This window comes from Saccopteryx bilineata, chromosome 1 (genome assembly GCF_036850765.1).
Source record: "Saccopteryx bilineata isolate mSacBil1 chromosome 1, mSacBil1_pri_phased_curated, whole genome shotgun sequence".
Classification (NCBI taxonomy): domain Eukaryota; kingdom Metazoa; phylum Chordata; class Mammalia; order Chiroptera; family Emballonuridae; genus Saccopteryx; species Saccopteryx bilineata.
Window position 1 is genome coordinate 67,430,582 of NC_089490.1, and position 144,179 is coordinate 67,574,760.

General features: G+C 36.5%; 1 pseudogene; it reads left to right on the forward strand.

The window, feature by feature from the left end:
* Positions 1 to 7,221: 7,221 nt before the first annotated feature.
* Positions 7,222 to 65,910, forward strand: LOC136319231 (activator of 90 kDa heat shock protein ATPase homolog 2-like; annotated as a pseudogene).
* The last annotated feature ends 78,269 nt before the right edge of the window (positions 65,911 to 144,179 follow it).

Here is a 144,179-nt window from a genome sequence, read left to right on the forward strand (position 1 = left end):
CTGAGTGGTTTATATTACAGGAGTGAAATTCCAACCTTAGGTAAGCAATTTTTTTACTGTGCAATAAAACTGCCTAATTTTTACCCAAAATGGAAACATCATCTTTGTCATACTGAACAATAAACATGAAAGACTTATGGAGAATTGTCTTCTAACAATATGCGCACTCAATATAATACTGTCTTGTCTTCTGGAAAACATTACTATGAGTGGAACACTCTGTCAGCCATATTGAATAATCTGACTGATAGATATTATGACTAAATATGTTTCATTTGTCTCATACAATGTTTAATTAAAGTTACTATCATCAGGGCTCTGAGCAACAGCATGGGAAAATATTCAGTATTAACATCAACTGTGTCAGATCCAACCAGCTAAGCAAATCTCATAAACCATCTGGCCCTACCTTAGAAATCCTGGTGTGCATCTACATCATGGATCTGGGTAGTTCAATTAACATGATTTATTTCTACAGTTTGTGGTCTTAAAGAGAGATATCTCTATTTTGCCTGTCTATAGTTTACAAGGTAGAAGAATAGGTAGTTTAGACTACTGGAAACAGCTCAAGAGACTGTAAACATAAAATAAGGTTCATCAAGGGGACTATGGTTCTACTGAGTTGAACTACTGTATAACTGGTGCTAGATTGAACAGTTGCATAATCTGGTGGACACCATCAGATTTCAGTTTAAATAACTCATCAGCCTGACCATGCGGTGGCACAGTGGATAGAGCGTTGGACTGGGATGCTGAGGACCCAGGTTCGAGACTCTGAGGTCGTCATTTTGAGTGCGGGCTCATCTGGCTTGAGCAAAAGCTCACCAGCTTGGACCCAAGGTCGCTGGCTCGAACAAAAGGTTACCCAGTCTGCTGAAGGCCCATGGTCAAGGCACATATGAGAAAACAATCAACGAACAACTAAAGTGTCAAAACAAAAAACTGATGATTGATGCTTCTCATCTCTCTCTGTTCCTGTCTGTCTGTTCTATCTATCCCTTTCTCTGACTCTATCTCTGTCCCTGTATAAAAAAATAATAATAATAAAATAAAAAATAACCCATCAGTGAATCAGGCCTAAACATTTAAGGCAACGTCTGTGAATCAAGGACACTATTATGTCAACAGCTTTGTTTTAGTTGGTGAAATAGAGGACAAATATCTTCTCAATGAGGTGGTTACCATTTTTTTTTTTTTTTTACACAGAGAGAAAAGATGCTATGAGGATCAGGACAACACCATTACTAAATATACCATTTTAGCTTGATAAGTGAGTATCGTTGAATCCTTTCTCTTTAGCCATTGGTAGTCATTGAATCCAGGGCAACTCAACTCCAAATGGTAATATTATGTTGGATATTCACAAAGCCTTCATGGGTCAGTTATTCAGTTTTGCCTAGTGTCTCATAACAAGGTGATTGTTGCTTTTCAATGGGTGTACCTACTAACTGTCATGGAGGCAACAAACCCAAAACGTTCTACATCCAAAAATGTAGGGTGCTTCCCTTACCAGAGACTCCAATGAGCAAAATTATCAGTAATAGCAACTGATAGCTGAAAGAGATCAGAAGAGAACATACAAAGCTCCTTAGACAGTCTCTAATACAGCTTTCGTTTTGGGTCCATTTCAAAGAATGTTTATTTGTGGACTAGCCAACATAATGTTCCAAGTAGAAAATGAGTTTATAGTTGTACTACAAGAAAATAATATAATAACTAAATAATAATACAAAAATAAACTCTGTGTACTCACTACAGTAAGCCTACTTTTGCCTACTCCTGTATAAGCAGCAAGATCATCCTTACTGAACCATCTATTTTAGCGTTGGGACCTCCTTGAATTAACTGCTATAGTCACATTGCTTTCTGGTTGAGGTTGTGGGTCATATTCTCTTTGGTTGGTTTGGATCTGACATATACAGTGGTAACCTTTTTTTTTTTAAAGGATTTTAGTTAAAATTAGGGCTACTGCTGTCTCATTATTAATATAACAACTCTTAAGTTTTTGACTGGTTTCAACATAAGGCCTCATGGAGTTTTTCAAGGAGTCATGGTTTATGGAACAGATTTATCCATATTTATTTGGGTCTATTTTTCTTTCATCTGTTGATCATTTTCATCAGCGTTGCAATGCTCATCCAAGGCAGGAACAGCCTAAATACAAGTCAATGCCTCATTCTCAACAGAGTTATTTTTTTTCATGGAGATCTCTGAAAAGGCTGATGCTCCCTCATAATAAAGAAGATCCACTGCAAAAATCCAAGAACATTTATTGCCATCTCTGAACAGATCTAAGGTTGGTTTATTAGTCTGCAGAAGGCACTAAACCATAAGACAACCCATCTTTGTCATTTCTTCTTAACAGGCATCATATGCCCCAAGTCAAACTGTATATCCCTAAAGTCTTATCTTCCAGGTTAACTAACCATAATTCTAATGGTTGCCTAATTTCAGCCTACATCATCATAAATTTCTCATCCATTCTTTCTTAGCACATCTCTTTTGAATAAAAAGTGAAACAACTCTACCACCAAACGCCAGGACAAATCTTAGCACCAGTTACTACAAAGCAGCAGAGCTGAAGATGATCACCAGATGGGAGCTTTTGATTTTCCCACATCATAAGAGAATTAACAACATCCAGGGTATCTTTTGGGTAGCTGTCTTTACTCTTATTTCTTATTGCTTGGCTTGAAACCATATCTGAACTTCTTCTTAATTAAAGGGTAGTAAAGAGAAAGATACTTTATTATCCTCTTCACCATACATGAACATCCTTTTACTCCTGTTAATCAGCTCAGATGATCCTAAATTTTTCTCTTGTTGAAGCCTTGTTTCTGTTGGTATCACTTCTCTCAGGAAAATAAGGTTTGACGATTTTACCTGACTAACAAGTTATTCTGCCTCGTTTCATGGGTGTTCAGACACTATATAATAAATAAATAAATAATAAATAAATAACTTATTGGGTAATAGACAAAGAACTTTATTATTTCCAATGACTGTAATAACCAGAGTATGAGTATTTATACTTGTTCACCAAGCTTCAATTTACACAGAGCAGCACATGTTATGGGTCACATGATACAAGAAAGAAAACATGAGTTAGAGAAAGCAAGTCCTTTATGACAGGTAGAAAGCATGCCTATTTTTTACCAAAAGGAAAACATGCTTTTATTATAGTGGACAGCAGCAAAAACAAACAAAAACAATGATAACAACAACAACAAAACCAATAAAACTAAACAAAAAAACCCAAAAAGTTGCTCTTTGCTCAAAAAGGAGAAAACTATCTGTATCTCCTGAGGTTGTTTGCTACGCTAACATCCTGAAAATAATAGTCGACAAAGGTTTGTATTTCTGCTCAGAAGGCATGCAGAAACGGGAAAGACCCAATGAGAATTGTCTCCTCACAATGTTACCATGTAAAAATGTATAAAAGCAGGTTCTCTCTGCCTCTGTCTTTGTCCCAGTTTCTGTCTCCATCTCTCTCTGTCTCTCTCTCTCTTTCTCTCTATCTTTCTCTTTCTCTCAGAGAAAATATTGAAGAGATCTTTTTGAGGTGTCTTACAACATTAAAACTTCACTAAAAATTTTACAATCAAAATACCAGGATGTTCATTGGATGCGAACCTAAGAATTTCTTTAATAGTTGACAGTATAAACAAAATCACCCTACCTTTTCAGTAATTTTTAAATAATAAAAAGAATGCATTCTAACCATACTGATACAATAGATAAAAAGAATGACTGTAGAGAACAAACGGGAGACTGATATGTGGCAATATTGAAAGTTACAAAATTAGGAGCATTATGTGCAACTACGCAGATACCAGTCTGAGGAAATCAGCTAGAATGAGAAATTTCAACAAACATTTGGAAAAAAAAACCAATTTGAGTTTAATTTATAAATGAAAAGCAATCTAGTCAGTTAAAGTGTCAGAGGAAAACTGAGGGGATAGCAGTCCCGCTTCACAGAACAAGATAAAATGTCTGCTCGGGGTACTCCAGACCCTGGAGTTTTAGAGACTCAAGATTTAAGGTCACTGTAAAAGAATGAATTGTAGTGGTTGACACAGGAAGGATGAATAAGGGTATCAGTTGAGGCCTACTCAATGTTAGAAAAATATGGCAATGTTTTAGAGAAGATGATAGCCAAAACTATATATTGAAGAAGAAAAAAATTCTTCTCAGAATTTTTCAGTGCCAAAGTCATTTAACTCACGTGGACGTAGAGTCTTTTAGACAGCCTGCTATTTCACAGGACATGAAGGTCTTCTCTAGTGAGACGTGACGGACAAGGCCCTCCCAACTCCTGTCTGAAGATACATGCAGCACAAGTTTAGGAAATGCCTATTATTATATTATTTTTATTGTATCATAAATATTCATAGCATCATACCACAGAGAAAAATTGTGCCAAAGGAGAGAGAGAATTCCAGCATCGATGAGCTTTCGGAGCACTGTAATATGCAGAGGAACAGAAGTAGAAATGTAATATACTGACTTAATTTTTATTTGAGACTGATGCTCATGGCTATTTAAAGCCAGCCTCATTAGTAGAAGAGCAAAATAAATTATATCCGTATAGTAAGGAAGCACACTACAAATACCAAACTCTGGTTTTGACAGACATATTAATTGCATAAATATGATGAAAATATAAGAACTACTATCATTTATAATTACACTTTACAGTCAGGTTTTGTTTTCCTTTTTAAAAATACACATATTTATTGTTAAGAGAAACTGAATTAGGCCAGCTTAATTATTCTCTCAAGAACAAATGCCTTTGTATGGTCATGGATGTGACACTTCTTTTCTGATGTTTCTACCTGGTTCTGCCTTGAAACTGAGAACTAAAAAAGGCAAATGGAGAAGTTAATATATCAAGACGTAGTCTTCTTAAAATGTATTTTGCATGGCAAGCATAATCCCATAATGAAATACATTTCATTTGTGCTTAGCTATCTCAGAAGCCACCTACTGCCATTGCCTCAAATCATGCTGCCTGTGCAGTCTATCTTGCAACAAAATCTAAGTTAATTTGTATCTGTATTACAGAAGCAAAACCCATCTGGAAGATAGGCCTGTGGAAAGGCATTTGTGTACATTGTCCTGCACATGAAAAAGCAGATCTGTTTTGAATTGCAACATAGAAATCCAGTTCTATCAGTAGCTTTGTGTAGACTTCAGCACATGGTGAAACTGACTGAATTCTAGGGGTGTGGGTTCAGGTTTTATTTTGCTTGCAACATTTATAAGGAAACCACTGAGGGAAGTTATATTGTCAAATAATAATATAACAGCTAACATTTATTTAGTCTTTTCTCTGTATCAGGCATAAAATAAACATGTATATGCAGTTTCTTATTTATTTATAATCACAATCCTATAAGGCAGGTACTATTATTTATTATCTTTATCATACATACATGAGAAAATTCAGATTTAGATGGTTACATACTTTTCTGAACTCTTAAACCTGATAAATAATATTATCAGCACTTGGGTCAAGTCTTCTATGACCTTGGAATGCAAGTGCTTCATCAAGATCTGTGCATGGAAACACCTAAACACAGTCTAGGATTCTGCAATGAAATAAATCTAAAATTGATTAGAAAACAGAAGATGAGGCATGCAATTTATTAACTTAATTTGTTAGAATGTACTATTAAAAACATGTGTTCTGTTATATTCTTCCATACTGGAAAGTTATCTTTATTAAGAATCCTGAGTCATGGCCTGAGCAGGCGGTGGCACAGTGGATAGAACATCGGACTGGGATGCGGAGAACCCAGGTTCGAGACCCCGATGTTGCCAGCTTGAGCACAGGCTCATCTGGTTTGAGCAAAGCTCACCAGCTTGGACCCAAGGTCACTGGCTTGAGCAAGGGGTTACTTGGTCTGCTGTGGCCCCACAGTCAAGGCACATATGAGAAAGCAATCAATGAACAACTAAGGTGTCCAAATGGAAAACTAATGATTGATGCTTCTCATTTCTCTCCATTCCTGTCTGTCTGTCCCTATCTATCCCTTTCTCTGACTCTCTCTCTGTTTCAGTAAAAAAAAAAAAAAAAAAAAAAAAAAAGAAAGAAAGAAAGAAAGAAAGAATCCTGGGTCACAGAGTGCAAATCCAACTGTCCTGCAAATACAAGCTGCTGGTTGCAAGTGGGACCTAGCATTATAGTGGGTCGTTTAGTAAGAAACATCACCATTTTCAGAATCTCACACTCCATTCATAATTGTATCCATGGAAACTTCAATATCTCAGTTGTATAGCTAAGTCTCTCAACAATAATCTTTCCATAAAAATTTTGAATTAATGAAATACCTTAAAAATATTTCAAGTTTATTTAGAGTCCATGTTTAAGCATGTCTTTAAGTACAAAGCAGTCATACTTAGGCATTTAATATATATGAATGAGAAATAATACCTTTTTAGTCTTCCTAAGTTATATACTCAATAAAATCTTTAAATTATTTTTATATTAAATATATGCCAGCCAGTACTGAACAATTATATTGTTTAATTGTGCTCAATTATTTTCTTATGAAAATAAAATGAGCTCTGACTAAATGTGTGATGCTATAAATTAATCACCACTTGTAAGAAAACTAAAAGACAAAAGTGTTGAAAATAAATATAGCTATGTAATTTGTTAATAGCTATGCAATGTATAAAGATATAAATTGTAAAATAAAAATACATAGAATATGTGTGTGGGGCGGTTGAAGAGTAAAAATGTAGAGCTTTAGTATGAATTAAGTTATCAGCTTAATATATATAAACAGTTATAATCATGTTTTATGTAAGTCTCATGATAACCACAAAGCAGAAATCTATATAGTAGAAACACAAAAGATAAAGAGAAGGGAAACTAGGCATACCACTACAGAAAATTATGTAACAAAGGAGGAGAGCAAAAGAAGAAGAAACAAAGAAATTATAAAACCACTAACAACTTGGAGGTAAGAAGTCCAACTGTATCAATAATTCCTTTAAATGAAATGGACTAAATTCTCCAAACCAAAGACATATGATGGTGAATCAATATATAAAAAAGTAGCCAACTATATGCTGAGGAGAGGAACTTCAACTTTAAGGACATTCACAAACTAAAAGTGAAGGAATGAAAAAAGATATTCTATGCAAATGAAAACCCAAACAGGACAGGAGTAACTGTAGTTACTCCTAGACTTTGAGACAAAGAAAAAAAAGATGGGATATACTGAATTGAAGGATCTTATAAAAAATGCAGGCACCACCAAAGTAGGCAAACCCTCCTTGAACATTACCTGAAGGCATTTATGACAGAGTTTACAATGGGGATGATTTTGTCAAGGAGAGCAATGGCAACGCAGAAATTAGCTATTGAAGGGCAACTGACTGACGATGCCTTCCAGGGGCATCTCTCGTGGTGCTGGGCATAAGCATTCCCACTGTGGCACTGCGCATGACGGAACTGTTTGACGCAGCTGCAGGGCATCCTTACTGTGAAAGAGATGATAAAAATTTCTAAATACATAATATAAGAGTGCTGTATTACAAGCTGAAAAAGGAAGAACATTCTAAATGTGTGACAAGAACATCACCAATCAATGTATAGTTTGTTTTTGTTTTTGTTTTTTGTTTTTTGTTTTTTTAACGAATAAAAAGATTGTCATGACATGGGGAGATAGGAACTGGCTAGAAGAGTACCCTGCTTCAGCTATAGTGATTTTTTTCCCTACTCCAGTGCAAACTAAATTACAGTTGAAGTGTAAAGGAATTCCTGTCTGTGAAGAAGAGAATATAAAATTCTTTAGGCAGATGCAGCATTTTGAAAAAATAAAAGGTTTATTGCAGCTGACCCCCTACATGGTTGAATTAGAATGTTTTATAAGGAAATTACATTGTTTAAGTGAAAAAGTTTCAGGTTTATCTCTCTTCTATTATTCCTTTTAAGAAAAGAACACAAAGCCTCAATTTATACTGGGTAAAATCCATGAATTTAAAGTATTAGTACAGAACTTAGAGCATTGCTTGAATCTTTATTATGACTAGACTCTGTGTTGTGTTAAAAGCAGCAAGTAAACTAAAATTAGGTGCAGTATTAACTTTACCTCCCATAGGTGGTCCTCTGGGCGTCGATTGAGTCCTTCATCTCAGATAGTTGAAATTTCCTAGTGAGTCTAACGTTTGTCTGAGCATACGCACTTTCAGTTTTAGTTATAGTTTAGAAAAAAAAATAGCATGTTATACTATTCCTTTATTAAACAGAACAAAAACTTCAAAACAAAAATATCTTGCTATTTTTTCCTGTAAAAGGTATTTTTTATCTTTATGTTTTGATAGAGAAGTTCTACCTGACCTCTCCTTAAGTTCACTTGAAAAGAGCAACAACCATCTGTCCAAAGTGTTACGCTAAAAAGGCAGAAAAAAAATTTAGTGTTTGCTGTTTTATGAATACTTTATAATTGTAGTAGACATTTTGTTTACACTTCAGAATTAGACCAGAGAGGATAAAGCTTATCCATTATAGGAAACCTTTAAAAGTTCACCTTACAATTATTTATATAATCCCTTCATTCTTCCTATTCTGCAAATCCTGGGTAGATATCGAAAATACAGCATGGGGCAAAAATAGGTCTACAGTTGTGAGTATGCTAAACATAGTTTATGTTTGTGTTATTGTTTATTAGTTATTGTATTACTTTTCAGGTGAACAACTGTAAACCTCCTTTATTTCCCACCCTGTATCTTACCTTCAAAGAGGAAAGGATTCAAAAATTACAGAATAGTCTGGCCCAAGAAACATGAGACCAAGTTGTACCCCTAGGTGGACCACTGCTACTAGCCTGTGCCTTGGTTGTAAGATCACATTTATCTCTAACAAACTTTACCCTCCCCTTCCTGCAGTGTGAGGAAACCTTATAAACAGCTATGAAATGAAGCCTTTGGCTGTTCTTTAGAATCCCAGCATTGCCATGAAATCTTAGTCTCTGCAGAGACAGGTCTGGTGCTCCCTCAAAGATTAGAAATAATCACAGGAGAGGCCAGGCTTGGACCTAGCCTCAGTCAGAAAGTTCTGTATGTAATGAGGTAAAGGGATTGCCTTGAATGTGGGGATCAGTTTAGAGTGCTCACAAAAATCGTAAATAAAACCAGAAAGTCTCTGAGGTAAACCATCTAAGTCCCCCAGGAGTTCTTGGACTAGGTATGGTCCATCTATGACTCTATTATAAACTTCTTTGGTCCAGTAATGGATATAACCCTTCCAGAGTTACTTCTAGTATTAAAATTCATGTCTGTGTAAACATTCATGACTTGGGAAGCTTCTGTTCTGCTGACTCCCTTCCTGAGATACAGCCAGCCCACACATACCAGATATGGTCTCTGTATGATTGCTTCCAAATTCCACAGAGGTCTGTTTTCAGCATGATAAGCCCAGCCACCCCGGTGGCTAGAGCAGAGCAGCCATCAGACAGAAGCAATCATGCCTTTCTTTTCTGATATTAATAATTTGTGTCCTTTCTTTTTTACCGTTGCTTTTAGAGGCATATTTTATTGTATTTTTTGTTGAATTTTTGGAGTGACATTGGTTCATAAAATTATGCAGGTTTCAGGTATCCAGTTCTATAACACATCATTTGTATTGTACATTGCGCTATGTATTCACCATGGCAAGTCAAGTCTCCTTCCAACATTTATTCCCCTTTTACCCTCTCCTACCTCTCCATCCACTTTCACCTGCCTTTCCCTCCAGTAATCACCATACTGTTGTCTGTGTCTGAGTTTTTTTTCCTTTGCTTAATCCCTTCACCTTTTTTACTCAACCCCCTAACCCCCTCCCCTTTGAAAGTTGTCTGTTCTCCATGTCTATGAGCCCATGTCTTATTTTGTTTGTTAGTTTATTTTGTTTATTATATTTCACATGTGAGTTCAATCATATGGTATTTGTCTTTCTCTAACTGGCTTATTTTACTTAACATAATACTCTCAAGGTCCATCCATGCTATTGCAAAAGGTAAGATTTAAAAGGGGGAAGGCATTACATTTACACAATGGACTACTACACAGCTGTAAAAAAAAAAAAAAAGAAAGAAAATTTTACCTTTAAAGGCATATTGATTTTACTTAACTTTTTGCAAAGAACCAGCTTTTAATTTTGTTATTTTTCTGTATTGATTTTGTTTTAAATTTTATTGATTTCTGCTCTAGTTATTATTTCTCTTTTTCCGCCTGCTTTGAATTTTATTTGCTCTTTTATCTTCTAGTTTTTTGAAGTGGAAATGAAGATTATTGATTTAGAACATCCTGTTTTGTAATACATTCATTCAGTGATATATGTATATTTCCTTGTAAGTACTGCTTTCACAGCATCTCACAAATTTTGTAAGTTGTGTTTTCATTTAGATATTTTCACTTTTTTCTTGAAAAATTTTTTTGAATCATCTATTATGTAGAATTGTGTTGTTTAATCTCCACATATTTTAGGATATTTCAGTTATCTTTCTCTGATTTATTTAGAGTTTAATTCTATTGTGGTTTGACAGCAAACTATGTATGATTTCTTTTAAATTTGTTAAAATGTATTTAATGGTTAAGAATGTGGTCTGTCTTGGTGAATGTTCCCTGTGAACTAAAAAGAATGTGTATTCTACTGTTCTTGGTTGAGGCAGTGTATAGATGTCAATTTTATCCAGTAGATTGATGGTGTTGTTGAAATCAATGGTATTCTTACTAATTTGCTGTTTGCTGGATCTGTTCATTTCTGATAGATTAATATTTTTTATACTTGAAATTTACATATTTCACCAGACTATGAATAAATACTTTGCACAATTTCCTTCCTCCCTCCCTCCCTTCCTTCCTTCCTTCCTTCCTTCCTTCCTTCCTTCCTTCCTTCCTTCCTTCCTTCCTTCTTTCCTTCATCTCCTTTCTCACTCTCTCTCTCTTAAACTTTTTTTTTTTGTCTAATACCAAAGGAGCATTTTTAATAATCAGAATAGGCCTTCTTTTGAGGTAAGTTGTTGATCTTAATGCATATACAATATTTTTCAGTAAAATGATAGAGTAGGTTGGAAGTATTGCAAAGATATAATTTTAAATCAAATTAACTTATTTCAACATATTTAAAGCAAATGCTAGTAGTGTGTGTGTGTATTTTAAAAATTTGTTAACTCACTTCAAACTGTTTTTATTGGTTTGTCAGTAAATACTTCCTTTCTGTTGACTTTCTCTCTCTTTTTTAAGTCATTGTACAAAAGCACTTTATATTATGGATATTAATTATTTGTTAATTTTTATTCTTTCTCTGCATGCCACTTATCTTTTAATATTGCATGTTTGTAATTAGACAGAAGTTTTAAATGTTTCTGTAGACAAAACTCTTATTGTTTTAAAATTTTTTCCTCCCTAAGAAAAATACTGTAATACCAAGTGTACATAACTACTTTTTATTACTTTCTTCCAGAAATTTATTCTTTTTTTTTTTTTTTTGCCTAATGTTTTAATTCATCTGTACGGTGATGTGTGTTGATGTGTATAGTATGGTGTAAGGAAAATCTCTAACTTAATTTTGTTTTTGACACTATTCAATATATAGTTCATCCTTCCCTCAGTGGTTTTAAAGATCATGCTTAACAATAAGCAAAATTTGTGTATAAGTATAAATCTGTTTATGCTTCCTATTCTGTTTACCCACTTAATTTCTATTTTTTTTTGTATACACTACAATGTTTTACTTGTTTGGATTTATAGTATAATTTGATATTTTCTAGACCACTGGTTCTCAATATTATGTTGCTCCATGTCTCAAAAAAATATTTTACAACTGTGTGGGTATTTTAGGGTATCATAATAACTGAGGATGTGCCATTAGCATTCGCTAAGTGAAGGCCAGAATTGTTAGCATATATTAATAGGTAAAAAGAGTGCCACCCAAGAAGAATTACTTTAACAAAAATGTCAAAAATAGCTGTATTTGAGATACCCTGTTGAAGAAAAATAAAAAATAAAAACAAAGCAAAAAAAAAAAGCTATCAAATAAACACCAGTTTAGAGTCAGTTGGTTAAGTATAACTTTAAAAAATAGATTTAACTTGAAATTCTTATAAACTTATTTAACTGATTTGGGAAAGAATTAACAATTAAGGAAAATTAAGAATTAAGATTGAAGTTGATCATGGAGAAAAATACAGTTTCATATATTTTATTTTTTGGAGAAAATTTTATATATTTCTTCCATTTAGATTTTATACATCATTGTCAGATTAATCCATAGAAATATTGCAGGTTTTGCTACTACTGTGATTTAAATTTGTCTTTTATTTTACATTATAGTTTTATTATATATTCTATTGTATTTTCTATTATATTATATATTCTATTATATATTCTATTATATATTCTATTATATATTTCTATTATATATTCTATTATATATTTCTATTGTATTATGTATTCTATTGTATTTTCCAGTCTTGTCCATATAAATAAGAAAGCTATAAATTTTTTGGTTGATATAATCAATCACTTTTTAGAATTGTTTTATAAATTATAATTCAAAATTCTTGTTTGTTCCATTAATTCTCTTGGACTTTTTAAGATAAACAATCATTTATTTTAAGGGTAATTTTTTTTTTTACCATTTTAATAGCTCATGTATGTATTACTTTGTTTTGGTACATTAAGTAGGAACTCAAGCAGTACTAAGGGTGACATTTTGTTCTCATTTTAATGGAGCGCCATATTAGATATGCTTAAACAATTTTTTTAGTCCAGCATATTATATATTTTTATAAAGAAACTTCAATCTGAAGACAAGTTTGTCAGCTCTAAGAAAAACACTCTTTCAGTAATTATGGCTTAGTGAAAGCAATCTAGTTGTCCATTAGTGTATGAATAAATAAAGATGTACTCTGGCTGGATAGCTTCATTGGTTGGAGCAACCTTCCAAAGTGTAGAGGTTGCTGGTTTGATTCCCAGTCAGGGCACATACAAGAACAAATCCATCTCTCTCTCTCTCTCTCTCTCTCTCTCTCTCTTCCTCTCTCATTAAAATAGATAAATAAAAAAATAAAGATGTGCATACACAAAACAGAATATTTATTCAACAATAAAAAATGATAAAATCTTACTGTTTGTAGCAACATGGATAACATGGCAAGTAATATGCCAACCGAAACAAGTAAGACAGAGACAAAAACTTCATGATTTCAGTTATATATGGAATCTTAAGACACAGAACAAACTAATAAAACAAAATAGAAACAGACCCATGGATGTGGAGAACAAGCTGATGGTTGTCAAAGGGGAGGGGTCAGGGAGATGAAAATAAATTATCTCTATCTTCATCTATCTCTATCATCTCTAATCTATTCCTGTTGAGTAGTGGGAGACACTTAATTGACCAAGTTGTTTCAATGGCAGTTTTAAAATTAATTACAGTGAAAATTGCCCAAATTTTCTCTACTTTTTGTACTTTCCATATTCATATTTATTTTCTTCAAATTTAAAGTGGGCTTTAATGTTGCTCTTACCCCAATAGTACTACTTTTAGTAGTAATTAACCCTTTTAAATACATACTATGTGCTGTATACTACCCTAAATGTTTTGTATATATTACTCATTTCTGCCTCATAACATTCTTATGAAATTTACATTACTATCTTCATTGTAGAGAAAACAAACACAGGAAGGAGGAGTGACTTCTCAAGGCCATACAATTGGTAATCGGCTGTCTGGTTTTTTTTTTGTGTTTTTTTTTTCTGTGACAGAGACAGAGCGAGCGAGAGAGAGAAGGACAAATAGGAACAGAAAGGAAGGGAGGGAGATGAGAAAAATCAATTCTTCATTGTGGCATCTTAGTTGTTCATTGATTGCTTTCTCATATGTGCCTTTACCAGGGGGCTACAACAGACCAAGTGACCCCTTGCTCAAGCCAGTGACTGTGGGCTCAAGCTGATGAACCTGCGCTCAAATCAGCTACCTCAGGGTTTTGAAACTGGGTCCTCCACGTCCCAGTCTGATGCTCCATCCACTGCGCCACTGCCCGGTCACGTCAGAAATCTGTCATTGAATATATTGGATGCAAACAGCATATTAATCAACTGTCTCTTAAAATCCTTTTCCCCATAATCTCAAAGAATGAATTCCTCTGTTACATTCCTCTTTACCACCTGGAGAGATAAACATTTTTTTTCCTTTTCAGTTTGTTCTGTATTATTTCTAATGCTTACCAGTGATCTGTAATTGGATTTATGTGATTTATATTTATCATATGTCATTTTCTGGTGAGTACAGCAGTGGTAGTATCCGGCAGCACGTTTGTATGATGGCACCAGTGGTACCAGTGGGACATCCAAACCAGTGTATTTCTTCCATGTAATCTTGGCTATGGTTTTGCTTACAAAGCTTCTGCTGTTTTATGCCCATTTTCCTAGCAGGTCTTCCATCCTGCCAGATAAATCTATGAGCTACTCAACATTCTTTCTTTCTTTTTATTTTTGTTTATTCAGTGAGAGGAGAGAAAGCAGAGACAGACTCCGGCATGTGCCTGACCGGGATCCAACTGGTAAGTCCACTAGGGGGCAATGCTCTGCTCATCTGGGCAACCCAGCTCTTCTTAACAACTGAGGCAGAAGCTGTGGGATCATCCTCAGATCCCGTGGCCAACTCGCTTCAATGGAGCCATGGCTTCAGGAGGAGAAGAGAGAAAGAGAGAGAGAAATGAGAGGGAGATGGGTGGAGAAGCAGTTGGGTGTTTCTATGTGCCCGGACCAGAAATCTAACCCAGGACATCTATATACTGGACCAATGCTCTACCACTGAGCCAACTGGCCAGGGCTTCAACATTCTTTCAATGCATTTACTTTCTTCTTTTATTAGGTAGAGCTGCTTTTGCTGCTTACAAACAAGATTCCTAACTAAGCAATTGTTACCAAGGAATGGGGTGCATTAGCTCCCCACAAGAACTGCGGGTATCACCAATTGTTTCTATGGCTTAGCTGGGTCAGAAACTTGTCAAAATCTTGTTTAAATGCCAAGACTGGAGTTCAGCAGAGGTAAAAATGCTATTCAAATCATTGCCTGTGGCCACCTGGCATCAAGTGCTCATTGTACGCAGGACTTTTGGGAATTGGGTTGCTCCAACCCCAGAAAAGTAAGATGAACATAAGGAATTTATGGACTTAGAAAAGGAACAGAAGCTTTGAGCATCAATAGGAAGCTAAAAGAAAGAGATTGACAAGTTAAAATCCTTGAATTCTAGGCTCATAGCACTGACTGAAATCCAGGGAGTTTTTAGGATCAAGATAAAAGAATCTCTTATCTTTTGTTGTTGCAGAAATTGAGCTGGGTAAGAACCAAAATGTGGTCTTAGAGATAGTAAAATTAAACTACCAGTGGAATTCAGAGCTTTTTGTTCTCTGTTAAGTGAAAATGAGAGCACTGGTAAGAAAAGAGTCTGTTGGCATGGCACCCTAAACACTAACTTCTGCTTATAGTCCACTTTCAATGAAGAACATACAAAGAAATTCCTTCTACTTCTTAAAGATTACTGTAGCCACTTACCAGGGTGAAGGTTCTCTGGGGAAAGAGAAATGCACAAGTCTTTAGGAGATGCCTATACACAGACTTAAGAATATATTAATCCATTGTGTCTATTGGGAGAGTTTTCTTTCTTTATCATCTACAAAGCCACTTGTGGAGCTCATGAAGTAAAATAATATCATAGGAAGTCCAGCTTTCTCTGATGCTAGTATATCATATAGAGCTTGACAATGGTTTCATATTGCCTAACAAGAGTAACTACCAAAATTTAGGGGAAGTGGCTGTTGATTTTCCTAGATAATAAGTAATCTGACAGAAACTGAACTTGAGGATTAATGGCAACAATTTGGGGAAGAGGAGAGAAGCAGGGAAGAATTTCTTAAAATAGGCTCAGCACATAAAAATTTTTAACTCAAATGCATTTTCACTCATAATAATTATGGGGACAAGAAAGCCTGATCTGTCAGTGTTGGTGATCTCCCTTCTGTAGCAGCTTTAGAATTTACTTAATGAATCATGTGGTTATTGTGATAAAGTTGGAGGCTATTGATAAGCACAATACAGGATTTCCTTTACCAGTATATGAGAATATGTTTCTAAAAGTAGTATATCTGAACCTATAATATTTTACTATATGTTTGGATGTAAGTTAATTTTATTTTTTACTACTTTTGTCATGGAGAGTTTCTGTAATGTGAATTAGATACTTATTCTGGACTTATATATATTTTTTATTCATCATGACTCAAGTCAGCATTGACATGAAACTCTTAGATAACTGAATGCCTTAGTCAACATTGTTATATCTATTCTATTTTATTTCCAAATGAGAAACTCAACTTTCCATGAAAAGAATAATAATAAAACAAGAGAATGGGATACTGTCCTTAGGTTAGTTTAGTTTTATCATATATCTCATTGAAGAATCAATATGGCACCAGATCATAGGATGCTACCAATGATTTGACACATTGGTTGATATATGGTACTATTTCTTTATAGTCAGTATGCATGTGTTCAAAAACTAAAAAAATAGAATTGTAATTAGCACCTCTCTCAACTAAACATAATCAACCTTTCCATTTTTTTTTTTTTTAATTCCCACCAGTGCAATTATGGCAACTACTGGTTTAGAAATAGCCAAGGGAGAAATGCCCTACCAGGAGATTCAGCAGTGATTAAATGGAAGTAAACAATGTCATTTAGAAAATTTAGAGTCTCATGACAATGTGTCAGTAGGTAAAAAAAAAAATAAATAAATAAATAAATAAAAAGGAAAAAAGAGGAGGGTGTTTACTATTTCAAATGAGATAGTAGATTCTGAAAATCAAGAGAGGAAGGTTGATGATGCAACAAGGAGGGTGGGTACCTGACTGGTTCTGGGAGAATTTTTATACAACCATTTCTAGTTGTGAAAGACTGAGACTCTATACAGATAAATTTAGCAAGAGCTCAGAATCCCGAGGCACCTAGAGCAGGGCATTGACCTAAGTTGCACCATCTGGATGTCAAATTTTAAATTCTCAGAACATGATACAAATAAGAATTTGTTAAAAATTTATTGACCATAGTTGTTTCCCTGGCAGCAGTGCCAGTGACAGCATGACTAGTACAGAGGTATCCAGGGGCAGCAGAGCAAGTGGCACATGGGAATACCTCTGATGAAATTTACTTGCAGTTCTTGATGTTTAATTTTCCTGTTTTACAAAATAGAATCTCCAATTTTGATTTAACTCCAACCTCAAAATCTCCTTCCATGGAAGAGTCTCTCTGACTCTACATAGCTCTTTACATGTCACTCCAAAAGCTTATAGCATTCTCTCAATAATCGTACTTCTCACATCATTTATGTTTTCTTTGTCATTTTAACTGCCTTATTAGAAAGAGGACTAGTCCTGGCCAGATAGCTCATTTGCTTGGAGTATTGTACCGAAGTGCAGAGATTGCCAGTTTGATCCCTGGTCAGGGCACATACAGGAACAGATTGATGTTCCAGTCTCTGTCTCTCTTTTCTTCCTCTCTAGCTAAAATCAGTATATAAAAATTAAATTTAAAAAGAGAGAAAGAAAGAAGGAAAAGAGAAAAAGAAAGAAAAGAGAGAGAGAAAGAAAAAGAAAGAAAGAAAGAAAGAAAGAAAGAAAGAAGAAAGAAAGAAAGAAAGAAAGAAAGAAAGAAAGAAAGAAAGAAAGAAAGAGAAAAAGAAGGAAGAAAGAGAGAGGGAGAGGAAGGAAGGAAGGAAGGAAGGAAGGAAGGAAGGAAGGAAGGGAGGAAGAAAGGAGGGAGGGAAGAAGGGAGGGAGGGAGGGAGGGGGGGAGGAAGGAAGGAAGGAAGGAAGGAAGGAAAGAAGGAAGGAAGGAAGGAAGGAAGGAAGGAAGGAAGGAAGGAAGGAAGGAAGGAAGGAAGGAAGGAAAGGAAAGAAAGAGGACTAAAACTTTTCTGTGCTTCAAACAGTCCAGCTTCCCTCAGGGCCTACTGTAGGGTAAGAACTCAGAAACTGTGTTCTCACTAAATGAGTGTCATTGATTTTCTGGCCATTACCCTATGTCAGTCATTAACTTGTCACTTGTCACCTCAAATTCTCTTCTAGACTCAGCTTAGTGACACGGGCTAGAAATCTGCAAACTACATCTTTGCTTTGCCAGTTTCCTCTCTGTAAGCCTGGCCAGGAGAAAGCAGTAGAGGAAGCTATAAAGGTAGATGAGGAACAGAGACTTGCTCCAGCTCCCTTGTGTGCTATCGGCTTCCTGTTGGCTTGCTGTTCCTTTTATTATTGCCCTAGTCTCATCTCACCTCTTCCCCTTGGCAGCAGCAGTTTATTTCAGTAAAATATTGAATTGAGTTTTCAGTTTTTCAACTCTTGCAGAACCAGCCTGGATGTGCTCCTGCAGAAACCAGCACCTGCTGCGGCTGCTGCTGTTCAGTATCCCACTTCAGAGGTGTGGGTCCCAGTTCCATGAGGTTTCTCCTTCAAGATAAGAAACACTAGTCTAGGTTCAGCAGTGCCCCTTCCTCAAGGGCTAAGTTTCAGCCCTGTAGTGCCCCTCCTTTCAGTTTGTATATTTGCACCCCCCAACCCCAGGATGGAAAGTGTAACCTGTAGACACTTTTTCTATAATAACTTATTTTTTCTTTTTGCCTTTTAAGTTCTTGAATATCTAATTAACAATTTTTATATAAAACTGTTTCTGTTAAAATATTCTGTTTCCTGACTGGCGCCTGACTGGGACAAACTCTTCCCCAGGGTAGAAGATGTGAAAGCATGCTCGATGGTGCCTTGCACTTCTGCTCTGGCCAGCTGAAGTCCTAACCAGGTGCTGAAGCCAATTGGAATTGTATTTTCAGTATTCACAATCAAAACCGATAATAAGGATGTACATGTTTTACTCTTTGTATTGTTTGAATAATTTACAAGAAGAATCATTATCAATCAAAGTCCTACAGAAAACAGATTGCATATTCAAATTGGGTAATTTGAGATAAATGTATAAAAGAACTGTTTACAAAAGCCGAGGAGAGTATAGGGAAATGAAAAGAGATAATGCAGTCCCCCAGGCTGAGTTACAGGGAGAGATCTGTTTCCACGCTTAGATATGAAAGGACTAAAACTCTTGGATCTGTCAGCAAGAATCACCTGTCAAGTATTGTGACCTTTGGCTGAGATACCAGTGAACCTGAAGAGAAGGAGCTAGGGAAATAAATTCTTCTACCCACCTCTGATCTCCTGCCAGGGATCCCCATTAGCTGAGCTCAACTGGGAACCACGGGGCAAGGGAATTGCTTGATGCAGTTCACAGAGGACAGTCTTCTGGCGTCTAGCAAGGCAGAGAAGGGAGAAGAGAGAATCTGGAGGAGTCAACAGGGGAATATCTTGCACCAATGGGTTAATTTAAATGTAATTAATATGTTTTTAATAAGGCAACGTATTCTTTTTAATAAATGAAGAAAATATACTGAGGGCAGGGAGGGGTGGAGTGGAAAGAGGAGAGAAGCACAAAAGTTATATATCAAAGAGAAATTCTGTCATCTGGAAACATGAAAGCAATTGGAAATATAAACATTCTGATTATCATTTTTTTATTTTTAACAATCAATCCAGGGTATTAATAAACTTCCATCTTGATGCAGGAAAGCATTTCAGTGCTAAGAAATATAAAACGGAGAGACAAGATGGCGCTGGAGTAGGCAAACGTACCAGCATCTACCTCCCAGAACCAATGTGGATTACAAACTAATTTTATGAACTATCAACTGGAAAAACCAACTTTGGACTAAACTAAAAGGACTCTTCAACCCAGGAACGCTGAAGAAGCCACCCAGAGACTGGTAGGAAAAGCGGAAACGCGGAGAGGGCTGCCCAGCTTCTCGGAGCGAACGGCAGCAGGGAGAGACTCGCGTGGCGGAAATGAGTTTAGCAGAGGGGAAAGGGCCCTGAGCCCCAGGAACAAAGCCCCAGCCTGCAGCCCCAGAGCCCAGAAGAAGCATAAGGACAGTATTTAGCTGGAAACAAGTCAGGATACTGTTTGTGAGAGAGTCTGATTTCTCAGACCCAGGATCCTTCTTAAAGGGACCACGCAGAACATCTCTCTCACAAATACTCACCCGGGGCTCCTGGAGATGGAGGGAGAGGGGAGAGAACCACAGTAACAGGAAGAGAGTGCAATCTAGGAGGCATAGGGAGAAACATTTTTGGGAGATAGCCACTCTAACACCTGGGACGAGTCACTCCCCAAAGCTGAAGTGAATATTTCCCCCGGAAACAGCAATACCAGCAAAGGGAAGCAGGAGAGCAGCCAAACAAGCTCCCCCGCGGCATTCAGAGCAGAGTCGCATAGAAGGAGGGAGCTTTCGGGTCTACAGTAGTGAGTCTTAGGGTCCGAGCTGCAACGCCCCCACCCACACGGCTGAGGGCGCACCGGAGAGCGGGCGGCAGCGGGAGACAAAAGCGCGGTTCTGCTGGCAGGGGCGGAAGCCGGCTGGCCACAAGTGGACTCAGGTGTGAGCTCAATCTTGCCCGGCTAGGGAGAAGGGGGCGTGCAAAAGCGGCTAAGCTCAGCTGCCGGCAGCCTGTAATCCAACCTCCGGGAGAAGGGCGGGAAACCCAGAAAGGGTAGAAACCAGCCCCGGAGCAAGGGCAGAGGAGCACATCCCTGCCCCGCCTGTGCAACCCAGGCTTGCGGTCTGACTTGGTAGCAGGCTCCTCCCGCGGGGGTGGAGCCAAAAGCCCAGAAGAGGCGGAGTTCCGCTACGAAGCTGAGCTTGGGCACGCAGCCTTTCCTGGTGGTAGAGCCAAGGCTAGCAGCTGTTCCTTGAGTGGGATCATCCTGCAAAGGCAGGGCGAAAGCTCGGAAACAGGCGGAGACCCGCAGCTGAGCAAAGGTGCTCGCCAGTGCCCTCAGGACCGAGCATAACATTACACACAGGGGCGGGGCAAAGGCCAAGGCCACCAACCCTTGTGCACCCGAGCACGTGATCACAGCCACTCTCGTGAAGAGAAAATGCGGAGGCAGAGAAATACAACACAAATAAACCAAGAGAAATCCCCAGAAAAGGACCTAAGTGAATCAGATATAACCAAATTACCAGATGCAGAGTTTAAAATAACGATTGTTAGGATGCTCAAAGATATTAGAACCACCATAGATGGCCATTACAAAAACCTAAATAAAGAGATAACAAATATAAAAAAGGACATTGAAATAATAAAAAAGAATCAGACAGAAATGACAAATACAATATCTGAAATAAACAATACAATGGAAGGAATTAAAAGCAGGATGGATGAAGCAGAGAATCGAATCAGTGAGTTAGAGGACACAATAAATAAAGGCATGGAAGCAGAGCAGAAAAAAGAAAAGAGACTCAAAAAGTCTGAGGAAACTCTAAGAGAGCTCTGTGGCAACATGAAGAGAAATAACATCCGCATCATAGGGGTTCCTGAAGAAGAAGAGAAAGAACAAGGGATAGAGACTTTGTTCAAACATATTATAGTGGAAAACTTCCCCCAATTAAGACAGGAAAATATTTCACATGTTCAGGAAGCACAGAGAACTCCATTAAGGAGAAATCCAAAGAAACCAACATCAAGACACATCATAATTAAATTACCAAAGCTAAATGATAAAGAGAAAATATTAAAAGCTGCTAGAGAAAAAAAGACAATCACCTACAAAGGAGCCCCCATAAGGATGACTTTTGACTTCTCAACAGAAACACTTGAGGCCAGAAGGGAATGGCAAGAAATATTCAAAGTAATGCAGAACAAGAACCTACAACCAAGACTACTTTATCCAGCAAGGCTATCATTTAAAATTGAAGGAGAAATAAAAAGCTTTACAGACAAAAAAAAAACTAAAGGATTTCACTACAACCAAACCAAGGCTGCAAGAAATGCTAAGGGACCTGTTGTAAACAGATCAAAGGAAAAAAAGAATATAGCAAAAGAGAAAAACAGTTTTAAAGAAAAAAAATAGCAATAAACAATTACATATCAGTAATAACCTTAAATGTTAATGGATTAAATGATCCGATCAAGAGACATAGGGTAGCTGCGTAGATAAAAAAACAGGACCCATACATATGCTGTCTACAAGAGACACACCTTAAATCAAAAGATGCACACAGACTGAAGATAAAAGGATGGAAAAAAATATTTCACGCAAATGGAAATGAAAAAAAAGCTGGGGTAGCAATACTTATATCAGACAAAATGGACTTTAGAACAAAGACCATAGTTAGAGATAAAGAAGGTCACTACATAATGATAAAGGGAGCAATACAAAAGGAAGATATAACCATTATAAATATCTACGCACCTAATATAGGAGCACCTAAATATATAAAGCAGACTTTGATAGACTTAAAGGGCGAGATCAACAGCAATACTATAATAGTAGGAGATTTCAATACCCCATTAACATCATTAGATAGGTCCTCAAGAAAGAAAATTAACAAAGAAACAGCAGACTTAAAGGACATATTAGATGAACTCGATTTAATAGATATCTTCAGAACCTTTCACCCTAAAAGAGCAGAATATACATTCTTTTCAAGCGCTCATGGGACATTCTCTAGAATAGACCACATGTTAGGGCACAAAAGCGGGCTCAACAAATTTAAGAAGATTGAAATCATATCGAACACTTTCTCTGATCACAATGGCATTAAACTAGAAATCAACCACAATAGAAAATTGAAAAACATTCAAACACTTGGAAACTAAATAGCAAGTTATTAAACAATGAATGGGTTAACATTGAGATCAAAGAAGAAATTAAAAAATTCCTAGAAACAAACGATAATGAGCATACATCAACTCAAAATTTATGGGACACAGCAAAAGCAGTCCTGAGAGGGAAGTTTATAGCATTACAGGCATACCTCAAGAAGCTAGAAAAAGCTCAAATTAACAACTTAACCCTGCATCTAAAAGAACTAGTAAAAGAACAGCAAGTAAAGCCCAGAGCTAGTAGAAGGAAGGAAATAATAAAGATCAGAGCAGAAATAAGTGACATAGAGGCTAAAGAAACAATACAGAGGATCAATGAAACCAGGAGCTGGTTCTTTGAAAAGGTAAACAAGATCGATGAACCTTTAACAAGACTCACCAAGAAAAAAAGAGAGAGGACTCGAATAAATAAAATTAGAAACGAGAGTGGAGAAATAACAACTGACACAACAGAAATACAAAATATTGTAAGAAAATACTATGAAGAACTGTACGCCAAAAAACTAGACAACCTAGATGAAATGGACAAATTCCTTGAACCATATAATCTTCCAAAAATCAATCTGGAAGAATCAGAAAACCTAAACAGACCAATTACAACAAATGAGATTAAAACAGCTATCAAAAAACTCCCAAAAAAGAAAAGTCCTGGGCCTGATGGCTTCACAAGTGAATTCTACCAAATATTCAAAGAAGAACTAACTCCTATCCTTCTCAAGCTATTTCAAAAAATTCAAGAGGAAGGAAGACTTCCAAACTCCTTTTATGAGGCGAGCATAATTCTGATTCCAAAACCAGGCAAAGACAACACAAAAAAAGAAAATTATAGGCCAATATCCCTGATGAACTTAGATGCAAAAATCCTCAATAAAATATTAGCAAACCGGATCCAGCAATATATGGAAAAAATCATGCACCATGATCAAGTAGGATTTATTCTTGGGAGGCAAGGCTGGTACAATATTCGCAAATCAATCAATGTGATTCATCACATAAACAAAAGAAAGGAGAAAAACCACATGATAATTTCAATAGATGCAGAAAAAGCATTTGATAAAATCCAGCACCCATTCATGATCAAAACTCTCAGCAAAGTGGGAATACAGGGAACATACCTCAACATGATAAAGGCCATCTATGACAAACCCACAGCCAACATAATACTCAATGGGCAAAAATTAAAAGCTATCCCCTTAAGATCAGGAACAAGGCAGGGTTGCCCCCTTTCACCACTCTTATTCAACATAGTTCTGGAAGTCATCGCCACAGCAATCAGACAAGAAAAAGAAATAAAAGGCATCCAAATTGGAAAAGAAGAAGTAAAACTATCATTATTTGCAGATGACATGATATTGTATATAGAAAACCCTAAAGTTTCAGTCAAAAAACTACTAGACCTGATAAAAGAATTTGGCAAGGTGGCAGGATATAAAATCAATACTCAGAAATCAGAGGCATTTTTATACACTAATAATGAACTGTCAGAAAGAGAAATCAGGGAATCAATCCCCTTTACCATTGCAACCAAAAAAATAAAGTACCTAGGAATAAATCTAACCAAGGAGATTAAAGACTTGTACTCAGAAAATTATAAAACATTGATAAAAGAAATCAGGGAAGATACGAATAAGTGGAGGCATATACCGTGCTCATGGTTAGGAAGAATAAACATCATTAAAATGTCTATATTACCCAAAGCAATTTATAAATTCAATGCAATACCAATGAAAATACCAATGACTTACTTCAAAGACATAGAACACATATTCCAAAAATTTATATGGAACCCAAAAAGAACACGAATAGCCTCAGCAATCCTGAAAAGGAAGAAAAAAGCGGGAGGTATCACACTTCCAGATATCAAGTTATATTATAAGGCCATTGTACTCAAAACAGCATGGTACTGGCATAAGAACAGGCACATAGATCAATGGAACAGAACAGAGAACTCAGAAATAAACCCACAGCTCTATGGACAACTGATATTTGACAAAGGAGGTAAGACAATACAATGGAGTAAAGACAGCCTCTTCAACAAATGGTGTTGGGAAAACTGGACAGCTACCTGCAAAAAAATGAAACTAGACCACCAACTTACACCACTCACAAAAATAAACTCAAAATGGATAAAAGACTTGAATGTAAGCCATGAAACCATAAGCATCCTAGAAGAAAACATAGGCAGTAAGCTCTCTGACATCTCTCGCAGCAATATATTTGCTGATTTGTCTCCACAGGCAAGTGAAATAAAAGACAGGATAAACAAATGGGACTTTATCAAACTAAAAAGCTTCTGCACAGCTAAAGACAATAAGAACAGAATAAAAAGACAAACTACACAATGGGAGAATATATTTGACATAGCGTCTGATAAGGGGTTAATAACCAAAATTTATAAAGAACTTGTAAAACTTAATACCAGGAAGACAAACAATCCAATCCAAAAATGGGCAAAAGAAATGAATAGACATTTCTCCAAAGAGGACACACAGATGGCCAATAGGCATATGAAAAAATGTTCAACATCATTAATGATTAGAGAAATGCAAATTAAAACCACAATGAGATATCACCTCACACCAGTCAGAATGGCGCTCATCAATAAAACAACACAGAATAAGTGCTGGCGAGGATGTGGAGAAAAGGGAACCCTCCTGCACTGCTGGTGGGAATGCAGACTGGTGCAGCCACTGTGGAAAACAGTATGGAGATACCTCAAGAAATTAAAAATCGAACTGCCTTTTGACCCAGCTATACCACTGTTAGGAATATATCCCAAGAACACCATAGCACTGTTTGAAAAGAAGAAATGCACCCCCATGTTTATGGCAGCATTGTTCACAATAGCAAAGATTTGGAAACAGCCCAAGTGTCCATCAGAGGATGAGTGGATTAAAAAGCTTTGGTATATATATATACTATGGAATACTACTCAGCCATAAGAAATGATGACATAGGATCTTTTACAACAACATGGATGGGCCTTGATAACATTATACTGAGTGAAAGAAGTAAATCAGAAAAAACTAAGAACTATATGTTTCCACACATAGGTGGGACATAAAGATGAGACTCAGAGACATGAACAACAGTGTTGGGGTTACAGGGTGGGGGTAGGAGAGGGAGGGGGTTGGGGGAGGGGAGGGGCACAAAGATCATGGCTTTTCAGCATTGGCCATATTCCCCCCTTAATCTATAGACAGACAGCAAATATTTACGTATGGTGTTCCCACTATAAAGACTGCTGTCTTAGGGACAAATGATGACAAACTATTTCAGCAGTTCCTCCTTCTTCAAAGACTTATATATAAACATAGAGCCCCATGTTTCATAGGACATACTCAAGCTCACTCCAGGCTTCCTGGTGCTTTAGCACAAGGGAATGCCCCCCCCCCTTTTTTTTTTTTTTGTATTTTTTCTTTTCTTTATTTATTTTTTGTATATTTCTGAGGATGGGGATGGGGAAGCAAGCAGACAGACTCCTGCATGCACCTGACTGGGATCCACCTGGCATGCCTACCAGGGGGAATGCTCTGCCCATCTGGGATGTTGCTCTGTTGCAACCGGAGTCATTCTAGCAACTGGGGCGGAGGCCATGGGGCCATCCTTAGTGCCCAGGGTGGATTTGCTCCGGTGGAGCCTTGGCTGTGGGCGGGAGGAGAGGGACCGGGAGGGGGGAGAGGGGGAGGGGTGGAGAGGTAGATGGGCGCTTCTCCTGTGTGCTCTGGCCGGGAATCGAACCTGGGAATCCTGCACACCAGGCCAATGACTCCGACGGGTCTACCATATCATGCTTTTTACTTAAAAAAAAAAAATTTACATTTCTTTTGAAAGCTGATGAACAGGAGACACCAAATCTACCTTCTTTATTAGATCTAGCTAATAACACTGTTCTGTCTTTTTTCCAAATAGCTCCAGATATATGGAAAAGATTTATATAGGCGGATGGGGATCCTCAAACCCCTCAGCGAGATCTTCTGAGAATGGCTTTTAAGATACCTAGAGGCAAAAAAAGCCCAATAGAGATCAGGGGGAACTACCAGCTTTTAGGATACACCCTTAAAGGCTCCAGCACCCCAAAGGGGTCTCATAGGATGCCATCTGGGTCCTGCTTCAATAGTGGAAAGGAAGGTCATTGAGCTAAAGCCTGCCAGGCTTACACACCTCTGCTGTGAGGAAACAGGGACACTGGAAGGTGGGCTTCCCCCTCGCTCCTCTAAGGGAGGGTTCAGTCTCTTCCAGGCCTGCTCCAGCCACCTATGACCTAACCTTGCCCAGAATGCTGGGGTTTGCCACTGAAGGCTGAAGGTGCCCAGGGCCGTCGACCCCATCTACGACACTGTGGACGAGCCTAGGGTATTTCTTCCAAGAAGCAGGTAAACTGATCTCATTTGCACAAGGGCCACTTAACTATGTTTTGCCTGAATAGTCAGGTTCTTTATTCTTCCCTCAAAGATCTCTGTCGTGGGTGTTGATAGTCCTATTTTCTGCTGCTTTGCTTAATATATAGTGTTTCCTTTATTCCTCCTACCTCAATGCCCCACTCATATTTCAGGCTGGGACCTACTCTTAATTTAGAGCTCTCTTTCCTCCTTTTGCCAACTTGTATTATGAATTTACCTTTGCCACCCAGCTTAGTGTATCCCAAGGTTCTCTTTACCAGGCCACAGTCACAGAGCTCCAGGGAAAAGCAACCTGGTCTCAACTCTCCAGGCAGAGGAGAACAGAAGCTCCATATCCACGCATGCTGCAAATGGCTTTTTCCAGTCTACCTGAATCATTACCAGCTAGAAGCAGCGGTCATTGGGACTTGGACATGAGCTGCAAAGTATAGAATGGTGACAACAATTCCAGTGCCATACGGACTTTTCCTGTGGGGAACTTTCCTGGACTCCTGCTCCCTGTGACAGCTCCTAACAGACTGAACTGTGGTTGGGTTGCATTTTTCAGGGATTTGGCATGGTGAGGGGGCCAACTTGGACTTGGGGAACATGTTAAGGATACTACTCATTTATGGATTCTTGCTGTATTGGCCAAGAGTTTGCTTAAAGGCTTTTAATCACTGTAAAAAAAATAGAGGACTAGATGAAGAAGATGGGGCACATATACACCATGGTATATTATTCAGCTAGGAGAAATGGTGACATTGGATCACTTATAGCGGAATGGTGGAGTCTTGGTAGCATTGTGCGGAGTGAAATAAGCGAATCAGAAAAAAACAGGAACTGCAGGATTCCATACATTAGTGGGACATAAAAGCGAGACTGAGAGGCATGAACAGGAGTGTGGTGGCTATGGGGGGTGGGGGAGGGAAGGAGGGAGAGGGGGAGGGGAGGGGGAGGGGTACAGAGAGAACTGGATGGAGGGTGGCAGAGGACGATCTCTCTTTGGGTGATGGGTATGCAACATAACTAAATGACAAGATAACCTGGAAATGTTTTCTTTGAATGTATGTACCCTGATTTATTGATGTCACCCCATTAAAATAAAAATTTATTTATATAAAAAAAAAAAAAGAAAAGGAAAAAAAAAAGTAAAAAGAAAAAAAAATACTACTAAGCCATAAGAAATGATGAAATCTGATCAGTTACAACAACATGGATGGACCTTGATAACATTATACTGAGTGAAATAAATAAATCTGAAAAAACTAAAAAAAAAAAAAAAAAAAAAAAAAAAAAGAAATATAAAACAACACTGAAACAGTTTTACAAACACCTCCACATGTACATAACATGTGTGTGTGTGATATTATATATATATATAATATATGCTTTAATATTTCAAAATATAATATGTGGTAAGTTGTAGAGCATTTATAATTAATTAAGTTGTATTCACAGCCTCTAAAAGAAAATATTTCTACAGTAGCTGACAGCACAGTGCTGTGCATGATTTATTTATAGGTTACTAATGAAGACCTACCTAATTATCATAATTAATTGGTATTTTTTATGCTTTGAGGCTTAATCATAAAATCTTTCATATGCTGACCCAAAGTAAGCCTGCCTATGGGGCAAACGTTTAGGACAGGCCCAGCTGTTGTTTTTTAATGTACAGTTCCATTGTATTGATTTATTTAGTCAGTATTTCTGATGATTATTATACAATGCCAGTCAAGTAGCCCATTTGGCCAATTCAGTTTTTTTGTTTGTTTGTTTCTAAGATTTTTCTTAAATAAATCAACAAACAAAAAGTAACCAAGGGCATCCTATTTGGCATAGAAAACAAAAATTTGCATTGTTTATAAATTTATTGTGTTGTATTATGGTCGACAGTCATAGTATTTTTTAAGATTTCAATTATCTTGGAGTCAAAGCAGAATTTTGAAAGAATTTTACCACTGTAGGATCAAAGATTCATTTTTCATTCAAATTTAATTGCTAATTTTCATTTTTAATGTATGCATAACTAATAAAAACTCACTGTTATGAAACAGATCAGGATTTTTATTTGTATTTCCTATTATTTATAGATATTGAGTTTCTCTTTTGCATACTGTTTTTAATTTTATTTTTTCAATTACAGTTTACCTTCAATATTATCTTGAACAAGTTTCAAGTTTACAACATAGTTGTTAGATAATCATATACTTTACAAAGTGTTCCCCCATCCCAATATTTCTAGTACCCACCTGTTACCATACATAGTTATTACAACTTAATGACTGTATTCCCTATGACGTACTTTAACATCTCCATGAATATTAAATAACTACCAATTTGTACTTCTTAATCCCCTCACCTTTCACCCATCCTCCCCAACCCCCATTCCTTCTGGCAACCTGTCTTTGAGTATGTTTCAATTTTATTTGTTTGTTGTTTTGTTTTTTTTTTTTGTATTTAGATTTCACCTGTAAGAGAAATCATATGATATTTATCTTTCTCTAACTAATTTTTCTTAACATAATATCCTTTAGGTCCATCCATGCTGTTGCAAATGGTAAGATTTCTTTTATTTTTTCTTTATGGTAGAGTTATATTCTATGGTATAAATGTACCGCAGCATTTTTATTCACTCATCTATTGATGGGCAGTTGGGTTGCTTCCATATCTTGACTATTATAAATAACTCAGTGTGTGTGTACTCTTTTTTAATATTTGCAAATTATTTTATTTTATGTATTTTTTATTTTTATTTTTTAAAGTTTTACAGATTTTAAAAAATTGAATTTATTGGGGTGACATCTGTTAATAAAATTATATAGTTTTCAAAGGTACAACTCTATAATACATCATCTGTATGTTGTATTGTCTGTCTACCACCCCAGGTCATCTTCTTCCATCAACATTCCCCCCCATTTATCCTCTTCTACCTCCTGCATCCTCTTACCTCTTGTAATCACCATGCTGTTGTCCATTGATGACTTCTTTTCTTCATTTAATTCCTTCACCCTTTTCACCAAGTTCCACAACTTCCCTCCCCTTTGACAGTTGTCTTTCCGTTCTCTATGAGTCTGTTTCTATTTTGTTTGTTAGTTTATTTTGTTCATTAAAACCACATATGAGTGGAATCATATTGTATCTGTATTTCTCTGACTGGCTTATTTCACTTAACATAATGCTCTCCAGGTTCATTCCATGTGTTGCAAAAGGTAAGATTTCCTTCTTTTTTATGGCCATGTAGTGTTCCATTGTGTAAATAAGCAACAGCTTTTTGATCCACTCATCTACTCATAGGCACTAGGGCTGTTTCCAAGTCTTAGCTGTTGTAAATAACACAGCAGTGAACAGAGGGTTGCATGTATTCTTTTGAGAAATACTCTCAGAGTACTTTCATGTTTGGATACTGAAAGTGTTAGAAATTATATATACAAAAAGGAAAGATGGATATCAAAATCTCTTTTATTATGAACGGAGGTCAGGTTTATGATGTGGTATATTTTCAGAATCAGTCTGGTCCTTACCCTCCATTAGCAGATAGTGCCATGTGACAGGCCTGTCTTGGATGAGCAGCTTCTCCAGAGAGAGTAGAAAGGTAGAGTTGAGCCACATATGTCAGTTCCTCTTTCCCAAATTTGCAAATTCTTTAAATCTCTTCACTTCCCAAGCATAGAATGAGTAGTTAGAGAGAGGACCAGGGTGGTACTTGATCTTTAAAAAAAGAGTTGGGGATAAACGATTTGCCTGTTAAAGAGAAACAAGAGAAAAGCATTATTTGCTGAAAGCTTTATTCAGTTTGAGTGAATATTTGAATATTTAGGATTAAGATATTGTAAGTGTTTTATTCTTATATTTCTAGAGGTAATCATGGGATCCATAACATGGTTGCTGTTTCCAAAGAAGGAAATATGCACTTGGGTATAAGATTCCCTTTCTGTATTATTAGAGCCAGGTAAAGTGTGTGGTAAAAGAGAATTAACCACATTATGGGTCTAATGGAGCAAGGGTTGTGGACAGACCATGAGCAGGTGGCCAGTGTGCTCAATATAAAATAAGTTTCTTCAAGAGTAGCCAGTTATAATCTTAGTAGGCTGCGTGACTGAGTGTACTCACAGTAGAATGTAGTCAGGACCATCTGAATGATTTCCACAGGATTAGTATATTGTATTATTTTTCAGGATATCTGACATAGGATATCATCAGGATGATCAGAACTTGTTTTAACTCATGCTATAATGGTAGCAGGTAATTTTAAATATTTAGGTACAGTATTGTGTAAAACATTGAGCTATTCCAACCTGATCCTGTTGAGTTGTAGGAAGGGCAGTTGCAGATATTTTAAGCGGGCAGCTCTTTCAGAATATGTCTGAGCTCCAAGGAGCCACTTGACCATTCCCAGAGCCGTTCCCAGAGGCAAAGGTAAAAAGACTGGGCCATTTTAGAACAAAGTGGTGCAACTCTGATGGGCAACATTGGCTAGAACTTTGTCGGGTCTTCATTACAACCCGATGCCTCTCTGTTACCACAGGTGTCAATCCCTAACAAACATGTTGAATCCCAAACGCCACTTCTGTGATTGCTTCAGAGTACCTATTCTGTGACAGGTGGCCACAGTTTTATAAAATGAAAATATTCTTCTTATAGCGAGACAAAATTAAAATAGATTATGGGCAATGATCAAATATAATAAAGATATTAAAAATTAGCATATACATTCATATACTTAGCATTTTATTTAGGACTTATCCAAGTTTTGGCCATTTTTTTAAACTAAAATCACCATTTGTTTGATATTCTGAAAAGTATAGTACATCTTCTGGACATTAACTTCTGAATTTTCTGAAATTGGAATATGTCCCAGTAGAGCCCGAGCTCTACATTGATCAGGTGTCCCCATTTCAACCTTCCCATGCAGTGGGACACTCATGCTTAACAGTAAGGCTGGCAGCCTCTTTGAGACTACTTTTGAGGTGGGTATGAGGATTCTAGTTTTTAGCACCAAGATCAATTGCCACCGGAGAAAGACACGACTGACATACAAGTTAGTTGCAAGAATCACACAAGCAATTTATTGTTCACAAATCCTATGACGTGCCTGGGTACAACTTAATGGGCCCCATTGGCATGCTCCTCTTGGCTGTCCTTGGTCAGAGCAGAATGGAGTAAATCCACATTCAATGTTAAAGTCTGGATGACTAACTGCATGAAGCGGGGGGACCCTCGGCTTTAGTACGCTTTTCTAGCATATGCCTTCTAACAGTTGTTAATCTACGGGATTATCACATCAAGCCACTTTTAGGGAGTTCTCACAGGGAGCTCTTTTTATCAATATAATTTCACGTGCACACTAACTGGGCCCTGTGCAAAGGGCATACATAGTCTTGCCTATCATATCTGTATACACTAGATTAGCTCCCACCCAGAGGGGATAGTCTTATTTACTTGCCGTAATGGCTTTTAATATTATATCCTAACTTATTTCTATATATCATCTGTATTTTCTATATTTCTATATATTTAATTACTATAACATCATATTACCATAAGAATAATTTTCATAATTCATATATCAAATAATTTTATTTTTATGATTCTTCTATATCCGCATTTATTTAAACCAAATCTTTAATGACTTAATGTCATTTACTTCTGCAAAATATGTGATAATTAAATCATTCATACTGAAGCCCTCCTGAGAAACCACTAGAATGACAAGAAAAAGTGAATGGTTCTGGGTGGTGCCTCAGTAGACTAAGTGTCCTCTCTGGGCACCAAGGTTGTGAGTTCCATCCTTGGGGTTGCTGGTTTGACCTTGAGGTCGCTGTCTGGATCCTGTGGTCACCAGCTTGATCTTTGAATTGCTTGTTCAATCCCTGCTCAGGGTACATATGAGAAGCAATCAACGGGTGCACAACTGAGTGGAACAAGTTGATGCTTCTCTCTCTTTTCTTTTCCCCCTCCCTGTTTTTCTCTTCCTCTTTAAAAAAAGAAAAGAAAAGAAAGCTTGATGAGGCGGTAGTACAGTGGATAAAGTGTCATCCTGAGATGCTAAGGACCCAGGTTTGAAACCCGAAGGTTGCTGCCTTGAGTGTGGGCTCATCTGCTTGAATGCGGGCTCACCAGCTTGTATGCAGGGTCTATGGCTTGAATGTGGGATCATAGACATAAAACACCATGGGCACTGGCTTGAGCCCAATGGTTGCTGGCTTGAAGCCCAAGGTTTTTGGCTTGAGCCCAAGGTCTCTAGCTACAGCAAGGGGTCACTGGCTCAGCTGAAGTCCCTCCTCCAATCAGGGAACATATGAGAAAACAATCAATAAACAACTAAGGTGCTGCAACAAAGAATTGATGCTTCTCATCTCTCTCCCTTTCTGATTGTCTGTCCCTGTCCCTCTTTCTCTCTTTAAGAAAGAAAAAAAAAAGTTGACAAATACTCTATCAAGAAGAAGGAATCAAACAATAGGAGACAGATGAACATATTGGCTTGAATTAATCTGACGTTAACAACAGACTGAGTGGCTTAAACAGGATTTGTTTCTTACTGTTCTGGAGGCTGGGAGGTCCAAGTGGATCTGAGTTCTGAAGGAAGCTCTCTTCTTGGTTTTGCAGTGGGACTTCCTCCTGTTGTGTCCCCATATGGCAGAGAAAGAGTAAGATCTCTGTTCCTCTTCCAATAAAGCCACTAATCTTATAATGAGGGTCCCTATTTTCATGATCCCAATCAACCCTAATTATCTCAAAAAGGCCTCATCTGCACATACTATTTTGAGGGTTAGGGCTTCAACACACAAATTTTGAGAGGACACAATTCAGTCAATAGCACTGTTCACAAAGTAAGATTTTGAGATGAGCAGAAAAATTAGTTTTCTAGATTGTGGAGCAACATTCAGATTTCAGCAGGTTTTGTCATAAGAATGCTGAATTGAAAGTAAAGAGGCCGGGGCTGAGTTCCAGTAGTTGGGCTGGGTGCCTGTGTGATGCAGGACCAGTGAGGAACTGTCTATGTTTGACTTTGACCTTTTTTGAGGGTAAGCTGGGGCTACCAAAAGAGCTTTCCACATCATGGTTGTGTATTTCTAAATGCGTTAGGTAATGAGCTCTGTCATAACAAAAATGGAAAATTAAAGGTAAGATTTCATTGAAGATGACCTTTTATTTTAGAGATTGACATGATATATAAACTAAGTTTTAAAAGCAATTATGAGAATGACAAACTGTTTAGAGAAATGAGCAACTTGAAGAAAGAAAAGTTAGTATATAAGAAAAAAATTTTAAACTATATTTGAAGCTTTCTACCCTTGATTTTTTATGAACCTTTCCACACTCCTTGTTGGATAGTGTTCTTCCTGGAAAGTTATAATTTCTTTCTTTAAAATAAATCTATAAGATTTTAAACTGGGTTTTTTTTTGTTTGTTTGTTTGTTTTGGTACTGGTTTTCCAGCAGTGATGTCAAAACTAATTGGTAATTTGTTAAAAAAAAACAAACACAAAAGTAAACAGAAAAAAACACACCATGAGATTGGGAGACAGCATATTAAAAGACTCTTGGGATGGTGTTTAGAGTATTGGGATAATTATTACTACCCAGAAGTTAATGATGAGACCGACTGGCTCAAACTTGTGAGTGAATGAGGAAAAGGAACACAAATAAACTTTATAGTAATTTATCTTACAAGTGTGAGAAAATACTGTTTCTCTCAAATGTATATATTATTATGGATTTATAGATAACCTTTAGGGACTGTCCCACTCAGCATGTGACATTGATAATGGGTGTGCAGCAATGCATTCTTGATTAGCACTACAAAGAAGGTATTCTCTAAATGAACTCTTCACCTAATTTGTATTCAATATATAAGCACACATTTTCTCCTGTTCTCCCACCTAACTCTACTTGTTAAACATTTGTCAGCCACCTTTAAAAATCATTCAGAAGACACAAAAGGTCTTTATAGCTTGCATAATAAGCTGTGCAGAGGAGATATACAAGTTCAGCTAGCGCAGGGACAAAAAGACTTGCTGTGTTTTATGCCATGTTTATTTATCCTAACTGTAAAAGTAGAAATGATCCCCAAAGTAGTGTGATAAATAATCACTGATGTTGCAAAAATATTGTGACTAATTGTGTTTAGCTTGTTCTGTTAAGCTAATTAAAAATCAAGGTGGAATCTCTCTTTAAATAGATTCCATATTTTATTACATTTATAAAAATATAGAACAGTTATGTCATCCTTAATTTTCAAAAATAATTATATTGTTTTTGAAATTGTCAGAACGTATTTCCTGCCTGTGTATTACATAAACAGATAAGCAATCTGATGTTGTGGCCTAAATGTTCTCCATTTAGTTATTAGAAGACTTGCTGGTTTTGGGGCTTTTGATCGGAAATAGTAAATCAATTGCCTATTATAATGTGTTTGCCAATGGTGGGAGATCAATTGTGAGCGCATGCTAAATACTAGAGGTTTATGTTCTATAAAAGGTCTCAGGTGCTTAACTGCATCATTAGGGTTACACACTTTGATAAAGTAGTATCTTTTTTCCTCCCAAGGTAAAAGGAAGCATTTAAATTAATTTTGAGAATTCCAAACTTTGGTGGTCAGTCATTTTCTTTTGTCCTGTAAGTTTGCAATTAATGAGATTTAAACAAAACTTCAATCTGAAAGATAAACCGAGTTGGGTTTTCAAGTTAACTGATTCATCAGTTTGAAAATGGTTGATTAATTAGTTTGCTTCCACCTCCCTTCCCCAACCCCAACCCCTGATGGAACTATCTGTGTATCTGAGAAACCTATTAGCCTGGTTTTATGGTTTAGCATAGTCTCAGTGTAGAACTTATCCAAATATATTTGTACTTTGATAAAGCAGTTGTTCAATAGAAGGGACCCTAAAAGTATTTATCATGTCTTGATATGTCAATAAAATGTGTTATTCATTGAAATGTCCCTGGGTGCAGTCTTAAAGGGGGTACAAGCTCCAAAGGGAAAATAGAGCTGGTTCCCTGCTGGTGAGAAAGATACGTCTACATCTAGCACTATCCACATCGTACGAATGCGGGGAAGCAGGCAGCTGGATGAAATTCTGAATCACATCTCACACAGCTGCTGCTTCACTTTCAGCAAGAACATGACTATGCTGATTAACTACCCATGACTGTTTGAAGGGTTTTTGTTTTTTCCTTTTCTGGCCATCTGTAAATCATGGAAGAACAGGAATGCGTGGCTGTCTTCCTCAGCACCAGATCACCCATCCTAATATTCCTCCCCTACACATAATGTTGCCTGGCCAAACTATTTCCATTTCTGGATCAAATTCTGCATTTTCTCATATCTTTCACTCTGTTTCTTCTGCCTAAAATGATTTGACTCTAATCTACATTAATCAAGAAGCATCAATAACTACCTTTAATTGAAATCTCTGCTTATCCCTTGTTCTCATATACTTAGGAATTCTTAGAATGCTTTGTCTATCTCATTGTTATGGAACTTTTTACACATAATTTTGTATTACTTGTTGTAGTGATTTTAAAGATCTATACGCAAATTCTTTGTTACTCCTTTGTCACAAAAGGTGCAGCTAAATTCTGTTCCCCTTGAGTGGGGGATGGATTTAGTGACTTTATTCTAGTGAATACAATTTAACAAACGTAATGGAGTGTCACTTGCACGAACAGGTTATAAAGAGCTGTGATTTTCTTCCAGATGTTATTTCTTGCCTTCCTTTGAATCACTCACTCTGGAGGAAACCAGAATCATAAGAACACTCAGGCAACCTTTGGAGAGACCCACATAGTGAGATACTGATGCCTGCCAATATCAGTGACCTTGGAAACGAATCCTTCCTATTTACCTTGAGATGACTCCAACTGCAGCCAGCAGCCTAGCAGAAACTTCAGTAGAGGTCAGAACCAACCAGGTAAGCCACTTGAATTCCTGACCCACAGAACCTGTGAGATAATAAATATTTGCTGTTTTGCAGTGCAAATTTGGAGTAATTAGCTTTACAGCAATAGATAACTAATATATGTATGTTTCCTTACTTTCTCTTGTACTAGATAATAATTTTTGTGAAGATGGGAATGCCTAGTATTGATGCTCAATTTGCTCTATTTTTAGTCAAGATAATATGTGCCTGCAGCTGTTTAAAATAAAATCTCAAAAGCTTAATCTAACAGAAGTTTATTTTTTACTAGTATCAAATCCAATTCGGGTATCTTTTCTGCTGGTGTCACCTCACAGACATCTGTTTCTTTTCCTATATCTAGATAGCCAAGGAACAAAACGAGAGCAGGAAGAAGCACACTGACTCTTTAATGTCTTGGAATGGAAGGGATCTGTAATGCTGGTGGTTGAGGCCAGGCATATTGACATTGAGTTAGGGTAGACAGTAGAGGAACTGTAGAGCTAGAAAGCATTGGGCCATACCTGTTTCGTGGAGGCTTGCAAAGACAGGTGAGCGAATAAACAAAGGAAAACCTGCTTTTCGCAGTGAAAGGCAAGGGAGCAGTAAAAGTGCCCCTTGCAATGGCAGGAGAGCAATCTGGGAGAATCGCCCCCAAGGGAAAAAACCCATAGCCTTACATGGACTATAAGCAGGTGGCACTCGTGGCACTGCCACATGCTCACACACTAATCAGGGAAAGTGGTTGCAGCTGGTAAACCAGCAGGCAAGCCTAACACAGCTATTTCCGCCCCAAAATCCATTCAATTTTTATTTACATTTTATTCTTTTAGATCTCAGTCTCATGGACCCACCTAGTCACACAGGAGAGTGGAAAGTATAGTTTACATGTGTTTCCAGGAAGAAGAGAACCAGATATCGGAAAAAGTTAGTAAGTAGTGTCTAACATCAGTTTCTACCTCTATAACATTTAGTTCAATGTTCAGCAAAATAAGTACTCTACAGAATTTGTTACAAATGCATGAATAAGTTAATGAATTATAGAAAATATTATTTTAAAATTAATTATATGAATCTTACAATTTATTATTAGTTCAGGTAAGCACATATTTATTGAGCACTTACTATGTGACATAATCAGTTCTATGTGTCAGAAATGTAGCAGTGACCAATGTAGACAAAACGAATTCTTTATATTTTAGTGAATAGAGAAATAATAAAAACTAAACAAGGAAATAAGATAATTTTCAATAGTAATGAATGCTTTTTAAATTTTTGGTTTTATTAATTGATTTTAGAGACAGGAAGTGAGAGAGAGAGACAGGAACACCCATCTGTTCCTATATAGCCCTGACTGGCAACCTTTGTGCTTGGGCAGACACTCTATGAGTGCTCTTAAAAAACATAAAATATTAATTCAACAGAATGACTGAGGAAAGGAAGGGGATTGGAAAATTTCGACGAAATGGTCAGAAGGACCTCTAAAAAGAGCTGATATCAGAACTGAAATCTAAACATGACAAACAGGCTCCGCAAAGACTCAGGAAAGAGCTCTCTAAACTGAAGAAATAACAAGAGTAAATACCCGAGGAAGGACTTTTCTTCTCAGCCTTAGCTTAGCTAGTGGACAAGAAATGATGACAGCTGAGTAGGCAGCCACCAGTTAACACAGTATTTTCTAAGCAATAGTAACAAAAAGATTGGAATTCATTGGAGAGTTTTAAGAGAAAAAAACCCCCACATAATTTTATGTAGAATATTGATTATTACTGTCTTAGTGTGGGTATCTTAGAAGCAGAGCATGAGACAATCGACCTCTCAGGAGAATGAGAGCAAGGGAAGCAAGAACATGGTCTCAGTGGAGACTAATGAGTTGCTCATTTGGAAAAAAAAAAAAATGTTATTATCTGTTTATTTAGTAGTCATCTTTCAGATGTTTCATCAGAAACAAATATCCAAAGTTGCTACATATGAAGCTGGTAAATAAGATCAACAGCAATTTTCCCACAGCCATGTCAACTTAAATTCCACTTACTGAATGGAATCAAGGCAATATAGGGGTGGGCCCTGGTATAACAGAGCATTCTGTTTCTCCTATTTTCTTTGTTTATATAGCCAATTCTGATGTTTTATAACTGAACATGGTAGGTATTTTATAGTATCAAAACCGAAAGAGTTGGGGCACCCAAAATTCATTACTAATCCAAAGAATTTTCTTATCAATGAAATGCTTTTGATGAGGTATGAAATTCATTTAAAACATCTTAACAAGAAAATATTTCAACATAGGATATATAAGATCTAAAAATAGAGCCCTAACACCATTATGAACAGAGGGTATTCCAGGGTTCAGTGAAACACTGACTCACTCCTAGCCCTTGTTAGTTTTCCTTAATGCCCTTTACATTAATTTTTTTTTTCACCTCATGGCATTATTCCCTGTATTTTCCAGGTCCAATCCTATAGTGGGCCATTTGCTCCAATCATCACAGCCCACAGAGGTTTTTGGTAGCCCTGTGCCCGCCCTCAGCCCATCTTGGCTGCCTCTCTCAAAATTCATCTCAGCTCTGCAGTCAGGGAAGTTTCAGTGAGAAAACAGCAGAGACAATGGAAACACCACAGTATATGACTTATTTTGTACATTTATTTAATAAATTTTTAAGAAGGTAGAAACTGCCTGACCAGGTGGTGGCACAGTGGATAGAGCATTGGACTGGGCTGCAAAGGGCCCAGGTTCAAAACCCCCAGGTTGCCAGCTTGAGCACGGGCTCATCTGTTTTAAGCAAGGTTCACCAGCTTGAGCCCAAGGTCGCTGGCTTGAACAAGGGGTCACTCGGTCTGCTGTATCCCCTCCCCCACATCAAGGCACATATGAGAAAGGAATCAATAAACAACTAAAGTGCCACAACAAAAAATTGATGCTTCTCATCTTTCTCTTCCTGTCTGTCTGTCCCTATCTATCCCTCTCTCTGTCTCTGTCACAAAAATAAAAAAAGAAGGTAGAAATTTCTAAAAATAGTGAATTATCTTGAAAGCACTTATGGTTGCAACTCATTTGTAATATAGTCCTTTTTATTCAGATCCCCCCCCATTTAATGTTGTTTTAATGCAGACCTCCATGCCTTAGCCTAAAATCAGAAATGAAGAAATCTGACGTTTTTCCTCCAGATCTACTCTTGAATATCTTAACATTTTTCCTTTTCTTTGGTTAAAAATATAACAAGTTATTGCAAAAAAATTGCCTGTCATTTGGTGCTTAAATGCTGATTCTATGAATGAAATTTTTTGCTGTATAACAGATACTATGGTAAATTTTGACAAGACAATACTCTGGTAGATGTGGTAGAAAATATTAGTCATTTGGCCATTATCCCCATGATCCCTGAAAAATAAAAACATAATCGTTACAGCATGAATATATATACACAGTGCCCCAAATGTTTCGCTGATTCAGATTTGCAAAAGCATTTCTAGTACAGCAGTGTTAGATCACACTGAGTGCAGATGTGTGCTGTAAGTGCATAATTAACTTCCAATGGATTGTTTTGAGTTTTCAGTCCAGATTTTAGATTAGAAGATTTTTTTGCACACAATTTTAAGCTATGAGAACTATTTTTTCCAGCTTTATTGTGATATAATTGACTGATATCACTGTGCAAGTTTAAGATAATATGATACATGTATATATTGTGAAATGACTACCATAATAAGATTAGTTAACCTTCTATGATATCACATAGTTATGTATTTTGTGTGGGTAATAAGAAAATAAAAGCTCTAAATTTATAGCAACGTATAAACTGATTACAGTCACCCTGCTATTCATTAGATTCCCAGAACTTTCTCATAACTGAAAGTTTGTAAATTTGACCAACATCTCCCCATTTCCAACCCCACCACTGGGCAATTAGCAATCTACTCTGTTTCTATGTGTTCATCTTTTCTCAGTTTTTTTAAAATTGGCAAAAATTATTTAGAGATTAGAGATGAATTTATTTTACAGAAATTTCTTAGACATTTTTATGTTTTAATATGCTCAAATACATTTGATTTAACTTTGGATAATAATAAATTAATGTAACAAATAAATTATAGTGAGGAAATTTCATTAAATTTATAAAAATATGTATACAAAGATAAATATACAAATATCCATGCCAATGTTTAATGAAAAATTACTATGTAGAATTTTTATCTATTTAATATTAATTTATAATAAATAAATAAATAACTATAATAGCAAAAATATTTTAAAATATATTCTATTCCTTCTAGATATCTTCTTTGTTCTATTAGTAGTCATAACTTATTCTTTTTCTCCGTTTTGATTTCAGGTCTCATTCTATTTAAATCACCACAAATTTTCAATTAGTGAAAAATTGGTTTATGAAGATTTTGCTAAACTAATAGTAGTATTGGTCAATTTTAATTTTAAATTTAAATTATAAACTTTTGATTTCACTTATATGTAAAATCTAATGAACTAAGTAAACTAACAAAATAGAAACATGTTCATAAATATGGATGACAGATTAACAGCTGTCAGAGGAGATGAAGTTTGAGAGGCTGGGCAAAAACGGGTGAAGGGATTAAACTAAAGACAGAAACCTCATAAACACAGCCAACAGTGCTGTGATTACAAGAGGGGATGTGGGGTGTGGGAGGTAGGAGGAGGTACAGGGAGATACATGGAGATGGAAGGACACTTGACCTGGGGTGGTGAGCACACAGTGCAATAAACAGGTGATGTGTTATTGAATTGTACACCTGAAACCTATACAACTTTATTAATCACTGTCACCCCAATAAAACCAATAAAAATAAAACAACAACAATAATGAAAAGCAAAAAAAATAATATACAAACTGTTTTGTTAGGGGATAAAGAGAAATAATATAATTAGGACAGTGATTAAGTCGTTACGAATTAAATATGTATTCAGTATTTATGTAGCTATCTCCTAATTTACAGAAGTCTGGAGTGTAGGTCAAAATGCTATGCCCCCCCCTCACACACACATGCACACCGCAAATGAGGAACTGTGGAGATGGAGGCTCAGATAGATTAAGTAACTGCTAAAAATCACACAACTAATGTCAATTCAAAATCTGCTTTATGGGAAAACAAATTGGATTTCTTCTTGCTCTGCGAAATTGAGTGAGAAAATGACAATTAGAGGGAGAGAGAGACTGCTGAATTCTGAGGTGCACAACTTTCCTGTAGAAGCTATATGTTTCTAAAAAATCCCCAGCAACTCTGAACCTCTGTAGGCTCTAGTTTTCTGTTCTATAAAGCAGGTTAACATTATCTGCTCTACAAATATGTGAAGATTGTATTACAGTCGTCCTTTCTTACTCAGAACTTATTTTTCCCTGTGCTTTTAAATGGACTGGGACATAAAACGAGAAGCCATAAAGGGGAAGACACACATTTGACAAGTTGTGCAGGTGGGAAGAGAACTATACCGATAATGAGCTTTGACTGCACAAACACGGCCAGAGAGTAGAAAGCAAACGTCGTCTCTCCAAGGGTGCTCAACAGAGGCTCCATGACCAAAACAAAGGGGGGTTTCCATGCACCTGGAATCTAGGTAGGCGACTGTATTTGTTTTTCACTGCTATGCAACACATTTTCACATACTTAGTGACTTAAACAACACCTATTTATTATCTCACAGTTTCTCTAGGTCAGAGTTTGGCCATGGGTTAAAACTGGGTCCTTTGATACAGGTCTCACAAGGCTGATATCAAAGTATAGGCTGGGACTGTAATTTTATCCGAAGCTGAAGATAACAGTACGGTGATTATTGGAGGGAAAAGGGGACGCGAGAGGTAGAAGAGGGTAAAGGGGGGATAAATGGTGATGGAAGGAGACTTGACTTGGGGTGGTGAACACATAATGCGATATACAGATGATATAATATAGAATTGTACCCCCGAAACCTATATAATTTTATTAACCAATGTCACCCAAAAGAAATCATTTTAAAAAGAAAAAAAAATGTTCTCTTTCAGGATCTGGCTGTTGTCATTATTCATTTCCTGTGGAAGTATTGTAGAGGCCCTGGACTCCTAGGTCATATATTGTTTTCTACCACATGACTCTCTCTACAGCATGTGAATTTGATTTCTTCAAGGCAAACATAAGCACATTTACAGCTGCTTCTTATCTTTTACCTCTAGCTCCCCTTTTAATGTCTCACCTCATTAGGTCTGATCTCCCTAGGATAAACGATTTCTGATTAACACGAACTCAACAGTTTGCAAAGTCCCTTTATCTTTTCCATGCAAAGTAAACTAATCACAGAAATAATTTTTACTACAGCTATAGATTTCACCTATGACATAAGGAGAAGGATTATAAATGAGGTCACCTTATAACTTCATCACAGTTGACAATGTGGTTATCTTCTCATTGTCCAGTTTACTTCTTTCCCTGATACAGCAGTCATACATTTGGGGACAATACTTTATCTACTGAAGTGAAACCTGATTAGAATAAGCAAATGCCATTTAAAATTTTTTAACTTCAACCACAATGATAGATGGATATTATGTTGCATTGCAATCTGATGCACACACACACACACACACACACACACACACAACGAAAGCCTCTGTACTTACAATATGCATTTCACTCTTTAATGTTCTATTCTAGTTTCATCTGTCTAGTTGATTTCACTCCACAATTAAATGATAATTGTATTTCCACAAATTAATATCACAAACCCATTAATGTGTTACTTTAAGAAGTTAAAAAATAGTAGACTAAGTCAACAATTGTGTTTCTGTTCCCTTACCAGTGACTGTTGTAAGAAAGCTGATCATTTTACTCTCTAAAAAACAGACTAAAATTTCAGAGAGAATGAGTCCTCCAGTGGAATAATTAGTGGAGGAATTAGGGCATAAAAAGCAACTATATCAATCAGAATCTGGAATACATAACAATGCATGCATAAATATTTGAAAATATAATGAAAGACATGTTACAAATTAATATTATGTCACCCACTATGGCTGCCTTGGATTTTTAGTAAGCCACTGCCAAAGTTGATGATTTTCTTATTCATTTTATATAGTCTTATAACTTGAATAAAGCAAATCTGTGGCAGAAGCCTTGTCTCGCTTTTTTGATATATGGTGCCATGCTTAGGCTTATAATGGGAGACTGGAAGCTGGAGCGCACAAAAGCAATACCGGTGAAATTCAGATTTAGAGGATCAAAGTTTCATGCCACGTGAAGGCTAATTGTACAAATGTCAATCTTTTTTGGGGTTTGTTAGATTATGATACTCAATTAACATCAATGTCAGTGAAAGAAAAAATACCCAAAGCTTCCCTAAAAGCTGTTCATATTCAAATATATGTTGATTGATAGAAGCCTATTGTTTCCTAGTGCTTAGTAATATTCTTCACTGCATATATTACCTGGAGACTTCACCAAACACTGAGATATTTGAAACTCTAATGAAAAAATATCTTCTGTTGTTAGATTGAAAGTACTATTTTATGAATAGACATAGTGACTCTTATCTATCTGGGAGCATGTATCTACATTTTGATTGATTTCAACATATTCTTTACCAGGCAGTTATTGGTCACAGAATCCCATGAATAAAATAAGAACCTATTTATTGATTGGCATATCAGAACATGTTAGGAAGGCATGGTTTCAATTTATAAAGTATCATATTAACTTGATTTCTAAATAATATATAATAATAATAATAAACATGCAACTAGGTGATTTATTTAGTAGACATCAGATGTAACTTAAATTAACTTTTCAAAATACTGATTAAGTGATGATAAATAATGAAAACATTAGACCAAGAATAGGATTAGCTTTTGAAACCATGATGCTATGAAATAAGAGTGTTAATAGTAACACAAATCTTATTACATCTTTCTTGAGCTGTATTATTGGTTACATAAAAAACACTAGTCCTATAATATTTGAAAGTAAAGGAATAATTCTAAATCCTTTTTCAGAATAAGAATATGACATGATAAAACACATTGAACAATGCAGTTGGTAGATATCCATGATTAGTTTTACAGCATATTTGTATGATTAGAGATGGATAGGTTATAGTAATAACAATGGTCCTATAACAATGTAGAGAATAAAAACAGACAAATAAATTAAATAAAAATCAAATGCATTCATTAAGAATAAAAAAATATATGGCATGTTTTTATTTAATTTATAAATATGTTTACCAAAGCCTTCGGCATATAGAAAAATGAATTATTTCTTTCTCTCTACCCCTTAATGCATTTAAAGTTATCAAAAAGAATAATGCTGCACAAGATAATATGCTTAGAAATAGTAAAAAGAAGTAGAATAAAAGACAGAGAATCTATGAACCAGTAATCTAAGTACTAATGAGAGAGGAAAACTATAAGAATAGATCCAAATAAAAGCTACAGTTATAATATAATATTAACCTCCAAACAAAATGTAAGTGCAGAGACAAGACCCAATTCCATAAATAGCTACCCATAATCATATACAATTGGCATGTCATTATTTTCTATTAGAAAAAGGGAGAGTAAATGAGAATAAAATGCAATATTAAATGTCTGATGGAATTGAGCTCCTAATTAAGTCTTCATATGAATTAAGTTAGCATCTCGCTTTCACTTTCCTTATGTGTCATACATAGACTGTTAAAAATTCTTGGCGTAATTACAGTCAAAATAGATGCACTTTGCCTGTTCTAAACAACATGAAGTCTGGCAGAAAATGAAGAATCCAAACCATATCCAAATTACTGAATCTTTGAATTGCTAATGCAAGCAAGAAAAACCTATGACTTCTTAAGCTAGAAAAAATAATCTTTCTTTTGTGACCCCTTTTCTGTCCAGCACACAATTTACAACTTTCTGCCACATCCAAAATGATCTTTTTCTGGCACTCAACTATAGTCAGTAGTTTAACCTACTGCATATGTATTGTAAGATCCTTACTACATTCGCAATAATAGTAAATTTTAAAGAAATGTTTAAATCCTTCACCATTATAAAGAATGACTGATTCCTCCAAATTGGTCACATTTCAATGGACTGTTATACTCTGGCCTTTTAAAGTAAGCTTGAAGTCTCAATACTTCTCTTCCTAGAAAGTCTCAATTTTGTGGCTGAGGGAACACATAATGGGATGTGTAGCCTTTCACCTCTAAGTTTTAAATTTAAATCCAGTGTCCCTTGTCAGTAACCAAGTATTATTGCATCTTATGACCATCCTTGAACTGCTAGAAAGGATTTAATTGCCTCAATTTAATTTCTGGTGAACATGCTGTTTTTATTACTTGAAACTAAAGCCAGATCTGGATGAAAATCTCAGCTAGATCTTCAATTAAATGGGTCAAGAAATGAGTTATACTCTGAATCTGAGTTGTGTATACAAATTTTAGTTCATTTGTGAAGCTTTTTCTAAGAATTCTAGAAATAAACAAACACATTATTATAAATCAATTTTTTGTTAATATATTATAAGTATAAAAACTTAAAAAAATTTAATTAAGCTATAAAACTTTAAGAAAAGCTATGGTTTATCTATATTAAAAAAAAAAAAGATAATCCTGACCAGGCAGTGGTGCAGTGGATAGAGCATTGGTCTGAAATGCTGAGGACCCAGGTTCAAAACCCTGAGGTCGTTGGCCTGAGCATGGGCTCACCAGCTTGAGTATGGGGTTGCTGGCTTGAGCATGGGATCATAGACATGACCCCATGGTCACTGGCTTGAACCCAGAAGTCACTGGTTTGAAGCCCAAGGTCTCTGGCTTGAGTAGGGGGTCACTGGCTCAGCTGAAGCCCCCCAGTCAAGGCACATATGAGAAAGCAATCAATGAACAACTAAGATGCCGTCACAAAGAATAGATACTTCTCATCTTTCTCCCTTCCTCTCTGTCTGTCCCTGTCTGTCCCTTCCTCCCTCCCTCTCTCTCTCTCACTAATGAAAAAAAAAAAAAAAAAAAAAGAAAGATAAGTGGGGTTTCTGGTTCTGGCCATGAAGAAACTGGTATTATCTTTATTACAGAAACCCCATTTTCCTATCATAAACAAATGTAAATATTGGTAATGTAAGGAAAGCAACTGTTTCAGGCTTTAGACAGTAAACAACACCAGGCTACACTTCTTGAGAAAAGCACACAAATTAAGCCACACATTTATCTTGACTTTCCCTCAGAAACCATTTTCCCAGTTGTGTAAGAGACATAGAACTGAAACTGAGAATGAATTTATTGCGGGATGAGGAAGCAGAGATTGCTATTCAGGTTTACTAAATGGGGCCAAGTTGGGAGGCAGGACACAGCAAAGAAGGAAGTCACAAAGACTAAATCTCAAAATTCTGCACAAAAACTTCCAACAGAGCTTTGACTAACTGACAAGTTATGCCTATACAAGGCAAGACTCTGAAAAGAGGTTTCAGAATATGCGCACTGCTGTGGACATATTAGAGTTCCAGCCCAACCAGAATGGAATGGCCTTGATGATCAACCGAGGAATTGAGCTGAGACTTCCAAGAGGACATGTTCTTGGAGTCCGTCTGGTCTGTACCTCAGAAGTAAGGAAAAAATTAAAATACGTAGACCTATCCTAGAAGAAGCTTAAAACTAAAGCTTGAGGTGATTTAACTGCCTACTGGAAATAAAATAACAATTTTAGAGTACTATAACATAATCTAGACTAGAGCCTCAGCAATGGCTGGCATCCAATAAAGATTTATACTAAGCATATGAATAAGAAAGCAACAAGTGTTAAATATTCAAGAGATAAAGCCCTCTGTACCTAAAGGGGAACCTGATATCAATGTTAACAGATGAAACTTCAAATGCTATTAAACATTAACTTACATATTAAAGAAATTAGGAGAAATGGTGAGCACAATGGACTAATAGATGGAATAATTAAAGAGGATTAGACCCATTAAAAACTTTTGAACTGTAAATATAATACCTGAAATTAAGAGCTCATCTCATAGCTCTTGATTTTCATCAAAATATGTCACAGCAATTCAATGGCAGAAGGTAAGTAAATTAATTAAGTGACGCTATAGAATTTAGATATCTCTATGGCAAAAACATGAATCTTGATTCTTTTTTACTTCATAAACAGAAATTACTTTGAAATGGATCAAAGACCTACAACAATAAATGTCTGTAAGCAGAGAAAAAAATATTTTCATGCTTTGGAAAATGCAGTGATTTCTTAGTAATGTACAATGGCACTTAGATTTAAAGAAAAAAGTACAAATTTGACTAAACATACCAAAATTTGAAATTCTGCTTATCTAAGACATCATTATATTGTAAATTTAAGGCAGACACTAGTAGAATTATTTGCAATACATATATCTGACAAGAATTTTTGTCCAGAGTGCATAAATAACTCTTACCAAGCAGTTTGAAAGGACACAATTTTTAATGGACAAAAGATTGAACAGACATACATACTCATGCACATACACAGTCAAAAGTAAAACAGAATATCATATGTAAATGATCAATGAGATTATTCCTTAACATCATGCATTATCAGCAAAACGGAAATTAAAATCCAAACTAAAAGGTACTTTATAGATTGTGTCAACAAATAGACTGATAAGATCAAAGACTGGCAAGGATGGTTACCCTAAAAAAATAAAAAAAATCTCATGTAAGTACAGGAATGAGTTAACAGCATAGAATGATTGTATGTGAAAATATGAGAGAAAACAACTTGAATTTAAATGTTATGAATTTAAATGAATTTAAATGTATATATAGAGAAATAAAATATATAACAACAGTAGAATGCAGTTGGACATGAATAATCAAATTAATCTCTTCTAGGGCTTTTTGCATTGTTTAGGACATGGCAAAAATGTAGACATTAAGAATGTATGATGTAATTTCAATATAAGCAATAACAGACTAAAACTAAAATGAGGAACAAAAATATAAAAGATATAATTGGTTAATATGAAATTTTTGATTAACTGAAAGAAGTAATGGAGAAATAAGGAAATAACAATACCTTTGGCAGAAATAGCAAAAATGGTAAAACTAAAACCATTAAAGTATTAAGCAAAGCAATGCTTGTGAACATCTGTCATAGATGCAAAACATGATGTGTACTCTTGGGTTAAAAATTCAAAAGTCCAGCAGTTACAAAGCTATTTTTTTTAAATGAAAGAAAAATAGGTTTTAAACTGTAGTATTTATTTCCATATTTGAAAATTTGCTATGTTTAATTTTTGTGTAAGCATGCTATGTTATTATGAATAATGAATAAATGGAAATTTTGATGGATACCATAGGATACACAGTGTCTCAGAAAGGATAAATATGAAGTAAACTTCTGTCCTTGTATTAAGACTATTCTGTAATTCTTTTGTTTTTGCTTTAACAGTTTATCACAGTTCAATAATTTCTGTCATTTGGGTACATCAGTTGGTATGTGTGTGTCAAGATATCACTACTGATTAAGCAACAGAAACCATTCTGCTTCTCAAATCCCATAAAGATGGTGTCTTCACATGATATCATTATAAATCAGAGCCCATGAATACAAGCAATAATTTGTGAAATTAGTCCATGTGGAGTAACAGTTAATGGCCCTGTAAGAGTAAACCTATGAAATATACCTGAAAACTCTTCCATAGTCCTTCATTGTTCAATCAGTTCAGATCTCCATCTGCTAGGACTTTAACTCTATATGGCTCTGTAAATTTTTGGGGTTTTTTTTTTTTTGATATTTTAGGATATATTTTTTTTCAAGTTATTTCAGAAATGCAAATTTCACAAATTTTGATAATTACGCTTACAAAATTAATGTTGTTTAAGAGAAAACAGTTAATTATGAAAGTGTGAATACAATTACCTTTTTTGTTGGAGGAGAGCTTTTAAGGGAATTAAAAGATATCGCAAGCAAAATGCAAAAATACAGAAAATTATGGAACCAGGATTTTGCAATGTTTCGAGGCAAATTCTTTCTGAGTGTCTAAAATACAAACAGCTTGGTAAATTATGAACAGTTTCTAATCTGATAGCATATTACTTCTCACTGCCTCAGCAAAACTATTTTTGAATCTACAAAGCATTTGCCACCATCCTATTCATGGGAAATCTAACACAGTTCTGCAAAGCACTCAGATTTTGCAGAAAATTATAATGCTGAAAATGATCACACAAGGCTCCATTTTTGCTTTAGCCTAGTTCTGTTCTTGGATATTAGAAAATTTTGCAGGTGTTTAATCTTGAAATGACTCCACAAAATTTGGTTCTCATTACCAAAAAAGTAGTCATTCCCTTTCAAAAGCAATCAATCTTATATCATTCATATAATTGTATTTTTTACATTCTTCACAGTTATATTAAAACATCTATGTTTCCAATTATTTAAACGCCAGTATTTTATATTTGTTACTATTATTTTAATAGTAAAATATTACATTATGAGTATATTCTAATTCTAAACCTATCTGCCTTGAGATTAAAGTACATTGTCACAATTTGCTAGAGATAAAGTTAAGTAGGCATTTTGAAAGTAGAAAAGAAATCTATTGAATTGAGTTAGAAATTGATGCATAAAAGGGGGAATAATGCACTTAGGAAATAAGGCACACGTTTTGTACAAGTACCAGCTATTCTTGCTGGCCATGTTTTTACATAAAATTTTAGGATTATTTTAGAAAGAAAACATTTTTTTTTTGCTAGTAACTACTTCTATCAAAACTTAAAGCTTATTTTAAAGACATCATTTGTAGGTATTTACTTTTGAATGGTTTTCTACTAAAGAAATGTAATTTTAAGATGTTAGAAAAATATTTCTGCAAATACTAAACAGTAATTTTATAAAATGAGTAAATTGACCTAGTAATGCACTAAAGAAAAATTAACAACCTGATGTGGGCTTTTTTTTGTAGTAAGTCTTGCATAGTTATTTCTTAAGTTATTTAAATTAATCAACCATAAAAGACCAAATCTATGTGAAGTATATTTTTTCACAATTTTGGAATTTCCAACATATTCACTCTGCTAATAATCTATATTTTCAATAAGTCAAGTAATATTTTATATAAAAAAGATTCTGATACTGAAATTAACTAAAACTCATAGTTCAGATGATCAAACAATGAATATGTGTTTTACATCTTATTTTTTTTTACGTTTCCTTGAGAAACAATGTGTTTTATTTTTATTTTTTAATTTTTCCATTAACTTGAGAGAGAGAAGAGAGAGGAAGGGAGAGAGAGGGGAGGAAGGGAGCAAGAGAGAGTGAAGAAGCATCAACTTGCTGTTCTACTTAGTTGTTCCATTTTATTGTGCACTAATTGATTGCTTCTCCTGCGGACTTGACCAGAAATCAAACCCGCACCATCAGTGTGCTGGGAGAATGCTCTATCCACTGAGCAACTTGGACAGAGCCAATGTCTTACATATTATTTATTGATTTGAGAGGAAGAAAGAAACATTGATTTGTTGTTCCACTTATTTATGCATTCCTTGATAGATTCCTGTATGTGTCTTGACTGGGAATCAAACCCAGAACCTTGGCATATCAAGGTGACTCTCTAACCAACTGAGTTACATGGCCACGTCCAATGTATCTCATTTTTTAAGAGATAATATCAGCACAGCGTAGTTCTGAAGGAGTTGGGCTTTATAGGCTTTCTAGTTAGACAGACCTCCATTTAGTTCCTTGTTGTGCTGGTTTTGTAACAGTCCTAGTTCTTAGTTTTCTCAGCATTAAAATCAATTTATTAATTTACAAAGGAATCCACTACTTTCAAGAAATAAACATGAAACATGCAATGAGCAAAAATAAAGGAAGTATGATGGTGTTTGAATATTAAAATAGATATTTTATAATACTCAAGAGTGATGGGCATTAGGACTCATGACTAGCTAAAGACAGAGTTAGGAAAGCCTTGATGATGAAGGAAGTGCATGCTCTGTTGTCGGAACTACAAACTGACAGGGCCCTTGTGGTTTAGACTTTTGGGGGACAGAGGTGTGGAGGATTGGTAGGAAGCTGACAGGCTGCCCATCCCCCCACCTCACTTGCTTGATTAAGTTGCTAAAGGCTAAGTTCTTCCCTACACCTCCCTGTTAGCTGTGATGCTGGATTGTTTCTAGTCTCCTATCCCCCATGTCCCTCAGAGAGACTGGAGGTAGTTTTCATTTTACCCTTTGTTTTGTGAAGTTAAGATGTTATGCAGCGTGGAGGGTTTTCTGCACTGTGAAGAATTCTTGGGTTGCCTTGGAAATGTGCTTTGGTATCACTGATCTCTTTGATTTGCTAATGACTTTGCTCTCTCCTATAGATAAAGCAGTTTAGGGGTGAAGACTTATTCTTGCAAGCTATTGGCTATACAGAGACCTCCCAATCCCATTCTTTTTTTCTCTGAGTTTATTTCTTCATCTTGCACTGTTCTCACTCAGGACCTGGACACTTACTAGCCATGCTGGTCCATGGCACTCTGTAATATCTAGGAATACAAAATCTCACATCTTCATTTTCTCTCTAACTCTGCCTGTTATCTGTTCTTTCTAGATTGTTTTTCCTGTTTCAGTTATATAAGGCAGGTTTATATTGCTCTATTTCTAGTATTAGTTACTTAATGCTATTAATAATCTGCAAAATAACCTTACACTTTACTTAGTGGTTTACTGTCATCTCGGCTTTTGCCAGCCACGCATCCCCTGGGCTTCAGACATACTACTCTGTTTGTAATGTAGCTCAGTTGGTGTCCTCCAGACTACTCCTGACACGAGTCAGAGGATTCTACTTGGGCTAGCCCAGTTTCACTTCCAGAGGAAAGACATGCACCGACAGAAAGTTGCAGTTCAAAGCATAGGCAATATTTATTTAGTCACGGTTAGATGCAGAGATGCTGCCTAGGTACTCGCTTAAGAAGGGGCCCATCGGTGATGTTCCTCTCCGTGGTGTCTGGTTCAGGATCTGATCCGATGTGGAGATGTGTCCACTCTGCATTGAAGTCAAGATGACTGACTGACTGCAGTTCAGGGGCCCCTTGCTTATGCAGCCCCTCTCCGCTATATGGTTATCACAAATCACATAAACATTTGGCTATTGCCAGGTTCACTCATCACTTCTTTACACTCCTTGCTTGGCTGTTCACCTGGCATGTAAATCTTTTTAGTTTCACTTTATATTCATTTCAACTGTTTACAAGTCTTTCTATTAATATTTCTACAACTTATTTTCCTCTGTTTACTATAACAACTGTCAATTATGATATTGATAATGTAAATTTGAAGCTATGTTATCAATGTAGACTTAAAAGATCGCTAGGTTTATTAATCTTATTAGGTAGTTTGTATTAAGTAGTAAAATGTGTAATTAATAGTTGCAGCCTATGCAGTGAAAAATAATTTTTACTTTTTTCTCCCTCTAACTCTTTGGAATTGGAAATTTTAAAAACACTATCTTCTACATTTTTTTCTGTCAACCGTAGTGTTATACTTTTTATAGAGCGTAGTGAAAATTAAATGAGATATTTGAGTAAATTTAAGAGTTTGAACCAGACTAGACAGTGAAGACATGGAAGCTATGTAGTAATTTAAATAATAGTCTACCAACAAAGTATATACATGGAGAGCCATTGTAACACTATTAATACTATACCAAAGATAGCATCATGTGGTAGCCCTATATTATAATCCTGCCACTTTCTTACTTCTTTCTTTAAATATTATTTCACCTTATTCTTATTCCCTACAACCAATCATTTAGTTCTATCAATAATCCTTCTGGAAATACCTCTTTTCTCTCCAGCTAAATTATTATGTATTAACCAATATTCATTCTAAATCTAGAATGTGAGCATTTAAATGTCAATTTTTATATGATTCAATATATAATCTAAGTTCTTCATTGCACCTTTAAGATATGAATTGGCCTATAAGAATTCTGAGGAAGTTGAAAAATAAATATAGGTTTAAAAATGGTTCAAAATATTAGCTTCTTTTATGTACTAGAGAATGCGATAAGTCACTACTGCTACCATGGAAAGGGGTTAAGTCTTATACAAGTGGGAAGAAAGGTGGAAATCGTTTTATTCATACTTTCCTGGAACAGCAGAGGTTATTAAGACAGATTTTTTTATTCATGGATCGAATAAAGAATGCAGAAAACAGAGAAGAAAAATGCCCTCTTATATTATAGTACCTGATCAAAGTTGAGAGAGAAATAGATATGCAGTTTCATAGTGATCAAGATAATATTTATATACCAAAGGATATATTAAAAAATATTCTTCTCAGGCTTGAAAATGCATGATTCTTCTTACATGCCTGTGATAATTTACAATGACATTCGTATCATCCCAATATTAATATTTCCAGCATAATTTCCATCTCTTCACTATTTTATTAGATTTCTCTTCTTGAAACTCTAAGAGATTACTATTTACAGTGAGTCTACAAATTTCTTCATTTATTCTATGACTTAACAATGCTTTCTTTGAGAATAGCCTAAGGAGTTCCATTAAAAACCTGTTCCATGCAAAACCTGTTTTGAATATCTTTAGATCTTATGAGTAGTTCTTAAATTAGAAGACCCTGTTGATTAGTTAAACAAAACTCTTCTTTCTATTTAAATTTTTGGGCTTTTCTTAGAGATTTAGCATAGAGTTTGCCTTAAAGAAGGAGCCCATATTGCTTAGAACCTCAGTGAACTTATTAATAATGCTAATATTTCACAAAATAAACTCCTTCCCCTTCTTGACTTTCTAGTTAATACTTAATTTTTTTGTTATTGATATATTTTAATAATTTCAGATATCAATAATTTGTCATCCATTTGTGTTTTATTCTTTATAAACTGAAAATAAAGCTCCTAACATAATATGCTTAATTTACTGTTGATGATTATAACTGATAAAATGACTTTCGCTACTTGTTATGGAAAAGCTGACTCAGACTGACTTCAACAATGAAGAATTTTGTTGGCTCATAAATGCATGTCTAAACATAAATTTCAAGACTAGTTTGTTTCAGTGTTCTGGATCCATTTATATTTGTGATCTCTTCATTGTGCATGCTGGCATAAACTTCGGGCAAAGTGGTCTCCTGTTTTTACACTGGCATACCGCAGAATGCAAAGAAAAGGGTGAATGCTTTCATCTTAATGTTGCCAGAAGAACTGAATAGTCACTAGGACTGAAATGTTTAGATAATACATGTATCTTGATGCCAGTCATGGGAAGAGAATACACTGTTTAATTTAGGCCAAACATTGACCATTTTAAGAAATGGGGGTATAGTTATTCATACACAAGGCTTGGTGATGTACTGAAATTTGGATATCTTAAACAGATTAGAAGTTTTATTTGTATAGTGAAGTGGTTGCATAAGTGATCAACCTGCTTACTTTACTGATCTTCTTTTCAAATTTTATCTATTGTCCAATGTTCCTTCTTCATGATCAAAAGCAGTTTTAATCTACATTTTACAAAGAATAAGAGCTGTTCTTCATTAGTATAGGATATTTTTCCCTTTGCAAATCTTTCAAGTATGTATTTAGTTAAATATTATGGTCCTTAGCATCTCACTTTAAACTCTTGGGCTAATTACTTCAAGTGTGATCCATTACATGATTAAAGACAACATTTAGGTTATTAACATCTATTCATTATTTGTCTAATTTATTCACCTTAGTGGTATTTCTAATCATTTCAATCACAATGTGGCATCTTACTCATAGTTGCTACAACTATGTTTTAAAAGTAATATTTTATAATCATCCCTCAAATATTCTGATGTTTACATTCTTGGAAAAGTCAGTGTAAGTTGAAATGATAAATACCAGATCTGATGTTCCCTAGAAACAATTTTATAACAGGAAGTTATTTTGTAGGCAAAAGGCCTATGCATATTTAGTTTTGTTTTGTTTTATTAATGCTACAAATAAACCATTTTATCAACTCTTAAATCAAACATAGAAAAATTACTTGTAAGACAAACAGTATGATGTTTTTCAATGTGTTTATTGAATTGGGCAACACAGTATTCTAGTATGTAAATTTTATGAATTCTGATATAAGATTTTAGAATATTTTTCATTTTATTTTAAGAAATTAGAGGTAAAAATAAAATAATAATCAGAAACATGGATTTTAAATAGATCATTAGACATACTTTCAGCAAGATGCTTTAAGCTATATTTAAGAATACCAAAGATGACTGATAAATTTTATTTGCATGATTGTTAATTTTTTGAAGGTTGGTTTATGGATGCTCATTTTGATAGTTTATATTAATCCTTGCAATATTCTCTAAAGCAAAAATAAGCGTAGATTCCTCTGTATGTGACATTGTGACTAGATAACATAATTGTGTTATACTTAACCTGTTTCAGAAAATTTATGGTTATTAAAATTGTAGTTATATGCCTGACCTGTGGTGGTGCAGTGGATAAAGCACCACTCAACCTGGAAGGCTGAGGTTGATGGTTCAGAACCCCAGGCTTGCCTGGTCAAGGCACATATGGGAGATGATGCTTCCTGCTCCTCCTCTCCCCATTTCTCTCTCTTCCCTGTCTAAAATGAATAAAGTAAAATCTTTTTCTTTTTTAAATTGTACTTATAACAGCTATCACTAATATTTAATGATCTCTTTTTTTTCTTCTTTTTCCCCTGTTCTTTAATGACTAAATAAGGTGAATTGTAGTGGTTGTCCTCTTGTTTACTCATTATCCAGTTCCCAGGTATTATAGTGCTCTAGTATTCTGTCATTAAAATTAATTTTATAATGAATGCCTTTAGCGTAATATTTGTTATTATTTATATAATTTTATTAAAATATATTTTCCAAATTAATTCATTAAGCAATACATAGAGAATACACAATAAAAAATGTGTGAAATTTTACTGACTTCTTAGCATTGGGTATTGTATTTAAACTTTCATTTAATAGTGTTCATATTGTTTCTCTCTCCCTTTCTCTTTTAAGACAGCATTTTACCCAATGTATAATACTGTTTACATATTGAAAGTCAGTAAAGTGGACATTGGATTAATATGAATTAAAAATAAATATTTACCATATGCTGAAACTTATATTTACCTGCAATTGTATGATAGACTAAGCCTTAAAAAAATGCAAGTTGCCAGACAAATGTCCTGTTCAATGAACTATATTTAAAACAGATGAAACGTAAAATATATTAGATTAACTAAATAAAATTATCATTTTTTGAGTTAAAAAGTCATTAAAGTCAGAAATTCTATATAGTTAACCTAATATATTGGTTAGAAATTTTGTTTTCACCAGTTAAATAAAAAATAACTGAGCAATAGTAATTTAAAGCAAACAGAAACTAATTTTTTTCCACACACTGAATTCTGGAAGTGGTTGGAGATCTCGGTTTAGCAGAGTGGTGTTTGCAGAGACACAGGGTACAGACTTTATTCTTTCTACTCCAGGCTTTTGTGTATTGACTTTTATTTTTATGCTTGTTACCTCATAATCACAAAGTTGTGACTACAACTCTAGACATTGTATTTATCTAATGAGAAAAAAAGAAGACGAGGGTGGTGACCCTGGCTGGTTGGCTCACCGATAGAGCATTGGCCTGGCCTGGCTTGATTTCCAGCCAGGACAAACAGGAGAAGCGCCCAAATTCTTCTCCACCCTTCCCTTTCTCCTTTATCTCTATCTTTCTCTTCCTTTCCTGCAGCCAAGCCTTCATTGGAGCAAAATTGGCCTGGGCACTGATGATGGCTCCATGGCCTCCACCTCAGGCACTGGAATGGCTCTGGTTGCAACAGTGCAAGGTCCCAGATGGGCAGAACATTGCCCCATAGTGGGCTTGCCGGGTGGATCCTGGTAGGGTGCATGTGAGAGTTTGTTTCTCTACCTCCCTGCTTCTCACTTCAGAAAAATACAAATAAAAACCAAAAAACAAAAACAATAAATACCCAAAACAGGGGCATTATAAGGGGTCATAATACCAACACTTTATTTATTTTTTAATCTGGAAAGAAAATATTGGCCTGACCTGTGGTGGCGCAGTAAATAAAGTGTCGACCTGGAAATGCTGAGGTCGCTGGTTTGAAACCCTGGGCTTGCCTGGTCAAGGCACATATGGGAGTTGATGCTTCCAGCTCCTCCCCACCTTCTCTCTCTCTCTCTGTCTCTCTCTCTCCCTCTCTGTCTCTCTCTCCCTTTCTCTCTCCTCTCTAAAATGAATAAATAAAATTAAAATAAATAAAGAAAGAAAGAAAATATTTGTCCAGAAACATCCAGGACCCTTCTGCTTACATCTCATTTACCAAAATGTTGTTGTGGTTACATTTGTTTGAAAAGGAACTGGATGACAAGTATTTAGATAGACATGCTGATGTCTTGCACAAAATCATGGTTCTTTCTGTCAGTTCAAATTAAGAGAGAAATAGATATTAGAAAGGCAGAGTATTTCCTCACAAATTCAGTGCCATGAAAAATTCAGAGTAACTTCAAAATCTTTACCTAATAAAATGAAAAATAATTTTCTAACATGGTAAAAATGACTTTAGGAATTAAACAAATAAGGATAAGCATAATTTTACATATTAATAAACTTATGTTTTATATCCTGTATTTTGTATGTGGCAGTAAGAAAAAGAGCTTTGAAAATCTCTTTCCATGATTGTCAAACATGGTGATATTTGTATCTATTGAAACAGTGTTATTACTACTTCAAAGGTAATCTGCATTGTGGGCACTAAGAATCGACTCTTAGCTGGGCAACCACTGTGGTTCACACTTGGTTAAATAAGCCTGAAAAAATTATGGAGCTAACCTGCCAGAAGTCCATTTGAACAGGAAATCTGAAGCCTACTGAAAAATGAGCATCATCCTTTGTGTATAAAGATTCAAGTATGAGAAGCTGGGCCTTAAAGAAAACTTTGTGCCTGCTCAGGCAGTGGTGCAGTAGATGCAGTGTTGACCTGAGATGCTGAGGACCCATAATTGAAACCCTGAGGTCACCTGCTTGATAGACATGACACCATGGATGCTGGCCTGAAGCCCAAGGTCACTGGCTTGAGCAAGGGATCACTGGCTCAGCTGAAGCCCCCCAGTCAAGGTACATATTAGAAAGTGTTATAAAGTATTGCAATCCATGGGTTACATAGAGAAACCATACAGGTTACAGAAGAAATTTGAGGAGTTTATTAATTATCCAGCTAACTAGCTACATAGGGCACAGTCCCAAACCATGAAGGCCCTCTTACCAATCTGAACCTTCTTTTATACAAAATCAAGTACTGGTTGGGGTGGCTAAGGAGGAAGCATGGTACAATAGTCAATTACTAACAAGCTTACATCTATCTATAGGATCTATTAAAAGGAAAAAGCATTCTTACATCAAGACCACAAGATAACACAGTAGTGATAATTGTTTTACATACCCTGCAAAGACATTCCCAAATCTTCTAGTGTCTACCTCTCATCCCTGTCGCCACAGTGAAAAGTTTAGCTTAGGATAAGGAGAGAAGCTAAATGAAATTACCTTTGCTAAAAGTGTTGGAGCTAGCTTACTAGGAAACTGTTGGGAAGATAAAATATATTAGGCTTACTTTGTTAAAGATGGCGCTGTCCACGAGGAGGCTGATGTCCAGGTGATATTAATGTGTGTCTTTGTGGGCAGTTAGAATCCTTGTAGCCTGGGGCTTGGTTTTGAGATTAAGCCTTTCCCACCCTTTTTGATGTAGGGCTGTACAATCCAATCATGCCTCAGAGAAGTGACTTTGTATTAGAGACTTCCCTATTTTGTATATTGGATTAAGAGTTTGGATTTCTACACTATAAAATGGGGACGGAGCAGAGCTTGCGCTCTTGGTTCCTGAGATTATCATTAGAAGAGAGAGCAGAGGAGAGCAGAGAAAGGCCACGTGGAGGAGGCCAGGAGAAGCAGCCAAGATGGCGAAGTGCTGAGTGAGATGCCAGTTTGTGTATAGTTTGTATCTGGGATAAGGAAGGAGATGGGGAACAGAGGTGAATAAGTCTGGTGAGCTAGAAACCTTTGATTCTAGGAAACTCGGATAAGTCAGTGGCTTTGTGAGCACTGAATGTGAGTGGGTTTTAGAGCCCAGTGTGTATTTTTACTTGCCCGTCGGGTGCAAGCTAGAATTAAAGACTATGACCCATCAGTTTTTGGCTCCGCCGTTTCTTTACCGACTGTCCAAATCCAATGCGAACCTGCATGGGCCGGGCTGCTGTGATGGTGGCCCTGGCCATGGCTTCTGGCTTTACATTTGGCGTAGTCTGTGGCAGGATTCGATACAGATCAGCAAGGAGCCTTTGAGCGGTGGAGTAGAGGACTGGCTGCTGTTATGGTTCCCCATGGCTGTCCTTTTGGGTACCGTAGGCTGGCTGACTTTTACAGCCATGCATGAGGAAACTGAGAGCTCTGTGGAAAAGGTTGCCTGGGACCTGGAAACCGAGCAGTGGAAGGAGATGGAGCAAACGTGGGAGAAACAGATGCTGACCCTGGAGCTGGAGGAAGCGCTGGAGGAGGAGGCCGACCAGGTTTGCGAGATTCGCCTGGAAATGGAGCAGCTGCTGGAGGAGGAATCACAGGTTTGTGAGTTGCAGATTGCCCTGGATGCTGTGGAGAGCCAGCAGCGGCAGGAGGCCGGGGCTGAAGCTGAGGCTGAGGCTGAGGCTGAGGCTGAGGCTGAGGCCGGGTCCGGAGCTGCAAGGTCTGCGGAGCAGAAGGCGGCAGCGGACGGTGGCTCGAGCCCGGCAGCCGGAGCTGGTGTTTTCAGTTCCTCTTTGGAGGATGAGGAGAATCGGGCTGGAGTTGCAATCCGCAGTCTCCAGAAGGTGAAAGCCCAGCTGGAAGGAGCACCTACTACGGCCCTGGTAGGTCTGCGATTTTGGGACACAGGGCTGGACACGCTCTCCAGAGCAGAGATGGAAATGCTGACTGCCATTGCTACGTGCTCCTCTTTGGGACAGTGTAAGACCTGCCAAGACGGCAGGGATGAGGGGGGTGGCTGATGCCCCATGTGCGTGGACTGATTTCCTGGACTACGACCAGAGTGGGCATTGGCTCCTTTGTTGGATGGATTTACGGATTACGGATTACGGATTTTGGACAATGTGAAATACCCTGATGGCAGTGGGGGGTGACTTTGCTGGAAGCACTCCCCTGCCCCAGGAAGCTTTTCCCTTGGCTAGGAAGAAGGCTGAGGACATTTTGCGCTTTGGGCAAAGTGCTCAGAGACTGGTGAAGTGTACCTTTGTAATTGTTGAAACTGTGTGATTTTTGCTGTTGTAATTTGTGTAATGTTCTAATTTCCTTGCACCGGGATGCTGGTGATGTAAATTGGTGGGTAGTAAAGTGAGCATAGGGGTGGATTGTTGGGCAGATAAAATATATTATGCTCACTTTGTTAAAGACGGTGCTGTCCACGAGGAGGCTGTTGCCCAGGTGATATTAATGTGTGTCTTTGTGGGCAGTTAGAATCCTTGTAGCCTGGGGCTTGGTTTTGGGATTAAGCCTTTCCCACCCTTTTTGATGTAGGGCAGTACAATCCAATCATGCCTCAGAGAAGTGACTTTGTATTAGAGACTTCCCTATTTTGTATATTGGATTAAGAGTTTGGATTTCTACACTATAAAATGGGAATGGAGCGGGAGCTTGCGCTCTTGGTTCCTGAGATTATCATTTAGAGGAGAGAGCAGAGCAGAGAGCAGAAGGAGGCCACGTGGAGCAGGCCAGGAGAAGCAGTCAAGATGGCGAGTGTTGAGTGAGAAAGCCAGTTTGTACAGAGTTTGTATCTGGGATAAGGAAAGAGATGGGGAACTGAGGAGAATAAGGCTGGTGAGCTAGAAACCTGTTGGGTAGATAAAATATATTATGCTCACTTTGTTAAAGATGGTGCTGCCCATGAAGAGGCCGTCGCCCAGGTGATATTAATGTGTGTTGAGAATCCTTGTAGCCTGGGGCTTGGTTTTGGGAATAAGCCTTTCCTACCCTTTTTTGATGTGGGGTGGTACAATCCAATCATGCCTCAGAGAAGTGACTTTGTATTAGAGACTTCCCTATTTTGTATATTGGATTAGAGGTTGTGAAGCTACACTATAAAATAGGGGTAGAACGGGAGCTTGCGCTCTTGGTTCCTGAGATTATCATTAGAGGAGAGAGCAGAGCAGACAGCAGAAGGAGGCCACATGGAGTAGGCCAGGAGAAGCAGCCAAGATGGTGGAGTGCTGAGTGAGATGCCAGTTTGTGTAGAGTTTGTATCTGGAGAAGGAAGGAGATAGGGAACTGAGGAGAATAAGGCTGGTGAGCTAGAAACCTTTGATTCTAGGAAACTCGGATAAGTCAGTGGCTTTGTGAGCACTGAATGTGAGTGGGTTTTGGAGCCCAGTGTGTGTTTTTTACTTGCCCGCCGGGTGCAAGCTAGAATTAAAGATGACAGCCCATCTGCTTTTGGCTCCTTTGTTTCTTTACCGACTGTCCGAATCCAATGCGAACCTGCATGGGCCTGGCTGCTCTGATGGAGGCCCTGGCCTTGACTTCTGGCTTTACAAAACCTTTGATTCTAGGAAACTCGGACAAGTCAGTGGCTTTGTGAGCACTGAATGTAATTGGGTTTTGGAGCCCAGTGTATGTTTTTACTTGCCCGCTGGGTGCAAGCTAGGATTAAAGACTATGGCCCACCAGCTTTTGGCTCCGTTGTTTCTTTACCGACTGTCCGAATCCAATGCAAACCTGCATAGGCTGGGCTGCTCTGATGGTGGCCCTGGCTGTGGCTTCTGGCTTTACAGAAACCTAATAATTAGTCCCTGCTTGTTTAGTTTATAAGTGTTTATACATATAGAAGATTTCAAAAGGGATAATTATTAGAATGCAGGTTTTTCAAGCAAGGGGAGTGGGCTCATGATCCCTTTGTCTAGAGGTATACATCACTCTCAGGACTCTAGGAGAGAGGAAGAGTTAGAATCAGTGTAGGAATTTTTAATTAAGATATGTAAACATTGTCTCCTAAAGGATCTTAAGGAAGGGGAAGAGGAAGTTTTCAGATAAGGTTTATCTTCTTTGTTGTCTAGCAAGTAGTGACCTCAGTCCTTCCAGAGAACTATAGTTAAACTATGACTAGATGACCCAGTTGTCCTTGTAAGCTCCTGCATTCTCTAAAGAAAGGAGGGGGCAAGGAGCCTGACTTTTCCTCTTTAAAATGGTGTTGCTAACAATTTTTACAATTCCTTGGCACCTTATTGCAAAAGCAATCAATGAACAACTAAGGCACCACAACAAAGAATTGATGTTTCTCATCTCTATCCCTTCTTGTCTGTCTGTCCTTGTCTGTCCCTCCCTATCCTTCTGTACTTAGCTAAAAAAATAAAAATAAATAAATACAAAAAACAAAAAAGAAGCTTTTGTATGGGGAAGGAGCAGGGCCTAGCACTCTTCTAAAACATAATTTGTTTCTTGTTGGGAAGATAAAATATATTATGCTCACTTTGTTAAAGATGGCTGTTGGGCAGATAAAATATATTATGCTCACTTTGTTAAAGATGGCTGTTGGGCAGATAAAATATATTATGCTCACTTTGTTAAAGATGACGCTGCCCACGTGGAGGCCATCGCCCAGGTGATATTAATGTGTGTTGGGGGCAGGCAGGATTGTTGTAGCCTGGGGCTTGGTTTTGGGATTAAGCCTTTCCCACCCTTTTTGATGTGGGGCAGTACAATCCAATCATGCCTCAGAGAAGTGACTTTGTAGTAGAGACTTCCCTATTTTGTATAGAGAGGTTAAAGGTTAAAGGTTATGGATCTACACTATAAAATGGGGGCAGAACAGGAGCTTGCGCTCTTGGTTCCTGGGATGATTAGCATGAGAGAGCAGAGGGAGCAGAGCAGAGAGCAGAAAGAGGCCATTTGGCCAGGTGAAGCAGCCAAGATGGCAGAGTGCTGAGTGAGATGCCAGTTTGTGTAGAGTTTGTATCTGGGATAAGGAAGGAGATGGGGAACTGAGGAGAATAAGGCTGGTGAGCTAGAAACCTTTGATTCTAGGAAACTCGAATAAGTCAGTAGCTTTGTGAGCACTGAATGTGAGTGGGTTTTGGAGCCCAGTGTGTATTTTTACTTGCCCGCCGGGTGCAAGCTAGAATTAAAGACTATGGCCCATCAGCTTTTGGCTCCGTTGTTTCTTTACCGACTGTCCAAATCCAATGCGAACCTGCATGGGCTGGGAGGCTGCTGTGATTCTTGCCCTGGCCCTGCCTGCTGGCTTTACACTAAGATTATCATTAGAGGAGAGAGCAGAGCAGAGAACAGAGAAAGGCCACATGGAGGAGGCCAGAAGAAGTAGCCAAGATGGTAGAGTGTTGAGTGAGAAGCCAGTTTGTGCAGAATTTGTGCAGGGAGAAGGAAGGAGATAGGGAACAGAGGTGAATAAGTCTGGTGAGCTAGAAACCTTTGATTCTAGGAAACTCGGATAAGTCAGTAGCTTTGTGAGCACTGAATGTGAGTGGGTTTTGGAGCCCAGTGTATGTTTTACTTGCCCGCTGGGTGCAAGCTAGGATTAAACATGATGGCCCACCAGTTCTTGGCTCCGTTGATTCTTTACCGGCTGTCCAAATCCAATGCAAACCAGCATGGGCCAGGCTGCTGTGATGGTGGCCTTAGATACTAGCTTTACATTTCTCAATGCAGAATAATCCTTTTCAACTACCGGATTCATTTATGTAACGCCAGGAGCCACCTTTGTGGCCATTCACGTGCAGGTTTGCATTGGATTTGGACTTTCGGTAAAGAAACAATGGAGCCAAAAACTGGGCCATCACCTTTAATCCTAGCTTGCACCCTGAGGGCAAGTAAAAACACACACTGGGCTCCAAAACCCACTCATTCAGTGCTCACAAAGCTACTGACTTATCCGAGTTTCCTAGAATCTAAGGTTTCTAGCTTACCAGACTTATTCACCTCTGTTCCCCATCTCCTTCTCTCTGCACAAACTCTGCACAAACTAGCTTTTCCTTCAGCACTCCACCATCTTGGCTGCTTTTCCTGGCCTCCTCATGTAGCCTTTTTCTTCTCTCTTCTCTAATGCTAATATCAGGAACCGAGAGAGCAAGCTCCCATCTCTTCTACTTTATAGTGCAGAAATCAAAACCTTTAATCTAATACACAAACAAGGAAGTCTCTGATACAAAGTCACTTATTTGAGGCATAATGGGATTTTACCACCCCACATCAAAAAAGAGTGGGATAGGCTTAGTCCTAAAACCAAGCCCCAGGCTACAAGGATCTTGCCTGCCCACAGCTCACCCCCAACACACATTAATATCACCTGGATGATGGCTTCCACGTGGACAGCGCCATCTTTTTTTTTTTTTTTATTAGAGTGCCATCTTTAACAAAGTGAGCATAATACATTTTATCTGCCCAACAATTCACCCCTATGCTCACTTTACTACCCACAATCTACACCACTGGCATCCCTGTGCAAGGAAGTTAGGCACATTACACAAATTACAACAACATGACAAATTATACAATTTCAACAATTACAAAGGTACATTTCACCAGTCTCTGAGCACTTTGCCAAAAGCGTATAATGTCCCCGGCCTTCTTTCTAGCCATGGGAAAAGCTTCCTGGGGCAGGGGAGTGCTTCCAGCAAAGCCACCCTCCACCCCTATCAGGATATTTCACATTGTCCAAAATTCATAAGTCCATCCAACAAAGGAGCCAGTGCTCACTCAGTCGTAGTCCAGAAAATCAGTCCAGACACATGGGCGTCAGTTATCCCCCTCATTCCTGCTGTCCTGGCAGGTCTTACATTGTCCCAAAGAGGAACACGTGGCAATGGCAGTCAGCATTTCCATCTCTGCTCCGGAGAGCTTGATGGCATCCAGCCCTATGTCCCAAAATGTCAGCGAACCCCCAGTGGCTTAGCAGGCACTCCCTGCTGTTCCAGTGGCCACTCAGCAATGCAAGCCTGGCTTCTGGGATGTCCTTTCACCCTCCCATGACAGCTGCCACAGTTTACCTTCTGGAGTCTGTGAATCACAACTCTGGCCCAATTCTCCTCATCTTCTAAGGAGGAACTAAAGATATCAGCTCCCGCTGCTGGCCTTGCAGCCCCGGGCCCGGCCTCAGCCTCAGCCCTGGCCTCCAGCCACTGCTGGCTCTCCACAACGTGAAGGGCAATCTGCAACTCACAAACCTGTGATTCTTCCTGGGGCAGTTGCTGTATTTCTAAGCGAATCTCATGAGCCTGATCGGCCTCCTCCTCCAGCACTTCCTCCAGCTTCTTCCACTGCTCAGTTTGCAGGTCCCGGACAGCCTCTTCCACAGAGCTCTGTTTCCTCACACATGGCTGTAAAAGTCAGCCAGCCTATGGTCCCCAAAAGGACAGCCATGGGGAACCATAACAGCAGCCAGTCCTCTACTCCACCACTCAAACGTGGTGGCGGCTCCATACTCATCTGTATCAAATCCTGCCACAGACTACACCAAATATAAAGCCAGTATCCATTGTCACCATCACAGCCATCTGATCCGAGCAGGTTCACATTGGATTCGGACAGATGGTAATGTAACCATGGAGCCAAGAACTGGTGGGCCATCATCTTTAATCCTAGCTTGCACTAGGCAGGCAAGTAAAAACACACACTGGGCTCCAAAACCCACTCATTCAGTGCTCATAAAGCTATGGACTTTATCCGAGTTTCCTAGAATTAAAGGCTTCTAGCTCACCAGACTTATTCACCTCTGTTCCCCATCACCTTCCTTCTCCCTATACAAACTGCACAAACTGGCTTCTCACTCAGCACTCCACCATCTTGGCTGCTTCTCCTGGCCTCCTCCATGTGGCCTTTCCCTGCTCTCCTCTCTAATGCTAATCTCAGGAACCGAAAGAGAGCAAGCTCCCGGTCTACCCCACTTTATAGTGCAGTAATCAAAAACCTTTAATCCAATGTACATAATATATTTTATCTGCCCAACAATTTATATCTATATCTTAGTGTACAGAGAAAGCCATGTTTATAAATGAGAAATAATTTGGAGATACTTCACAGTCATTCTTACTAAAGGAATTTATTAGAACCCTAGTAAGTCTCTTTAGTTCAATGTGACTGTAAAGCCAGGGGCTGCTGCTGTAGTCATGCAGGTTCACGTTGGATTTGGGCAGATGGCAACAGAACTGTGGAGCCAGAAAATGGTGGTCCAGACCAGTTTATTAAAGTCTCATAAAGGCAGACAAGCAAACAGGCAGGGAAGATCACTTTCCTCTCATTTATAGCTCCCAAAACCCTGACTCATTCTCTGGGACCCGGACTCCTTCTCAGAACTCACCAGCATCAGCACTCACCAGCAAAACAAGCCGGGTTAAAAATCTCAGGGCTCCCATGCCCCTCAGCTCTCTTCTCTCTTTCTCTCTCTACTCTCCTGTCAAAACTGGTTGCGGAAAAGAAAAAACCCTCCTCCAGCAAACAATAGCTAACAATGGCCCCTCCTGAGCAGGAAGGCAATCTGCAGTTTGCAATCTGCTGCCCTGAGGGCAAGCACCCGCCACCCGCAGCCTGTCACAGATTACACACACATGGGGCTGTCCCGTGCCAATGCAACAATTAGGCAAAATATAAGCGAGCAAACCTAAAAAATACTTGTTACAAACTTGTTTGCCCAACAGTAACATAAAAATTGTAGAGAGATATTATTCTCTACTCAGTAACTCAATATTTATAATGATCACGACACCTTTAATATAGCATGTGGTGGTAGTGACTATTGGACTTAGTGATGCTTGAGGAAAACAGCACATCCTGGTGTGTGTAGGCACATGTCAGCATAGGCAACATTGGCAAGTGTCAGAGGAAGGCTGAGAAGGAATAGCAGTGTCCAACACAAGTGACACTGGTTGAAGTGGAGTTCAACATAAGGAACTGTGAGACTCGTAGAGGGGGCACTGCTAAGTAGTCATGGTCATCTCCAGCAGATTGAACTATGATTAAGAGGTAAGAAATAAAGCATTCCACGTGGTAGCTGAGTAGCTAATCATACTTGTTTGTTTGTGGATATCGTGCTCTCTAGAATTTCTTGTGGGCACATTTCCAGTAGTCAGTACTTACCTTTACCCCACGAAGGCAAGTCATTAAAATGTACTTTAAACCTGTCAATGAGTATTTAGGTCTGGAATGAGCTAGTCACAGTCTCAGAAAATCAGGACAGAATATCAGCAGAGATTTGGCTCTGCATATGAATTTTTCTGAGGGTTTATAGCAAGATCCTAAATAACCACAATATTATCATTCTTGATTTCAGGGTCTTTGTACTCTCAGATGGATTCTCAAAGGAGAAAAGAAAAAGTAATGGCATTAATGTATTTTGGAGCATGTTTAAGTGCTTGGCACCATTCTAGAATAGGAGTCAGCAAACATAGTCTGTAAAGGGCTGGGTAGTAAATACTTAGGGTTTGTGGACCATATGTTATCTGTTGCAACTAATCAACTCTACCATCATATCACAAAAGCAGCCATAGCCAATACCTAATTAAAAGGAGTGGCTGTGTTCCAATAAAACTTTAGTGATATTAAAATATAAAATTATAAAACTTTCATATGCTACATATTATTATTATTATTTTTTTATTCAGTGAGAGGAGAGACAGACAGACAGAATCTTGCAAGTGCCTAAAACAAAATCTACCCAGCAAGCCCACTAGGGGCTGATGCTTTGCCCATCTGGGCCATTGCTCCATTGCTCAGCAACTGAGCTCTTCTTAGCACTTGAGGCAGAGGCCATGGAGCCATCCTCAATGCCCAGGACCCAATCAAGCCATGGCTGCAGGAGGGGAAGAGAGAAGGAGGGGGAACGAGAGAGAGAGAAAGAGGTGAGAGGGGGAGGGGTAGAGAAGCAGATGGGCAATTTTCTTGTGTGCTCTGACTGGGAATTGAGCCCAGGACATCCACATGCTGGGCCGACACTCTACCCCTGAGCCAACCAGCCAAGATCCATAATATTATTCTTCTTTTCACTTTTTGCTGCCATTTAAAAGGAGTCAAAACCATTTCCATAGTCTCAGGTTGTACAAAAAACAGACAGGATTGTAGTTGTGATCCTTGTTCTAGAAGCATAAATGAATTTATTCTATTTCTGTAAAAATTGAGTGGAATAATTATAATTCTTATTATATGTAAATGAACTAAGGCTCAGAGAGGTATGTAGTGTTGCCTAAGGATACATAGTACATGAAAACCAGTGTTCACACTAAAATATGTCAATTTTAAATTCCATGCCTTCTGATACATGGAGATTTGAATTACCTGGTAGTAGTTTCCTAGAACTGTGCTGAAGTGGATTGTACAGGTGTGCTCTAGCTCAGTAGGAATAAGTCTAGTGATGAATCTGAGATGTCTTCTGTGAGATTGGAAGTAGGAGTGGCAGTATATGCTCTAGTTCAGGGGTAGTCAACCTTTTTATACCTACCGCCCACTTTTGTATCTCTGTTAGTAGTAAAATTTTCTAACCGCCTACCGGTTCCACAGTAATGGTGATTTATAAAGTAAGGAAGTAACTTTATAAAATTTATAAAGCAGAGTTACAGCAAGTTAAAGCACATAATAATAATTACCAAGTACTTTATGTCAGATTTTCACTAAGTTTGGCAGAATATATCTTTATAAAACAACTTACTATAGTTAAATCTATCTTTTTATTTATACTTTGGTTGCTCTGCTACTGCCCACCATGAAAGCTGGAACACCCACTAGTGGGCAGTAGGGACCAGGTTGACTACCACTGCTCTAGATAATGATTTTTTCATCTCTAACAGATGAAAATAGGAACCACAGTAGTCTCTGATTTCAAAAATTCTGGATTCATTGAGATTATGTCTGCATTTCAAGCAACTTCATTTGCAGGGAGACTTTCAAAGAGGAGCTGGTTTGTGTTGAAATGTCCAAGTTTGCCCTGGCCATTTGGCTCAGCGGTAGAGCGTTGCCTAGCATGTGGAAGTCTTGGTTTTGATTCCTGGTCAGGGCACACAGGAGAAGCACTATCTGCTTCTCCTCCCTTCACCCCCCTCCTTCTCTCTCTCTTTCTCTCTCTCTCTCTTCTGCTCTCACAAACATGGCTTGAATGGTTTGAGCAAGTTGGCCCTGGGCACTATGGATGGCTCCATGATCTCACATCAGGTGCTAAAATAGTTTGGTTGCTGAGCAGCAGAGCAAGCTCCAGATAGGCAAAGCATCACCCCTTCAAAGGCTTGCTGGGTGGATCCTGGTCGGGTGCTAGTAGGAGTCTGTCTCTCTGCCTCCCCAACTCCCACATTATATATATATATACAAAAAAATAATACATAAATAAATAAATAAATAAATGAAATGTATTCTGATCATATTGTTAAATGAGGATTGCTCCCCTACCCGCATTTGACATACATTCCTTTACCTCCTCCCTTCTCTATCTGCCAGTGCTATTTTAGGACTGCTTACATGTGCAATAGAAAAACAGAACAGCCTGACCAGGCATTGGCACAGTAGATAAAGTGTCGTACTGGGATGCAGAGGACCCTGGTTGGAGACCCCAAGGTCGCTAGTTTGAGCTCGGGTTCATCTGGTTTGAGCAAGGCTCACCAGCTTGGACCCAAGGTTGCTGGCTCAAGCAAGGGGTTACTCAGTCTGCTGTAGCCCCCTGGTCAAGGCACATATGAGAAAGCAATCAATGAACAACTAAGGGGTTGCAATGAAAAACTAATGATTGATGTTTCTCATCTCTCTCCATTCCTGTCTGTCTGTCCCTGTCTATTCCTCTCTCTGACTCTCTCTCTGTCTCTGTAAAAAAAAAAAAAATAGGAAAAGAAGACATATTCTCCTCTTTCTGATACCATATCTCTATCAGATAAATAGTTTAGTCCCAGACCAACTCCTAAAGACTGACTGGTAGAAACTCTAAGACTACTTCTGACTCTCTGCTGGACATTTCGTGCCTCCATTGCTCTATTTAATACTTCCAGCCCAGGTCAAGATAAAGAAGTTCTGTGTGGCTCCCATGACTGAAAATAAAGGGCAGAGTAGAGGAATGTGAAGAAAAGACGGACTGCTCCACTTCTTGGAATTTTGTCATCACTCCTCCAATCTTCTTATTCAAAATCCATATAATTTTTGAACTCGCTTTTCATTTAACATTTTTTGCTAATCTTTGGTTTGTAAAATAAATATTGAGTCTTTCTGTGTGTTGAGTTTTAGCTTTTAAAACTCATAAATGTCATCTCTAGTCTGCTATTTGGACCAAGAGGTCAAAAATTCTCTTGATTTTCACAGCTGAGAAATTTTTGTTTTTATTTTGACAACCTTTCCATGCAGCAACAGATGTACTGGCCTCACATCTAATTTAAGGAAGAAAGATTCCATAGACTAACAATGGAATTTCAGTGAATAAAGAACATACGGTATGGCATATCTAAAGGTCATTTTGTCACTAACTTGATGCTCTGCTCTGCTCTTTCTTATGGGGAAGACCCACCTTTCTGGACCATCGCCAGAACAAGAAGACTAAAATGAAGCGAAAGGCTGACACACAGCTGAAATCCCTGGTCAGCTCCTACAGGGGTTCTAGGAATAGACTTCTCCCTTTTCCAAATTCATAGTTTCCTTCTTCAGTAAAAAAGATGGCAGGAGAACAGATTGGGCCATGAAGAATTATAACCATGGGTTTATTAACTATATTGACCTAGTCAGCATCAGCAAGAGAATCTACAGAAGATTAAATTTGCCACATTTTTAAATAGAAGAAAACGAAGTTCAAATTGTTGCATAAAATTCATTGACTTTATGGCAAAGATAGGCAACTATCATCTTGTATTAATTTTCTATTATTGCAGCACAAATTACCATAACTTTAGCATTGTAAGCAATAACTATTTATTATTTTACATTTTCTATGGATCAGAAATTGAGGCAGGCTTAGCTAGGTACTTCGTTTAAGGTCTAACAAGGCCTAAATTGAAATGTAGGCTGGCTGGGTTCTTAGCTAAAGGCTCTGAGAAATGATCCATTTACAAACCTATTCAGTTTTCTGGCATAATTTGGTTCTTTTTGGTTGTAGGACTGAGGTTCTTGTTTCCTTGACATGTTGCCTTTTCAGTTCTCAAGCCAGTTAACAGGACTTCAAATCTTTCTTGCTGTTGGAATCTCTCTGATTCCTTCAGTCACATCTCTCTGATATTTTGTGTGTTTTGAACACCTCAAGTTAAATTATCTTGGGTTCACAGAATAATCCAGAATAATATCACTATTTTAGGTCCAAGTCTCTTGTACCATGTAGCATAAAGTGTTCACAGATGCAACACAAGGGGATAAAGACTACAGGGACCAATATTCTGCTTTGCTATACATGTGTTTATACAATATGAAAATATTGTAAATGACACATTAACATATAGCTTAATTATTGTGTAATATTTTCAGTACTATGTATAATAAGGGTGCCTTAAACATGCCATCTGGTCACTTAGAGAAGCAGAAAAACCTCTTTTAGTCTTTGTTTGATCAGTATGTGACTTGAGATACATTATTTAATCTCATTACTTCTGTATTTTTTTTCTTCAAACTGGAATAATGCATTTTATCATACCTTGCTGAACTGATAATAAGCATCACAGGGGATAAATAAATAGTGCTAAACAGCATTTCAAGAATGTAGCACCTGTCTTTATTTCTCATCATTGAGATTAGATCATGATTAGAACTACTGCTCTTGGTTAGAAAAAGAAGAAAAGAAAAAAAGTCAATGTTTAGAGGAATGAATATTTAGAATTATTTAACTCCAATAAACTTTGAGAATCTTATTGAAAAACCTATATGGTGTATGTAAATGCAAACAATTGAAAAAATCAGAAGAGAAATGGATTCCGTTTGTGTTTTATAATGCCAAGAGATAAAGCAGTCCTTGTTGTGGAATCTCACCTGTCATATTGTGCTCTACGAAGTGACAGGACATAACGTGCCATGTTGATGAGACCCAACATGACGAAGGGGCTGGTTTGCGGTCTGTGCGTAGGCATCTATCATTAGGGAAACCTTGGAAAAAGACCATTTAGGTAGAATCTAATGAAGAAGTATTAAATAGATAAAATAAAAAGTAAGAATAAGCCTACCCTTTTAATAAAATAAGGCATTTTATATTTTAATAGATATTTATTTTTAAAATAAATATATATCTTATTTTAATGAAATAAAACATTTAATAAAATAAAACAGGATCTTAGATGTTCACGCCTGACCCCCAAATTTTATCATCATCTGTTTGGCATTTAACCTTCACATATGATTAAGGCAACAAACCTCATACCACAGCATTCTCTCGTAAGAGGAGAGTGCAGTGATACAACATAGTTGAATTTGGTTCTGACCCTCTTTGGCTTCTGTGCAGGAGCAATTTGTGAATTATTAAAATAAAGGAAAGGGATATTTGCCTCAAGAGAGAAATGCCAGTGCAGAGAACAATTTAGTTCAGTGGCAGTGTTTCTTAGAATACATCTGCTTTCCCAGTTTGAAATGAAAATCGAAATGGACATTTCTATTCATACTTATGCGTTAACGAGATTCCTTCCTTTCACTGACATGCTTCACATGTCCTAAACTAGACCAACGGCAGATCTGAAAGTTTAGAAATCATGCTGAGGCCTTTGTTATTAAAATGACAATCTATGACTGAACCAATAAAAGAGAGTAACCCGACTGCAAATAATTTTAGCATGAAGATTTGGGCTTCTCAAGCAAAAACTAAAGCAAATCATGAGCAGTGTAAATTTTAATCTTAGCAATTCCATTGAGTTATACCTTTTTACATTTATACAACCTCTAAAAAGAACCACAGCTTATAGTTATGAGAATAGTAGTGAGATGAGTAAAATTGGTTTTTTTTTCCCTTGTTTTTTTCTTTGGTTTTAAAGTACTTTTAAATGATGTGATTAAATAAATTGCTGTCAGAAAGAATAAAGAATGCTAAAATTATCACTGAGCTTTGAAATAAATCATGAATATGTTTACAGAACACCATTTCCCAAAGATTACAGATAAACTACCTTTTATAGCCACCAACAGTATTGGCATGTGACAGACAAAGGGTCAGGGTGAAAAGGATTTAATTAAAAAAATTCAAAACTCATGTAAAAAAATAAAATTGCAACCCAGCTGTCACAGCCTTGGAGAGTTGAGGGGCCAGTAGGCACATTTTGTTTTATTTCTAAAGCTTTGATTGGCCTGCCAACATGCATTTGTGCTGTCACTCTGAGGATACTTCCAGTAGCACTGAAGTGACAGACAGCTCTTGATTGATGAGTGTTTGCATCCATTTGGTTATTTGTTGCATATTTCTTCCCTGGCATGTTTAAATGAAAAAAATCATATGAGAACTTTCACAATTATGTGAGTCAACCCACAGCAGAATTCCATTTCAGCGTGTTCAGGAAATGGCAGCAAAAAACAGACATACACACGAACACAGCAGGCTCCTTGGAGAAAGGGAAGATAAGGTCAGTTCCGTAACATGAATGTATTCCTGTTAAAGAAGGGGCAACAAAGAATTTAATACCAAAATGAAAACGTAATAAATAAAGCAGACTTAGCAAAGAACTTTCTGAAACTGTTTCAGACAATTTCTGTGGTAGTGAGCTATCTTGCTACATCCCCATTGCAATTTTCATTAGCAAAAGGCAAAGGACCTCGAGATTGAGGCACTAAATGGCAGCGATTGATTCTCTCAATGTTAGTAAGCAGTGTTTGGAAACTATAGTGATGTTGTAATCAAAGACTCAGCATTCTCATTTCATGAGCTATTATAGTTTGTACTATGTTAAGCTTGAGGTTGTCTCAGGGTACAGGTTAAAGCATATGTATTGGCTTCGACTACGTCTTTTATTGTGCTACCTGGCTGAATAAAGTGCATTAAAAGTATATTCACTCCTTGATTTCTATTCCCTATAAAAATGGACAGATTTCTGAGCATGTTAGGGTTCTTTATGTGTCAGCTAAAAGAAAGGCAACTCAAACTAGTTTAAATGACACACAACAAAGAAATGGGTTTTGCTTGTTTGATTTTGACTTTCATAACTGGGAGATCCAGGGGTTGGGTGAAAATCAGAAATGACTTGCTTCAGACGCTCAGGGAGTTGTCAACTCTGCATGCCTCATGCAGGGTCAGCTGCGTCTTCAGACTGGCTTCTCTCACATTGAGTGGCACAATGACTACCATAGATTTACATTTTACATTCCCTTCAACCCACCGTCAAGAATTAGATACAATGCTAGATTCTTTTTCCAAATCCACCAGAAAACTTAATTGTCCTAACTTAGTCAGATGTATCTTGAGTCAATATAAAGAGTATGATTCACAATCACCAAATACTGAACACAAAGCAAAATTAAATTAAGGGAATTTTAAGGTTCATGAGTTAAGTATTGATATGTTGATGAGCTTGGAAAAGAAAATTTGGGGGGGAAATTGAATTAATTAGTAGTAAATGACTTCCTGGAGTAAATAATATTTTTAAGAGATATTTGAAATACAGAAAAGAAGTGTTATAAAGTAGAAGGAGGAAACTGGAGGTGAGTGTTATGTGTAACCAATCACTCCTACATCAATAGCTTTGTACAGGCATCTCTGATACACTCAAAAATAACTACCCTATTAAGTACTTATTTAAGTCCTATGCTGATATCTTTATAAATATTTCATATCATACAGCAACTCTGTTTAGAAGTAGATATTATTATCTTTATTATTTTTTATTTATTTTTATTAAGTGAGAGGCGGGAGGCAGAGACAGACTCCTGCATGCACCTTAAACAGGATCCACCTGACAGGCTCCCTGCAGGGTGATGCTCTGCCCATCTGGAGCCATTGCTCTGTTGCTCAGCAACTGAGCTATTTTAGCACCTAAGGCAAGGCCATGGAGCCATCCTCAATGCCCGGGGCCAACTTGCTTAAACCAATTGAGCCATGGCTGCAGGAGGGGAAGAGTGAGAGAGAGAGAGAGAGAGAGAGAGAGAGAGAGAGAGAGAGAAAGGGGTGGAGAAGCAGATGGTTACTTATCCTGTATGCCCTAACTGAGAATCAAACCTGGGTCTTCCACACGCCAGGCCAGTCCTCTACCACTGAGCCAAATGGCCAGGACCCTTTATTTAGCAGATAAAGAAACTAAATTTCAAAGGTTTTCCAAGATTATTGATAGAAATGATGGAGGATAATTTAATTTAAATTTATATCTTCTAAATTCAAATTTCATAATCATAATGACTACATTTTTATTTTACTCATGTTATTATTTATTTATTATTGCTTTATAGGTTTCTCTTTTGTTATTACAAACTTCCTGGCAGGGGTGTGAGGGAGACAATTTTTTTTTTGCTTTATTCACTACCATATCCTCAGTGTCTAGAATAGAAACTAACTTAGAATAGATGCTTAATTAACATTTAAACATTGTAGAATTAAGGATTATACTTCTTTGGTCAGAAAAATGACATTTAATGATTGGTTTACAGCAATTCTGCTGGTGGTTGCTACATAAGATGAGATAGATAAAATTTACTATAGGAAAAATAAAATAACTGTAATGTCTACTATAATCTTTGAGAGAAAATTCTGAATTTAAAATCCAGCACAAACTTTGTTAACTATATAACTGAAATATAATTTTATCTACATCTATTTTCTCATTTTAAAAAACTGTGGTAATTTGCAGTACACACCTTGCTATCTTACTGTGGGTTATTGAGATTATTAAATAAGGTAACACGTACAATTCAGTTACCATGCTATAGGTTGACAGCAAGCAACCACTGGATATTAAATATTCTTCTTATTATTATTAGCCTTCTGTTCTGTATCATATATATATATATATAAAATCTTGAAGGATGTTACTCTGATTATTTATTTTTAAATGTAAAATGGTCTTAATAGCATTGATAATTTATCAATTCAATAAGTATGCCTGAGAAAAATATTTGGGCTTATTTTTTTCCAAATCGGTTACTCTTTAGGGACTGTACTCATCAGAAGTCATTTAAAATTCTATCTAATGAGGACTTTGCTAGTAGCAACAAAAAGAAAAATAAGAGGATGTCTTTGATATCCAAACAGAATATTTTAAATTCTTACTTAGTAGACACAAGTAGCTGAAATAAATTACCTAATTTTTCAGTTTCTGGAAAGGTAGAATTTAGGAATTCTCTAAAACACATATTCTGAAGACTTAATGGAATTGTGTTCCCAGTCCATAAGACTGATCTTACATTTATCCTTACTTTAGAAACCTGTTTTTAATCACTCTTCATCCACTGAAATGTTAATGCTAATACCTGACATATGTAGCTACTTATCACATAGAACCTGCCAGTATAAGTTGTTTAATGTGTATGAAACTTGTTTCTCTAAGTTTTGATCAGTTCATATTCTCATGGTGACAGTATCTTCCCACCTTAAAAATTTACTATATAGTCAATTAATGTACACACACAAATACTACTCAATGGTGCTTCTTAAGTACTCACTTTATATGATATGGTTAGGGCAAGTGTTTTATTTTATACCAAAGAAAAAAAATCTACATTTCAGAGCGGTAAGTCATTTAAGGTCACTTGTTTAATAAGTGACAGATCCCAGATTTCAACTCTGTTAAATCTTTACACTTCAAATCTGGTATTCCTGGGTTCTTTCTGACTTAAATATTGCTGCTTCATACTTACATTGTTGTACTAAATTTGTAGTTATATGAGAACAGTTACTTTTTCTTGATTTTTTTATACTCAGAATATTTAGCCCTGGCTGGATAGCTCTGTTGGTTAGAGTGTCGTCCTGAAGCAGGAAGGTTTCTAGTTCGATCCCTGGTCAGGACATATATAGGAACAGGTGTTCCTGTCTCTCTTCTGCTTTCTCCTTTTCTCTCTCTAATATCAATAAAATAAACATTTAAAAAAGAATATAATGTATTTCTCAGAATACATATACTGAGCAATAAAAATATGCTTCATTGATAGAAAAGTAAACTCAGGAGCATATAGGGGGTGAATGTTACAGTGGTCTAGTCCACTTCTCAGTGGACTCTTTCAAGAATAGCTTTAGATAAGGCTGAAGATTAGCTTCTTAGTTTGCAAATCATGGAAAGTAACATACTTAATACGGATAACTTGATCAGAGTTTATTTAAAAATATGGTGATCACAAAAGTGTTAGAGGGTGTAGGGGAACTGCAAAGAATAGTTTAGGCTTAAAGAACCTGGAAAGAGAGAGTCTATAGAAAAGACTCTAGCCAACCAGTGCTAACCTCACAAAAGGAGATCACGGATATAAGAAATCTGACGTTGCTCTTCCTCCTTTCTTCTGCCAATCTGTTGTCAGGGAGAAGCTGTCTACTCATATGATCCATAGAGATCAGCCTACTGGGGCAGAAAAAAGATCAGCCAATTGGGGCAGAAAAAAGAAGAATAAAGAAACTTGCATAGTAGGTCTGAAGGCTCAACAAAAATATTAAACACACTGATTTTTTTGTAGTTGTGAGAAACAATGAGGTCATGTATGTAAATGTACCAGGTACATTATAAACTGAAGTAAATCAATATATCCATTATTTTGTGTTATTTGAATACATAATAAATAATTGTTAATTCATTCTATCAGAATACAGTTTTTTTTAACAAAGCATATAGTTCTGCAATTTGTCCAGCTAAAGAGCAAAATTTTAGTTCTAGTTATATTATGTTTTCTAGGAAAATATGATGATAATATATCTAAGTTATTTTCTAATTGCTAAATTAAGTAGGATTACAATTAATCAAAAACAAGAATTGCATTTGGTCTGCAAATGTCATCCTGTCTTTCAAGTCCTACCCACCTACTTTAACAATCCTTTAACTGTGCTAAAATAACAAGCAAATGTACTCATCAAAAACTCAGATATAAAGAAAACTGAATTTTACACTTAGAAGAGAGCGAAGATCACGAAGTCCTCCATTTCCTAGCTCTTTGCTTTACTCTACCCTTATTCAGCTGAACACACTGAGGAGTGCTAATTTCTTTAAGAACTGGAGGTTGCTGTTACTGATTTTTTCTTTTTTCCAAAGTTTTTATTTTCTGATCATTAATTATCATATATTAAAATATGAGAATCATGTGTATCACCACATTGACCCCAGAACTACTTTATCTTATTTGACAGTCAAGATAGGGGTTCTGCTTTCTCATGCTTCTAGCAAGTACTTTCTAATATATCTTTAGACAAAGATGTCCATTTTACAAAGATGAGTGCAAATCTTGCTAGAGTCTGTAAAGAACTAAATATTGTTTAACAAATTGATTATCAAACTTTCATCTATTCCTTTATTCATTTAATAAATATTTATTCAAATCTTATTGACTCAGTGGGAATATAACAATAAGTAAGATATAGTCTCTGATCTCAAGTGGCTTATAATCTAATACAGTGGTCCCCAACCCCAGGACCACGGACCGGTACTGGTCCATGGGCCATTTGGTACTGGTCCACAGAGAAAGAATAAATAACTTACATTATTTCTGTTTTATTTATATTCAAGTCTGAACGGTGTTTTATTTTTTTAAAAATGACCAGATTCCCTCTGTTACATCCATCTAAGACTCACTCTTGACGTTTATCTTGGTCACGTGATACATTTATCTGTCCCACCCTAAAGGCCGGTCCGTGAAAATATTTTCTGACATTAAATTGGTCCGTGGCCCAAAAAAGGTTGGGGACCACTGATCTAAAGGATAGGACAAAAAAGAGAACTGATAAAACCACAGAGATACATTTGATCTGTGGGGTAACCATTGTGTATCATGAAAGCACTGAATAAGCACCAGTCTGTTCTTAACCTCGCACATGTGTTAGCTCAATTAACATTCATCCACAGCTGAGAGATAGGTATTTTCCTAATACTTCAGATAATACAATGGAAACTCAAATAAATTAAGTACATTTATCAAGGTGTATGTAGTTATATAATGATCAAATCAAGACTTAAACAACACTAACTGAAAAATCTAAGCTCTGTATTACCTTTATGCAATCAATGTACTCTTTTTATTTTCTTTCTTCTTTTCCAAGTGAGAGAAGAGGAGCTACAGATGAAGACTCCTCCTGGGATTCACCTGGCAACCCCCATCTATGGATGATGCTCTGCCTGTCTAGGGCTATGCTCACAACCAAGCTCTTTTTTTTTTTTAATTTTATTTTTTTAATGGGGTGACATCAATAAATCAGGATACATATATTCAAAGATAACATGTCCAGGTTATCTTGTCATTCAATTATGTTGCATACCCATTACTCAAAGTCAGATTGTCCTCTGTCACCTTCTATCTAGTTTTCTTTGTGCCCCTCCCCCTCCCCCTTTCCCTCTCCCTCTCCCCCCTCCCCCTGTAACCACCACACTCTTATCAATGTCTCTTAGTCTCACTTTTATGTCCCACCTACGTGTGGAATAATGCAGTTCCTGTTTTTTTCTGATTTACTTATTTCACTTCGTATAATGTTATCAAGATCCCACCATTTTGCTGTAAATGATCTAATGTCATCATTTCTTATGGCTGAGTAGTATTCCATAGTGTATATGTGCCACATCTTCTTTATCCAGTCATCTATTGATGGGCTTTTTGGTTGTTTCCATGTCCTGGCCACTGTGAACAATGCTGCAATGAACATGGGGCTGCATGTGTCTTTATGTATCAATGTTTCTGAGTTTTTGGGGTATATACCCAGTAGAGGGATTGCTGGGTCATAAGGTAGTTCTATTTTCAGTTTTTTGAGGAACCACCACACTTGCTTCCATAATGACAACCAAGCTATTTTAAGCACCTGAGGGAGGCTCCACAAAGCCATCCTTAGCACCCAAGCTGATGCCCTCAAACCAATCGAGTCATGGCTATGGAAGGGAGGGAGAGAGAGAGAGAGGAGAGAGATGGGTGGAAAAGCAAATGGTTGTATCTCCTGTGTGCCCTGACTGAAAATTGAACCCAGGACATCCACATGCAGGGCCAAAACTCTACCACTGAGCCAACTGGCCAGGACCCAAAGTGCTCTATTATACTATAATATTATGTCATTTAAAAGATTATAGAAAATACATATGTTGGTCTAAGTGTGCATGTGTCATTTTTTTTTTCTGCTAGATTTTAGCCCTTCAGACAAAGGAACCATATTTATAGTTCTAGGACTTATGGACAGTATCTGGCTTCATGTTTTGGAAATAATTACTTTAGAACAAATTAATTAATCAATGACCACTGCTCTTTATAAACCTATAACTAAAGAAAATGTATAAATAATATCACATGTAAAGAATTAGAGAAACACACTGGGCAAAATTTTACAAATATATTTTGTCAAAGCAAAAAGTAGGCTCTTAGAGTAATGTAGGATGATTTCAATGCTCATAGAATAATCTTGTTCTATTGTTAAATTAAATAAGATGTTTAATTAGCTAAGCACAGATTTTTCTTTCTTTTCCCCTCCTGAAGAAACTCATTCAATTTTTAAAATATTCAAAATTTCTAAATGAAACAATTTAATCATCTATCTGTAAGTTGGTAGCACTATAGGAAATTGACAGCCTAGCATCAGAGTTAAACACCCTTTTAATTCTTCTTGCTTCTAATTTGTATCATTAATCTATCTTAGTCTGTCAAAGTAATCAAAGTCATCAGTGAGGGAGAAAAGGTGACTTATACTTACAAGTATCAAGTGTTTATTAATAAGATTATTTAAATCATATAGTTATAGAGAGCTTATTTGTAATGAGTATAGTCACTGTCCATGTGTGTATTAGTGCCTTCGTCCATGGAAAAGGTTCCATCCTCAAGTAAGCAAGTTGTAACTGGCATCAAAATATGATATGCAGCTCTGAATAATGTGCGTTTGTGCATTATGAGAGCATACACATGTGGCGTTTGTGTACAGCACAAGCAAGTTAGTGAAATCAAAGCATCTGGAATAAAATCTCTTATTTTATTATTCTCTCGTCAGAATAATATGAGAGCTTGTGGACACATTGTCTAGAATAAAAAACCAACTTACAGCCTGAGCATGTATACATGGTGCACCTTAATTGTTGACATGAAGTATTTTTCTCTTACTTAGTGTCTTTCTCACCCCATTAGTTTCCAAGGGCTATAATATTCAGGGCTGCTGAAGAGGCTTTCTCTACAGCACCAGGTGGAGAATTGCGAGCATGTACCTGCCTCACAATCCCCAGTTTCTCATGGTACGTGTGTGATTTTATGCCATCACTGCAAATCTTGCTAGATGCCAGACTAAGTTAGGTCAGTGCCGGTATCTAGAATTGTAAAAGCAATTCAAAAAAACTAACATTTGCTTTTGGGTCTGTAGTATGAATTTTCTTTTCCTTTTTCTCTTGTCCATTGCCTGATTCCCAGCAAAAGAAAATTATGCATATGCATGTATATATGTGTGAACTATACATATGAAAATATCTAGTCATATTCGCAGATGAGAAATGCACACTTACACATTTAGAATTCCCTAGGAAGAAGAGCACAACTTAATAGAATGCAGTGTTTTATTTTTAGTTTTGAGAAAGTATTCATTAAGGGTAAAACAGGAAAGACGATCAAAGCACATGAAAGAAAAACTGTATTCTTTGTACTTTCCTTGTTGTCTTGACTGAAATTTAGTCCTCTTCACCTCTTGCCCCACTGGATTCACTAACCTACAATTTTCTTCTCCCTATAGTGCTAAACTGAAAAATGTGCCTAGAAACCAAAGAATAAGGTTGCCTGTGACTTATGTATGTTTGGAATAAGAATTACTGACAAAGTTTTCTCAGATACTTTTGACACTTTTGACTTATTGTTTCACCCTCAAGATAAGGGGGTCTTTTTTTTCTCATTTGCTCCCCACCCCCTTCCATTTTCACTGTCCGTTTGGAAGCCACCTGAAATAGGCACTATGGAAACACTGGGTGGCAGTCCCTCTCTCTTTCAGCCACCAACACCGGGCTGGACTGTCATCACGAGTGCATCACATTATTTCCTTGCATTTCTCCTTGTACTGGAATTCTAAGATCCACTGAAGCCCAGCGCTGTGTAGAGACAGGGCAGTGCAGAGCAGCAGAAATAACAGGTTTTCCTAAAAGCATGGGTGGCAAAGCAAAACCATGAGATTTCCTCGGTCATCCAGAGCACGAAAACGGGAACTGTTCAGAGATCCAGTCAATGGGACTAAAGCACAAAACTCCCAACAGTTGTTTTCAGTAATCTTACCCGTGATTTTCTGAGCACAAATGCCTATCTTGTGATCGGGGATCTTTTTCTCTCTTCCGTATCTATTCTCTGTACTGTCGTCACTTATATGAGTTTCTTGCAATCAAAGCATCTGTAAACTCTACCGTCTGGAGTCTCTGCTGTACCCTGTTTCTTTCCTTTTACTCTCCAAAAGCCTCCTCCCCCAGCCCATTCAGAGCACGAATTTGTGTTATGAAGCTGCAAAGTACACACAGTCCCGCCCGCCTGCTGGGCCTCTCAGCACAGGGCTCACGAGTCAGCTCCTTTCTAAACTCCTGAGCACTGCTGGACGGAAAAATAAAGATTTTTTTTCTTCTTCAAAGTTTTAAAGATTAGAAAAAATGGCATTGCAAAAACATTTATAAAGTAGTTAAATAAGGAATGTGTGGCAGCATCAATATTATAAGTTAAAAAAAATCCATGTGGTATATTTGAAGCATGATATTTAATTAAAATAACCAAAACCATTTAAAGATCCTGAATTTGCATCAGGAAGAAGCAGATGGTTTACATAGGTAGCATAAAACATTGTACTTAAGTGGGAATTATCCATATTTGTATAATATATATATCTAGTAATTTTTATTGTGGGGGTTAAACCACTAATAGTTTAAAACTAAAAATAAGCAAACAACTAAAAATAAAAAACAAGTAAATCAATAATTTCAAAAAAGCAAAGACAAGTTTTCTAGTCAAAAAAATTCACCATACAGTTCCATGTCCTTTAAAAGTATTTTTTCCTATATCATCAAAAGCCCATAAAGAGTTTATAGGAGTAATGATTTTTCAATATTGTGTATTGCAAAATTAAATTAAGAATATCAATCCAAAATGTTTGGTCTCCAAAATCTTGGGTAATAGTCAGAAAGGATTGAAAGGATTTATTATTCAAGTAATTTTTAAAACAATAAGAATGTACAAATCTTCTATAAACAAATACTTCTCATATTCTATGTAATTGATTTTGCTGTGGGTCTTTGAGATTTAGCAGTGCAGGAAACAGACAAAGCCATGCTCGTGGGCATACATCTCACACATCAAGCACCTGACTCTAATTCTACCCTAGAGGATGAGGGCATAATTTCTTATCATTTAAATCCTAAATTATCTAGTACCTTATCTTAATCCTGGGAGGTACTCAAAATTTTGTTTTAAAAATAAGTCATCTGTGCTCCATGTGTATTAAAATTGGAACAATACAGAATATGTTAGTATGGCTCCTGCACAAAGATGACAAAAAGTAAAAAATATAATAAAAATAAATAAAATAATGCCTTTGACAAAGAGATGCTTGATTTTAAAAAACAATATACTTGCATATAAAATGAATAACCAAAAGATTTTGTTGAAATGCATACTTACAAAAAAAATTACATTCAAATATCTATAATATATGTATTATAATATTAATTATTATGTGTAATATTTTGATAGCACATTTCTAGATGGCATTAAAACTTTGCTTACTCCTTTGCTTACAATTTAACTTAAGTATTTATAATAATATATACAGAAATGGTAGCATTTTACTTTTACCAGAAACCCAATATTGAAGTTTTTATATATAAAGTGGAAAATCTTGCCCATGTGACTCATACATTGTTCCTGTGACTTTAATGCCTTTAACAAGACAGCCTAATGGCCCATTATTGTTTTTAACATGCCACCTTAAAATAACCTTTCTGCAAATTTTCTGACATATTTTATCTCAGCCTCCATTTATTTCATTTATATTGACCCTGGTCCCTTTAAAAGAGCTGGTTTTTGAGAAACATTGGTTTAAACACAGCATTTCTGCAAAGACTTTCAGATTGTTCCAGTAATTCCACATTGAGGCTGCTTAGTTTTATGGGTAGCAATCTGCTCTTCTTTTGGAATCTGTCAGGATCAGAAAAATACACATTAATCATTTACTATAGGAGCCTGTACTGCTCCCAATGCCCCCTATTTCAGATGACAATTGGACACTTATCAGAAATTACCCACATCCTCACAAGAGAAGAGTTGGCTGTGCACTGTTAACCCAAGCCTGCACCTCCTCATCCCATGGTGTTCTTAGAGACCCCAGGATGAACCTGTCTACTGAACACAGACAGGGCTGCCTATATTTGTTCTTTGTTTATTGATGTACTGTAGGGACTGTTTCACTGCCTGACTGAATTTTAACCCTGAGATGGCTCCAAAGGAGTAATGTAGTTTTTGAGGAGCCGTTGGGTCAGAAGCAACACCACCTGCAAAAGACCTCCTTAGAATGAAGTTAGGCCTAGTAGTGGAGGAGCCAGCAATACCCCTCATTTCATATACTAAGCAAGTAGTGTTGTGGGAATTCAGGGAGAGATTTAGTGGTTGCTCCCTCAAAGATATGAAAACACCTTCTGACCATTCGATATTGTGTGAAAATGTGTGTGGTCCCTGGAAATCATTAAACAGAACAATTCTGGAATAATTTTCACCACCTTTACCATTGCCGTTGCCTTTGAGACTCACCTTTGAGATTCATCACTAACATTTTGGCCTAAGGTTCATAGTTTTTTTTAATCCCTTTCTCATCTCTAGCAGACAGGGTTGTCGATCAGGAAAAAAATTATTGTACATTGTTCTAGAAAATGCAATCCCTAGAGCCAGCTATTGAGTATGCAAATGATTATCTTTCTAAAATATATGATAAAGAGAGTCAGGGAGGTGGAGGAGGGTAGAGGGGGAATAGATAGTGATGGAGGGAGACTTGACTTGGTGTGGTGAACACCCAATACAATATACAGATGATGTATTGTAGAATTGTATACTTAAAACCTATATAATTTTATTAACCAATGTCATCCCAATAAATTTAATAAAATATTTAAAAATAAAATATATATCTGGCCCTGGCCATTGGGCTCAATGGTAGAGCATTGGCTCGGCATGTGGAGGTCCTGGGTTCAATTCCCAGTCAAGGCACACAGGAGAAGTAACCATCTGCTTCTTCACCCCTACCTGCCCCCTCCTCCTTCTCTCTCACTCTTCTCCTACCCCATTGCCTTGGCTCAACTGTTTGAGTGCATCAGCTCCAGGTGCTAAGGATGGCTGGAGGAGCCTCCACCTCAAGTGCTAAAAATAGCTCTGTTTCTAGCATTGGCCCAAGACAGGGGTTGCCAGGTGGATCCTGGTTGGGGTACATGCGGGAGTCTGTCTATCTCCCCTCCTCTCACTTGGAAAAGAGGAAGAATATATCTGAATTACTTGTTAGCATACAAACTAGGCAAAACACCCAAGAGAAATGCACATGTTATTTCTTAATCTAAGATTATTCTTTCTCTAAGAATATACCACTTGATTCTTCAAATTTTGACTCTTATTACCCCAAGATTACTAGATTATTTGTAGCATACCTCCTGTCCACATATCTACAATAGATATATGTTTCAGTTTGAAAGAGAGAAAAGACAGACTTAACATCTCTATTCATTTCCTCTTATTCACATTTCATTTACCTTTATTTTATTCTATTCAAATCAAAAATTTTAAACTGCAAAGTAAATTTTTAACAGGTAGTAAAATTACAATATGAAGTATTAATCAAGTATCAAATTAATAAAAATATTAAGTTAAAAAATTGTAACACATGAATAACAACATTTTTGAAATGTAAATTCAGTATTGTTGTCAAATATGTACATAGGTAAATTTAAAAAAAGTTATAGAAGACACTGACACTTTTAAATAACTTCTAAATACAGTCATCTCTTGCCCTACTGGAGTTCACTTTTCATGGTCTTACTGCATTGTGAATTTTTAAATTGTATATATCTAATTTTGTATCACAAATTTTTTGTTATATTGTAGGATTTTGCTGTATATAGGTATTTTTATATGTTTATTATTTTAATTATTTTTGTGGTAAATAAGCAAAATAGGTATGGGAAAGGTTAATAGCAGTGTGGGAAAGGTTTATAAGAATATGAAGAGGGTTTATAAAGTCTTAAAATATATATAAATAATAAAATAAATGTAAGGTCACTACTTTGCAGGAGGGGTTCTGGAACCTAACCCCCACGATAGTCAAGGGACCACTGTAATCTTTTCAATTAAAAAAATTTTAAGTGAGAGTAGAGGAAAATAGGGAGACAGACTCTCATATGCACACCAACTGGGATCCACTCAGCAACCCCCAACTAGCACCGATGGTCTGCCCTCCGGGGGCTGTTTGCAACTGAGCTATTTTTTTAACCCCTGAGGCAGAGGCTCCACAGGGACATCCTCAGCTCCCAGGGCTGACATGCTTGAATCCATTGAGCCATGGTTGTGAGAGGGAAAGAGAAGGGGGAAAGGAAGGGGAGGAGAAGGAGATGGTTACTTCTCCTTTATGCTCTAACCAGGAATTGAACCCGGGACTTCCACACCTGGGGCCCACATTCTACCATTGAGCCAACCAGCCAGAGCCAAAAAAGAAGTTTAAAGAGTGCTTTAAATGTTGTATCCAAGGAGTATATTCAACTCCAATATATATTAGGTCCTCAAAAGTATTATTGAATAAATAAACAATTGAGTAAATGAAAGAATGAATAAATAAATTAAATAAGTAAACAAATGGTGGAATAGTTTAGGAAAGATTGTGTTGTGTGAAATTACTAAAAATTAAATCTGGAACTTAAATGAAAGAAATCTAGGATTTGAATGAAAGAAACCTACAGAGGAGTTTGCTGTATTAGCATCCAACATGTGGAGGTGAGAGTAAGGAAGGCATTACAAGTGAAATTAGGACTATAGGGGAACATTTAAAAAAATTATATGTGATATTCAAGGAAAATTAATTTGGTAAAGTATAAATTTATAGAAACTTTGTTTAGTTTTATAAAACATATCAAAACCTTTTTATTTGAGTATTTAGTATTTGCCTGGCAATCCAAATTAAAAATTTATCTTAAAAATATCATTGGAAATATACAAGATTACATTATTAAAGAGATTCATTTTAGTATTGTTTTTAATGATTTAAAAAGAGAAACAACAAAAAAAAATAGAACAAACCAAATAGCTATAAGCAGGCTACAGGTTAAATAAATTCATTCATAAAATGTATAAATAAATTTTTGATGAGGAAAAAATGCTCATACAGTACTTATTGAGGGAAAACAAGTTATAGAAAGAGTTTATCAGATAATTCATATATGAAAAACACATATATTTCTGGGATTTTATTAAATTGGTTTCATAATAGTGCATTATGACTTTTTATGGCATTTAGTGATTTCTTTGATTTAATCTGCACTTGGATGTGTAAAGCCAGTATCTGTGGACACCATCAAAGCTGCCTGGTTGGTATAGGTTCGCATTTAATCTAGATAGATTGTAAAAATAACTGCAAAGCCAAAAACTGATGGTCCATTTTCCTTTATTCTAGACTCGCACTCGGCATGCAAGTAAAATCACACAGCGGGAAAACATTTCCCTTTCCACTCAGGGCTCTTAAAGTCACTGATTCATCAGAGTTTTCCTAGAATCAAAGGCTTCCTCCTCACCAGTCTTTTTCATCTCTGTTCCCCAATTCCTTCTCCTGCACAAACTGGCTTCTCCTTCACCATTCCACCATTTTGGCTGCCTCCTCCATGTGGCCTCCCTGCCCTGCTACAATATGGGCTCCTCCTCTCTACTAGAATGTGATCACTCTCTCTCAAAATGGCCTCCTAGCTCCTCCTTTTAAAACTTTTGGAGTGAAAATCCTTCCCCCAACACACATTAGCATAACCAAGTGCCTTCCTAAGCAAGAAGGGCAATTAACTGTATCATGTGAGAACATCACCAGGTGAGATCAGTGGCCATCTTTAACAGAGTGAGCAAAAAAGAACTTATCTGCCCAACAGTAAGATTCATCTATCATCTATCTGTCTATCATCTATCTATCTAACATTTATATATTGATTCCAGTTAAGAAACACTTGTTCCCAAACAGACAGAAAACAAAAACAGCAAAAAAATAAAAATGGCACATATACACAATAAAGCATTTGTGCCCAAATATAAATTTCTCTTTCTTGTTTCATCAATTCTGGTCATTTGCCTTCATTATGATTACTTAGCCACTATGATTTATCTGTCAAGGTGCTATTAAAACATTCTTGATCTTTCAGGCTAGGCATGATTTCTTTCTTCTCAAAACTTCTAAGGCATTTTGAACATAAGGGAATCCTGATGTCTGCATCAGTAACTCGGGGGTTTAAACATTAACCGCATCCCTTGTTAGTGCTGGTTTGAAGTTACTGAATTATACTACAACCACAGAATCTTCATCATTAAAATGGAACCATTAAGTGCTAATTCAGAGGATTGTTGTATAGAATAGATAATGAATGTAGAGCACCTACAATAGCTCCTAACCGGAAAAAGGGCTCTAGACTTACAAGTTCTCTCTCCAGACTTTCTGTTTATATGTTTTCCTAACTATACTGAACAGTTTTTAAGAGTGAATAAATCAAAATCTTTGTATTCCCAGTAATGTGATGCAGTGCCATGTAGCTAACACTTGTTCAATACATAGCAGACAGTATGAATAGAAATTCCTCATAATGAAATTTTAAAACAACTTTAAATATCCTTTGGAAAGACATACATAAAATGGAATATTTCCAAGAATATACACACTTTTCTCTTTCCAGATGTCTTTACCTCTCTAAAATAACAGGAAAATGTTTACAAATACTATGGGAGGCATAAAGTAGTGATTCTGGTAATGTGTACATTGGGAATTTTCTAGTTGATCACCTACTCACTTGCTCAGGCAACAGTTAGAACCGCAGAAGAAGGAAGAAAAAGGCTCATAAAATGATAGAAATTGGTAAAAGAGGTTATAAAATTTATCAAAATTATGAAAATAGCTAACTTTTTAAAAATGTGATTCCTTAAAGGGGAGATTTTCTTTTTTATTGATGAAATGAGTGAATTGAATTTGCTAATTGGCTAAAAATTGCCTTCTTGCTCAAGGTGAGGAGGTATTTTGGGGAAAATTGCTATGGCAACATTTTTTTTGTTGTCCAGGTAGTTCCATTAAGACAAGCAAGCCGACAAATAAGCAAACCAAAATATTCTTGAGAGAAGCAAAGAAAGATTTGTCTACCGAATTTCCCTTTAATTATGCAACTGATAGAAACATTTCAGACAACTGTAATCATATAAATGTATTTTTTTTTTTAGTGAGGGCTAATAAAATACAATACTCTGGTTATCTCAAGGTGAAAAAAACCTTGTTTCTCTTTTAAGGCATTTACTTGGCATAATGAAAGGCATTTACCTGGCTAAAATGGGCTAACAACTTTAGAGAACAAAACATGCTTTGTTGTAATGAATATGAGTATATTTGAAAGGAACAACAACAGAAAACTTTGCTCAAGTCATTAGAGAAACAAACTACAAACTAAATTGAAAAATAATTGCAAGGCCTGGCTTCCACATTTAATTAGGTAGTATCTATCGGGGGGTCTCAGTTAACAGACTCTAAATGAATTTTCTAACATTATTAGTAATTGTAGCATCACATTTCCCAAAACAAGCTAAAAATAATAGCAATGTGTAAGTCTCATTGCCATGAGGCCCTACTGCTGAGAAATTTATTTTGCTTCATATATCCTCACCAATAAAAAACCCCAAAACCAAAAACCAGATCAATAGAACTGTCACTGAGTCATTGACACTTCTTAACTCTGTCTCTTCCAACAGATGCAGCACCTGCTGTGGTTTCTGGTTTTGTACTCTCGCTAGCCTGGGGAGTGATGGTATTTACCAGAAATTGTAGGAATCCGAGCAGGGTCTGACAGTGTCACAGAGGCCAATGTATCTTGCACCCCGTCGGTAAGAAGAACTGCCAGCGAAATGTTCTTAATTCACAATGGACAGATTATGAAACTGAAACATGAGCACAGAAGCTGTGTAGGAGGAGGGAGAGCTGAGGAGTAGAAGGAAGAAGAAAGCAGCAGATGTAATTGTTCCTTTGTTTTTTTGTTAGTGTTATTCGGTTTTGATAAAACACTAATGATCTGAATGCTTTAGCCATGATTTTTTGAAGACAACGTTTAAAGGCTCATTTCTGGCTCGAAGGTGAACAGATGCTACTTTGAATTCTGGAATAAGGAAGATGTTATTATTTCTAATGCTATTCTTTTCTTTGTCACCTTTTTTCTTTCTTCACCTTCCTTTTCTCAAATTATATAATGACTGAAATAATGTCTGGCTAAATCATTTTGAAAAAGAATATTTCATTGTGTGTGTGTGTGTGGTGGGGACAGCAAAATTTAAGTAACCTTTCTTAAATTATGCCTTTGTCCATTTTAAACTTTTCCTCTCAGTTTTCTAATTTTGTCAGAAATTTGTCATTTTTACCTAAAAGAAATAATATAAATTTTCAAAATGTACAGGAACATATCTACTTGTAAGACTTTTCCTTATCTTAATATTTGAGAAGTTTAAATGTTCTTTTATGTAACCAGAAAAATAAAAATGACTACATCAACTCTTTTTTTGGGAATAAATAACTTGTGTTTAGTGAAAACAGCACACATTTAGTTTTTTGACAATGGAAGAAAAATCGGTTCACCCTTACTTTACTAAAGCAAAATCTTGTTACAACAGACATTTGTAAAATAACAGAGCAGAATCTGAATCTCTAATATAAAGACTGGAGAGAGTTGTTTGTATCTCTTGGGTCTGGATTACATAAATCTAAATTATAAAATGATTTGATGCATAAAATATTTAGCAAGCTTATTGTGCTTCAGAAAGAAATCATTTACACTAGCTCTATTTTCAAGAATCTTCCAGTTTACAATATATCAAGACTGTGAAAATGACTTTTTGTGTTCAAAAACTGGCTTTAATGAGAAAACAATATAAGACAATTCTAAGGGCACAGCTACTAACTAGCTGATTCCTGATCCCTGACTCAGGATGCCATCCTTGATCCAGTGCCTGGCTGCTGAGCATCCTGTGGGAACCGCAGGCTTCCGAAGACTCCTCTTTACACATAACAATCAGTTCTGATAGAAGAGATGCAAGGAAAGCCAGTTAAATCTTTCACATCGTTACCAGCCTCATTGTTTTGCAAATCAGTAGCATAAAGTAGAACACGTGCATGAATCCTCTTACAAGTTTCTGAATGCTAGGGATTTCAGATAAGTGAATCCTTGCTGATTAGCAGTAAATGAATAAACCACATGACCAGTCATTACCTTTACCAACTAAGTGGTTGGTTTAAATGAAAGATTACGGGTTATTGTTTGAATTCATCATGATTTGTCCATCTCAAATGATTAGCCTTTGCCTATTCATAAGTCAGTCCATCATTGTCATGACGTCCGCCACATCAGATCACTAGCTTCCTTGAATAGCTCAAAACAGCATTTTGAAAGTATTCTATTTATGGTAGAGATACGTAGAATGATCCAAAACACTGTCTACTTTAACATGCTAACTCTCTCTTGACAGAAAATTCTTCTCAGGAGACGATTACTTTTGAAATGATTACGTCCTAAAGCAGAGTGTCACAACAATGGAATGAGAGGTGATTTATCTGTATTTTAACCAGCTGTATTCACCCCCCACCTTTGTAATTTGCTTTTACAAATGCAATTATTCATTTTCTGTGGTAGATGATGACGTTGATCATATTTCACTTATAGGTATTTAATACCTGTTTTCTTGCAAAGATTTTTCAGTATTATTTTCCACAAATGTCACAATTCCAAGTTGTTTATTTGAATCCTGAGTTATAGCTCTAATAATGAGGAGCTCTAATTATTGAGTGCAGTGAACCAGGCAGTAGAGTGCTGGCATCTCAATACTACTAATATGGAGGCATGTGAAGAGTGCCAGTTACTTCTTTAAGAGACATTCACTAATTTCCCTGTATACATACACTGTTGTTTTACTTTAGAGGGGTTGCTGCAAGCTCTGGAGTAAGAAGCTCCTTATCCTTTTTTGTCCTCTATTCAAATTGAACTTTATTGCAGCTTTTTTTTTTTTTTTTTGAGGGGAGAGGATTTTTCTGAAGCAAGAAGCAGGGAGGCAGAGAAACAGACTCCCACATGCACTGGACTAGGACCAGGATCCACCTGGCATTCCCATCAGGGGGCAATGCTTGCTCTGTTGCAACTGGAGCCATTTTAGCGCCTGAGGCAGAGGCCAAGGAGTCATCCTCAGTGCCCAGAACAACTTTGTTCCAATGGAGCCTTGGCTGTGGGAGGGGAAGTGAGAGATAGAGAAAAAGGAAAAGGGGAAGGGTGGAGAAACAGATGAGCGCTTTTCTTGTGTGCCCTGGCTGGGAATCTAACCGGGACTTCCACACGCCCACCCACGCAAGCTTTATCGCAGTTTAAGCAGAAAATTTGCCTGAACGTTACAGCCCTATACTTGCTGAAGACTGCACCTTCTCACTCAACTAAAACAGCAGCTTAGAAAGCAGACTTGGCACTGACCCTAACTCTCAATTGTTCCCGTGGGCAGTATGATGCCACTCCACTCAGTTGTTTGCATGGACAGTATGATGCCACTCGACTCTATAAGACTTCTGTTTGCTATGCATATCAAAGCAATATTAGTCATGGGGAGCACACAAGGAAAGAAACAGTTTTCCCCTCCCACTTCCCATCTGTTGTGGAAAACACACAAGTTTTTCCACCACAGGTTTAGAACAACCTCTTGTCTTTGGAGCACAGACTCAGACTGCATAGTAATAAGTGTGAACCTTCCTCCTACTCCTCAACCTACAAACCTATTTTAAGGCTGTATTCTGAGAATAGCCTTCACCGTTGTGCTGTTGTAACATAAGCTACCATGTTAAACAGCAATGGTGTGAGACTGACTAATCATGATGAACAGATTGGCTAAATAAATAAATAGCTCCTCTTCAGAACAGTTGTTCCTAGGACCCTTACCCTATATATATGGGTTGGAATGACCTCACTAGTCTTTTAAAGTAAAATGGTGCAAAACTTCTTACCAAAGTAAAGCCTAAACATATTTAATGTTTTCACTAAATATTTACTGATATTTTTATCAAAAAAATACAATTTTTATATCCATTGTTTACTAACTACCTCACCCATAGACTCAGTGACCAGAAATTACACATGATGAATAAAGAGGACTTAAAAGATTAGACATAACTACGGAAAAATGTTGAGGAAATATTTAGCTGATTCAGTAGTAAAGCTGAATTAAAATTCAGGTCTCTCTCTTTTTTAATGCACATTGATTTAAACATGATGTGTCATGTAAGACAAATTAGATGGAGGCCTCTGATTACAGAACTATGAAGCCAAAGACATAGATTCTATTTTGATTTAATCACGGATAATTTGTAGAATCTTTCTTAAATTATGTTTAACCATTTTTCCATATTAAAATGCATTTAATATATACATTTTTGTATATAGAATGCACTAAAAAAAATTGTCAGCAACCAACTCTATGGCAAGTTCCGGAAAACAAAAAGGAAAATTCAGGCAAACAGTCCTTGTGGATCTTACTATTTATTTTGTTCTAATACATTTTTATTATTATTTAGCTATACAGAAATGATAATGCCTAAAAAAGGATGGAACACTTAACTTCCAAAAGCTTTAATGTGCAATTTGTTGTTTTTAATAATTCTACTTTGAAATTTAATTAAATTTTTAGACAATCAAAGAGGTGACAAGATTCTAAATATAATGTTATTTTTGTGTGTGTGTGTATGTGTGACAGAGACAGAGACAGAGAGACAGATAGTGACAGACAGACAGGAAGGGAGACAAATGAGAAGCATCAATTCTTTGTTGTAGGTCCTTAGTCTCATTAGTTGTTCAATGATTGCTTTCTCATATGTGCCTTGACCCAGGGGGCTATAGCAGAGCGAGTGATCCCTTGCTCAAGCCAGTGACCTTGAGCTCAAGCCAGCAACCTTGGGCTCAAGCCAGAAACCATGGGGTCATGTCTATGTTCCATGCTCAAGCCAGTAACCCCACACTCAAGCTGATTGAGCGTGCGCTCAAGCCGGCAACCTTGGGGCTTCAAACGTGGGTCTTCCACGTCCCAGTCCAACACTCTATCCACTGCACCACCGCCTTGGTTAGGCTATAACATTATTTTTAAATTAAACTCTTTTACTATGGGTCCTGGCCAGTTAACTCAGTGGATAGAGCATCTGCCTGGTATATAGATGTCCTAGGTTTGATGCTTGGTCATGCACACATGAAAAGCAACCATCTGCTTTTTTTTTTCCCTCTCTCTCCCTCTTTTCCCCCCTTTCTCCCCCTCTTCTCCTCCCACAGCCAGTGCTCATTTGGTCCTAGTATTAGCCTCAGGTACTAAAAATGGCTTGACTGATTCAAGCATCAACCCCAGAAGACAGGAGTTGCTGGGTATATCCCGGTTGGGGTGCATGAGGGAGTCTGTCTCACTATATCCCCTCTTTTCACTTAAAAAACTTTTTTACTATGAAACTTGAAATTCATTGGTGATTATAAAGGCAGCATAGACAGACTGGGTACACTGTACCTTCTACTGATGTCACTGGAGGCTTGAGACAAATGGGGACAAATATCAATTCTGTTGCACATAATATCTGCTTCTTTAAGCATTCAAGAAAAGAAGGCACCTTCACTTTTCTACAGGCTGAGCTAATATAAAAACTGTAAATCCTGAATACAGAATTATGATAATAATTTTTTTCAAGTTGGCTCTTATCTGAAATACTAACTCTTCATAAGTAAACTTTGTGGCTCCTCTTAAGTTTCTTAAATCTTACTTTCTTATAATTAACTGTTCATAAATAACCTTTTATAATGAATTTCTTGTAACGAATCCCTCATAACTAAAAAATATGGCCATTGCTTTTCATTTAATGTACTTACATTTTTTTACTATTTTCGTATCTCCAAATAGTTCAAACTAGTGAATGAGGTACTAACTGGAATTCTCTCCATGTAACTGTGTACATCAAGATTTGAATACTTACCTCAAGGTTTCTTGAAATACTGTTAATTATAAGGGAAAATGAGAATTCACCAATGGAGACCATCTAATTATACAACATTGAGACTACATTAAAGTAACAATTAATTATAAGTCATAACCTTAGACTGTTATCTTTATATTTATAGAGAACCTAAATTTATATGTTAAAGAAAAATATTAGTTGTGGAAAATTAAATGAAACAATAAATGGACATCAATATGAACTTCAGTGAGGGCCATGATATAAAATTGTTTAAACCTTTTAAGTGCTAAAAAAAATATCTTTCAATGAGAAGCTTCCTTTTTTTACATTTGGAGTGGGAATAATTTATATCTCAATGTTATTCATTTTTTTCTTTTATCATAATTTTGAAGAATATGGAACAATTCTCATTAATAGTTTGGATGCTTAGAAACCCTAGTGGTTTGTTTGAGTTTGTACTACATACACTTATATTCCCCAAAGAACTTGTAATGCTAATGACATTTATCAGGTATTGTTTGTAAAAGATATGAATAATAATAGTCCATCTGGAATATTCCCTTTTCAGCAGAGGAATCTTACACATTAATGTTAGCCTGTATATAATCCATTTAGGTTGACTTACAAGAGTCATCAAAATGATCTCTCACTCTCCTATTTATTTATTTATTTATTTATTTATTTTACAGAGACAGAGAGAGCGTCAGAGAGAGGAATAGATAGGGACAGACAAACATAAATAGAGAGAGATGAGAAGCATCAATCATTAGTTTTTCATTGCGACACCTTAGTTGTTCATTGATTGCTTTCTCGTATGTACCTTGATCATGGGGCTACCGCAGACTGGTAACCCCTTGCTCGAGCCAGCAACTTTGGGTCCAAGCTGGTGAGATTTGCTCAAACCAGATGAGCCCGCGCTCAAGCTGGCGACCTCGGGGTCTCGAACCTGGGTCCTCTGCATCCCAGTTTGATGCTCTATCCACTGTACCATTGCCTGGTTCTGCTCACTCTCCTTTTAAAAATATTACCTAACCAGTATTTATTCACTAATTATTTTTATGCTTTTTTATAAAGTTCTTTAACTCTGTCAAATGCTTTATGTCTCTCTAAGAAAAATACCTAAAACATTCAACAGGACAAGCACATCAACAATAATGTTAAACTTGTATTTACAAAGACCTAAACTAATGCTGTATTTATAGAAAAGGTATTTATTAAAATTATATAAAGATGCACTAAGTATAACATAAGAAAAATAAAAATGAATATTTATTGTATGCTTACCAACTATGTTTGAAATATATATATATATATATATGTATTTATTTTTAGAGTTTGTCTTTGAGGCAGACATATAAAGTAACTGTATTTTACAATTGAAGAAGCAGAGTCCTATAATGTATACAAAACCATCCCGAGGTCTAGGACATGTAGGACATTGCAGAGCCAGTATGCAAACCCTGGTCTGTCTTCCAACAAACTTATGCCTTTATTTACTTTGAAATATTGTTTTTGTGCATGGGCTGGCAAACCCTGATAATAAAGTAGTTTGAAATGTCAATATTTCATGATTAAATACATTTTTTTGTTTATTAATTATGAAAATTACCATGAACAAATACTTTTTTAATACCTGGAGATCATATACACCATACAATTTATGCTGTCATTTATAAACCAACACCTACCCTTTCTTTACAAGTTGAACTTTCTCTTTTCTTGTTTGATCATGCTCTTTTTTCTTTAACTTATTCACTACAAATGTTATCACAGTGTTAACAGTTGAAGCAGAAGAAAAAGGTCAAAATATGTAGAATTTTTTATTCCAAATTATAGAACCTATTGTTTAGCTGACTGTTGGAGAAAATAAAAGATACCTCTTATTCTTCTTTACTAGAGAGAAAGGTAGCAGAGTAGAAAAAGTGAAAAATATGGGTTCATACAAGTTGAAATTAAATTTTAGCTCAACCACCTGGTAGGCATAAAAATCAGAACAAGTAATTCTGTGTTCTTCAATACCAGTACATTAAAGCAAATAATATTGTGTTTATTTTTAATAAGTTAAAGATAATTCATATATTTCATTCAACTTTGGGTCAAGGGCTTACTATGGGTCAAGTACTTTTCTAGGTTTCTCAGGATATACCATAAACAAAATGGATGATTATCTCCCTACTGGTAGAGTTTATATTTTAAAAGAGGAGAGAGAGAAAGTCGATAATTGACATGACTAATAAATAAATTATTTTTATACTAGAAAGTTATTTAGAGAAAAGAAAAAGTAGAGCAAGATAAAGAATTGGGAAGTGCTGGATGTGGGACACATTATGATTTTTAATATGCAATGTTTGGTAGGTATCACTGAGAATGTGACAGAATTAAAGAAATTAAGATGGGTGGCTCTGTGGATCTCCCATAGGAAAGGGTACAGCCAGTGCAAAGACTACAGAGGGAGTGCTTCATATCAAAATAACAAGAAATAGTGAGGTAGGAGACCTACAGACATTACAGAGGGTACAGGAGCTGTAGGATCTTGCTTGCACAGAAACATTTAGGAAATGCAACTGTTATTATGTTTAGATAAGAAATGTTAAGCTTATGAATGGAAAAAGTATTGTGCTGTAACTGTAAAATAAACAGAGCATTGGTAATATTTATTTAATACTTACTATGTGTCAACCATTGCAGTGATCACTCAAAACCACCTCTTATTTATTCCCCATGAAACCCTACATGAAAAATATCATTCCCATATCCACTATACATATGAGAAAACTGAGGCTCTAATAGATTAAGAAACTTTCCCAGTGTCAAAATCTTATTAAGTGACAGAGGTATTATCAAGGACCTTAACATGATTCCTTTTAGTTTAATGTTAAATGCATGCACCACTTTAAACCTATCTGAAACATATTTGTCATGTCCTCTGGTTTCCAGATTAGCCTTTTATTTAATTTTACCTCTCACATGGGCTCCTTTGAATTCTCTATCATTATATTTTTTTCCATAGAATGCAATCAGTACACTGGTTGTGGGAAATAAATTTTCTTTTTTATCAGCTCTCTTCTCTATTCCTCTCTTTTACTAGAGACTGGATTTAATTGTTCTCCAGCTATAATTAGCTCATTGTGCAGGGATTTCATTTTAAATGTGACCAAGCGATAATTTTGTGGTTTCATTTTTTAAAAAAATATATTTTAAGTATTCTTCATTTTCTTGTTGGTATTTTATTACCTTTAAGGTATCTCTACATTAGCATTGATTTATTCATTCATTGTCTTTTAGATATTTTTTTCTCTCAATGATTATACTGTTGAAAAACAGAATTATTTGTCTTTGTTGAAGTTTCTACTGTATAATGTTCAAATAATCATATTTTAATGATACCAATATTAATAAAAGATTGTGTTTAGGGACCCATATAAAATAAAGGTACAATTAAATAGTATTTCAATAATGTGAATATTACATGTTCTTCCTTTTTAAAAATTGTTCTTTCCCTGTTATCTATTTGATATTTTCAAAATTCACCCTAAAAGGTACATAGGTTCTAATATAGCTTCTAAATCTAGAATGGTATTTTTTGGTTGAAATGTATTATTCCAAGGTTAATATCTATAAACTGTAATATATCTTTGTTTTTCTATGTCCATGTAATATGCAAAATTATGGTTCAATATTTATACTCACCCAAATTTACCCCTCTCTTTGCTGAGTCTATATGCTAATGTCAAAGAATTTGAAATATTATCAGAAGATTCAAACTTCAAGAAAGTATAAGGAAGCAAAAATTATATATTTATCAGAAGTATATAAGTTGCTTTTAAGAACATTTAGACAGTTGAATTTTCTACTTTTAATTTGCTTCCTTTTAACATGGTGTGGATAAATTTTTTTTTTAATTTCCTTTGGGATAGCCAATATGATTAGAGTCCCAAGACCTACATACAATGCAGCAGATTTGGAATCTACAGTTTTCAATGATGTTTCTTATGCTCCATCCCTGGAGTCAGTGTAAAAGATCTGTAAATTCAAATGTGATCATCAGCAAATACTGATCTCTACCCAGTGTCTCATGAACATGTTGCTTATGTCCAGTGCAATGGCACCAGCTATTAGAATCATTGTCTAATACAACAAAGGTCAGGGTGTAAGAAAATTAAGAGTTTACATAATCGAAATCTCTTACTTTACAGATGATGAACTTGGAGTTCTCATTAAAGAAAGAAAGAACTAGTAAAATATATTTGTGACCTTAATCTTAAAAGAGCTTAAAAATTGCTATCACTTAAATATGTCAACTAGTAACATTTGTTAAATATTTAGCATGTGTAAAGCACTGAAGTATTTAATTAAACCATGGAAAATATTCAAGATTAAAATTGAAAAGAAGATGTGATTTTCAGCAAAAAAAATCTCTAAGACTATTTATAGTTCTTAACAATAGAGGACACATATAAAAACCACTTCTTGTAACTTTGCTGCCTATAATGTATATATTAAAACTAGAAGCTGTGAAAGGTGAAAAAGCCAAGGCATTATTGAGGTGAATTGGTGAAAATTGAAGCTCTAAAAAAGTAACTTAAATGTTCAATCAAATTCTTCACCCAAAGAATAGGGATATCTATCACATTACAAATGAGGAAGAAAAAAGTGACATCTTGTATCGTCCTCCAGCCTGCTGGGAGCTATCAGTGTTGTGTGGGAAAACTGCCCAAGTCACAAACTGTTGTCAAGAGAAGAGGGAGAGGCAGTCAAGGGAGACTAACCTCCTGAGTCTCCTCCTCCCAGAACTTTTATTGATCAGAAACAGAAACTTTTTTACAAGAACAAAGGTAATAGGATTGCAGGGGAGGGAGATCAGGTGGTAGGGGAAAGAATGACTACTGTACTACTTGATCATATGGAAAAGAGCTAGTTTTGGTCAGTACACTAATTTTCTTTTGCTGATTAACAAGCACAAAGGGAGAAACAATCTACAAATCTCTAGGCTAATTTCCTAAAGTCCATTCACATGCATTCCTTTGTGTTTGCACAAACATCACTCAATGACACAGTTTCTTGGTGTTTGCATCCAAGAAACCTATTTCCCTGTGTTTGCAGCAGGAGATTACATTCACATCAGCATTCACACTCAGGTTTTTTTTTTTTTTTTAATTTTTCTGAAGTGAGAGGCAGGGAGGCAGAGAGACAGACTCCCGCATGTGCTCGACCAGAATCCATCCGGCAAGCCCACTAGGGGGTGATGCTCTGCCCATCTGAGGCATTGATCCATTGCAACTGGAGCCATTCTAGCACCTGAGGCAGAAACCATGGAGCCATCCTCAGTGCCTGGGCCAACTTTGCTCCAATGGAACCTTGGCTATGGGAGGAGAAGAGAGAGATAGAGAGAAAGCAGAGGGGGAAGGTTGGAGAAGCAGATGAGCGCTTCTCCTGTGTGCTCTAGCCAGGAATCGAACCCAGGACTTCCACACTCCAGGCTGATGCTCTATCACTGAGCCAACTGGACAGGGCCCACACTCAGGGTTTTTAAACTAAAGTTCCTTAATTCAATTAAAAAGGGCCCAAATCATATAGGTGACTCTTTATAATGTTGAGTCAAAAATAAAATTTTATTAAAAGAACTTTAACTATTTCATGCCAGCCACTCTAACATTTTATTCCTAATACAACATTGAGAGTAGATATTTAGATATGGAGTAGTTAACACAACTATACAAACAAAAATCAATGAAGTAATGCCAGCTGCTTATCATATATATATATATATATATATATATATATATATATATATTTTTTTTTTAAGTGAGAGGAGGGCAGATGGTGAGACAGACTTCTGCATGTGCCCCAACTGGGATCTACCCAGCAACCTGCATCTGGGGTCAATGCTCAAATCAACTGAGCTATTTTTACCACCTGAGGCCAGCACTGAGACCAATGAAGCCACTGGCTGCTGGAACAGAAGAAGGAGGTGAAGAGGGAGAAAATGGGGAGAGGGAGGAGGAAGGAAGCAGATGGCCACTTCTTTTGTGTGCCCTGACAGGAAATCAAACCCCAAGACATCTATAAGCCAGGCCAGTGCTCTACCCACTGAGCCGACTGTCTAGGGACAATATATATCTTTTTAAAAAATGTACATATTATCTTATTTACCCATAGCCTTTGTGTCCCATCGCTTTTTTTTTTTTTTTTTTTTTCATTTTTCCAAAGCTGGAAACAGGAGGCAGTCAGACAGACTCCTGCATGTGCCCGACTGGGATCCACCCGGCATGCCCACCAGGGGGCGATGCTCTGCCCCTCTGAGGCATCGCTCTGTTGCATCTAGAGCCATTCTAGCACCTGAGGCAGAGGCCACAGAGTCGTCCTTGGTGTCCGGGCCATCTTTGCTCCAATGGAGCCTTGGCTGCGGGAGGGGAAGAGAGAGACAGAGAGGAAGGAGAGGGGGAGGGGTGGAGAAGCAGATGGGTGCTTCTCCTGTGTGTCCTGGCCGGGAATCAAATCGGGACTCCTGCACGCCAGGCCGACGCTCTACCACTGAGCCAACCGGCCAGGGCTTTTTGGAGTTTTTAGCATCATTTTACTTTTTATTGTGACAGAGACAGAGAGAGAGACCGAAAGAGGAACAGAGACAGACAGGCATCAGGAAGGGAGAGAGATGAGAAGCATCAATTCTTTGCGGCACCTTAGTTGTTCATTGATTGCTTTCTCATATGTGTCTTGACCGGGTGCTACAGCAGACCGAGTAACCCATTGCTCGAGCCAGCGACCTTGGGTCCAAGCTGGTGAGCTTTGCTCAAGCCAGATGAGCCCACGCTCAAGCTGGAGACCTTGGGTTCTCAAACCTGGGTCTTCCGCATCCCAGTCCAATGCTCTATCCACTGTGCCACCGCCTGGTCAGGCCAGAGTTTTTAGCATCTTAAAAAAGTGATACTCAGAAGGGGTATTTATTATACAAGGTGCCACTTAATTCTTAGTTTATTTCTGAAAAAAAATCAGTATGATTTACTAGTATACATCTCATTTCATTTTGAAAAAAATGAGCCAGCCACATTATTACAAAATATAATTAGTAGATTTGAAATTTTTTCCTAACTAAAATGAAGCATTTCATTGTTTGTCTGCTGTAGCATCAGGCTTTGTTTTACTTTGTCTTGTTACTCTGTTTTACATTTTTACATATCAGGAACTTCACCTTACCAATTAAAAATTTAAAAAATAAATCTCATTTGATTTTTACTTGCAATTCTTATAAAAACTTCTTATATGGTCACTTCCATTTTACAGATTAGAAAACTGGAGTTCATAGATTAACTGCTTTATACAATATTACCAAATTAGTATGTAGATTTAAAGAAATTCAAACTTTAGAGAACATGAACTTTCTAAAAATTTCATATATAAGAATATCTATAGAGTAAAGATATGTAGTCAGTTGATAATGACTTAACTTCATTTTTAGGCAAGCTCTTCAAGAAAGATAGTTAATCTTTTACATTTTTTAAACAATATCATAGAAAAAAATGTTTGTATTCTTAATTCTCTGACCCATAATAATTATAGGCTCCCCTAAGAACTTCTTGCCTCACAGAAGCAGAAATGTAATCAGTGTAGGTTACTGGTCATTCTCCTACAAGATTAAAAGGTTACTTTAGAGTTAGAAAACACAGTTAAACTGCTAAAATAAATTTAGCTTCACTGTGATATTCATATATCTAAATGAATAAAATGAGCACTTTACATATGTTAGAATTCTAGTACATTTTAGCTTTTATTTCACTTTTAAATGATTTATCTTTTGCATAACTTTGTGCTGCTTTTCCTTGTACTTCTTTCAATTTGAGATGCTTTTATTTGTATTTATTATTTTTCATAGCATATAAAAGTAAAGTCACTTTTGTTTTCCAGTACCTGAATATTTTAATGTTATTAAACATCAAGTTTTCTACAACAATTAATGCATGTGAGGCATGAGCTAGGTTCCAGGAGCACAGCTGTGAAACAAGTGGACATTCCTTGTCTGCACAGGCTTTGTGTTTTATTGGTGGATACAGACAAAGTAGTTGAGTACAACATAAGGGTTATGAATGAAATTACATAGACCCTATATTTGCTGGGAGCTTGAAGGATCAGTCTGGGTTTGGAATATTCAGAATTTTTTTAGTATTGAAAGTGAAGTATAACAAGTGAAATAAAGTTAACCAAATAATAAGTAAAGAAAAAATAATCTAGTAGGCAGAGATTAGAGGAGATCAAAGAAATAGATGACTAATGATTATGGGAGCATAGAGAGAAAAGATTCAAGAAAAGTAATGCCAATTCAATGTAAAAAGTAAGAGAGAAGAAAAAAACATATTTGAGAGTATATATATATATATATTTACTTTAGTTTTGGACAAACTGAACTTTTGGTGAATATGGGATAACTAATAAGAACTGATATATCTATATTATATAAATATATATCAATAATTTTTTGTAGGATGTGAGGATGATCTGGCTGTGACATCTGCCACCCCATTGATCACCAGGGTTGATTCGGCTGATCTGGCTGGCTAGGCGGGTGTCCCCTTCCTCCCTCACCACTCCATGTGCATTCCTCTTGAAGCTGCATGCTCGGTTAAAGAGGACGACATTCCCTGATAGAGGAGAGGACCATTCTTCAGTCAAGAGCATATGAGTAGCTGTGCTCCCTTGCCAGAACCTCTAAACAAGCTCTCAATAAATGCTTCTAAATATATATTGTATATAATATATAATTGTTCCTAAAAAGCATATTTTTTACATATTAACATTTGTTTATTCTAATTGTATAACATAAGTATTTATAATGGCCAATAGGCTTTCTTTCTGCATAATATATAAAATACTGGTGCATATTGCAGAGTTAATAGTGGCTTAAATTGAGTGAAATATGATACACCATGGATTTTCAGTCTCATCCTGCAGTATTACCTGAACTTAAGTCATTCATAGTCAACTTCTAGCCGTTAGATATCATTTGTGATATCCTTTTTAAAAATATTTATTTATTTATTTATTTATTTATTTATTTATTTATTTATCTTCTTTCCAAGTGAGAGGAGGGGAGATAGAGAGAGACTCTCAAATGCACCCTGACTGGGATCTGCCCAGCAACCCCCATCTAGAGCTCATGCTTTGCCCATCTGGGGCCATGCTCACAACCAAGAGATTTTTAGTGCTTGAGACAGAGGCTCCATGCAGCTATCCTTAGCACCTGGGTTGGATGAGCTCAAATCAATCGAGTCATGGCTGTGGGAAGAGAGGAGAGAGAGAGAGAAGGGGCAGGAACAGTGGAGGAGCAGATGGTCACTTCTTCTGTGTGCCCTGACTAGGAATTGAATTTAGGACATCAACATTCCAGGCCAACGTTCTATCACTGAGCCAACCTGCTAGGGCCCATTTGTGATATCTTTAATGAAATTCAAACTCTCCTCACCCAGGAAATTTTTTAGACCAATTACAAAATTTGGGCTGCACAACACATTCTAAATAATGATTAGTATCCCAAAACAGGAATGCTCCAATTTTGCTGTTTAAAAAGAGTAATTTAGAACCACATTATCATTTTAAAATTCTCTCTCTCTAAATCTTTACCATGTACCCTGAAAAAGGGAGAGGTATATTAATACCTAAGTAATTGTTCAAGTATCTTGCCATTAATGCACCGTACCTTACTGGCAGAGTCAGGGTAGGAATCAATGACTTCCTGACTGTCTTCCATGCCATCAGCAGTATGCTTGAGACTGGACACACCACTTAAATCAAAATGGTTAATATTCAGAGTAAAAGTCCCCTAGATTCTTGTTCATCACCTCTTTTCAATGTAGTTTTTAAAAGAACAATGCAAAAACCTCTGAGTGACTTTTATTTATTTGTAGAGCAAGAGAGAGACAGGGACAGACAGACTGGAGGGAAAGAGATGAGAAGCATCAACTCAGAGTTGCAGAATCTTAGTTGTTCATTGATTGCTTTCTCATGTGTGCCTTGACCAACAGGCTCCAGATGCACAGTGACACTTTGTTCAAGACAGTGACCTTGAGCTCAAGCCAGTATTCATGTTTTTTGTTTGTTTGTTTGTTTGTTTGTTTGTTTTTATCCATATGGTTTTTATGAGCCTATGCTCAAGTCAGCGAACTTGGGGTTTCGGACCTGGGTCCTTCATGTCCCAGGCCAATGCTCTATCCACTGCACCAATACTTGGTGAAGCTCTGAGTGATTTTTTTTAAATGACCTCCTTTATCTAGCAAGGAGACTTTCTGAGACTCATGCTAATAAGGAGCTCAAGGGTGATAAACTAACATAAAATATATCTCAGACTAAGTCTCCAATGAAATTCCAGAGAATGTGCTTAGTTGAAGATTAAAGCTTTGGCTGGAATGGTATACTTTGTGAGTCATCTTGTAATCAGAATAAGTAATGATTTTTCAGTGAGCAGAAGGCTACTTAACAACTAAGGTAAGTTACTTGTTGTTTTACTGTAGCAATAAACTAAATAATTGTGTGTGTATATATGTACATGTGTACCTTACTAGGAATATAAATAATGAAAAGGAATGACACATTTCCTTTTATCAAGTAGTGGACTCACATGTAAACATCCCCTTTCAATTGAATAAGGGGAAAGGAGAAAATCAAACAATGTGCTTTGAGATCTTTGTGGGTACAAAGGCACAAAAAATTTCATCTGAAGATGAGAAAGCTTTAAAGGTGTAGTTGAGCTATTCTTGATAAATGGGTGGTTAGGGGAGGACATTACAGGCTGAGGAATTAGGTGCAGATTCCTGGAAGCATATTATATGTCCTGGTAATGACAACAGTCCTCTGTGTTCAGGAACAAGGTTTGTACAAGACTGAAGTGGGAAATGCAGTTTCAAAGGCAAGCAGTTAGGGCCAGACCACTGGGCTGTGCTAACTCGTGTACTCGTTGTGGGGTAATGGAGAGACTTTTGAAGGATTCTGAGGAATGAAGAGTCACGACTGCACCCATATAAAGCCTTTACACTGAACAAGATCTTGGATATATGCGGTCTTATGTCACTCTGAGAATGAGAGAACTAAGGTCCAGAAAGAACTCTGGTCAGTGCTGGGTTTGTTCAGCCTACTGTGCTACTGTTTGAGAAATAATAAATTAGTTCTAACAATATTATTATTATGCACAAAATGAATAAGGTTGCCAAAAGAAAAAGGAATATTTTAAAGTCTTAATATTTAACTACACAGACAAAATATTCTAAGTTAAAGACACATAAGTATCCTTATAACAAAAAAACTCATAACACAACCCATTGATATCATTATATATTGGAAGCTAGGGATTCTACATTGGTAATTGGAGGGCTCTGTTTATTCCTGGTTCCCACCCTCCAGGTCACATATATATATCTTATATTGATTCTATCATAAGAATGTACAGGAAGAAGAGGAGAATACATTAAGATATATCTGAAAAAAACTGCACATGTGTAAATTTGATGTAAAGAAAGGCCAATTTGAGGAGAAAGAAGAGAATTTATTTGTGTTGTACTTCTCTTTTGACTACTTTTAACAAGTCTTAGATTATCCTCTATTATTATTATTATTATTGTTATTATTTTTTTTATATTGAGAATAAGTTTATTAAAGATAGGGACAGTGAAACAAGAAAGTGACTAAGATAGAAGAAGCAATAGGAGAGAGATTAGGTGGGGCTGTTTTGGCACTCTAGAAGCATTATGGGAAATAAGTGAGCTGAGTCAAAGCTGTTGTCAGCTCACTGTAGGCTCAGAGAAAAGGGAGACTCTCACAGGGCTCTTTTCACAAGAAATGTGTGGATTTCTGTTTCCCACCCCAAGCAATTTTCTGTGACACCAGTTGGGTGTCTTATAATTCAACCAATTCTGACACTAGCTGCAATTTGAAGAACCCCACAGTTTGAGGGCTCAGTTTCACAGGACTGCCTTCCACTATGGACTCCAATCACAAAAAGTAGGTCCCCGGATTACCTACAACTTCTGTCTGACTTGGCTACACTTAGGTTCCCATGACACACTCCTTGGATTCAGTCATTTTCTAGCACAGTTTATAGAACTCAAATAATGTTGACATTTTTCAGTTTATTACATAATAAAGACTATGATAAAGAATATGGGTAAAAAGCAAAGAGCTAGGTCGGGGAGGGTCTGACACAAGAGCTTCTGTTCTGGTGGAATTGGAATACACCACCTTCTTGACATATGGGTGTGTTCACCAAAATCTTTGAACTCTGTATTTATGGAGGCATAATCTCAATCTCCAAAGCCTCTCTTCTTTCCAGAAGATGGGGGTGGGGTTGAAAGTTCCAAACTTCTAATCATAGCTTGGTTATTTTGGCGACCAGCACCCATCCTAAAGCCATCCAGGAGCCCATCCAAAGTCACCTCACATTTGCAATAGAAGACAATCCTATTGCCCAAGAAACTCCAAAAGATTTAGGAACTCTGAGTCAAAACACAAATCTAACTATCCATATTTAAATTTGGTATGACAAAGGACTAAATTGAGGAGGAGACAGAGAACTTGTATTTTCTTTCTATTTTGACTACTTGTTCTGACAATTCTTGCATCATCTTTTTAAGGCTAGTTGCTGCTGCCTTGGTCATACAGGTTCACATTGGATTCAGACAGATAGTAAAGGAACTGTGGAGCCAGAAAATGGTGGACCATTCTGTTTATTAACTGCAGATGAGCAAGCAGGCATGGAAGACTGCTTCTCTCTCCTCAGAGCTCCCCAAACTCTGACTCCTTCTCTGGACTCTTTCAGACTCATAGGCCCCCAAAAGCCTCAGCATCCGCTTTCTCTTTCTCTGCTCTCTCTCTCTCTCTCTCTCTCTCTCTCTCTCTCTCTCTCTCGATTCTCTCTGCACTACTCTGCCCAGGGGGGAACCTTCTCCAGGAAACAATAGCAAATAATCACCCTTCCCAAGCAGGAAAGTAATCCATAATTTGCAATCTGCCACTCTGAGAGCAAGTACCTGCAGCCTTCGATAGACTCTACACACATGGCACTGCCCCAATACAAGTGAGCAAACCTAAAAGCAAACCTAAAAAACACCTGTTTGCCCAACAAATCTCCATTCTTAATTTATCTATTTTCCTACTGAAAAAAAATGTATAGTTCACGAGTGTGAACTTTTAGTTCCGTATTTTTCACTCGATAAGACATACCTAACCATAAAATGCACTTAGGGTTTTAAAGAGGAAAATATTCTGAACCAAATGGTGTGTTAAAATATTTAATAAAATATCCACAATAATATTTCAACAATGTAAACTCAACAGCAATATTAACAATCATTAGCACTGTTATTAACAAATGAGAAGAGACTGTTCAAATACTCTTCTAGTTATCCTGGAACCCTGGGAACTCATAATCGCTAGTGTCAGAATTTAAGAAGCTCAGTTGTTCACAATCACTGGTATCACTGTCTTTGCTATTTTCATGTATGATACCGTCTGAGGCATTGCTAATGCCACAGTTTTTGAATGACTGTATCATGGTTTCATTCTTCACTGACTGCCATGATGTTTTCACCCATTCACAAACTTGAGTGACAGTGGGTCTCTTCATTTGTCCAGTTGGTGTCAGATCATGATTACCAGCAGCCATCCATTTGTTCCACTCTTCTTGCGTAAAGACTTTAAATGGTTTGTTGATGGAAACGTTGAGAGGCTGCAACTGGCTGGTAAGACCCCCAGGAATTATAGCTAGATGAGTCTTCACTTCTTTAAAGACTTTTTTTTGTGGTTTCGCTAATATGGGCTCTAAACTGGTCAAGCACTAATAGGGCAGCAAATGATGTCAGCATTTCACACAGAGCTCCAGCAACTACAGCACAGCCCTCCACTGCTGCAGCATGCCTCTCACATCTGCCCTCGATGATGCCAGGTGAATGTGCCTACACAATGTCGCTTGCCTTTCCTCCTGTGCTACATGCAACTGTGGAAACCGGAACAAGGAGATCACTCGGCAGATGCCGGGGTTCCAGACTCCGCCATGGCAGGTATAATTACACCCCAGCTGGTGCTCGTTCTACATATGTTTACTGGCACAGCACCTGCAGCAGCTAAAAAAGATGAACATTCACTCTATAAGATGCACAGGCATTTTCTTCTCCATTTTCGGGGGTAAAAAAGTGCATCTTATGGAGCAAAAAATATGGTAGCTAATTCTGGCATAAAACTTATTTTGTACTATTGTAAAATATATAAATATAGTTAAGTCTGACATAAAACTTATTTTGTCCTGTTGTAAAATACGTAAATATAGTTATGTTACTCAGCTTAGGTTATTATAAGAAGACACTATAGACAGGTTGACTTAAACAACAGAAATTAATTTTTCTCACAGTTTTATAGTCTGGAAGTCTGAGATCAGGGAGCTAATATGGTCATGTTCTTGTGAGATTACTCTTCCTGGCTTGCAGATGGTTGCCCTATTCTGAGGTCACATGATTTTTCCTTGGTGAATGTGCATGAGCCCTTATAAGGCCACCAATTCTATTAAATTAGAATCACTCTTCTGACCTCATTTTATCTGAATTACCTCCAAATACAGTCACATTGGAGGTTAGGGCTTCAACATATAAATTTTAGGAGGACACAATTTAGTTCACCGCAGGTCATTATAGAGAATATGAAATGTGGAGAATAACACAAAGAACACACTATCATTTTTCATCTTTCCTTTCAAAGACAACCACTATAATCTTTATGAATTAATAGTTATTAATAGTTTTAAAATACCTGACATACCTTTTCCCCTTAACTTTGAAGTTGAAAAAATTCCATATTAGTATAGTCAAAGACCCTGAAAACAAAACTGAGGAAGTTAGCTATAAATGAATAATATGTGTTTATCAATTTAATCATTCATTTATTCACTTAGGATTTACTATGTGTCAATATTCATTCTTGCCAATTGACAATAAAGCAGAGAGGCAGGAATTAAATATATAATTTCAGCTTAACGTAAGTTAAAGAAATTCAATGAAGGGAAAGTATAGAAAGTATATGGTAAGTATACTAAATTTTACCTGTATATGACAGTAAAGAGATCTGAAAATTTTCTTTGATGAGAAGTGCTATGAATATTGTTAAATGGTTTTTGTATGTGATGTATCATATACTCTTATTGCTTTCAAGATTTTCTCTTTTACTTTGGCTTTTGAAAATTTGACTATAATATATTTTGGTTTGGAATTCTTCGAATGTTACCTACTATAAATTCACTGAGCTTCTGGAATGTGAACATCAATGTTTCACAAAATTTGGAAAGTTTCTGGCCATTATTTCTTATTATTTCTTCAAGTATGCTCTATGTCCCTCTCTCTTTTTCTCTCTCCCTTTTGGTATTCTCATATGCAATGTTGGTACACTTGATGGTATCCCACTGGTTTGAAAGTCTCTGTTTATTTTTCTTTGCATTCCTCAGACTGCATAGTATCTATTAACCTATGTTTAATATTTTACTGATCCTTTCTTCTGTAAGTTTATATCCAGTGTTGAACCTCTCTAATAAATATTTTATTTCAGATTTTATACCTTACTACTTCAGAATATCTGATTCTTTTTTATAATCCCTGGCTCTATTGAATATTTAATTTTGTGATGTAATATTATACTTTTATTTGAGTTTTAAAAATATAGTGATTCATTTATTTCTTTAAATATAATTATAACTTATTTAATATTTTTGTCTAGCAGGTTTAACATTTGGCCACTATAGGTCAATTTCTATTGATTATTTTTTCCTGTGTATATTCATGTTTTCCTGTTCTTTTGAATTCATTTTATTTATTTATTTATTTATTTTATTGCTGAAAACTGGACCTTTTAGATAATACCAGGTGGGACAAAAGTATATTAACAGTTTTTTTATATGAAAATAATATAATAATTAATAAATAAAAGTAGAAGAATAAACTTTGTGTTTTATGTTCCACACTATACAGATAATTTTCACCAATGTTTTTAAGGGGATTTTATAAAGAACAAGAAAAGATTGTTTACAACAACTAAAGTTTAAAGAAATAGATGTACATATGCAAATAAAAAGAACATTGACTCACATTACACTATAAAGAAATTTCAAAAGGATTATAGTCCTAAACAAAAACAACCAAAAATAAAAGATTATGGGAAATATAAGAGCACATAAGAACAAATCTTTATTTTCTTAGCATAAAGATTTCTTATATTAAAAAAGAAATAAATTAATAATTTATCCTTCATGAAAATTAAATGGTAAATCTCCTCTTTAAGAACACTGTTTATAAAATAAGGCAGCACCTGACCCAGCGGTGGCACAGTGGATAGAGTGTCAGACTGGGATGCAGAGGACCCAGGTTCAAAATTTTGAGGTCGCCAGCTTGAGGGTGAATGACGTTGCTGGTTTGAGGGTGGAATTATAGGCATGACCCCATGGTTTCTGGCTTGAAGCCCAAGTTTGCTGGCTTGAGCAAGAGGTCACTCACTCTGCTGTCCACAGTCACTCTCACTTTCTTTCCCAGTCAAGGCACATATGATAATGCAATCAATGAACAACTAAGGTACCACAACGAAGAATTGATGTTTCTCATCTCTCTCACTTTCTGTCTGTCTTTCTCTATCTGTCCTTCTCTCTGTCTGTCACAAAAAAAGAAAAAATAATAAAGCAGTAAGTCACTGATTAGAAGAAAATATTTGCGATAAACATCTGAATAATGACTTTATACAGGATATGTAATTATCATTTAAAACTTAATTATTAGGAAAAAATCAACTCATTAAAAATGAACAAAATATTTAGCAGACACTACAAAAAATGTGATATAAAAAAGGTCAAAAGCTTATGATAAGTTGTTCAATATCAGCAATCAGAGAAGATGTAATTTAACACAAGAAAGAAAAACCTATATACCCACTTTAGAATGTTTAAAATAAAATGACTGGCAAATCAAGATTCAAGCAAAATTTATAGCAACTGGAACTCTTTTATACTGCTCATAGGATTGTTGAGTTTATACAAACATTTTAGAAAATACAGTGTGTCCGTAAAGTCATGGTGTACTTTTGACCGGTCACAGGAAAGCAACAAATGATGATAGAAATGTGAAAACTGCACTAAATAAAAGGAAAACTCCCAGTTTCATACCTATTCAGTGCAGTTTGATGTGGGCTCATGCATAGATTTTTTAGGGCTCCTTAGGTAGCTATCCCGTATAGCCTCTACAGACTCATCACTGTCTGATGACCTACCAGAACGGGGTTTCTCCACCAAACTACTGGTTTCCTTCAACTGCTTATCTCACCGAGTAATGTTATTCCTACATGGTGGTGCTTTGTTATAAACGCACCGATATTCACGTTGCACTTTGGTCATGGATTCTAATTTAGTGAGCTATAGAACACACTGAACTTTCCTCTGTACCATCCACATCTCGACTGGCCATGGCCGTGGGCTGCTCTGCTGTATACACGGTGTTACGTCATCATCTGTGCATGCGCACATGCTGCCACATCATCCTACAGAAATTGGGAGGGTTTTTCTTTTATTTGGTGCAGACTTCACATTTCTATCATCTTTTGTTGCTTTCCTGTGACTGGTCAAAAGTGCACCATGACTTTATGGACACACTGTAGTTTGGCAATTTTTTATAAGGTTAAACGTGTACTTACATTTTACCTTATAAAAAAAAAGAGATCAAACTATCCCACCCCTAGTTGAAATAAAAACATATATCCATAAAATATTTAAATATTAATATTCACAATAACTTTACTTATAAGAAACACAACCTGTAAACAACATAAAATAACTGTTATAGACCTGTGGTGGCGCAGTGGATTAAACCGTCGACCTGGAAATGCCGAGGTTGCCGGTTCGAAACCCTGGGCTTGCCTGGTCAAGGCACATATGGGAGTTGATGCTTCCAGCTCCTCCCCCCTGTCTCTCTTTCCTCTCTCTCTCTCTCCCCCTCTTTCTCTCCTCTCTAAAATGAATAAATAAAAATTAAAAAAAAATAACTGTTATATGGATAAACAAATAATGATATGTTCATAATTAGAATAGTGCTCAGCAGTGGAAAAAAGCCGTTGATGACTGTAAAGCCAGTGCCATGGCCACCATCACAGCCACCTGGCCTGTGCAGGTTTGCATTTGATTCGGTCAGATGGTAATGAAACCATGGAGCCAAGAACTGGTGGGCCATCATCTTTATCCTAGCTTGCACCCTGGGCAAGAAATACACAGAGTGGGAAAACACTTCTCTTTCCATTCAGGGCTTCCAAAGCCACTGACTTATCCAAGTTTTCTAGAATCAAAATTTTCTACCTCACCAGCCTTATTCACCTGTTTCCTATCTCCCCCCTGCACAAACTTTGCACAAACTGGCTTTTCCTTCAGCACTCCACCATTTTGGCTACTTCTCCTCTCCTCCACGTGGCCTTTCTCTGCTCTCCTCTAGCATGGGTTCCTCTGCCCCATTTTATAGTATAGAAATCAAAACCTTTAATCCAATATACAAACAAGGAAGTCTCTGATACAAAGTCACTTATCTGAGGCATAATGGGATTCCTCATGAGAGTGTACCACCCCCCACCATGCAACAGTCAAGGGTGTAGGGAAAAGCTTAGTTTTCAAACTAAGCATTAGGCTATAAGGATCCTGTCTGCTTACAGCCTGTCCCCCACACCCAATGCAAATAATAAGCGAGCAAACATATATATCATATTTACAAACTTATTTTACCAACAATGACATGAAACAATAAAGGCAAAACTTAGCAATATTATTCTGTGTGAAAGAAGCTAGACAGGAATGAATATGTATTGCATGATTTTGTTTATTTGAAAATCTAAAAAGGACGGATAGATCATTATGACAAATGGATGTTCAATAGTTGCTATGGGCGAGGTGAAATAAACTGAGGTTAGGAGGACACACTTTGAAATAATGGTAATCTTCTGTATTTTGATAGTACACAAATGTTGCAACTTATCCAAATTCCGAAATATATTGTGCCACAGTTTGGACATATGCACAGGATCCATAAAACACACTGACTTTCCTCATACACCACAGATATTCAGTGATTGACCAAAGTGTGAAAGAACCATCTCAAAGCATCAGTATTGGCCTGACCTGTGGTGGTGCAGTGGATAAAGCATTGACCTGGAACTCCAAGGTCACTGCTTCAAAACCCAGGGCTTACCTGGTCAAGGCATATATGAGAGTTGATGCTTCCTGCTTCTCTTCCTTTTCTCTTTCTCTCCCTCTCTCTCTCTTTTTCCTCTAAAAATGAATAAATAAAATCTTAAAAAAAGAAACATCAGTATCAAATAGAATAAAAAGGTCACAAAATAGAGAATAATTCAAAGTTGAAGTGCTTAATCAAGAAAAATACTTGAAAATTTTTCAGAAGAAAAGATAACTCTTAATATATGGAAATGATTATATCAATAGTTCTCTGTTATGCTAAGCAAAAACTTAATCAGTGAGACTTGATTGTTTTATTAACATTTTGAAACCAAAGAACACTTTAGATATTAAACACTTATTTTGAGACAAAATATTTTTATTGGAAGATCCTGTGGGCAAAATGATGGAACACATCCACTGTTTAAATAGCAAGAAATTTTGTCAGATGCCGGATTTCTCTGTTACTATTTTATAGCATTCTCGTATCAATCAGGGTATTTTTAAAATAGAACCTACTGACTTTTTCTACTTGTATTAGCAGGTTAATCCCACTGTCTTTGTCATAATACCTTTTCTTCAAATATTATTATCTCTGATATTTTTCTATAATTTAAAAACTGAATCTCAAAGTTAAGTACAATAAATTAAATCTCATCCCTAAACTGCCTATATTAAAAAACAAACAAACAAAAAACAAAAAACATGAAGTTACCATGGAATAATTGGATAGGAGAAGAATAGACCAAGAGTTGATTTACTTTGGAAGAAATAGAATTAACTAAAATAAAGTAAATATACACACTGTAGAAACAGATGGCTTTTATTGCCTGGATGTCAATGTAATATTTGAATGTACGTAACTACATCTATTTATTATTAATTCTAAAATCAGTTGGTGTCTCTATATGTATTCTAGTACAATTCTATAGTAACCCCTTTATAGAATATTTTTATATCCACTTTTTAAAATAATTTTCTTCCTGTATCTGACTGTCCTGCCTTCCTTTGGTGTTGCCAATCTTTTTATTTCTATGACTTACCTTTATGTCAAGGCCAAGGCTTCACTAGGATGTCCCTTAGCTTTCTTTTTTTCTATATTATTATTGTAATTTTTTGTAGCGGGAGAGACATGGGGGGGGAGAGAGAGAGAGGGAAAGAGTCAGAAATAGACAGGCAGGAAGGGAGAGAGATGGGAAGCATCAATTCTTCATTGTGACATCTTAGTTGTTCGTTGATTGCTTTCTCATATGTGGCTTGATGGAAGAAGAGGTTACGGCAGAGTGAGTGACCCCTTGCTCAAGCCAGAGACCTTGGGCTCAAGCCAGCAACCATGAGGTCATGTCTATGATCCCATGTTCAAACCAGCGACCCTGTGCTCAAGCTGGTGAGCCCGAGCTCAAATGGCAACCTTGGAAATTTGAACCTGGGTCCTCTATGTCCAAGTTTGATGCTCTATACACTGCACCACCACCTGGTTAGGCTCTGTATTTTAAAATAAATTCCACCTTTTTACACATTTAATTGTCATTTAGGACTTCATGAGTGGAAGGAATATCACATAATTTAGCTTCTATATGAGGATATAAGCCTTATGTTCACATTATATCTTTTCAGAGCAGTCTAGAAATATCTGACTACAGTAATTATTTGATTATAACCAGTTATTGATACACAGCTTTTATAAAAAAACAGCTGTGAAATAATTCAGCACTAAATAATAATTATTTATTAACAAAGATTAATCTATTCTGTTATCTGAAAAGATTACTGTATTTTCATGAGGGGATTCTGAAATCTTCCCTGGGAAAAGATCTATCTGAGACTAAGTTCGATGTCTTAAGTCACTGAGAACTTTTCATGAGAAGCTTTCATTTTATAGTAGCCTTATATTTTATCTATTATAAAATTACTGACCAATTTTTATACTAAAAATGTATGCATTTTACACTTTTTAAAATTTTACATCACACTTGAATTAATATATATCAAATGAATATAATAATTTCTAAATTCATAGTCTATTTTTGGTAGTATACATTTTTTATAACATTTTTTCTATTCTGTATTAAATATTTGCTTTTTTTCTTTCAATAAAGTCTCCCTTTTATCATTTTAACCCAGTCATTGGTGCCTTGATATACCAATAAATTTGTGTTTAGAAAAGTAGATGAAGTCAGCTACTATGTATCTCCCTTAACCTTTCCAGTAGAGTTGATGATAGACTATAAGCTATTTATATATATCAATATAACTATCTATAGATAGATAGATAGATAGATAGATAGATAGATAGATAGATAGATGCTAACCACTCATAACAGAAAACAGAAAAAGAAAACACAACCTCGGTCGATCTTGTTGCACGTAGTAACATAGCCCTTCATTCTTCAACTTTAGGAGACATTTCTGCATTCAGAGTTTTCATTTGGGGGGTCTTTCAAGCTTATAATTTCCACATGCCATATTCTTGAAAATTTCTTATTTTCTTTTCTCTACCAAAAACTTTATTATTACCTATTTTTCTCAAGTTGTATCATTAGCTTTTTACACAAGATAACATTCTGTAAATGAAGATAACATTAAATAATTACAAGAAAAAAAAGTGTGCACCTGATTATTGTATTGTAATGTTAAACTCTAGAGAGAAAAAGCATACATCACAATTAAACTCTGATTAAGACTTAAGTTCTATAATTTCATTGTTTCTACAGGAAAATATATTTAAATATAAAGACCTTAGGACCACTTATATCATTAAAGTAAAAGCATTTTATACTTTTAGATAACTTTATGAAAAGTTATTGATAGCCCTGAGCGTTTGGCTCAGCAGTTTGTTTTCTGTTATGAGTGGTTAGTTGATGATAGACTATAAGCTATTTATATATAGATAGATATATCTATATCTATCTATCTATCTATCTATCTATATATATAAACATTGTATAAAAACTATGTATATAAAACATTTTTCATGTTTTTGTAGATACATTGCTAAACAGCAAATGATTTAATATAATTTTGATGTTATCCCCATTTTCTGGTTCTATATATTTACCTGTGCAGCCTTTATTTGTCCTGAATCTCTTTTTCATTGTTTCTTTCTCCCATATCTGTCGTATATACCCATCTCTCATATATTTATGTCATCTTCTCATTAATGATGCTGTTTCCATTCATTACCATCAATTGCTTATTTTAACACCTCCTTTAGATATTATTTAATATCAAAACACAGTACTTAAACTTTATATTTCTTTTTTTCTTTTTCCTTTTGGAGCAGAAGTTCGAGTGCCATTTAGTTTCCATTTTGTATAATGGGAATCCTAAAAGTATTTTAGAACTAAAATAACTATTTTATTTTTCTTACATATATTATTATAAGTTCCCTTAAACTCAACCGTTTTAAAGCTTTATTTTTAGAGGCAAGTCACTCTAGATGGCAGGAAACTGTTATTTGGCACTGAAACAATGAAATGTGTCTCATTCTTCTCCATTGTTCTTTGAGACTTTTTTCTTCATTTCATTTTTTTTTTTTTGCCATTAAATAGCCAATTGTGGAGGATCTATTTTTCTCAGTTTCTAGTTCCAAGGTCCCATCAATCATACCAGACCTGAGGGGAGAAAACATCATGTGTGCACCACAATTTTCAAGCCCAGAGCTTTGTTGCTGTTCTCTCTAGCAGTACCATCTGCTCTGAGCCAAGTTTAAAGCCAAGGGATTCCAATAAACCTACATGTCAGAAACTTCCCACTATGCAAGAAAATCGTCTTAAAAGATCTGTGTGAAATGTGAGCCACACACTTCAAAAAGAAAGTAACAATGTTTGGAATAACACCACAGAATCCAAACAGAGGGCATATTCCAGAACTCACAAAGAAGCAGCTACGTCAGGAGGTGGCACACTGTCAAGAAAACTGCAAAAATTAAAGAAATATAAAAGAAGAAATTAAGAAAGCTGATTCAAATATTATCATTAAATAAATGCATAAACATAGTTTAACGGTACTCAGTAAAAACAAGACTTTCTAAATTTATGCAAGTAGTTGAAGATCTATCAATAATTTTTCTTTCTTTCTTTCTTTTTTTTTTTTTTTTTGGTATTTTTCCAAAGTTAAAAGCAGGGAGGCAGTCAGACTCCTGCATGCACCCGACCAGGATCCACCAGGCATGCCCACCAGGGGGAGATGTTCTGTCTATTTGGAACATCGCTCCACCACTTGCCAGAGCCATTCTAGCACCTGAGGTGGAGGCTGTGGAGCCTTCTTCAGCACCCAGGCCAACATTGCTCCAATGGGGCCTCGGCTGTAAGAGGGAAAGAGAGAGATAAAGAGGAAAGAGAGGGAGAATGGAGAAAAGCAGATGGGCACTTCTTCTGTGTTGCCTGACCAGGAATTGAACCCGGGACTGCCACATACCAGGCCGACGCTCTACCGCTGAGCCAAACACCCAGGGCTATCAACAACTTTTCATAAAGTTGTCTAAAAGTATAAAATGCTTTTACTTTAATGATATAAGTGGTCCTAAGGTCTTTATATTTAAATATATTTTCCTGTAGAAACAATGAAATTATAGAACTTAAGTCTTAATCAGAGTTTAATTGTGATGTATGCTTTTTCTCTCTAGAGTTTAACATTACAATACAACAATCAGGTGCACACTTTTTTTTTCTTGTAATTATTTAATGTTATCTTCATTTACAGAATGTTATCTTGTGTAAAAAGCTAATGATACAACTTGAGAAAAATAGGTAATAATAAAGTTTTTGGTAGAGAAAAGAAAATAAGAAATTTTCAAGAAAATGGCATGTGGGACGGTGACGTCACGGAAATGGCGCCGTGAGAAGCGCGTCCGACAGCTCTCCCCTAAATCACAACAAATTTATCAACTAGAAACAGAAAAATTTATCCTCGGAGCATTCCGGAGTTCCACACAAACTGAAAGCAAAAGGACTGTTATCACTTGAATCTGAGAGACGAGGGTGTGGAGGAAGCTACCGCAGCGACGCTCATTCAAGCCGCGAGGGAGTGCGCCTGCGTGCTATCAATAAGACCACCCTCAGATGCCGATAAGAAAGAGGAAATCGAATATTATGGATACAAAAGAAAGAGAGGTAACACAAATAGATGTGGAAAAATCTATGGAGAAAAGACTTAACATATTGGAAGCTTTGGAGCTAAATGACAGAGAATTTAAAATAGAAATCTTAAAAATACTCAGAGATATACAAGAAAACACAGAAAGGCAATATAGGGAGATCAGAAAACAACTCAATGAACACAAAGAATATATTACCAAGGAAATTGAAACTATAAAAACAAATCAAACAGAAATGAAAAACTCAATTCACGAGCTGAAAAACGAGGTAACAAGCTTAGCTAACAGAACAGCCCAGATTGAAGATAGGATTAGTGAAATAGAAGACAAACAACTTGAGGCACAACAGAGAGAAGAAGAAAGAGACTCAAAAATAATAAAAAATGAGAAAGCCCTACAGGAATTGTCTGACTCCATCAGAAAGAATAACATAAGAATAATAGGTATATCAGAGGGAGAAGAGAAAGAAAATGGAATGGAGAATATACTCAAACAAATAATAGACGAGAACTTCCCAAGCCTGTGGAAGGAACTAAAGCCTCAAATTCAAGAAGCAAACAGAACACCAAGTTTTCTTAACCCCAACAAACCCACTCCAAGGCACATCATAATAAAGATGACACAAACCAATGACAAAGAAAAAATTCTCAAGGCAGCCAGGGAAAAGAAGAGTACAACATATAAAGGAAGGTCTATTAGATTATCATCAGATTTCTCAGCAGAAACTCTACAAGCTAGAAGAGAGTGGACCCCAATATTTAAAGCCCTGAAAGAGAGGAACTTTCAGCCAAGAATACTATACCCATCAAAGCTATCCTTCAAGTATGAAGGAGATATAAAAACATTCACAAATACAGAAAAGATGAGAGAATTTATCAACAGAAAGCCCCCACTCCAGGAAATACTAAGGGGGGTTTCCCAACCAGATTCAAAGAACAAAAGAAAACAACACCACAAGTAACAGCTCCACCAAGAACACAATAAAACCAAACTTAAACTGTGACAACAAAGGAAAAAAAGGGGGGAGAGGATGGAGATTAACAGTAGCAAAGGATGATGAAGTGCAGAAATACTTATAAGATAGGGTACTACAATGAATATGGTAGGTACCCTTTTCATTACTTAATGGTAACCACCCTTAAAAAAACCACCACAAAAACACTTGACTTAAAAAAGGTAGCAACAGAGGAAAGAAGTATGGAACACAAACAAACAAAAACAAATGATAGAAAAACAAAAGAGAAGAATCAAACTAGATACAAAACTAACAGAAAGCAATTTATAAAATGGCAGTAGGGAACCCACAAGTGTCAATAATTACACTAAATGTAAATGGATTAAACTTACCAATAAAAAGACACAGAGTAGCAGAATGGATTAAAAAAGAAAATCCAACTATATGCTGCCTACAAGAAACACATCTAAGCAACAAGGATAAAAACAAATTCAAAGTGAAAGGCTTGAAAACAATACTCCAAGCAAACAACACCCAAAAAAAAGCAGGCGTAGCAATACTCATATCTAATAATGCTGACTACAAGACAGAAAAAGTACTCAGAGACAAAAATGGTCATTTCATAATGATTAAGGGGAAGTTGAATCAAGAAGACATAACAATCCTTAATATATATGCACCAAACCAAGGAGCACCAAAATATATAAGACAGCTACTTATTGACCTTAAAACAAAAACTAACAAAAATACAATCATACTTGGAGACCTCAATACACCGCTGACGGCTCTAGATCGGTCATCCAAACAGAGAATCAATAAAGATATAGTGGCCTTAAATGAAATACTAGAACACCTGGATATGATAGACATCTACAGCACACTTCATCCCAAAGCGACAGAGTATACATTTTTCTCTAGTGTACATGGAACATTCTCAAGAATTGACCATATGTTGGGCCACAAAGACAATATCAGCAAATTTAGAAAAATTGAAATTGTACCACGCATATTTTCTGATCATAAAGCCTTGAAACTAGAATTCAACTGCAAAAAAGAGGGGGGAAAACCCACAAAAATGTGGAAACTAAACAACATACTTCTAAAAAATGAATGGGTCAAAGAAGAAATAAGCGCAGAAATCAAAAGATATATACAGACAAATGAAAATGAAAATACGACATATCAGAATCTCTGGGATGCAGCAAAAGCAGTAATAAGAGGAAAGTTCATATCACTTCAGGCCTATATGAACAAACAAGAGAGAGCCGAAGTAAACCACTTAACTTCACACCTTAAGGAACTAGAAAAAGAAGAACAAAGACAACCCAAAACCAGCCGAAGAAAGGAGATAATAAAAATCAGAGCAGAAATAAATGAAATAGAGAACAGAAAAACTATAGAAAAAATCAATAAAACAAGGAGTTGGTTCTTTGAAAAGATCAACAAAATTGACAAACCCTTGGCAAGACTCACCAAGGAAAAAAGACACAGGACTCAAATAAATAAAATCCAAAATGAAAGAGGAGAGATCACCACAGACATCATAGAAATACAAAGAATTATTGTAGAATACTATGAAAAATTATATGCCACCAAATACAACAATCTAGAAGAAATGGATAAATTCCTAGAACAATACAACCTTCCTAGACTGAGTCATGAAGAAGCAGAAAGCCTAAACAGACCAATCAGCAGGGAGGAAATAGAAAAAACTATTAAAAATCTCCCCAAAAATAAAAGTCCAGGCCCAGACGGTTATACTAGTGAATTCTATCAAACATTCAAAGAAGACTTGGTTCCTATTCTACTCAAAGTCTTCCAAAAAATTGAAGAAGAAGCAATACTTCCAAACACATTTTATGAGGCCAACATAACCCTCATACCAAAACCTGGCAAGGATGGCACAAAGAAAGAAAACTACAGACCAATATCTCTAATGAATACAGATGCTAAAATACTAAACAAAATACTGGCAAACCGAATACAACAACATATTAAAAAAATAATACATCATGATCAAGTGGGATTCATCCCAGAATCTCAAGGATGGTTCAACATACGCAAAACGGTTAACGTAATACACCATATCAACAAAACAAAGAACAAAAACCACATGATCTTATCAATAGATGCAGAAAAGGCTTTTGATAAAATACAACACAATTTTATGTTTAAGACTCTCAACAAAATGGGTATAGAAGGAAAATATCTCAACATGATAAAGGCCATATATGATAAACCATCAGCCAACATCCTATTAAACGGCATAAAACTGAGGACTTTCTACCTTAAATCAGGAACAAGACAGGGTTGTCCACTCTCTCCACTCTTATTCAACGTGGTGCTAGAAGTTCTGGCCAGAGCAATCAGACAAGACAAAGAAATAAAAGGCATCCATATCGGAAAAGAAGAAGTAAAGCTATCACTTTTTGCTGATGATATGATCCTATACATCGAAAACCCGAAGGACTCCACAAAAAGATTATTAGAAACAATAAACCAATACAGTAAGGTCGCAGGATACAAAATTAACATACAAAAGTCCATAGCCTTTCTATATGCCAACAATGAAATATTAGAAAACGAACTCAAAAAAATAATCCCCTTCACGATTGCAACAAAAAAAATAAAATACCTAGGAATAAACATAACAAAGAACGTAAAGGACCTATATAATGAAAATTACAAAGCATTGTTAAGGGAAATTGAAAAAGATACAATGAGATGGAAAAATATTCCTTGTTCTTGGATAGGAAGAATAAATATAATCAAAATGGCCATATTACCCAAAGCAATATACAAATTTAATGCAATTCCCATCAAAATCCCTATGAGATTTCTTAAAGAAATGGAACAAAAAATCATCAGATTTATATGGAACTATAAAAAACCCCGAATAGCCAAAACAATCCTAAGGAAAAAGAATGAAGCTGGGGGCATTACAATACCTGACTTTAAACTATATTATAGGGCCACGATAATCAAAACAGTATGGTATTGGCAGAAAAATAGACAGTCAGACCAATGGAACAGAATAGAAAGCCCAGAAATAAAACCACATATATATGGTCAAATAATCTTTGATAAAGGGGCCAACAACACACAATGGAGAAAAGAAAGCCTCTTCAACAAATGGTGTTGGGAGAACTGGAAAGCCACATGCAAAAGAATGAAACTCGACTACAGCCTGTCCCCGTGTACTAAAATTAATTCAAAATGGATCAAAGACCTAAATATAAGACCTGAAACAATAAAGTACATAGAAGAAGACATAGGTACTAAAATCATGGACCTGGGTTTTAAAGAACATTTTATGAACTTGACTCCAATGGCAAGAGAAGAAAGGCAAAGATAAATGAATGGGACTACATCAGAATTAAAAGTTTTTGCTCAGCAAGAGAAACTGATATCAAAATAAACAGACAGCCAACTATATGGGAACTGATATTTTCAAACGACAGCTCAGATAAGGGCCTAATATCCAAAATTTACAAAGAACTCATAAAACTCAACAACAAACAAACAAACAATCCAATAAAAAAATGGGAAGAGGACATGAACAGACACTTCTCCCAGGAAGAGATACAAAAGGCCAACAGATATATGAAAAGATGCTCAGCTTCATTAGTTATTAGAGAAATGCAAATCAAAACTACAATGAGATACCACCTCACTCCTGTTAGATTAGCTATTATCAACAAGACGGGTAATAGCAAATGTTGGAGAGGCTGTGGAGAAAAAGGAACCCTCATTCACTGTTGGTGGGACTGTAAAGTAGTACAACCATTATGGAGGAAAGTATGGTGGTTCCTCAAAAAACTGCAAATAGAACTACCTTATGACCCAGCAATCCCTCTACTGGGTATATACCCCAAAACCTCAGAAACATTGATACGTGAAGACACATGTAGCCCCATGTTCATTGCAGCACTGTTCACAGTGGCCAAGACATGGAAACAACCAAAAAGCCCTTCAATAGAAGACTGGATAAAGAAGATGTGGCACATATACACTATGGAATACTACTCAGCCATAAGAAATGATGACATCAGATCATTTACAGCAAAATGGTGGGATCTTGATAACATTATAAGGAGTGAAATAAGTAAATCAGAAAAAAACAAGAACTACATGATTCCATACATTGGTGGAACATAAAAATGAGACTAAGAGACATGGACAAGAGTGTGGTGGTTACCAAGGGTGGGGGGGGAGGGAGGACATGGGAGGGAGGGAGGGAGAGAGTTAGGGGGACGGGGAGGGGCACAGAGAACTAGATGGAGGGTGACGGAGGACAATCTGACTTTGGGCGAGGGGTTTGCAACATAATTTGATGACAAAATAACCTAGACATGTTTTCTTTGAATATATGTACCCTGATTTATTAATGTCATCCCATTACCCTTAATAAAAATTTATTTAAAAAAAAAAAAAAAGAAAATGGCATGTGGAAATTATAAGCTTGAAAGACCCCCCAAATGAAAACTCTGAATGCAGAAACGTCTCCTAAAGTTGAAGAATGAAGGGCTGTGTTACTACGTGCATCAAGATCGCCCGAGGTTGTGTTTTCTTTTTCTGTTTTCTGTTATGAGTGGTTAGCATTGCTTTAGTTATCATTTTGCTGTGGAACAAATTGCTCCAAAACTCCGTCATTTAAGATGACATTTATGATTATCTCGCACAGCTCTATGTGTTGACTAAGATTGGCAAGGTGATTTTTACTCAGTGTCCTTCACACAAATGTAGTTCAGGTGGCAAAAATAATCTTTTCGTTATGTCACTACCTTAATCAAAACAAACGTTTGTGCTAATACATGAAACCAAGTTTAACATTCTGTTTTAATTAAAATATAGTTAATATACAATATTCTATTAGTTTCAGGTGTACAACATTGTTATTCAACATTAATATACCTAACGAAGTGATCACCACTCTAACTCTAGTCACCATCTGTTGTCATTCAAGGTTATTACAATATTACTGGATATATTCCCTGTGTTGTACATTATATCCCTGTGACTTACTTTAGAAATAGAAATCTGTATGTCTTATTGTTTTTTCTGGATCCTTCCCCATAACTCTTTTCCCTCTGGTAAACCAATATTTTTTTCTGTGTCTATGAGATAGTTAATTGGTTCTGTATTGTTTGTTTATTTGTTTTCATAGTTTTATGTGAAATCATACTGCATTTGTCTCTCTCTGTCTGACTTATTTCATTTAGTATAATACCCTCTGAGTCTGGCAAGATTTTAAATATAAATAAATATATATATTTATATATGTGTGTATGTTTGTGTTTGTGTGTTTGATGGATGAATGAATAAATAATGTGTATAAAAAACAGGTGTAAGTTGATATCTCAGTGTGGATTTGACTGGCATTTTCCTCATAATTAGTGATGCTGAGCATCTTTTCCTGTGTCTGTCGGTTATCTGTGTGTCTTCATTGAAAAAATGTCTACTTAGATCGTCTGCTCATTTTCTGATCGAATTGTTTGTTTTTAGCTATTGAAATGTATGAGTTTTTAAAATATATTTTAGATATTAGTTCCTTATAAGTTACATGACTTTTGAATATTTTTTCTCATTCAATAGGTTGCCTTTTCATGTTGTTGATGATTCTCATTGCTGTGCCAAATCGTTTTCATTTTTGCAGTCCCTCTTAATTATTTATTTTTTTTGCTTTTGGTGTCAGATTAAAAAAAAATCATTGCCTTTTCAACAGAAGAATCTTTCATGTGCTTTAGAATTTTGGTTTTCTCTTTTTTATTTTTTAAAGTGGGAGATTCTTTTTTTCCTTTTTACATGCCTATCACTTCTTGTTTAAAAGTGGCCTCCATCACAATTCCTTCTATCTCTGCCCTCCATTACAGTCTTACATTCAGTCTGCTGCTTATTTTCTGCAGTGATATGGCTCATTCGGTCTTCAGGACAATGAGATGCTTAATTTTGTCCCTGGATCAAGGTTATGCACATGTTTTCTTACCTGGGTAGAGTCATGGTGGTCCAGCAGCCATGACCTCAGTCATATGATCAGTAGCGCTATTTTTTTAATAATAATTATATTTAATTTACTAACAGGAATAATACACTCTTTATACTTGAATTCCAAGAGTAAATAAGGCTTTGAGATTGTTGTCTTGCCCTGAACACATTTAGTCTCTTGACTCACAAAACACAAACTCAGAGCCACCAGGGAGCCAAAATCCTGTAGTACTAGGGCTTCATCTTTATACTTACGGTCTCTTTATGCTCTGCGAGATTATTTCTGTTTTTGATACCAGTATATTTTGTTTTAATTTCTTGTTGATATATCACTGTCATGCGCATGGGGTAGAGTCTATAGCAACATTGAGACATTTTCAGAATTATCCAAGAACTCTTCCTGTCACAATCAGTTCCTGCATCTATAGTTTAGTATATAAAGTTCTCTTTTAATATCAGAAATATTATATATGCTCACCGTCAGTTTTCATGCATTATGAACTCTCAATATGGTCCAACATTTTACAACCCTCATGTTCCCTCCCCCTTTTTTTTATTCAATGAGAGAAGGGGAAGCAGAGACAGACTCTTGCATGTGTTCTGAAGACTGGTATCCACAGGCAAGCCCACTAGGGGGCGATGTTCTGCCCATTTGGAGTGTTGCTGTGTTGCTTAGCATCCGAGCCCTTCTTATCTCTTGAGGTAGAAGGCCATGGAGCCAGTCTCAGCTCCAGGGGCCAACTTACTGCAGTTGAGCCATAGCTGTAGGAGAATAGGGAGAGAGGAAGAGATAGATAGGGGTGAAAGGGGGAGGGGTGGAGAAGTAGATTGGCAATTTTTCTGTGTGTCCTGACCAGGAATTGAACTTGGGACATCCACACGCCCAGCTAACGCACTACCACTGAGCTTATTGGCCAAGTCCATCCTACAAAAATTTTAACACAATGACATCCATAGCATAGACTAACTTAAATGTTTGTTAGTAATGATAGTTTAAGGAAGAAAATAAAGCAGTGATGTACCTTGTAGGCTTTCCAAAAGTAAAGGTATCTTTAGTCTATTCTTTCATTTATATTTTATATCTTAAAGCACTCAACTGAATTCCGTATTACATTGTTAGAGGGTAGTAATAAAAATATAGCACCCAGTAATACAGAACAGGACATGTACACTGATTGGAAGAAAGGGTTCCAGAAAATATCTAAGTATAGTATGTTACTTTAAAATAGAGTTGCCAATGGCAACTCTCTCTCTCCCTCTTTCTGTGCAATACCTGTCTGTCTGTCTGTCTCTCTCTCTCTCTTTCTCTCTCTCTCTCTCTCTGTGTGTGTGTGTGTGTGTGTGTGTGCATGTACAAGTTATGGGATTGAGGGGCTTCCTTAGACATCAGGAGCCAATGCAAAGGGACTGGGTATCTATGGAAACATAGAGCAAATGGGACTTATTATTAAAAACACTGTCAATTTCTCATTTTTTTGAGAGTTATCTTGAATTAGTTGCAATACTTATTTACTGATCTATTTCCCCTTAAATATTACAATTATGATTTTTACCTTAAGATAGAAATATATATTTTCTTTTTTATGGGCTATGAGAGAGGTTTAAATTCAATGGTTTTAATGGAAAAAAATATAATAACAAAAACAATAGAGAACAAGAAATAAACTACTACAAACACATTCTTAATTTCCATAGCACCAAAAGTATTTTGAGCAGGAACTCTTAGCATATGACTCATATATTTTAATTTTGCCACCATGGCCTAATGAATTATATTGCAGCATCAGAATGTGAGCATATTAAAACCATGGTTCTTCAATAGACAAAGTGTTCTTCATGCTTTTTTTTTTTACTTCCAAATTTGACTGTTATTTGTTCTGTATTATGACTAACCTAAAAATTGTTCATTTAAATATTATTGCATATATAAAATGGAGGACTTAATTTACTGCAAGTATATTTTCACACTTAATTTTTTTTATTGTCACAAGTTTTCAATCATTCAATAATCCCACTGTGGTTTTTATATTGAGACAAAAAAAAAAGGAAAAAGACCATTTTAACCCCCTCTTTACCAGGGTAAACTCTGCACAACACCTAAGCTTGGATCCTACACTTACTGGACCTAAAAATTATTTTGAGTTATAAGAAAATTATGATAATGAGATGAAAAGAAAATCTGTATAAAACAATATCTAGAAATACAATACTAGATTAAAATATAGAAAGTTTCAGGCAACAAATCAAATATATACATTTTTATAAACCAAATTTATTAAAAGTTAATTTTTAAATATTTATAATAATTATTGTATCAACCAACTGTCTAAGTAATTATTAATTAAATTAATATAGTAAAAACATTTAATAAGTCTTTTTCAAGAGGGAAACTTAAAATCAATATTGAAAATTTTATTAAATCCTGAAGTTTGCTAATACAAACAGAAAAATACAACTGTGGCAGGGTATTTTGAGGAAAAGTTCACATTATCTTGAATGTGTTGTATGTCAATTTGGTTGTAGGTACTGAAAAAAGTACTTATAGATAGTTTTCATTAGAAATATTTGGCACCAAAACAGAAACCATGTTAATCCAAATTCGGAGGGACCCGAATTATGGAAGACAGAAGCAAGGTCCGTAGTCTACACATTAAAGCTTTATTGTCTAGCTTGGCCAAGCGGCGGGAACTCCGACAGAAATCTGACGGAGAGCGCGCCGGCCCTTTGTTCTACTTAGTTTTTATAGTTTTGTAAGTGGGAAGTACAGAAGCAAAAATTGCAATTAGGAGCCCCTTACCGCTATTGGTTATAGTCATATGTCCTTTAACATGATAGGACCACGTTCAATTTGCAAACCATACATCATTTTGGAGAAAACAAAACTTACAAGTCAACACAATGGTAGAAAGATATCTCTTTACATATTAAAAGGCCTTCCTATATTTTCTAGTGTTCACCCGCCATCTCTCTGTCCAGAGTCAGATATATTAACCACATGCATTTACATAAGAGAGGTAGTTTCTGTGGGGACAAATGCCCGCAAATGGCTCATTGCTATAAGAAAAGGTTCATTTTGGCTTTTCCCTTCCTGCACCTGGCTAGCCATTCACTCCTTTCCCCACAGGTGTGGTGGAATGTCAGGGAATCTATGCTTCCTTCCCTTTTCATTTACAATACAATGGCAAGAGCCATCCTAGTTATGCTAATCACACAGCACAGAGACTATTCTCACAATTTCTCTTAACCCAAATTAATAAAATGTTCTCCAAGCCTCCTAAAATATTAATATTAATTCTGTAGCCTTTGGTACTTTACAACACCTGCGGGTGAAATGGCTCAGTGGCTCCTCAACCATCAAAAGAGGTAAAAAAGACATCAGAGCATGGCTATAATGTCAGGATTTGAATTCTGGCCCTGCTATGAACTAGCTTTGGGAATTTGTGTAAAGTGTTAAACTCTCTGAGCCTCAGTTTCAACATTGGTAAAATCAGGATTGTATAAAATGGAATTCAACTCCGAGTTCTGGTGTGCATTAAAACAAAGTCAGTAAGTTAGTACGTGTAAATTATTTATAGCAGTGCCTGAAATATTGTGTGCTCCCTACGTATTTTAGCTATTATAATCATTGTTTGTCTAAATTATTAAAAATCAAGGTGTTAAAAATGGGAGTAATCTGTAGTAGCTTTGGAAGCCACGATACTAGGTCCACTGATGTCATCATCATTCAAAGTCTATTTGCAAGTCTTTCTTTGAAACTGCTTTAAAAACCTTGTAAGGCCAATGGCTGCCACTGTGGCCATGCAGGTACTCACTGGATTCTGGCAGACAGTAAAACTGTGGAGCCAGAAAATGGTAAGCCATTCCAATTCGAGTTTCGTAAAAGCAGAGAAGCAAACAGGCAGGGAAGATGGCTTCCCTCTCTCCCATCTCAGGACCCCACTAGCCTCAGCACTCCGCAGCCAAACAGGCCAGGTGGATATCAGGGCTTCCAAGCTCCGACTCTGTCTCCAGTTTTACAACTCGGACTCATTCTCTGGACTCACCATCCGGATTCTCAGGCCTCCAGCAGCCTCCGCAGGGCTCGCTAGCCCCTAAGCTCTTTCTCTCTATGTACGCCTCTCTTTCTTTGCCTCTAGCCTCTCCAGCCAAACAGGCTGGGGGAAAAAACCCTTCTCAGAAAACAATAGCAAACAATGGCCCCTCCCAAGCAGGCAGGCAGTCCACAATTTGCAATCTGCCATCCTAAGGGCAAGCAAACATAAAAAAAAAAACCACATTTGTTTACCCAACATTCCACCCCTTCTGCTCGATTTACAATCTACAGCACAGATATTCCTGTGCGAGAAATAAAGTACATTACATAACAAACAGACTATAACAACAGCACACAATATATAATTATAATAATTACAAAGTATCCCTTCTCAAATCTCCCTGAGCACTCTGCCCAAGGAGCAAACAGGGGGCTCTTTAGCTCCCTACTCCACAGTAGGTGGGAGGCCTCAGGGCTGTGTCCATGGAAACCTTAAAGCAGGGGTCACCAAACTATGGCCTCCTGAGGCCATTTATCCGCCCCTGCTGCACTTCAGGAAGGGGCACCTCTTTCATTGGTGGTCAGTGAGAGGAGCACTGTATGTGGCGGCACCGCAAAGCGCAGTGTCGCTCACGTACAGTACTACTTCTGGTGACGCGGGACGCAGGCGTCACGGTTCCGGAAGCACATCATATCACTTGTTACGGCTAGCAGTGACAAATATGGAACCGGATATTGATCATCTCATTAGCCAAAAGCAGGCCCATAGTTCCCATTGAAATACTGGTCAGTTTGTTGATTTAAATTTACTTTTCTTTATTTTAAATATTGTATTTGTTCCGGTTTTGTTTTTTTACTTTAAAATAAGATATGTGCAGTGTGCATAGGGATTTGTTCATAGTTTTTTTTATAGTCTGGCCCTCGAACAGTCTGAGGGACAGTGAACTGGCCCCCTGTGTAAAAAGTTTGGGGACCCCTGGCTTAAAGTGTCCTTGGTGCATCTCTCTAACTAGACAAGAGCAGCTTTCTGGTGAAGGAGGGCCTCCTCCAGAGCAGCCCCCCTCCCCATCAGGGTCTCTCATATTGTCCAAAGGTGGCATGTCCATCCAAGAAGGGAGCCAGTGCCCCTTATTTGGTTGCAGTTTAAGAGTCAGTCTACCATAGAAAGCCCAGCTGCCTGTGCAAATCACCAAGGTAAAGGTCCATTACAGGCAACTAGGTTTCACATAGGGCCTCAGGCCTCTCTCCTCATCCCTGCAGTAATGGCAGCTCTGAAGGCGCTGCCCCAAGGAGGAGCTTATGGCAACAGTGGCCAACCCCTCCACCTCTGCTCTAGAAAGCATGATGCCATCTAGTCCTATGTTCCACACTTGCAGCAAGCCTACCTGGGGCTCAATAGGTACTCTTTGTTGCTGGGTTTTTGCCTTCTGGATGACCAATGGCCAAGTTCTGAGTATGCAGACAGCAGCTTCAGCCCATGCCTCCTCATCCTTAGAAGAAGAGCTGGAAATGTCTGCTCCTGCCAACTCAGAGCCCCCCCCCCAGCCCCCCGCCACTGGCACAGTCCCATCTTCAATTCATGCTGTTGCTGGCTCTCAACTTGAAGCTGAACCCATAGTTGTTCCTCCAACTGCTGCTGCCAATATGTTCAACTTCCAGGGCCAACTGCAACTCACGAACCTATTCAGTCTCCTTTTCCAGAGCTTGTTCCAGTTCCAGGTACCATTGCTGCTCAGTCTGCATCTGCAACTCTTGAATCCCATTGGCCTCCTTGTCCAAGCCACTGCTGCCTCTCAGTCTACAACTCTTCCTGGAGCTTTCGACCTCAGGTGGCTTCTCATACAGAACTTCTGGTTTCCTCTTGCAGAGTAGCAAAAAACACCCAGGCCTAAAAGAATAGCCATGGGGAACCATACACTGGGGAGCAATGACCAGTCCTCTACCCTACTCTTCAAGGGTGTCAGCGACTCCGTACCAATCTGATCCGAACCCTGTTGACTACACCAGATGTAAGGCCAGTGGCTGTCTGTGGTCGTCCATCGTGCAGGTTCACATTGGGTTCAGGCAGACAGTGAAGGAACTGTGGAGCCAGAAAATGGTGGGCCATTCCATTTATTAGAGTCTCATAAGGGCAGACAAATGAACAGGCAGGGAAGACCGTTTCCCTTTCTCCCATCTCAGGACCCCATTCGTCTCAGCACTCTCCAGCAGAATAGGCCAGGTAGATATCAGGGCTTCCAGGCCCTGACTCGGCCTCCGGTTCCACAACCTGGGCTCATTTTCCAGACTTACTCTCCAGACTCTCTCTTTGCTCTTTCTCTCTCTCTTCTTCTCTTTCTGCCCCCACTTTCTCTAAAATCTCTAGCCAAACAGGCTGAGGGGAAAAAAAACAAACCTTCTCTAGCAAATGATAGGGAACAATGGCCCCTTTTAAGCAGGCAGGCAATCCACAATTTGCAATCAGTTACCTGAGGGCAAGCACCACAACCTTCCCTAGACTACCACTGCCCCAATACAAGTGAGCAAACTTAAAAAACATTTGTTTACTCAACAGACCTACAGAACAAAATGTTCAACTTCCGTTGAATACTTAGCATATACTGTATGCAATATTTATTTTTGGTGTTGGGAATAAAATATTAACAAGATGTAATTTCTACCTTTAAAATGTTTATGGGAGAGATAGTGTACACAAATACCACCACAGCACAGCATCTTCTAGGTGTTTTAGTATAGAGTTTTGACATTTAACCATAATTCAAAATTTACATGTATTTTTGAATCTCGTGAGAGTGAAATGTATACTGAGCAATGATTGCTCAGAAAGCAGCATTAAAACCGACCCCATGTAAATATCCAATAAAGGTTTGTTGAAGTAATGTAAATAGTAAAAAATATATATGTAAAGATGAAAATGCTTCTAAATATTCAGTACATTTTTAGAGACTTATATTTTTAAAATTTTGAGTTGGCAAAAACTACATTATTGTATAGGTACTATATATATAAGAAGACAAATTTCAGGTTAGAATATAAGACTTAAATCCAAGAAACTAGAATACTGACTTTTTAATTCTACATGTACCAGCATTGCCTTTATTTAAAAAATACTGATGAGTACACCTCATTTCCACACATATTTCTCTAAACTTTTTATGCATGCAAAGTATTTATGTGCAACCCTTAACAGAGCTAAATAACACCCAGGATGGTTCCATTACATACCATACAATTATCACAGTTGGATACATTTGATATACCAAAAATTGTGTATACATTGTACATAATAAAGACATTTTTTGATATTTGGAGGGGAAAGTAGATTATTTGCTTTTAAGTTACTCTTTACTCAGACCACATAACGTATCCCCAAATGAGACCATGAATGACTTAGTCTGTCTCATATCCTTTTTATTCAGATCCCAGAGATTTTCTTTTAAACCATATTTTATGGAGCAGCTGTGGGGTTTGTGCTTCTTTTTGTCTTGAGAAAAAAAAAAAGGCCTCATTTAGCTCCTGGTAGAGCTACGAGTTACAATGTGTTTGTTAGTCTAATGTGTCAGTCCTTTGTGTAGCTACTAATTCCAGACAGCCTCACAACTCTGTTCCCTACTAAACTATGTGACAAGACAGTAGATCATTGCTGCAGTCTGACATCTAACAAAAGAAAGAGAGGTGTGAAGAAAATGTTTGTATACATTTGAGATGCAGTGACTATCGTTATGTAATTAGCATAAGACAGAGGTTGGCCCATAATCACAGGAAGGATAAGAAATTTTACTGACAACTAAATTAGAACTATGTTAATCTGACAAAGATTGTGTGAAAAAGGATGCATGCATTTAGTTATCAGGGCCATACTGTGTACAGTTTTCTTTATTGTGAGGCAATATTAAAAAATCTCAGTGAAAAGCAGGCAGTGTCCAGATCTCTGTGTGTGAAACCATGGTCAGTTGTAACCATGACTACCTTGTCATGGAGAAGTCTGACACAATGGAATCCACTAATTATAACTTTACAATCCTACCCTATCCCTAGTTTACCAAATTCTTCACAGGGTTATTGCATTTAATTTGTTTCTTAGTGAATGACCTGGAAACTCCACAGCTCTCTTAAAAATCTTATCAGAGAAGCTATGTACCATTTCCAGGAACCTCCCTGTGCCTTAGCTACAAGACAAGCTGTAGGCTTCCCTTATATAGATGTCTTTTCTAGCAGTACAACTTTCTTTCTAGTTGGAAGATTTACTTCATCCATTAATCATGTGTAATTGTTTCCATGTTACAGAGTTTTTACTTCATTCTCAATGATGTGATTTATTAAATTTTATGTTAAAAATGACTTAGTTATACACAGGAGCAGTAAAAGACATGCAGGGTGCATTCAGGAAACACTACCTTAAGTTACAGGTGGTAATTACCTTACCATACTTGAGCAGTTTCTTCCATTTCAGAGTCATAATTCACAACCGTTTTTATGACCTAATTTTAGGATACTGGGAATAAAAAAGATGAACTTTTATTAATCTCTAGGCTTTTCAGATACATATAACTCTATATTTGTTAGTGCTTGAAATATAGTAGTGATAGATATATCATTTCTAAATTATAGGAAATAAGTTCACACTACGATTTAAAATAATGACTTTTGCTTAGTTATGTGGCAACTTCAATATCTCTAAAAGTAGGTATAATATTATATCTTACTTATAATGTAGCAATGAGAAAAACTATGTTTGAAATGTTTTAAATAGAAAATTGTACCTTTGGAATGTTAGCAACTGATAGTGGTCAAGGTAGATAAACCATAAAACACCATTAGTGCTACAAAGAAAATAATCATAGCAACAAAACTTGATAGAGACAAACTTAACTAAAATTCAAATAAAAATGTATTTTATAAAATTGTATATAAAAGAATAAAATTATTCCATGTTATGTCAGAAGTCATAAATCACAAATATAATTTTTCATCATTCAGTCTAAAATTTCATTTGACTTATAGATGTAAGGTAAGTTTTATTTTATTTTATTTTTTATTTTTTTCTTTTAAATTTATTTTTATTTTTTACAGAGACAGAGAGTGAGTCAGAGAGAGGGATAGATAGGGACAGACAGACAGAAATGGAGAGAGATGAGAAGCATCAATCATTAGTTTTTCATTGCGCGTTGCAACACCTTAGTTGTTCATTGATTGCTTTCTCATATGTGCCTTGACCGCGGGCCTTCAGCAGACGAGTAACCCCTTGCTGGAGCGAACGACCTTGGGCTCAAGCTGCTGGAATTTTGCTCAAACCAGATGAACCCGCACTCAAGCTGATGACCTTGGGGTCTCGAACCTGGGTCCTCTGCATCCCGATCCAATGCTCTATCCACTGTGCCACCACCTGGTCAGGTGATAAGTTTTATTTTCATTATCGATATATATATATATGTTTATATAATATATTTTTATTATGTATATATATGTTCTTCTTCTCTCTCACAATATATATGTATGTATGTGTATAGCTATATATGTACATATGTATGTCCAAAAATAAGAAAGTAAAATATACATATTTATTCTTGTAACCAAATAATTTAAGGGGAGACAAGAGCACAATAGAAAATTAAATAAGTCGTATTTAGCAACATGATAAAGATGTTGAGAATGGGATACATGTGTTATAATGAGAAACATCATAAATGAGGTAACCAGAGTAAATCCAAGTCATAGCTGGCTCAGCAAGCTCTACTCTGAGGGACAAGATAGAAAGAATCTGATTGTGTGATAGTCAAAGCATAAGTTAAAAAACACAGAAACTGTGTTTATGCATTTAAGCACAGTTAAAGTTCATTTGCAAATTAAGAGTGCCTTTGGGTGGTATAGAACTTAAATTTATTCTGCTAAATCTGGTCAAGTCAGGGCAGTCACATTGTCAAATAGTTTCATGTGCTTTGTTTCTTTTTTGTTTTGTTTTGTTTTTGTTTTTTTGTTTGTTTCTTTTTATTTTACTTTATTTTTTGCATTTCATTTTACTTTTTACTTTTTTTTTTCAAATTGCAGTTTGCATTCAATATTATTTTGTATTAGTTTCGTGTGTAGGAAGGAAATGTCAAGATGGAAATTCCAGGCACCAGACTGAGAAATGCTGGTACTTCTCCTCCTGGTCACTTATATGAGTTAACTTAAGGACAAGAATGGTGGCACTCACATATGAGAGTCTGACACTGTCTTTTACATTCACCCAGGAGATTCACAGTGGGAAAAAAAGGAGCAAAGATATTAAATGTTTCCATGGCCAATATAGACTTCTGGACTTAATTGTACCAGAGAAACTTACTTCAAAGATTTTGTTCAGGCAATTCTGATTATTGGATTTAGAATCTTGTGTTACTTCTCTCTCTCTCTCTCTCTCTCTCTCTCTCTCCCTCTCTCTCTTTTTACATATCTATTTTAACAAACTGCATTATTTTATTTTATTGTTGAGAAGTCAGGATAACTTTGCAATATATGCTTTCTAAAACTTCTCATATTATTTTCTTTTGCTTGTATAACACATAGGATTATATATTCCAGTCATTTTTTCTGAATGCTTGTTTTTGCAATTAGAATATAAGATCCCTGAAGGCAGGAATTAGGATGATATCCCGAACTTTGTCTTTAAAACAAATGTGTGCAATCTGTGTATACTCAAGGATACGTTTGAAGCATCAACAACAAGAGGGGAAAGAGGAAGAGGTGTGGCTATTACAGTCTGTGAGAAACAAAGCCTTTAACTCTGACAACTGACATTTATAGGCCCAATGTTGAGGGCCATATTAGTCATAATGTCAAGTTGAATATACCATTAATATGTCTCACTATATAAGCCTGAATGTTATGTTTTTTATCATTAGTGTAAAGGGCCCATAACTCAGAAACCACAAACCCTGTTGAGTTATTGCAGAATTTCTCTCAGGGAGAAAAAAACAAAACAAAAAACAAAGCTTGGTTTGGTTTATGATGAGCTCTTTGTTGGTGAACTGGTCTTTTTAAAAATGAAAAACATAGCACCTGGAATTAAAATAAAAATATAACAAGAAAGTATAATAAAAGTTCAAATAGAATTGGTTAAAAAACATTTAAAGTTGTTTGCTAAGCCTTCTGGGAAAGGCAGTGAATAATTTTATGAGGCTTTACTCTAAAAATAGACTAGAAATTTATTTAAAACTATAATGTTTATTATTTCAAAAATCATGACATACATATTCAGTTGCTTCTGACATGATTAATGCAGGTATGTGCTAAAAAGATGTTGAATAATGACTCAGAAGGAAGCTAATTAACCTCCATGAAATTTGGTTCATGATAGTGATTCAGTATTTTCTACTTAAGATGCACAACAGAAGCAGTGTTACCTATTTGTCCTATGAACGTATGCAGAAAGAAGGCTCTAGTGTATGTTTCAACTAGAGAAAATGCAGAACATGAATGAAGGTGTTTTAAACACTAAATAGGAAGGATTTTAAGGTTAAAAATAATCATACTCATTGTAAAAGGTGTTTTAAATAAAAAAAAAACATTTTAAAGTACAATTTTCCTAAGTCTTACAATGTAGAATTAATGACATTTTACTTTGGTTTGATTTCTTACAACATTTTTCTGTGTATTATTTTTACTTAATTGAAGTTATAGTACATGATGACCATGTGTTTTTGTTTTTTTTTTTTTTTTTTTTTAGTTAACATACACTCACTATTTTTAGGCAAACTAGACATTTTAAAAAAAAGTATATTTAACTCAAACCCTTCCTGGTATTTCTAGTCTTAATAAGTGATGCTCCTTATTCACTCTGTTGCTTTTGACAGACACTTGGGAGCCTTCCTTAGCACCACTTCTTCCTAACACACTCTTTCCTCAGCATAGTCAGTCTTGCCCCTGCCAAAATCATTTTCACTTTTCTGTATAAAACACTTCAGTAACTCTGGCTTGCTCCCAGTAAATTCCATAACCCCTTGTGAACTGGTCCTTATATCTACTATATCTGACACATCTGGGCTCTCAATAATTTGTTGTTGTAAGTTTGAATAAATGAAAGAGAACATTTACCCTATTAATATTCTTCTGATATATTTATTATAAAAACCTCTTTCAATTTGTGTTTGACTTATACAGACCTGTTTATGAAACATTTAAAATTTGATATACTCCATGGGTTTTAAGCTTGAATGTTTTCATCTAGATATTTTATAAATATTCATTTTTACTTTCATCTGATTTTTGTTATAAATTTCTTATGAAATTAATATACCTATATTGAATTATTTGGCATTTTTTATAAGGTTGAACAGTTGTCCTAAAATCATTTATTATAATGTGCTTCCACTTCTCTTCTCATCTGTAATATCACGGTACTACATTTTTATCTATATCAGAGTCTGACTCATTGACACATTTTGAGGATTTTTATACATATTCAAAATTATTTAAAAACGATTTTTCAGGTACAACATAATTTTTTTCTTTTAATAAGTTGACCTTCAATTTTAGTGGAAACTGCCCTCCACACACTCTGATACAAGTTTGTAAGTTTTCAATATTGTGTGTATGTATGTGCTTTCTTACATTTATCTTAATGAAATACAAAGCAGATAATTAAAAATAAGTCATTCAAATTTATAAGCAGCACCGAAACTTCAAAATATAAATGGTAAAAATACAATAAAGTCATGCTTATTTAATAAATAAGGAAATGCCAATTAAAACCCTCAGTGAAGCATGCACCTCCCCTTTTAATTTAGAAAGTATTAAAGAACACTTTAAGTTAATAAAAGAGAGGTAAACTATGTATCTTCTTACTTTGCTGGTAGAAGTGCAATTTGTATAAACAATTAAAAAATAATTTAGCAATATTTAAGTGTTTTAGGTAATTCTATTTTCTGGCTTCTAACATAAAGAAATTGTGTGTGTGTGTGTGTGTGTGTGTGTGTGTGTAGGAAGTCAGTGTGAAAGCATAAGTAAAAAATGTTTACTGAGGCATTATTTACAATATTACAATTTTGAAGACTTTAATATCCAACAATTAAGATCATCTGTAAACTGTGCAACACTCATTCAGTATCATTCAGCTGTTAAAATAAAATGTTGAAAGAATAGTATTATTTAAATTTTCATGCAATTTTCTTTTATAATTTGAGGGAATCAAATTCAATTCAAAATAACCTCGGTTCACTTTATTTATTTATTTATATTTATTTATTTATTGTGACAGAGAGAGAGAGAGGGACAGCTAGGGACAGATAGACAGGAAGGGAGAGAGATGAGAAGCGTCAAATCTTTGTTGCAGCACGTTAGTTGTTCAGTGATTGCTTTCTCATATGTGCCTTGACTGGGGAGCTATAGCAGAGCAAGTGGCCCCTTGCTCAAGCCATCTACCATGGGCGTCAAGCCAGCAACCCCGTGCTCAAGCTAGTGAGCCCTTGCTCAAGCTGGATGAGCCCACACTCAAGCCTGCAACCTCAGGATTTTGAACCTGGGTCATTTGCGTCCCAGTTTGATGCTCTATCCACTGTGCCACGTCTTGGTTGAGGTTGGTTCACTTTAATATAGGGTTTTCCTAGGAAAACAGATTGCCCTTTTTACTCAATTTTTAGTTGCTTAAATGTTGATATATTGATTTCCCTAGTTCTCATCTGCCTGTGGAGATAAATATTTATATTAACATAACTCAAAATCTCTTGGAGTATACTGCTACTTGCAAAGAAAGGAGCCTGGTTTCCACTGCCCACCCAATCATGCAACCCATTACCTGCCAAGATTTCAAGAAATAGAAGAGCCTTTAGGTTTTTACAAGTGCTTATAATTAAGCCTACTTCTGTTGGGTTTGCTTCTCCAATGGAATCGTTTCCTGTTTCTAAAAGTTGATGTTTGTGTATATTGGGTTTCACAGTGTATGCAATAGGTCATCAAGCTTAGTCATTTGTATTGGAATCATCATAGTCTTGAAATTATTTTAGATTTAACTGATCTTCCCTCCCTTGTCTCACACCTATTTCATTGAATGTTGTAATTTCTATTGCCTTTTTTTCTTTTTCTTTTTAATGCGGGTACTCAAAGGCGCCTTGATTGGCTTGCTGCTTTCTTCTCTGCAGGGTAGTTGTATCCACTTAGAAATCCCTGGCGTGTAGTTAAAAAGTTCCACTTCCTCACTAAACAGCTGTAAGTTCTTCACCAGGTGCAGACACTTTCACTCCTCTCCTAGTTATATCGATCTGTGTCCCGTAGCCCTGCTTCTAGTCCCTGCCTCCAAGCACTCATGGTGCCAAAATAGTACAACTACAGGTATGTCAAAGGGGATGTAGCATGGAAGAGCATGCATTTTCCCCTCAACATCACATCTCACCAAGGATCTCAAGGGAGTCCTGCTTATGTTCCAAGCTTTCATAAAACATGCTTTTAATCTTTTTAGTTCATTTCATTTCAAAGACCTAAATTCCAGTGACAGCTACCATGCTGTATTCATAATTCTTAGTTCTTTTTTGATGATTAAATTATTTTTACTGCATTCATGATTCGCACATCTGGCTTACGCCTTACACATCTTCCTAGCAACATAGTTGTTCACTTCCAGTCCTTTTTACCACTACCAAGAAATATTTCTGAGCAGAGTTTTTCCTGAATATTCTACATAGATACAATGGAGAATATACACTCTTTCTTTGCTCTGAGAAACTCTGGAGTCCAGGCTGAATCCAATGCAGCCACAACTTTTCCTGTGGATCATCATCAGAATATTTACTCAGTTTGTTGCTCACTTTTTACATTTTGCCCCTTGGACTTAGGTGGGGGTTTTAAGAATTAGATGAATGTTTCTCAGAACTCAACTTCTATTCTCTGTTAGCTCTTATCATCATTTTAGGGTATCAGCAAAACATTCCTTTCAGTAAAAAGTTACATACTCTTGAGTGTGTGTGAAAACATTGCAATGCTAGCATTCAATCAAATTACCAGTTTTCTGCATGGAAAAGTAATAACTAATTTGTTGTGTTTTATTGTTGTTTGTTTGTATTTTAACAGTTCATTAATGAAGCTCTGTTTACATAATATCTAAATAAGCAATATGTTTCCTCTGATGCTTTAATATTGTCCCCTGAAATGCATCACAAAATACAAATGTTGATTTATGACAGACAGTATATCAAACACTTGAAGTTTAACCTTTCAAGAAAGTGTTCTATTAAGAGTCAAAATAGGCCCTGGCCGGTTGGCTCAGTGGTAGAGCGTCGGCCTGGCGTGCAGAAGTCCTGGGTTCGATTCCAGGCCAGGGCACACAGAAGAAGCGCCCTTCTGCTTCTCCCTCCCTTCCCCCCTCCTTCCTCTTTGTCTCTCTCTCTTCCCCTCCGGCAGCCGAGGCTCCACTGGAGCAAAGATGGCCCGGGTGCTGGGGATGGCTCCTCGGCCTCTGCCCCAGGCACTAGAGTAGCTCTGGTTGCGACAGAGCGACCCCCCGGAGGGGCAGAGCATCGCCCCCTGGTGGGCAGAGCGTCAACCCCTGGTGGGCGTGCCCCCTGGTGGGCGTGCCAGGTGGATCCCGGTGGGGCGCATGCCGGAGTCTGTTTGACTGTCTCTCCCTGTTTCCGGCTTCAGAAAAAAAAAAAAAAAAAAAGAGAGTAAAAATAATTAAGTAATTTCTTGAAAACTTAGAGTTCTTAAATTATCACAATATCATAAAGTAAGTTCAAATTTAGAATAGTTTAGCCTCTCAGGTGGTGGCGCAGTGAATAGAGCATTGGCCTGGGATGCTGAGGACCCATGTTTGAAACCCTGAGGTTGCTGACTTGAACATGGATCATGCAGTTTGAGCCCAACGGTTGCTGGCTTGAAGCTCAAGGTCACTGGCTTGAGTCCAAGGTCGCTGTCTTGAACAAAGCGTCACTGGCTCAGCTGGAGCCTTTCCCCCATCAAGGCACATATGAGAAGCAATCAATGAACAGCTAAAGTGCCTCAACAAGTTGATGCTTCTCATCTCTCTCCCTTCTTATCTTTCTATCGTCTATCCTTCCCTCTCTGTCTCTGTCTGTTTCTTTCTCTCTCATAAAAAAAGAAACAAGTTTACAGTAATGTAGATTACTTTTCTGAATAAAATTTTTACACTTTACTTGGATTTGTATTTAGCCTTTTATAAATAATAACAAAATAAAGATAATACATAAAGAATGTGTCATTGGCACTTGTCACTATAGAATGGCAGTTCTGTAATGTCTTATAGATCAAAGCGACACTGTGGTGGTGCTAGTCATATACACATAAATCTAAAATAAATCTCCAATTTTTTTCCCTGGAAATCGACATATTGCTTTGTCTTTCAATTAACATGATTTAGCTCTCTAAAACAAGAGGTTTAGAGGAACAATTTTAGATTTCACTTCTAATGATTTTAATTATAATGCCTATGAATTTCTACTCCATCTTTATATATATTTATAGAATATATGTATGTATGTATGTATGTGTAGAATGAATATATAGAGAGAGTGCATATATAGAGAATATGTACATATGAAATATACATGTTTATGTATATATAGAATACATGTTTTATATATGGAATGCATATACACATATATAATGTGTATATATTTATATATATATTC